This window comes from Mustela erminea, chromosome 18 (assembly GCF_009829155.1).
Source record: "Mustela erminea isolate mMusErm1 chromosome 18, mMusErm1.Pri, whole genome shotgun sequence".
Taxonomy (NCBI): domain Eukaryota; kingdom Metazoa; phylum Chordata; class Mammalia; order Carnivora; family Mustelidae; genus Mustela; species Mustela erminea.
In genome coordinates this window covers 7,062,901-7,207,079 of record NC_045631.1, presented here as the reverse complement: position 1 = coordinate 7,207,079, position 144,179 = coordinate 7,062,901, and the positions used below count along the sequence as shown (strand labels likewise).

At 44.0% G+C, this 144,179-nt stretch overlaps 1 protein-coding gene across 1 annotated transcript; it reads left to right on the top strand.

The window, feature by feature from the left end:
• The first annotated feature begins 46,527 nt into the window (after positions 1 to 46,527).
• Positions 46,528 to 140,791, top strand: HS3ST3A1 (heparan sulfate-glucosamine 3-sulfotransferase 3A1). Its single transcript, XM_032321787.1, has 2 exons — positions 46,528 to 47,956; positions 138,017 to 140,791. Exons 1-2 carry the CDS (start codon positions 47,358 to 47,360, stop codon positions 138,636 to 138,638), a joined length of 1,221 nt encoding a protein of 406 aa, XP_032177678.1. The 5' UTR covers positions 46,528 to 47,357; the 3' UTR covers positions 138,639 to 140,791.
• Positions 140,792 to 144,179: the final 3,388 nt, after the last annotated feature.

Here is a 144,179-nt window from a genome sequence, read left to right as displayed (position 1 = left end):
GCAGTATTATTAACATACATATATTTCCATTTACTCTTTTTTTTTTTTCTGAACAGGGCATAAAGAAATAGTCTTTTCACATGCAGAAAATATAAAACATTTTTAAAAATAAGGAATTTGTAGAACTAAATGATCAGGTTCCATAGGTCGATCTTAGAATTATGGGTATTTGAAGAGAGAGAGGAAATTCTTTCATTTAGTGGTTTCTGCATCACTTATCTGGACCAGATCTCTAGAGTGTCATCTTTGCAGCTCTTCAGAACATAAATCATGCCAAATGGGTAGTAAAAAATGACAGAAAGTATTAGGCTGATTTGTACCATTCTTCTTTCTTTCTTCCTTTTTTCTTTCTTTCTTTCAAGACTTTAATTATTTATTTGAGAGAGAGGGAAAGAAAGTGAGCACAAGCAGGGAGAGGGGCAGAGGCAGAAAAAGAAGCAGGTTTAACTGACTGAGCTGGGACCTGTCCAGGGGGGTCCAACCCAGGACTCCAAGATCATGACCTGAGCCGAGGCAGATGCTTAACTGACTGAGCCACCCAGGCGCCCGACCCTTCTTTCTGATCCTTCCTTACTATGTCTTGGACTGCGATGGCTGTAATTTGGAGTCCTGGTTCAGTCAAGAGCACTTGTTGCATACACTCCTAGTTGTGCAAAAGGGCACATCGGGGCCCACCAGAAGGCAGAGAGAACCATGAGGCAGAGGACAGGGTGGCTGGGGTGCTGTGGGTGAATGAGCCCCTCTCCTATCCATGTGAGCCCCTCCAAAGTACTTCTTGAGCTTCTTCAAGGTCTGGGAATTAATTTCCCCCAGAGACAGTTTAAGAGAGCCAAGGTAGAAGCTGTAATCCCTCTTCTGACTAGTCTTGGAAATCACACACACGTATCGCCACCTGTCGAGTCTCTGTTCCGCACTAGAGTATGAATGTCAGGAAGCATAGGTCATTAGGGGACACGCTGGATGGAGCCTGGTTTACACTCAGGGCACAGCCATACACTACTTCCTACTGGGGTCTCGGTTGAGCTGCCCCACAATTTCTTTCCTCCTCCTGCCCAAGGGAGTCTCTTAGGTTAAGACAGGGCCAGTAGGGAAGTCCCACATTTTCTGCTCTGATACACTTGTCTATTGTACCCAAATATTGACTCATAAGAACTCTACATTCCTGAGGCACTGGTTTTCAAATTTGGCCGTTATGTAGAATTACCTGAGAAGGGCCCTTCCTGGCTCAGTCCATGAAGCACCTGCCTTCAGCTCAGGTAATGATCTCGGGGTCCTGTGATGGAGCCCCATGTTGGGCTCTCTGCTCATTGGGGAGCCTGCTTCTCTCTCTCTCCCTCTGCCCCTCCCCCTGCTCATGCTGCTCTCACTCTCTCAAATAAATAAAAATCTTAAAAAAAAAAAAAGAATCACCTGAGGAGTGTTTGCATGTGCGTGTTTTATATATATTTTTATATTACATATATTTATTTTATGTTCATATTTGCATATATTACATATAATATACATAAAAGACACACACACATGTAATGTCCTAACAGCAGTTTTACCCCATCAGAAACTAGTGCTTCACCTCTACTGTTCCTATAGGTTCCGATTTCATTGGTTTGGAAGAGATCCTACCAACAGTAAATTTTTGAAGTGTGCCTCCGTGATTCTAACATGTGGGTCAAAGACCACTATTTTATGTTTTTCAAACAAAAGCCAGAGAGACTGTCGCAGGTAAAGGACACAAATCTCATTTTCAAATCCAGTGCAGCCTCTGCCCTCCAAGTAAAGGACGAAAAGACAAGAAGAGTAAATATCACAGATGATCAGAACTGCTCTAGCCCACAGGTGCCTGGCCGAACCTCACATCCCCACGGACAAAGGGGAAGCGAGATACCTAATTAGCGGGACAGTCCTGATTTGGTCCCAGGACTCATGCCTTACAGTTCACAAACCCTTCCAGTATCTCAAAGCCTCCTGGAAAACCCCAGGGGCTATTTTTGAAGAATCCACCTGAATTTCCCCTTCCATTTCTTCAGTGTTGACTCAGCATGTAAGCAAAAGAGGATGTAGGTTTCTTATGATTTCTCTCTGTTGAATTACCAAGAGCCTTCGAGAAACTGAAACATGGTAAACTTGGGTGTGGGTTGGGGGGAGGGTGCGTAGGGGATGAAGAGCTGAGAGAAATAAAAAATGATGAACTTGGGTCAACATGACCTTGGCTTCAAGGCCCTCATGTTCAACACCAGTTTTGCAAAGGGACCTCAGTTCCTTCTGGGCGATCTGTGTTAGCTCCCACTTGATTCCTCTGCTGCCCCTTCCTTCAGGCCAGGTAACTGAGATCCATGAAGATCTCTGATTATGGACACATTTGCTTTATGTTTCCTTCAGGCAAAGCATTTATTTAAAGCAGAGGTTTCAAATCCCATGGGCTGGATGAGGTCCACAGAGGGGGTCCTCTGTTAGTTTTCTTTAAGTTTCACAGGGGTGGGGACAACCTCCAGGTTCTCTGGAGCAATCAAGATAAATAACAATCTTGGGTTTGCTTTTCAGTTTGGCAACAATGTGTTAGGGTTGTATCTCTTTCTTCTCTCCTCCCCAGCTTTATGCATTTCTTTTCTTTTCTTTCTTTTTTTTTTTTTTTTAAGATTTTATTTATTTATTTGACAGACAAGTAGGCAGAGAGGCAGGCAGAGAGAGAGAGGAAGCAGGCTTCCCACTGAGCAAAGACCCCCCCCCCCCCCCACCATGCAGGGCTCCATCCCAGGACCCTGGGATCATGACCTGAGCTGAAGGCAGAGACTTGACCCACTGAGAAACCCAGGCGCCCTTCATGCATTTCTATCACTGCCTGTCTTCTGCAGGCAATTCATCTGGAGGGTCCTTCCTTAAACAATGACATGAATTAGGTGATATTATTTTCTACTACACACACATACACACACCCCACTGGTGAGATCCATTCAGATCTTCATCTGCGTTTGAGCAACACTGACCCTGGAACATTTTAGCCTCTGGTCAGTTGCTAGCTGGAAAGCAGCTGTTCAATACCTCCTTGACAACTTCCTGGTACTCACTCTGAGCACTAACGCTTTCTGGAGGGATTTAAAACGATGTTGGCATAACCTTTGCTCTAAAGGAGCCGGCAGCTTCGCGAGTATAATGCTCAGCCTCTATTTGAATCTAGGCTTTAGCTTTGAATTTTACCACCTATTTGGCAGCATGATTGAAAAGCCTCTTCGAGGGAAACAGTGTTTTGGAACCATCTCACCCCAGGGCCCCCCACTTCCTGCTCTCTGGGCAGTGACCTTCACTGAGAAGGTCACACACCTTGCTTGCGTGAAAGGACCAACAACCAAAGTAGAGCACCGACTCTCTTTTTTTTTTTTTTAATATTTTAATTTATTTATTTGACAGATCACAAGTAGGCAGAGAGGCAGGCAGAGAGAGAGGAGGAAGCAGGCTCCCACCTGAGCAGAGAGCCCGATGCGGGGCTAGATCCCAGGACCCCGAGATCATGACCTGAGCTGAAGGCAGAGGCTTTAACTCACTGAGCCACCCAGGCACCCTGAGAGCAGACTCTTACTACAACTTAGAACACATTTCTTGACAGTCCTTTATCTGGAAGGTTCTGAAATATTATTATTATTAGAAAACAAACAATTTTTTTTTCTTTTGTGAGAAAACAAGAGTGACCTAATGCTTCTACATTCATTCTCACCCTGGGGCAGGGGTTGGGGGGGTTGGAGGGGGAAATACATTGTTTGAATGTTTTTACTTTTTTGAGCTCATTCCACGGATGCAATGAACAAGGCTCGATTTTGCGGCTGTATTTCATGAAGTGTCATTATCCTTCTGCGACAGCAAACTAATGGATGGCTGGGAGGAAAGATACAATTTGGAGGCAATTAATTCTGCTTCGAGTCCCAATTCACCCAATGCTAAATAGCACTTGAATCCTGATTCAAGATTTAGAGCCCAGCGGCCGGTGGAAGTCGGCCGGGGCTGCTCTTCCCGATTCCATTCTGCAAAAAGCCTGCCTTTTGTTTTACTTCCTCTTGGCCCTGTGCGTGCGGGCAATTAGATCAGCGATGGGGCCGGACCTGGTTCAGTCTGCTGGGGCCTCAGGCTGCTTTATGCCCTGATTTACGGCAGGAGGGAAGCCTCTGGTTAGCCGATGCTTGGTACTTGCTCAATTTGTCCCAGCCACAGCAGGACCCATGCTGCCATCTGCTTGCAACACTGGGGACCAAAAAACCACAAGGCAGGAGCCTGTTTTTTTTGTTCCCCTCGGTGATGCTGCAGCTCCGTACATACTCCACACTGAAAATGGAATACAGGAGCCATAGATGCTTCGTGTCTCCCAGAATCATCTCAAATGGGAGCCATGGCCGGCAGCTGGCCCGCAGATACCGCAGCCGGGACTCCAAAAGCATCCCTCCATTTATGATTTATAAACCCAAGGGGAAATGGTTGTTAAGGAAATACTGCTGAGAGATAAGCCATCTCCCAGGAGAGAGGGGGCTGCAAACAGCTCTCTGGAAGCAGCAAAGTCTGATGATAAGAAACCAACCCCAGGTCACCTGGACTCCCTTTCCATCAGAGCCTTCTAAACCCCTTGGCTCAGGAAACCTCTGCTTGCCCTGCCTTTCCAATCTCACACCAGGTACCTAGGGCAACAGAGTCAGCATCTCGGTGCCTCTGGATTCTCATCCTCATGCTAGAGACATTGTGAGCATTATGATGGAAAGGTCGTAAACAGTACCTGGCCGATCCTAAAAGCTCAGTGTTAATTATCACTGCTTTGTGGTGTCTCAACTCACACCATGATGACTAAGCCGAGCCAGAAGCAGGGAATCAAGCAAATCCAGATCACAGAGCCCTGAGTTGGGGACTTAAACCCGGAGACCCTTGCTTTGCAACCCCAGACTAAGCTCAGGAGGAGTTGGACCGTCTTCACCAGGGAGGGACGAAGGCTGACGCTTGGTACCCTGAGTGCCTGGCACGGTACGTAGCATTGCCTGTATGAACCCTTCCCAGATGCCAGACACCGCAGAAACTCTGGGAGGTCTGCTGCTATTTTGATCACTATCTCTGTTTCACTAATCAGAAAACTGGGACATGCAAACACCAAGTAACCTCCCCAAAGTCGCTTGGCTAAGAGCCAGGATTCTAAGGCTGACAGACCCGCTCTGCTCCCAGCCCCTGCTCTTAACTACACCTCTATCCACCACTCAGAACTAGGGAAATGTACAGCCCCGGGGCCACAGATGGCCTGACTCTACCTTCTAGAGCTCCTGGCACCCAACTCCTTCATTTTGCAAAGGAGGAACTGAAGGTGAAGTGGGGCTTCTTGGATAAGACAGTGCAATAGGGCAGGCTGGAATCAGAGTCTGGGAGTCCCAGCTGTGTCACCCCACGGCTCATGTAGCCTTTCTAAGTCGTATCTTTCCCTGCTCCCACATCCTGGTGTCCTACACGTGCCTGCCTCCCAAAGCTGCAGACAAGGTCATCGGGGATGACAGGCTCGGGCACAGGGAGCGCTCTCTGGATGGTGAGGGCAGCTGTCCTTGCCTCCTCTTAGGCACCTTAAGTGGTGATGCCTAGGGACCCACCCTGTGGCTGCCTCCAGCTTCGGGATTCTTCCCACAACATTCATCGGTAGAAGGAGCGCCACCTGGAGGAAGAGCGCTCACCTGTGGGGAGAGCCCCTCCGCAGGGAGGGCACTCACCGATAGGAAGGGCGCCACCTGTAGGAGGAGCTCTCCCTGATGGTCCAGTCCAGAGTCCTGCCCCCTTGCCACCTGTTGTGCCTGCGACTTGTAAGAGCAATCAGTGAGCCTCTGGGCGCTCACTGACCTGCCTTTCCCAGATCCAGGGCTCAGGTCAAATGGGTCCTGGTCACTACCAGATATCCATTCTCTTAAGGCTCAGTTCAACTCAGAGTTCATTGCCAGATGCCTGGCTGGGGACTCAGATGCACCATGGGAATTTTTTTTTTTTTTTTTTTTTTAGATTTTATTATTTATTTGACAGAGAGAGACACAGCGAGAGAGGGAACACAAGCAGGGGAGTGGGAGAGGGAGAAGCAGGCTTCCCGCTGAACAGGGACCCCGATGCAGGGCTTGATCTCAGGACCCGGGAATCATGACCTGAGCCAAAGGCAGGTGCTTAATGACTGAGCAACCCAAACGCCCTGCACAGAGGGAATTGAGAGGGAAATGGAGAGGCTGGCAAGTATACCGTGATCGCTCATGGCGGTTGGTGGGGAAGTTCCAGCCCAGCGATGTGGGAATTCAGACAATAGTGTGGTTAGGACGGTCTGGGGAAGTGGGAATGATGGCTAGCAAAGTGTTGAGCACTTCATGTATGTGATCCCATGTAATTCTTAAACCATTCTCAAAGAGATAAATACATGTAAATTAATTTCACAGATGGAGCTTAAATGAAGAAAGTCATGTACTCAGAAGGCTGGAAGTAGAAACGGTCTCTGTGGAAGCAAGAATCCAGATCTTTACTACTATATTCACATTACTTCTGAGCATTTATTAAGCGCCGGCTGTGTACCAAGTACTCTGTGACGCTTGCTGAACATGCTACCTTATGCAATCCTCAAAGAATCCTTTTGAAATGATGTTATTGGTCCGATTTCTAGTAAAAGGAAGCTCAAGTAACTCATATAATAAGTAAAAGGGCAAGATTTGAACCTGACTTTGTGTAGCCCCAAAACTGGGTCTCCTTTTACTCCACCCTGATTTTTCCCTCTTTCTCCTATAATTTTTTAACAAAACATTTCCAAATTTGACCAGGAGTTTAATGATGCATTGCCATCTATGCAAATTAGCATATTTCTCAAAGTCATTACCAGACTTTTCCTTCTTGGGAAACAAATACTACCTCTCTAACCCATTACAGATGCCTGATCACATCACTTCCTGGGATAGAGGACTCCTGGGTCAAGCAGCTCAGCAATGCCGTGACCTTCACATACCTTTCTCATAACACCCCCTCCAGTCCAGAGTGAGACTAACCTCCCCCCCACCTGTATCCCACAACCCATTAGCTAACAGATCCCTGACTTTCAAAGGCAAGTCTTCTCTTTTCAGATACTATCTCAGTTTCAGGAACTCCCCCAAACTATATCTCTGTCTCCAATCTCTCCTTTGACCCTAAGATCCATATATATAGGGTCCTATGGAGCAGCACAGGAGATAAATCTGGACAAAGCAGCACGGTGCCCTAACTGAAATATGTAGAGTGCAGACGTGTAGACTTAACTGCTTTAGTGATTCTCTGCTGAGGTTAGAGAAAGGTGACAAGGAATGTACGATCTCATCCTGAGTCTGGAAAGAAGCTTCTGGGTCTTTTCTTTAAAGGCAGAAAACACCTATTTGTCAAAGGAGACTTTTTTTAAAAATGCAAAATCCTTGGGACTCTTCAAAGTTGCTGTTTTCTTTTTTTTCTCTCTCTTTTTTTTCTTTTTTTTTTTAATGGGTTTTTTGTTTGTTTTGTAGCTCTCTGTCTTATTTGCATGATCAAAACTCTCTCCTTTGGCACTCTCTCTCTCTTTTCCTCAATCCAGTAGGTGTTGGGACATCAAGAACATGGCCAGCCAGATAAGAAGGAAAGCAGATCAGTCCAGAATATTCCATATTGGCCCCATGCCTCAGTTAGGGTGACCCGTTTGTTCCAGTTTGACTCTGGGAAAGTTTCTCGGTTTTAGAATTACAGGACCTGCTCCCTGGGAAACTCCAGTGACAACAAGACAGTTGATCACCCTATCTTACTGAGATGATAACGTACAAGGATCTGGATGCAGAATTTGTGTGAAAACTCAAAGCCCTTTGCCTTGATTTCCTTCGGAATAAGGAGAGCATCTCTGGATCAGAATGCCCCAGGAAGTGTATCAAAGACACCGATGACTGAGCCCACTCCAGAGTCTGGATTCAGGAGGTCAGGGTAGAGCAGAGAACCAACATTCCTGACAAGGCGTCCTCCAAGGCTGATGCTGCTGGTCCAGGCGCCAGGCTCCACGAACCCTCACTCCCCAGTTCCCAGAACTTTCCTGCGGAAAGTGCAGGACTCCTACAACTGGGATAATGCCGGAACCATCTTGCCACTAAGCCTGACCTTGTACATGCCCACTGAGCCATTTTATTCTTGCTAAAGTCTTTATTGTTCGCAGACAGAAGAGTGAGAGCTAGACCCGCAACATGGCCACCATTGATTAATGAGCCCCCTGCCGCCCTTGTGGCTTTGGGAGGCTCTGGCATGAAGCTTTTGCCCTCAGAGCCCTGCATTTGGGGGGAAAGAAAGAAGAGGTCTCTTTAGAAAGGCTTGGGGGTGAAGGCCGGAGGGGCTGGGCAGGGCTACAGCTCACTGGAGAAATACCAACCTGACCCTCTCCAAACCCACAACAAAACCTTTTCTTGAGTGATTAGCCCCAGAGAAAGGTGATTTGTTAAAGCCCTGGGTTCACCGCTTTTGTGTCCTGGGCTTAGGACATCTGGCAGGAGCCAGAGAGCCCTCTGATACTGGGCTCGATCTCCATTCTCATCCACTGGACTGTGCATCATTGAAACACTGGCTACTCATTCTCATGCTAATCCATGAACCCGGAGAGCAGATGTGAAACATTTCGTTCTGTTCCTGCTCACTTGTAAAGAACTAATGCCACTTTTTTTTAAAGGCAAGGGCCGAGTTGGGCTGAGAGAGGGGTGAAGGTGAAGGGGGAGAGGGAAAGGAGGGGACCGGGGTGAATTCCAGAAAGGCATAAAAGTTTCCTTTAAATGATGGTCTCTCCTGGTGGGCAAACTGCGACAGTTTGTGTAGCACTACAGCCAGATCCACAGAAGACGGGAAATACAACTTCATATTCAAGGAGTGGGTACCTCCATCTTGCAATGAAGGTAATGTTTATAGGATGCAGAGACAGAAAGGCTTGGAAAGTTCTCTGCAATGGGCTCCCATGAGTCTTTGCCTCCCTGCCTTGTCCCAGAGCTTCATCTGTGGGACACGGAGACATCATTGCCTCCCCCAAAGATTTGCTTGACAAAATACTGGCTCACTTCAACTCTTTCTATTTCGAGTGCCATTTGAGAATGGAGGCGAGTTTAAGTGCAAGGTAGGAGTGGCTCAAAGGAATATATCTATATTTCTCTTTGTCTTTCCTCTTCTCTATGGATAGAAAAACATGTATAGATTTATAGAGAGAGGAACAGATAAATAACTCCTTAAGCTGTCAAGCATTTCATACTGTTACTGCTATGCACTCCATTGGACTGAAGTGCCTATACTATTGATTACATTGTAAATCTGGTAATGACAACATTGATTCAGTGGAATATCTAGATTTGTTTCCGACACTGTCATCAGAAAAATTCTCGGGGAGAAAGACTTATGATACATTTGCTGATGGCAGACTGTCCCTCTTGCCCAGGATTTGTGGCCTGTTTAATGCATGCCACAGACACTGGCTGACATCTGCAGAGCATTGCCAACTCAGAATTGTTTACAGCTCTCACCTGAATGTCCTCTGCACGCCACCCCTTACATCACTCACTTGAACAGATCCGCTGTGTCAGGAGCCTCTCTGCATGCTAAGTGACCAGACCTCCGTCTTCCACCCTTGCACCTTTTGAGAAATCCTTAAATCAGTGTTGTCCTAACTTCCTTGGGGATAAAAGTAACCCAGAGGGCTTGTGAATCAGAGACCTTCTGCTGGACGTTCTTAGTGGACGTGGGCAGGCAGGGGTTCTAGGTCGTCTAACGAGCGTCAGGGGAGTCTGATCGACAGAAAGTTCTGGGTCACACTGTCCACGTTCTTCGAGTGCAATTGTGGACAGCGTCTGGAGTGAGCAGGGTTCTAAGCCCCAACCTGAGATGCTTACCCTCTGCCTCTTCTCTCATATTGTCTGTCTACCTTGGCAGGTCAGGTGTTTTGAGGATCACCTTTGACCTTGGATACCTTGGGATGCCTGTTTCTGCTGTAGAGTCCTTCCCTGCCCTTCTTGGCTTCTTGTCTTCTGGTACTTAGCGCTCTGTTCTTTTTCCTATAGGAGGCTTTTGATGAGAAGGGGAGGCACAGGGACGTTTGATGATTACGTTGGTTCTACTACTCCGAAGATTTGCTCTTGTTTGTTCTGCATCGTTAAACTCCAGAAAAGTCTCAGGTGGTTTAGGCTGATTCTGTTCTGGATGTATCTATTCTAGAGAAGACCTAGAGAACACTAAAGATAGACATGATCAGTCTTTCCCTTCTTTCTTCTCTGTTTCTTTCATCTTCTTTCTCATATTCTCAATTAGCCTTCTTTTTTTCTTCCTGCCACCTTGGAATCACTTCCTGACTTTACTCTTAATTTTCTAATTCTATCTTCTTGAGGGATGAATTTCAGGGTTTTTTTTTTTTTTTTCCACTTCTGGGAAGCAATGTCCTAAGGAAAGCTACCACCCAGGGAGACCCCAAGAAGAGGGTAATTGGATCACAGTGGGACACGGCTGTTGGAGTCACCACCTCGTGATTGCTCCGTCCCCGAGTGGGGCCCACACATCGGAGTCCTTCCTCCTTCATGGTGATTGTCTCTCACTAGCCTCCTTCATCTGTACCTGTAAACTAGGTACACAGACACACACAGACCCCTTCCAAAATTCCAGAATTCTCAGACATTTATAAACAGTTAGCCTTACCCTTGGAACAGGTGCATGCTACTTCTCAAAAGGGCTTATCCAAACCAGAGGATGTAAGGAGGCACCTGTTTAGGGGACCCCAAGCATCCATACATAGATAAGAAGACCTCTTCTCCATCCCGGACCCAAAGAAGATCTCAAAAAAGGGAGTCTGCAAACTTTACCCGCTGGGACAGGCAACTCAGACAAGGTGCTCTGTGCCACACCCATTAAGAGAGTTGTCATTTCTTCCTGGACCTTATTCATCAATATTTCTGCCCATATTTATTCCTACCTGGATGTCATTACCCATGTCATTCCCCTTGCCCGGAAGGCCCCTCTTCTTCTTTCCACCTATCCAGACCCTAAACTTTAAAAAACAAACAGACAAAAAAACAAAACAAAAAACTATTCAACCTTCAGATTCTTCCAGACCACAGAAAGCAAATTCCCTGCATTTCTAATCCTGCATACTTTTATCACGTAATTTGTATTTAATTACATATAATTTGTATCATAAACTATCCGTTCAGGTACATATTTACATTAGATTCATGAACACTAGAAATTCCATTTTGGCATTCCTTTCACCAAATTCTATTTCTTTGGTGGGTTCTTATTTTTGTTGTTCTGTATTTTTTTTTTTTCTTTTCTTTTTTTTTTTTTTTTTAAATTTTTTTTTTTTTTATTTCCAGCATAACAGTATTCATTATTTTTGCACCACACCCCGTGCTCCATGCAATCCGTGCCCTCTATAATACCCACCACCTGGTACCCCAACCTCCCACCCCCCGTCCCTTCAAAACCCTCAGATTGTTTTTCAGAGTCCATAGTCTCTCATGGTTCACCTCCCCTTCCAATTTCCCCCAACTCCCTTCTCCACTCTAAGTCCCCATGTCCTCCATGCTATTTGTTATGCTCCACAAATAAGTGAAACCATATGATAATTGACTCTCTCTGCTTGACTTATTTCACTCAGCATAATCTCTTCCAGTCCCGTCCATGTTGCTACAAAAGTTGGGTATTCATCCTTTCTGATGGAGGCATATTACTCTATCCCCAGGGGTACAGGTCTGTGGATCACCAGGTTTACACACTTCACAGCACTTACCAAAGCACATACCCTCCCCAATGTCCATAATCCCACCCCCTTCTCCCAAACCCCCTCCCCCCAGCAACCCTCAGTTTGTTTTGTGAGATTAAAAGTCACTTATGGTTTGTCTCCCTCCCAATCCCATCTTGTTTCATTTATTCTTCTCCTACCCACTTAAGCCCCCATGTTGCATCACCACTTCCTCATATCAGGGAGATCATATGATAGTTGTCTTTCTCTGCTTGACTTATTTCGCTAAGCATGATACGCTCTAGTTCCATCCATGTTGTCGCAAATGGCAAGATTTCATTTCTTTTGATGGCTGCATAGTATTCCATTGTGTATATATACCACATCTTCTTGATCCATTCATCTGTTGATGGACATCTAGGTTCTTTCCATAGTTTGGCTATTGTGGACATTGCTGCTATAAACATTCGGGTGCATGTGCCCCTTCGGATCACTACGTTTGTATCCTTAGGGTAAATACCCAATAGTGCAATTGCTGGGTCATAGGGCAGTTCTATTTTCAACATTTTGAGGAACCTCCATGCTGTTTTCCAGAGTGGCTGCACCAGCTTGCATTCCCACCAACAGTGTAGGAGGGTTCCCCTTTCTCCGCATCCTCGCCAGCATCTGTCATTTCCTGACTTGTTGATTTTAGCCATTCTGACTGGTGTGAGGTGATATCTCATTGTGGTTTTGATTTGTATTTCCCTGATGCCGAGTGATATGGAGCACTTTTTCATGTGTCTGTTGGCCATCTGGATGTCTTCTTTGCAGAAATGTCTGTTCATGTCCTCTGCCCATTTCTTGATTGGATTATTTGTTCTTTGGGTGTTGAGTTTGCTAAGTTCTTTATAGATTCTGGACACTAGTCCTTTATCTGATATGTCATTTGCAAATATCTTCTCCCATTCTGTCAGTTGTCTTTTGATTTTGTTAACTGTTTCCTTTGCTGTGCAAAAGCTTTTGATCTTGATGAAATCCCAATAGTTCATTTTTGCCCTTGCTTCCCTTGCCTTTTGTGTTGTTCCTAGGAAGATGTTGCTGCGGTTGAGGTCAAAGAGGTTGCTGCCTGTGTTCTCCTCAAGGATTTTGATGGATTCCTTTCGCACATTGAGGTCCTTCATCCATTTTGAGTCTATTTTTGTGTGTGGTGTAAGGAAATGGTCCAATTTCATTTTTCTGCATGTGGCTGTCCAATTTTCCCAGCACCATTTATTGAAGAGGCTGTCTTTTTTCCATTGGACATTCTTTCCTGCTTTGTCGAAGATTAGTTGACCATAGAGTTGAGGGTCTATTTCTGGGCTCTCTATTCTGTTCCATTGATCTATGTGTCTGTTTTTGTGCCAGTACCATGCTGTCTTGATGACGACAGCTTTGTAATAGAGCTTGAAGTCCGGAATTGTGATGCCACCAACGTTGGCTTTCTTTTTCAATATCCCTTTGGCTATTCGAGGTCTTTTCTGGTTCCATATAAATTTTAGCATTATTTGTTCCATTTCTTTGAAAAAGATGGATGGTACTTTGATAGGAATTGCATTAAATGTGTAGATTGCTTTAGGTAGCATAGACATTTTCACAATATTTATTCTTCCAATCCAGGAGCATGGAACATTTTTCCATTTCTTTGTGTCTTCCTCAATTTCTTTCATGAGTACTTTATAGTTTTCTGAGTATAGATTCTGTGTCTCTTTGGTTAGGTTTATTCCTAGGTATCTTATGGTTTTGGGTGCAATTGTAAATGGGATTGACTCCTTAATTTCTCTTTCTTCTGTCTTGTTGTTGGTGTAGAGAAATGCAACTGATTTCTGTGCATTGATTTTATATCCTGACACTTTACTGAATTCCTGTATAAGTTCTAGCAGTTTTGGAGTGGAGTCTTTTGGGTTTTCCATATATAGTATCATATCATCTGCGAAGAGTGATAATTTGACTTCTTCTTTGCCGATTTGGATGCCTTTAATTTCCTTTTGTTGTCTGATTGCTGAGGCTAGGACCTCTAGTACTATGTTGAATAGCAGTGGTGATAATGGACATCCCTGCCGTGTTCCTGACCTTAGCGGAAAAGCTTTCAGTTTTTCTCCATTGAGAATGATATTTGCGGTGGGTTTTTCATAGATGGCTTTGATGATATTGAGGTATGCGCCCTCTATCCCTACACTTTGAAGAGTTTTGATCAGGAAGGGATGCTGTACTTTGTCAAATGCTTTTTCAGCATCTATTGAGAGTATCATATGGTTCTTGTTCTTTCTTTTATTGATGTGTTGTATCACATTGACTGATTTGCGGATGTTGAACCAACCTTGCAGCCCTGGAATAAATCCCACTTGGTCGTGGTGAATAATCTTTTTAATGTACTGTTGAATCCTATTGGCTAGTATTTTGTTGAGTATTTTCGCATCTGTGTTCATCAAGGATATCGGTCTATAGCTCTCTTTTTTGGTGGGATCCTTGTCTGGTTTTAGGATCAAGGTGATGCTGGCCTCATAAAATGAGTTTGGAAGTTTTCCTTCCATTTCTATTTTTTGGAACAGTTTCAGGAGAATAGGAATTAGTTCTTCTTTAAATGTTTGGTAGAATTCCCCCGGGAAGCCGTCTGGCCCAGGGCTTTTGTTTGTTTGGAGATTTTTAATGACTGTTTCAATCTCCTTACTGGTTATGGGTCTGTTCAGGCTTTCTATTTCTTCCTGGTTCAGTTGTGGTAGTTTATATGTTTCTAGGAATGCATCCATTTCTTCCAGATTGTCAAATTTATTGGCGTAGAGTTGCTCATAGTATGTTCTTATAATAGTTTGTATTTCTTTGGTGTTAGTTGTGATCTCTCCTCTTTCATTCATGATTTTATTTATTTGGGTCCTTTCTCTTTTCTTTTTGATAAGTAGGGCCAGGGGTTTATCAATTTTATTAATTCTTTCAAAGAACCAGCTCCTAGTTTCGTTGATTTGTTCTATTGTTTTTTTGGTTTCTATTTCATTGATTTCTGCTCTGATCTTTATGATTTCTCTTCTCCTGCTGGGCTTAGGGTTTCTTTCTTGTTCTTTCTCCAGCTCCTTTAGGTGAAGGGTTAGGTTGTGTACCTGAGACCTTTCTTGTTTCTTGAGAAAGGCTTGTACCGCTATATATTTTCCTCTCAGGACTGCCTTTGTTGTGTCCCACAGATTTTGAACCGTTGTATTTTCATTATCATTTGTTTCCATGATTTTTTTCAATTCTTCTTTAATTTCCCGGTTGACCCATTCATTCTTTAGAAGGATGCTGTTTAGTCTCCATGTATTTGGGTTCTTTCCAAACTTCCTTTTGTGGTTGAGTTCTAGCTTTAGAGCATTGTGGTCTGAAAATATGCAGGGAATGATCCCAATCTTTTGATACCGGTTGAGTCCTGATTTAGGACCGAGGATGTGATCTATTCTGGAGAATGTTCCATGTGCACTAGAGAAGAATGTGTATTCTGTTGCTTTGGGATGAAATATTCTGAATATATCTGTGATGTCCATCTGGTCCAGTGTGTCGTTTAAGGCCTTTATTTCCTTGCTGATCTTTTGCTTGGATGATCTGTCCATTTCAGTGAGGGGAGTGTTAAAGTCCCCTACTATTATTGTATTATTGTTGATGTGTTTCTTTGATTTTGTTATTAATTGGTTTATATAGTTGGCTGCTCCCACGTTGGGGGCATAGATATTTAAAATTGTTAGATCTTCTTGTTGGACAGACCCTTTGAGTATGATATAATGTCCTTCCTCATCTCTTATTATAGTCTTTGGCTTAAAATCTAATTGATCTGATATAAGGATTGCCACTCCTGCTTTCTTCTGATGTCCATTAGCATGGTAAATTCTTTTCCACCCCCTCACTTTAAATCTGGAGGTGTCTTCGGGCTTAAAATGAGTTTCTTGGAGGCAACATATAGATGGGTTTTGTTTTTTTATCCATTCTGATACCCTGTGTCTTTTGACAGGGGCATTTAGCCCATTAACATTCAGGGTAACTATTGAGAGATATGAATTTAGTGCCATTGTATTGCCTGTAAGTTGACTGTTACTGTATATGGTCTCTGTTCCTTTCTGATCTACCACTTGTAGGCTCTCTCCTTGCTTAGAGGACCCCTTTCAATATTTCCTGTAGAGCTGGTTTGGTATTTGCAAATTCTTTCAGTTTTTGTTTGTCCTGGAAGCTTTTAATCTCTCCTTCTATTTTCAATGATAGCCTAGCTGGATATAGTATTCTTGGCTGCATGTTTTTCTCGTTTAGTGCTCTGAAAATATCATGCCAGCTCTTTCTGGCCTGCCAGGTCTCTGTGGATAAGTCAGCTGCCAATCTAATATTTTTACCATTGTATGTTACAGACTTCTTTTCCCGGGCTGCTTTCAGGATTTTCTCTTTGTCACTGAGACTTGTAAATTTTACTATTAGGTGACGGGGTGTGGGCCTATTCCTATTGATTTTGAGGGGCGTTCTCTGAACCTCCTGAATTTTGATGCTCGTTCCCTTTGCCATATTGGGGAAATTCTCCCCAATAATTCTCTCCAGTATACCTTCTGCTCCCCTCTCTCTTTCTTCTTCTTCTGGAATCCCAATTATTCTAATGTTGTTTTGTCTTATGGTGTCACTTATCTCTCGAATTCTCCCCTCGTGGTCCAGTAGCTGTTTGTCCCTCTTTTGCTCAGCTTCTTTATTCTCTGTCATTTGGTCTTCTATATCACTAATTCTTTCTTCTGCCTCATTTATCCTAGCAGTGAGAGCCTCCATTTTTGATTGCACTTCATTAATAGCTTTTTTTATTTCAACTTGGTTAGATTTTAGTTCTTTTATTTCTCCAGAAAGGGCTTTTATATCTCTCGAGAGGGTTTCTCTAATATCTTCCATGCCTTTTTCGAGCCCGGCTAGAACCTTGAGAATTGTCATTCTGAACTCTAGATCTGACATATTACCAATGTCTGTATTGATTAGGTCCCTAGCCTTCGGTACTGCCTCTTGTTCTTTTTTTTGTGTTGAATTTTTCCGTCTTGTCATTTTGTCCAGATAAGAGTATATGAAGGGGCAAGTAAAATACTAAAAGGGTGGCAACAACCCCAGGAAAAGATGCTTTAACCAAATTAGAAGAGATCCAAAATCGTGAGGGGGGAGAAAGGGGATAAAAAGAGGTTCAAAAAGGAAGAAAGAAAAAAAAAAGAAAAAATAAAAAAAAAAAGAAAAAAGAAAAGAAAAGAATAAAAAAAAAAAGGAAAACACCTAAGAAAAATGTAAAAAAGAAAAAATATATGTATTAGATAAACTAGTAAAAAATCGTTAAAAAAGAAAAAGGTAACAGTTAAAAAAAAAAAATTTTACCCGAAGGCGAGAAAAAAAAAAAAAAATGAAAAAGAAAAAAATTAAATTAACTGCAAGACTAAAAAAAAATCACAGGGAAAAAGCCATGAGTTCCGTGCTTGGCTTTCTCCTCCTCTGGAATTCTGCTGCTCTCCTTGGTATTGAAACCGCACTCCTTGGTAGGTGAACTTGGTCTCGGCTGGATTTCTTGTTGATCTTCTGGGGGAGGGGCCTGTTGTAGTGATTCTCAAGTGTCTTTGCCCCAGGCGGAATTACACCGCCCTTACCCGGGGCCCGGGTGAGTAATCCGCTCGGGTTTGCTTTCAGGAGCTTTTGTTCCCTGAGCGCTTTCCGTAGAGTTCCGGAGGACGGGAATACAAATGGCGGCCTCCTGGTCTCCGGCCCGGAGGAGCCGAGATCCCAGGGCCGCACTCCTCAGTGCGCCTTCAGAGAACAGCGTCCAGTTACTCCCGTCTGCCTGACCTCCGGCCGCGCTCCGAGCTCTCCGAGCCTGCGACCAGTTCAAGGTAACACCGAGCTGTGAGCTTACTGTCGGCTCTGTCTCTGTAGCCGGCTTTCCCGTTCCAATACCCGCAAGCTCTGCGACACTCAGACACCCCTGATCCTTCTGTGACCCTGCGGGACCTGAGGCCACGCTGAACCCGCGTGGGCTTCGCCCCGGTTTAGCCTCTGGAGCGATGTCCCTCAGCGGAACAGACTTTTAAAAGTCCTGATTTTGTGCGCCGTTGCTCCGCTGCTTGCCGGGAGCCGGCCCCTCCCCCCGGGGTCTATCTTCCTGTCGCTTTGGATTCACTTCTCCGCCAGTCCTACCTTTCAGAAAGTGGTTGTTTTTCTGTTTCCAGAATTGCTGTTCTTCTTCTCTTCGATCTGCCGATGGATTTTCAGGTGTTTGCAATCTTTAGATAAGCTATGTAGCTGATCTCCGGCTAGCTGAAGCAGTCTCAGCCTGCTACTTCTCCGCCATCTTGACTCCTCTGTTGTTCTGTATTTTTAAAATTATTTATTTATTTGAGAGACACAGAGAGAAAGCACGTGAGCAGAGAGAGAGCAGGCAGAGGGAGAGGGAGAGACAATTCCTCAAGCAGACTCCCAGCTGATCATGGAGTCTGATGTGGGGCTCGATCCCAGGACCCTGAGATCGTGACCTGAGCTGAAATCAAGAGTCAGCCCCCACTCAACCAACAAAGCCACCCAGGTATTCCTGTTCTGTATTTTTTTAAATTAATATATAATGTATTATTTGCTTCAGGGGTCCAGGTCTGTGAATCATCAGGCTTACACATTTCACAGCACTCACCATAGCACATACCCTCCCCCATGTCCATCACCCAGTCACCCCATCCCTGCCCCTATCCCCCAGCAACCCTCAGTTTGTTTCCTGAGATTAAGAGTCTCTTATGGTTTGTCTTCCTCCCTGGTCCCATCTTGCCTGCTCTGTATTTTTTTTTTTTTAAGAGATTTTATTTATTTATTTGACAGAGAGAGATGACAAGCAGGCAGAGAGGAGGCAGAGAGATAGGAAGAAGTAGGCTCCCTGCCGAGCAGAGAGCCCGATACGGGGCTCGATCCCAGGACCCTGAGATCATGACCTGAGCCGAAGGCAGCGGCTTAACCCACTGAGCCACCCAGGCACCCCTATTGCTTTGTATTTTTTTTAAGTCACTTCTACACCCAACATGGGGCTCAAACTCAGGATCCCAAGTTCAAGAGTCCCACGCTCCACTGGCTGAGCCAGACAGGCACCCTCTTCCTTTCATTGCCAATGAGTTTTTCAAGTGTCTGTCTTCTGGCCCAAACTTGATTGTGGAATAGTACATCATGCAGCAAAGACTCACTGAATACCCGCCATGTGTTGGAGAAGTGTGGTTAGTGGGGCAAACTTATCACTGTCACAGGGCACATGATCTTCCACTTTTCTCCAACTAAAAACCATTGTTTTTTCAAGGATCACCGCATGCTTTCGAGTCTGGTATTTCTGGTGCTAAGACAGCCTTGAAACAAGATATAAAACACACAAACCGTAAGTTTGGCTAGAGGGTGTTCCCATTGTGGTACCTAAAGAGTAAGTAGAGTGAAATGATACTGGTTACAGTATTTGCCATTTACTGAGTACTTGCTGTGAGTCAGGTGCCTTATAAAGTCCTTTATATGTATAAACTCATTGATTGCTCACAATGACTCACTGAGCTGTTAACACCCAGACGCATGAAGAGGTCTCTTCTTTCCTTCTCTCTAAATGTGTATGTTAGAACTCCGCAGCCTTGATAGGCTTCCCAAATATAACTTCTTGATTATTTCCCTTATCCTAAGAACCTGCTCTGACTCTTTTGTTCGGAATACAGGACGTGGATTTAAGAAATATCTTTCCTCTCCAAAGAAGTACAGAAAATGTTATCTCAAAGAACAAAAAGATGCCCAAGTTTCAAACACATTTTTAAACAATAAAGAGACTTTCCAGGTTAGCAGTATTATAATTTCTCCTGTTTTCTTCCTTCCTTGTTTAAAAGGGTAACACACACAAATCAGGGTACTGTTAATGGCAGGAAGGGGGAAAAACAGGAAAGGTGGCGTGAAAAGCTCACCACATGAATGGTTATTTTCACTTTGCAGGTGTGTAGAGGGCAGTATAATATCATGGAATGTTTAGGGACATGGACCCTGGAGTCAGACCGTGGGGTTCAAACCCTGACCGTCTCCCCATCACTTAACCTGCTTGCACCTCCCTGGTCCTATCTCAAAATGGGAACGATGATTATTTCACAAGCATCGTTAATAAAAATCAAAAGACTTGATATGTGTGAACAATCTAGAACAGCCTTAGGTAAAAGTAAGTTATTCTTTTATATAACCCCTCAGTTCCTCATCTGTAAGATGGGGATGTTAGATTCAACCCGATATACCCAAGTTTATTTCTCCCATGGGCAGGTGATCAGAAATTCACCTGTGTCTAAGTGCCAAGGATTTTTTTTTTTTAATGTTAACTTTACCGAATTGAGAGTGTCTACACTTAGGAATCGAGTATTCACTATGGCTCAACCATGATTCAAGTGCATGGGAAGGTATCCTTTACACCTATTTTCCTTCTGCCCGCCATCCTTCATTATGTCAGTTTGATGATGTCAGTTGAATGGAGTTAGACTTCAGCTGCTTAAAATTCTTTGAGGAATGACATTGCACTTCCGTTATAATTGCTACCTGATCCAAGTCTGTTAGAGGCACACGTGGCAAGGTCAAGCTCTGCACAGGAGGTGTCGGCCAGGGGCACATGCTTCCTGCCCTGTGGACTCAAATGCAGTGGCCAAATGGGTAAAGAGCATTTGCTAACAGGTCTTCTGGGGCACCTCTGTGGCCCTCAGTCTACCGCAGGTACAGTAGAGGGGAAAGAGCATAGCCAGAAAGACCTGGAACGCATCCCAGCTCACCCTGCTTCTACTTTCTGGCCCTGATCTAGCATTTCCAAGATTCCCATAGAAGAGCTGTGAGGTTGAGAGTTGGTAAAGAGAGAGAATCTAGAATACAGCTAATACCTAGTGCATGCTCAGTGCATGGTCCTAGCATGTGTTAAAGTTCTATGTAATCGTGAATAAATAATAACAACAGGAGGCGGGAATCATGTAGACTTGAGTTTTCGAGTTATTCAACCAGAGGTATGTGTTCACCTCCACCATTTTCTAGGTCAGTGACTTTGGACAAGTTACACTAGATACCGAGCCCTCAGTATTCTCATCTGCAGACTGGGAATAATCCCTGGAGGGTTTATGATGAAAAAAAAATTGGAAATAATACATGTAGCATGATTAGCTGAACACATGTCATAATCAATGTTCTGTAGAAGGAGATGGCCGTCCTTGAGTCTTCTATCTTGTGTTGTCCTTTCCCCTCCAACCTCTGCATATCTCTGGTCTATATTATTTTTATTCATAGAACCCATGCAATATTTGAACTTACTTATTTCTCATCTTGTCTTGTATCTTTCTTCATGCCACCTCTTTGATGAGAGCCAGATTTGCCCATCATGTTCATCATTACTCCATCCTGAGGACCTCCTGTGTGTAAGACACATGATAAATCCTGGCTAAATAAACAAAATAATAATAATAACTATTGTTACCGATATAGATACACCAGACTAAAAGAATCCTGCAGGTTTTCATATATTTAACTGTTTTTTGTATTAAAAGGAGTTTTTGACATTTACACAAGGATGATTGTCTCAAATATCTTACACTCTGGTACAATGTTGGTATGCTCTTTTGCCTAAAATTCAGCAATTCATAATGTATGCATTCTTCTGTAAATAGGTCTTATTAACATAAAATACGTCTTAAACATCTGTTCTCATACTTCTGTACTTTAATAATAGTGATCTGCTTTTAATCACTGAGTGTTGATGACAAAGGGACTTACGAAGGGGGACTTAATCATGGTCATGAATAGATTGGATTAAATTGAAAAATCTAGCTTTGCTTTCAAGAGATTATTGGGCCAGTCATCATACCCACCAAGCAATATAAGTGGAGTCTTCCTTAAAAGTCTCCTGACTTCTGACTTTGGCAGAGTCGCTAAGAGGCAGAGGACCATGGGAAGGCGAGAATGTACAAAGGAAACGAATGGAAGACATTCCAGTTTTAAATTTATTCCCTGCAGAGAAAATACTATTTGGCATTGAACAGCATCGATTCAGTGATAGTTCATTTCATTGACCATTTTTTTGGTCTTGTTATGCCCCCAAATTTCTATAAGGTCACATTGAATTTGACCAATAGTAGCATTTGAAGTAATTGACCCAAGCGATTGTCCTTAAAACAAGCTCTTTCTCCCCCTTATCATGTTAAGCTCATTTTCCTCCAACCCCACTGGTTCTTTCTTCTTACATTTCTTTTCTGACTTCCCTTCCTTTACCCAGTCTTTATGGGAAACACCATATGGAACATCAAAGGTCTCAGAGCCTGGTATTCTTCATTGTTTTAATTTATGCTCTTTCTTCAGGCCCTGATTAAATATACTTCCATAGTTTTAAGTATATTCCATAAGCTAGTTTCCATATTTATGCCTTCAGTCCCAACTTCTCCATTGAGCTCCAGGTGTGTGTCTGTTTGACATCTCCTTGCAGATGTCCAATGAGCATCTCAAACTTGGCAAGACCAAAACTCTACTCTTGATTCTTTCTTCCAGGCCATTGTAGAATCCCTGTTTCCCCATTTATGTAAGTAAAACAATCACTCTCTGAGTTGCTGAGGCCGAAGACCTAGAAGCCAACCTTGATTACCCTCTTTCCTTTGTGCCCCACATCGAATCCATCAGGAGATCCCATTGGCTCTACCCCCAGAATACATTTCAATATCTTCTCTAATTAGTACCTTCACCAGTAATACTCCTCTCCGCAGAACATGATTTCTGTCCTGGAAAATGATAAGAGTCTCCTCAATGGTATTCATGTGGTTTCTCTTGTCCCCCAGATTTTATTCACCAGGCATCACTAGAGTAATCGTTTAAGTATGTAAATAGTATTATAATACTTTTAACTGAAAATCCTCAATGGTTTTCCTACCGCACCTAGAATGAGCTCCATACTCCATGCTCCTCTCCGTGTCTTAAAAGATGCTAAATGATCTAATCCATACCTCTTCAATGTCATATGTGTTCAATGAATGAATGAGTAGGTAAATAAATAAATAAATAAATAAATAAAAGGAACAGAGTTGGTGGTTATGAGTGTGGGCTCTGGTATTAGATTACCCGTGGTTGTGTCTTGGACCCGCCAACTAATAGCTATGGGGTCTGTGAGATTTAACTCTCTAAGGACTGTTTCTGATTTCAAGCGATAGAAACTAGCTGAAATTACAAGAGAGAATTTATTAACTTGCTAAATCCGGAAATTCAAGGGGTTCTTTGGTTATAGGTACTCAGATGCTACCATTAGGAATTTGTCCCTGCTTTGCCATAAACCACCACCGATACCTCATTATGGTCTTCAAACTCAAGCAAACTCTACCCACAATGGGGCAGAGATATCTCTGTTTTCATCTTGTTACGTAGCTGACAATTCTATAGGAAAGAATATTTTTTATTTTAGCAAGTCTTGAGAGTTTTAGAAAAACTCAGTTGGCTTTGGATCATTTGCTTAATCCTGAATCAATGACTATGGCTAAGGGATGACTAGTGTTGGCTCCTGTACCTATCCCTCAAAGTTAGGCTGGATCCATTTTTCCTAAGGATATAAGGGAGGACCAGCTCCCCAGAGAGCTGTTTTGGGTCTTTTACATGCAAAATAAGGCAAGAGTTTCTCCCAGGTATATATAAGGCTCATAACACAATGCCCTGCATACAGTAAGTAATTCATTAACCAGATACAAACACCACATAGGAAAACTTTGGGGTGTGGACCAAGTTCTACTTAGATAAAACATTATCGTCCTAAAAACTCCTACCACTGAGCAAGAAAGACATGAAAATGAATGAATATGATTTCTGTGTTTGCTTCATGTTCTAGAACATCACCACAAAATGTACCTAAGGAAAGAAGAAAGGAAATAAAAAAGTTACAAGCAAAAATCAACAAGTCAGAAAACAGAAAATGGTACCTCTCAGTTGCCTTTCTGAACAAAAGAAATAAATGCACAGAACTCCAGCACACTTAAACACTTACTAAAAGGGTGGGGGGGGGTGGAGAAACACGGGTGCACTAAGTAAGAATTAGAATTATAATACAAAGAGATACCATGTTTTTAAAAATTAAAATTTCATGTATATACAATTTGAATAACTTGATAAATAGAATAATTTTAGCCTGTTCTTCACGTATATTAAACAAATATCGTACCGATAAAGCATGAATACATTATCACAAAAGAAATCATTAAGTACAGCAAGAAAAAGAATGTCTCCTTTTCACATTTCTTTGCTTGCTTGCTTCTTAAAAATAATCACTTTCAGGAGTTGGGTTTTCATTCCTTTCCCCCATGGATCCATTTACAAATGTACGGATTTATGCCTTCTGTGTTAGATGGAAAAATCCACATGTGAGTTAATATTATCCATACCACTCTGAAACGTACTTTTTCGCTTAAGCAAATGAGTTGGTGATAAATCTAGTGGTGACATATGGGTCTATCTCATCCAACGTCTCAGCCTTAGAGCGCTTCTCAGGAAGGTCTGCCTTTTAAATTATTTAACTGCTTCTCCGTTGATGGACATTTCGGATGCTAACAATTTTGTTATTACAAATAGCATCTCTGTGCATCTTTGGATATAAGTGCAAATACTTATTTAGCATAAATTCCTGGAAGGATTTATCATTTCTATTTTGACAGAGAGTGGCAACTTGCCTTTGTAGAAATCAACACCAATACAGTTTTCATAGAACTGTTTCAGATTTTCTATTTTCTGCTCATTCTTGAAAACACTTTCTATCACCGATGTTTTTTCCTCTGCTAATTGGATGAGGCCACCCCATAATTCATTCCGTGCATTTTCCTGCTCCCCAACAGCAATCTCTACTCCTCATTGATCAGAAGAGACAGGGAGAGAAAGGTGCTCTCCTCCGTTGTATTCCCTCCTGACTTGGGAATATTTGTAAAAATTCTCAGGATTATGTCTGTTCACCGGGATGGGTTCTGGGGATTAAACAGCAGAGACAGGACCAGAATCAAGCTTTATTACCCTGTTCTGTTCTGAATGAATCAGATTTATTTTCTTTCTTTCTTTCTTTTTTAATTGATGAAGTTTGGAATGGGAGAGAGGTAGGTTGTTTCTTCATTTTTTACTCATTTCTGCAGGTATTGGGAAAGAGATTTTCTGTGAAGGCATTTCAATTTTTTAAAAAGATTTTTTTTTTAAATTTTCCTTATTTGAGAGAGAGCAAGAGCGAGAGAGAAGCAGATTCTCCGCGGAGCAGGGAGCTCGATGCTGGCCTTGATCCCAGGACCCAGGGACCCAAGACACTTCAATTTTAAGGCAGAAATCTAGTTGATTTTTTTCTATGAATGCAATAGTGTCTTGATCTTCACAGGTGGTATTAATTTCCTTTTTTAAAAAAAGATTTTATTTGTTCATTTATTTATTAGAGAAAGAGAGAGCACAAGCACAGAGTATGAACAGAGGGAGAAGCAAACCCCCCACCAAGCAGGGATCCCAGTGCAGGACTGGATCCCAGGACTCTGGGATCATGACCTGAGTCAAAGGTAGACAGCCAACCAACTGAACCACACAGGCACTCCTTAATTTTAGTTTTTAAAGTGTTTTTCAGGGGCGCCTGGGGTGGCTTAGTTAGTAAAGGGACTGACTCTTGATTTCAGCTCAAGTTATGATCTCAGGGTCCTGGGATCGAGCCCTGAGTTGGGCTCCTGCTCTGTGAGGAGTCTGTTTGAGACTCTCTCTCTCTCCCTCCTCCCCGTCCTCCACCGCAAATAAATAAACCAAGTCTTAAAAAAAAAGTAAGAAGGGTCTTTGTAGATATTTCCTTGGTCCACCATTTTACCTACAGATATTGTTTTTTCTTTTAATGTGATTAAGTATTGATCTGTCCCGGTGGTTCAAAGCAGGTTAAACCAAATGTCACTACTGATATTCAGCCGTTTTGTAACCTACAAAAATAGCAATTTATATCTGGCTTATCTTTGAGAATCTCTGTTTTTCCGCCTAAGCTTTTCTCTGTGGTTTGGCCACTGACGGGGGGTCAGGAGTTGTTTTCCAGATGAGGTGGGCTGGTCCTTTTGGGAACCAGAGCCTCTGAGGGTTTCCCCACGGCTGGGCCACACAGCAATCAGTGTGGGTGGAAGAGGCAGAGGAAGAGGGTTGAACGTCATTTTCCATTTCATCCCCCTGATGAATTGCCCTTTGCTTTTTGAACCTACTTATTGCCTGTGACATTGGGACTACGTGGGACCAGTCTCCTCTCCGAAACTATTCTTCCTACAATATTTCGGATTGGCTTGGCTCCACGTAACTAATCTATTTTTCTGTCTTGCTTTCATCCATTCGGCAACATTTCCAGTCTCCTGGTTACATTGTTTTCCTTTCAGGGGTGGAGTGTGGGGTGGGGGTGGGGCGGGGGTGGGGCTTAAGGTAATTGATTCACTTTGAGCGGGTGAAGACAGGGATGAGCCTGCCCTTTACCAACTTGATCTCATTTCTCATAAATGACTTTAAGGAATAATTACGGATTCAAAAAATGCTAGAAATTCTGAATATAACAGCCATGAGGAAAAGTTTGAATCGTCACTGAGTACCTTTTCTATTAGGCTCTCGATCTGAATCATCATAGCGATAATTTTGATATTACTGTCAGGAAATATCTAATCTCTCAATGATTTATACTCTTGCACACCACTTAAGAAATATAGAAAGTTTTCACGTCATTTTAGAAATTCAGCTTAGAAACACTAGAAAACCCCCGACAAAAATGGGACACAACAAAAGGCTGGCCTATTTTTTTTTTTTAATTTATTTTTTAAAAGTCACTATTTATTGGGGCACCTGGACAGTTCAGTCCATTAAGCAACTGCCTTCAGCTCAGATCATGATCTCAGGGTCCTGGGATCAAGTCCCTGCTGGACCCTCCTTGCTCAGGGGGGAAGCCTGCTTCTCCCTCTCCCTTTGTCCTTTTCCCCCACTTGTGCTCAGTTGTTCTCTCTCTCTCTCTCTCTGTGTATCTCAAATAAATAATATAATCTTTAAAGGAAAAAAAAAAAACCCTAAAACAGTCTTTAGAAAAAAAAAGATCTAGGGGCACCTGGGTGGCTCGGTCTGTTAAGTCTCTGCCTTCAGCTCAGGTCTTGATCCCACAGTCTCTGGATACAGGCCCACACTGGGCTTCCTGCTCAGTGGGGAGTCTGCTTCTCCCTCTGCCCCTCACCCTATTATTATTAAAAACAAATAAATAAAATCTTTAAAAGGAAAGAAAAAAAAGAACTAAAATTGCCTTTAAAAAGTTTCTTTATTCATTTTAGAGAGAGAGCATACACACGAGGGGACGGGGTCATAGGAAGTGGGAGAGGGAGAAAGAAATCAAAAGTAGATGCCGCACTGACTGTGAAGCCCAACCTGGGGCTTGATCTCACAACAGCGAGATCATGACCTGAGCCAAAACCAAGAGCCTTCACCTACTGAGCCATCTAGGTGCCCCAAAGGGCTGGACTTTTAAAGGACTACAGATGGAAGAAAATAAAACCTTAGCAAAAAATACTCAATAGCAAAATAAAATAAAATAAAAATACCACCACCACCAAGGAGGCAAATGTGAGTACACTTCAACATTAAAACAAATAATGTACCACAAATATGGCTCGATCACACATATATAAATAAGTAAACAAAACAAAGCAAGACATTCCCTGCCCCCCACCCAAGTATCTTAGTAGATATCTTAGTATTAGTATCTGCAAAGGGCCCTAAATAAAATCCAAACCAATTTATAATGAATGTGTATTTTTAATACTAGAAATAAAGTTAGCTAATTCTTTAATGAGATGAAGAATTCATTGTGGGGAAAAAAGACAAATACCATACTTAACGATCAAAGTATAGAAGCATTTCATTAATAACATAAGCAGAAGAAAGATATATGATTTTTTACTATTATTTCCCATTATTCTTAACAGTTTTTAAAAAAATTTAAAAAGACTTACTTAGTTAATTCATTTAGTGAGAGAAAGAGAAAGAGAGAGAGCAAAGGGAGGGCAGAGGGTGAGGGAGAGAATCTCAAGCAGACTCCAGGCTGAGTGTGGTCATGCATCCCATGACCCATGAGGTCATGACCTGAGCTGATATCAGGAATCAGACACTCAATCAAATGAGCCACCCAGATGCATTGTGTTCTTAGAGTTTGAACCAATGCAACATGGCAAGAAAAATGAATGAGTTGGATTTTTTGGAAAAAGGATTTAAAAATTTTTACCAACTAGAAATTAGGTCATTGTCTACTGAGAGCATTGAAAGTAATAGGTGTGCCCAGTAAAGGTGCAAGTTACTGGAAGTATTTGGAAAAGTTCATAGCCTGCTTAGATTCAGGGGGGAAGAAATCATGAAAATATCATGGGGGAAAGATTCATCCACAGAAGAGTCATTCATCTAAATCACTTAAGAACAACCACAGCAAACAATGCAAGGAATTTTATGAAGGCAATGAAAAATTGTCCTGTGTCATACAATAGAATAAAATGTTCCATGTTCCTTGAAGGGGTCAGAATATATTATATTATAAATAGGTGAATTCCATCCTCTTCCCCCCCAAGCAATCAATAAATGTAATGATAGACCAAGAAAAATGTTAACAGTCTGTTTTGGGGGGTGACTGACCTAAGAAGCCTATAACTGTGGGAGAATAATTATGTGAGAATAATCAAGACACCTGAAATGATAGTATTTGGAGTCTTCAAGTGAAAGTATATAATAAATACCAATATTGTGTAGTTCTGATGACAGTGACAGATCCATGGACCTAGATAAAATGTCCCAGCACAGATTCAAGTACATGCCATTTTAAATACAAGATAAATGTGTCCTATCAAGTCAGCTGAGGAAAAAAATGGGTATTAGGAAAACTAGTTCATCATTTTGGGGAAAAAAGTTAGATGGTTGTTATTACAGACAGAGAAATTGATTAGGTTAGAAGCTCCCTCAGAGGATCTCTTTCTTGGCAACTCTCCCTAGCCTTGCCCTAACTCCCCATTTAGGAACAAAAACAAAGAGATCTAATCAAATACAAGCAAAGAAGGGACTGTTTCGGAAATGACTATACAGCCCTGTCTAAAAACATTGTTTTGTCCTGTGTAAAGGGTCTTTAAAAGTCACATTCGTATATAGGCTGGGATGTGAGTTCTTCTAAGTCCTTTAACAGGGGGACACCTGTGTCATAGGTCAAGCTGTAAAAAACATAGAGGTGAGCTTGGACATCCAGTGTTTTAACTAGTAAAAATAAGCAACTTCTTTGTAGTTTCAGCTTATATAATTCCCGCAGTTTTTAAAGGACAGAATGCTAATGGAGAAGAGGCAATCAGACTGGACGCAATGCTCCTTTACCCTCCAGAGAAGTGACACTGGCAAAATCCGTTTCTGTTTCTCATCTTCTCTCTCTCTCTCTCTCTCCCCCTCTCCCACCTCCCTTCTTTCCTTCTCTCTCTCTTTCCCTTCCTCTTTCCCTCCCTGTCCCCATTCTTGTCCTGGAAAGACTGCCAAAATTACGGAGGTGATCAGGGACAGAAGAAGATCATCTTCAGGTCCTAGGAAATGAAAATGGTAAGAATGAGCAGAAGCCCCCAGAGGAGAAAGCCTGTAGGAGTTCTAACACCGAGGAATTTTCTAGAACACCTACAGGTGTGAACAAGATGCAACAACGCCCTTCTGAGCTACACAACTTAGGGCATGTTTCCTCATCTTCCTCAAGCCTCAACCTTTCCATCTGTCAAATAGGACTAATAAAACCCACTCTCACGGGAGAACCAAGGGTGACCACGTTGCGAGTCACTTAACACAGGGTAAGAGCTCATCAGTATTAGCTATTATCAGTTAGCCAATTGCGTTGACGCATGTCTGTTGTGGTTTGAATTGCGTCCTCCCAAAAGTCATGTTCATGTCCTAATCCTTAATACCCGTGAACATGATCTTTTCTAAAAAAGGGTCTTTACGGCTGTAATTAATATTTCAGAGGGAGTATGGCTTTGCTGACACCTTGATTTCAGACTTTTAATCTCCAGAATGAGGGGAAAATAACTTTATGTTGGTGAAAACCACCCAGTTTGTGGCCATTTGATATGGCAGCCCTAAAAAAATCAAACAGTGTACGGTAATTAATTTTGTGCTTTTATTTGCTTAGTGGTATGACTGAAGAAGCTATGTTATTGCGTAGAAAATAATAATCAGGACTAAAAAGAAAAGGAAAAACCATCTGTGGAAAGATGTGCCATCCATGGGTGTTTGAAGGCATGCCTTCTACGGGCTCATGAGAAAACCACAGGTAGGGATCTATCCCTACCTCCGCGAGTGCTTCAGGGACAAAAATCTCTGGCTGGGAAGTCAAGTGTGCCCAAGAGAACTTTCCTGTGCTTTTGAAAACTGAACTGAATTTCCATTCTAGCGTTTCTAAGTGGTAGAAATGTACTCTCAGTCCATTCTTGATCATCTCAGGGTCACTTCCGGTTCCCTTGTCCCGGAAACCCTTGTCAATCTTTCAGGTCCCACCCAGTGTCTCCTGTTTGGTCTTGGAGAGTCCCGAGGTGTCATAGAGAATATGGGCTTTGGCCATCATTACCCATCCATGGGGCGACTGATGAGCTGCCCTTTTGCCCTACCGTGTTTTATGCCTTGTTCTAGACGGCCAGCCTTCTCAGTTATTCTGGGTCCTTCTCCAAGCCTCTAGACCTTCGAGGGACCCCCAAAGAATTGTTGTGGGTACTGTGAAAAGGAGCACCAAAGCTCTTCTGAACTCTCCTTTGGTCTCAGATTCTCAGGCTCAGCCCATGTTTCTCCTCCAGGTCCTACTGAATGGGTGCCTTGGAGTGGAAGGGACAGGACATTGGCTCTTGCTCAAAAAGCACCAGCATCTCGCTCTCTTCTTTTCTCTCTGATTTATCCCCACTTAAAGCGCAAAGAAAAATTCTGAATCTCCTATACAGGTGGGGAACCAGGGAAACTCACTCAGACCCCCCTTACATTTCAGATGTATTATTTATATCCTACATCCTTCTCAAGTTCACTCAAAAGATTAACTTAATTTTATCTGCTATGAAAAGTGAATATTGTCTTTAAAATAAAAGAAAGAGGAGCACCTCTGTGGCTCAGTGGGTCAAAGCCTCTGCCTTCGGCTCAGGTCATGATCTCAGGGTCCTGGGATCGAGCCCTGCGTCGGGCTCTCTGCTCAGCGGGGAGCCTTTTCCCCCCTCTCTCTGCCTGCCTCTCTGCCTACTTGTGATCTCTCTCTGTCAAATAAATAAATAAAATCTAAAATAAAATAAAATAAAGCACCAGTATTACCATCAAACAAACAAAAAGTTATGGACTCAGTGTCTTCCATGTTGAGAAAAGAAACTGAGGAAGAATAAAATGATCACATAACCCTCCATGAGCCAAATTTTAGGTCAATGTCACTTATTTAAATAGGTCCAGTTTTTCAACAATCAGTTGTTTGTTCTGAAGCTTTAGTGGGATGGTCAGCCTATGGCACAAATGTCTCCTGACGCTTTTGCATGCTAATTCAATTTTTGGTAGGGTGTATTTTGAAACCTGCACCCCTTTCTTTCCATCTGGGAGAGAATCTGAAATAATTGAGCCAGAACAGAAGCAAGAAGCAGCTCGGGGAAAGCTTTATGTAATGATCAATCTTCCCTGTTATTTTTGGCGAAATCAATAATTCATGAAAATTACCATTTGTCAAGTCCTTAGATAAAATCCCATCCCCTAGGGGTGGTGGGCCCCTGGAGAAATTACAGAACAAAGGAAATCCCAGATACTTGGGGAAAGGTCCTCCACCTGGTCTCGAAGTAAACCAGGCTCTCACTATAGGCAGCTGAGACCCCACCATGTTCACAAAACATGTGTCCTCTGAGGTTCCTAACAATATTAGGCTCCACACAGTTTAGGGTTATGTTTCTGGATCTGTGTTCCTCAGAACAATGAATGTTACGAGATAGGACATGGGTAAAGGGAATCCATCGTCCTAAAGTCTTGAAAACGTGGGATTAAGTGAAATCTGTCTTTACTGAAAAGTCATCTCAGAAACTATAATATGATAATATTTAACAGGAATCCCCCAGACTTCTTCATAGTGCCCTGTCATAATTTTTATTTGTTTCTCAATCTGGAACAACCACTACGGTCCTCTCCCAGTGCAAAACTCATACTCCTTCTGCAACAAGGACCTTCTAAATTCCACCTACGATGGGAATTCCTGGTCATCTATCTATCTGATTTGAACTTTCAATAAGCTACAGCGTGGAAATCACAAATTGTTAGTCATCGTCTCACTCGCAATTGGGAAAACGATTTTTCCCCCAGTGTGAGATGAGTGAGGACCACATCTGACTTAGAGGACAATCGAGAGTCCCTGTGACCTCGTTTCCAGCCTGCCTCATCATTTGCTGAGAATTGACTCGACACCAGGGCTGTATTTTCAATTCTGAACGGGACTTGACCCAGCTTCCATTCTGGCTTGTCCCTTTGACCGCTACCTACCCCACCCCATCTCTCCAGTCCTGCTGGCACATCACCAGGTCAATTTAGAGCGAGGAACCAGCCTACGTGACTGCAGAGATAGAGAGAAAAGCCAACTGGCAAACAAACACCAGACCAGCCAGGGATGGACCAATTCAATGGCAATACTTCGGGTCAGTTCTGACTTCTGTTTCTCCTTCATCTGCTGTATCTACTCTATCATGTTTCTTGCTTTATGAGATATTTTAGATTTTCTCTTCCTCTTTGTGCCCCCCTGCAGACACTGTAGTTTGGGATGCTATGATTTCAGGGTGAGTATTTATTTAATTTCAGCTTCTTCGCTGGCTTGTCTGCTTCAAGCTTTTCTACCTTATCCAGCATTCAGATCTCAAAGTCATTTTCTAAAATGCTACCTTGGTGAATCCTGGGGCTGTGAACAAGAAATCAGGCACTTGAATTTGAGGTATGAAGATCCTGGACCTTCTTTTTTTTTTTGTCTCTTTGTTTTTCTCTGTTTTGATTAGAAGTAAGCCCAAATATATGGGACCAGGTAGTTTTATGTCCAAGCAGGGATGTATCAACCTTCTATTCTCTTAATATTGTTGTGATTGAAATCAGTTCTGAGAAGCAAAAAAATATTCATGAATGATAAAGCTTTTAAAAAACTATATTGGAATGATGTGCACATAAAAGTCAGAACGATCCGTATATTTGTTGCATAAGAGTCATTGATTATTGGGTTTTGAAAACAAGCATTTCTATAGCATAGTTAAAAAAAAAAAAAAAGGCAGTAATGTGTCAAACCTCTCATCAGGCAAGTACGAAGATGACTTAAAATATCCAGATTAGCCTACCTGTCAGAGCTACACTTTCTGGAATCAGGCCAGGTGGTGAACAGTGAGGCCTGGCTGGTATGTGGGGGCAGAAGATGAGGGACAATCCGACACCTGGTAGGTCTCACCTCACAAGCACACTAGGTACAGTTCAGGGTCATTAATAAGATCACCAGTGGGACCATCTGGTCACGTGGCAAGAAATTCTGTATGGTGCAATAGGAAACGAGATCTGATTCTCTTGAGGCAAGACATGCTGCCTAAAATCTCAAAGAACATTGGACAGAACAGAATTTAATCCAGTGTGGAGATGAATCAGGACTCAGACCAATTCTCCCAGAACTGACCACTTTCCCTGGCTCACCTTTGTTTCCTGTGATAATTTCTTCCTCAGGCAGGTTCTTCCCTCCCGGAATAAAGGATGGTGGCCAGCAGCTCCAGATTATGTCCTGCCCACCTAGGGCAAGGGCACAGATTTCCAAGAATCCCACCCAAGTCCTGTCCTTGAACCTCTGGGTCTGGCTTATTTACTTGCATTTTGGAAAACCAGGTGCTGCCCTGACCGGGAGACAGATTGCTCTGACATCGAGAAAGTTGCAAGGGGTGAGTTTAGCGGTATTGAGATTTTTATGGCATGAGTGTAAGAAGGAGTTTTTGCCAGGAGGACAACCCAGATGCTGGTTTTAGAAAAAGGGCAGACAAACATCATAGGTGACCACTGCCCTCCTACCTCTGGTCCGAATGGTCAGAGGTGCTTTCTGGTCCTTCGCAGGACCTTGTACATGTCACAGGCAAACTTCATCCTGGAGACTTCCAGCACCCATCTAAGTGCCCATTCACATTGATCAAGGTGCTTTGTCCCCAAAACACTGTCCCGCCTTCTGACAGGAAATTGTTACAGAGCAGTAGTGACTACCATGCTGACGATGTCTCCTGGGATGAATCAAGGTGGGTCAGACCTATACACCCCAAGTACGGCCCACTGCTAACAGTCCTTCAGTCCTCACGTTCCCCTTTCTGATGAACAGTGCATTTTTTAAAAAAAGATTTTATTTATTTATTTGACACAGAGAGACACAGCGAGAGAGGGAACACAAGCAGAGGTGGTGGGAGAAGGAGAAGCAGGCTTCCCACTGAGCAGGGAGTCGGATGTGGGGCTCCATCCCAGGACCCTGGATCAGGACCGGAGCCGAAGGCAGATGCTTAATGACTGAGCCACCCAGGTGCCCCATAACAGGGACATTTTTTGAGGCTATTTTTGACCGAAGTTGATCCCGAGGGGACTTGAAGATAATTCCTGGATGCAAAATGTCTGAGGCAAGTGTTGAGAGGGAGAGAACTGAGGGTAACAGCAGTGCTGGGTGAGACCATGATAAAAGGAACATGGCCTCTTATCTGGTGATGTCATTCTCAGGAAGGGTGAGTCCCCCAGAGAAAATACAAGAGATGCATAGTTAAACAGAGACTAGCGTAATTCAGAAGCCCAAGTCAAGTCGTGAGGCTACCAAAATCACACTTCTGCTTCTAGGAAACTTTTCTTAAGTGAATAGATAAATATAAATGCTTTCTTGGGGACTAAAATCAGTCTAAATAAAGATTTGGTCCGTTATTAATTCAACATTTACTACCACCATTGGTTGTGACTGCCACATTCGTACTTACACGCTGTGATCCCTGCTCCCAACCAATTCCTCAGGACCCATTTTGAAATCCACCACCTTCCCCAAGCCCCTCCCCACCTAATTTCCAGCTAATTGTGGACTGTCACAATGGTTCTGTTCTAGGAAGGTCAGTGACTGGGCTGGCGCAGCCCGCCCTCCAGTCTTGACCCTGCTGAGAAAGCTTTTATGGGAAGAAGTCTTCCTAAGAAAGCAAGTGTTTTCCTGTTGATCTCCGCAGATGTCTGATAAAAGTAGACTCTCAAGAAAATCACACAAGGTTCTCAGCATGTGGCTGCTGCTTTCTTCTCTATGGTCATTTCTGGGTCACTTCTGGCTCCCTCCAATGGCTTCCCCAGGCCAAGCCCACGCTTTGTTCATGCTGAAACACAGTTAACCACACACAGCGCCCTGTCTTGACTCGATCTTTCTGTGAGGTGCTCTCAGACAGGAATGCCCAGCTCCATATTTTCCTGGGGTCATTAGTTCGTCCACATACCTTTACTGGGCATCTCCTTATAGCAGGTGGTACTACATAGGAACGGTTTCAGGCTCTGTGGGGTGCTTACACTCTCATGGGGAGACGTAGCACAGGCGCGCTCTGATAATGTTACAAAGCCTCATAAAATCTGTAGGGAAACTGTTGGGGACTGGGAGAATCTGCCTGGGGAGATTTGCTCAAAGCAGGGGTGGGGGATGGACAGGAAGGGATCCTTGAAGATGTGTTGTTCCAGCAGATAGCTGAAGGGTGGAGGGAATGCGTAGTATAGGGAGAGACACGGTGGACCTTGAGACAGTAAGGGGAGGGTGTGACCAAGCACTGACAATGAATTTGGTGAACACAATGTCTGGTACGTGAGTTGAATACAGTGCCAGTTTGCATTCTAAGGACTGTGTGTATGTGCTTCGTCTCATTCAGGTTATAAGCTCCTAAGGCTCCCGTTTCCCCGTCTGTGGGACATACTCTGCTCTCTGGGATGCATTTTACCCCCTGTTCCTGCACCTGTTACGTCAGTGGGCTCCCGGCCTCTCTGGCTTCCATGCTGGTGTGGCAAGTGGGGTTGGAAGGACACGGCAGGAGGGCTGGGAGTAAGGGACAGACAGGAAAGGAACAGGACAATGGAGGGCCATGGGAATGTCTTCTGGGGTAAGGGAAGGTTAAAAAAAAAAAAAAAAGGTCCAAACGAGGTACCCCAAGTTGAGCATTCGTGGGTCTGTTATTACAGGCTAAAGGATGATGCTATCTATCTATATTGTCCACACTGCTAGAAAGTCTTAGTATTTAAAAAAAAAAAAATTAAGATTTTTTTTATTTGTCAGAGAGAGAGAGCGTGAGAGACCATGAGTAAGGGGAGGGATTGAGGGAAAAAACAGTCTCCCCAATTAGCAAGGAGCGTGATGCAGAACTCGATCTCAGGACCCCAGGATCATGACCTGAACCAAAGGCAGACACTTCATCAACTGAGCCACCGAGGTGCCCCAAAAGTTTTAGTATTTTTAAAGAACTATGTTTAATTGGGTGCCTCCGTGGCTCAGTTGGTTGGGCGGCTGCCTTTGGCTCAGGTCATGATCCTGGAGTCCCAGGATCGAGTCCTGCATCGGGCTCCCTGCTCAGCGGGGATTCTGCTTCTCCCTCTGACCTTCCCCCTCTTGTGCTCTGTCTCATTGTCTCCTTCTTAAATAAATAAATAAATAAAATCTTAAAAAAAAAATTATGTTTATCTATCTTATATATACCTATATCCACCTCTCTCTCTATATATTTATCTCTATATAGAAAGAACTTATGTATATAACATTATATAGAAATGCATATAAATAACATATATGATATAGAAATAACTAGCCAATATATTAATCATGGTCATCTCTGGGCAATAAAAATGGAAACTGGGGATATGATTTGTTTTATTCTTGATACCTTTTCACGTACCGCATTTTAAAAATAGCACACATTCTTGCTTCTGGGGCAAGCAGGAGAAAGGCATCTGTAAAGATGTTCTTCCTTCTAAAATGTAAACCCTCTGTGGGTGGGGCATGAGAGAAGATAAGAGGGCGTCCTCTGTACGGTAGAGCGAATGGGTTTATGGGATCCAGGGCTGGGGGAGGCCTGAGGGTAGGCACTGAGTGAGGATGCTGGCACAGGGGTGGGTACCCACTAGGGAGAGAGAAGGAGCCTAGAAGTCAACCTCACCTATTCAACCCTGCATACAATATCAGCTTCTATGGTAACAAAAGCTTATCCTAGCAGAACCTGTCACTTTTTTTTTTTAAGATTTTATTTACTTATTTATTTGACAGACACAGAGAGAGAGATCACAAGCAGACGGGGGTGGGGGGAGCAGGCTCCCTTCTGAGTAGAGAGCCTGATGTGGGGCTCGATCCCAGGACCCTGAGACCATGACCTGAGCCGAAAGCAGAGGCTTAACCCACTGAGCCACCCCACCTTGTCACTTTTAAGGAGTAGCTATGCACTCTAACAAGGAAGGTTGGAAGAAAGGCAGAAGTAAGGAGAAATTGCAACACAGTCCATTGTGCTCTTTGGTATTTTCATGGCCGTTGTTCCTCTTGGAAAGCGCCTGTTTAATAATGATGGGCTGGAATTGTTTTCCACTCTAGTAAATGCATTGAGTGGATCAAAGACAAAGCATATTATAATGAGTCGTAGGGCAGTATGATTCTCGTAATGTTATCCGAGACTTTAATCAGTCTTCTCCATGTCCTTCTCATGATCAGACATAACGCCACATTCTTCTCACCTGATGTTTGGTCAAGAATCTTTCTTTCCCGAGGGAGGAGTCAAGATGGCGGAGAAGTAGCAGGCTGAGACTGCTTCAGCTGGCCAGAGATCAGCTAGATAGCTTATCTAAAGATTGCAAACACCTGAAAATCCATCGGCAGATCGAAGAGAAGAAGAACAGCAATTCTGGAAACAGAAAAACAACCACTTTCTGAAAGGTAGGACCTGCGGAGAAGTGAATCCAAAGCGACGGGAAGATAGACCCCGGGGGGAGGGGCCGGCTCCCGGCAAGCGGCGGAGCAACGGCGCACAAAATCAGGACTTTTAAAAGTCTGTTCCGCTGAGGGACATCGCTCCAGAGGCTAAACCGGGGCGAAGCCCACGCGGGTTCAGCGTGGCCTCAGGTCCCGCAGGGTCACAGAAGGATCAGGGGTGTCTGAGTGTCGCAGACCTTGCGGGTATTGGAACGGGAAAGCCGGCTACAGAGACAGAGCCGACAGTAAGCTCGCAGCTCGGTGTTACCTTGAACTGGTCGCAGGCTCGGAGAGCTCAGAGCGCGGCCGGAGGTCAGGCAGACGGGAGTAACTGGGCGCTGTTCTCTGAGGGCGCACTGAGGAGTGCGGCCCTGGGCTCTCGGCTCCTCCGGGCCGGAGACCAGGAGGCCGCCATTTGTATTCCCATCCTCCGGAACTCTACGGAAAGCGCTCAGGGAACAAAAGCTCCTGAAAGCAAACCCGAGCGGATTACTCACCCCGGCCCCGGGTAAGGGCGGTGTAATTCCGCCTGGGGCAAAGACACTTGAGAATCACTACACCAGGCCCCTCCCCCAGAAGATCAACAAGAAATCCAGCCAAGACCAAGTTCACCTACCAAGGAGTGCGGTTTCAATACCAAGGAGAGCAGCAGAATTCCAGAGGAGGAGAAAGCCAAGCACGGAACTCATGGCTTTTTCCCTGTGATTTTTTTTTTTAGTCTTGCAGTTAATTCAATTTTTTTCTTTTTCATTTTTTTGTTTTTTTCTTTTCTCGCCTTCGGGTAAATTTTTTTTTTTTAACTGTTACCTTTTTCTTTTTTAACGATTTTTTACTAGTTTATCTAATATATATATTTTTTCATTTTTACATTTTTCTCAGGTGTTTTCCTTTTTTTTTTTAAATTCTTTTCTTTTCTTTTTTCTTTTTTTTTTTCTTTCTTTTTTCTTTTTTTTTCTTTCTTCCTTTTTGAACCTCTTTTTATCCCCTTTCTCCCCCCTCACGATTTTGGATCTCTTCTAATTTGGTTAAAGCATTTTTTCCTGGGGTTGTTGCCACCCTTTTAGTATTTTACTTGCCCCTTCATATACTCTTATCTGGACAAAATGACAAGACGGAAAAATTCAACACAAAAAAAGAACAAGAGGCAGTACCGAAGGCTAGGGACCTAATCAATACAGACATTGGTAATATGTCAGATCTAGAGTTCAGAATGACAATTCTCAAGGTTCTAGCCGGGCTTGAAAAAGGCATGGAAGATATTAGAGAAACCCTCTCGAGAGATATAAAAGCCCTTTCTGGAGAAATAAAAGAACTAAAATCTAACCAAGTTGAAATAAAAAAAGCTATTAATGAAGTGCAATCAAAAATGGAGGCTCTCACTGCTAGGATAAATGAGGCAGAAGAAAGAATTAGTGATATAGAAGACCAAATGACAGAGAATAAAGAAGCTGAGCAAAAGAGGGACAAACAGCTACTGGACCACGAGGGGAGAATTCGAGAGATAAGTGACACCATAAGACGAAACAATATTAGAATAATTGGGATTCCAGAAGAAGAAGAAAGAGAGAGGGGAGCAGAAGGTATACTGGAGAGAATTATTGGGGAGAATTTCCCCAATATGGCAAAGGGAACGAGCATCAAAATTCAGGAGGTTCAGAGAACGCCCCTCAAAATCAATAGGAATAGGCCCACACCCCGTCACCTAATAGTAAAATTTACAAGTCTCAGTGACAAAGAGAAAATCCTGAAAGCAGCCCGGGAAAAGAAGTCTGTAACATACAATGGTAAAAATATTAGATTGGCAGCTGACTTATCCACAGAGACCTGGCAGGCCAGAAAGAGCTGGCATGATATTTTCAGAGCACTAAACGAGAAAAACATGCAGCCAAGAATACTATATCCAGCTAGGCTATCATTGAAAATAGAAGGAGAGATTAAAAGCTTCCAGGACAAACAAAAACTGAAAGAATTTGCAAATACCAAACCAGCTCTACAGGAAATATTGAAAGGGGTCCTCTAAGCAAAGAGAGAGCCTACAAGTGGTAGATCAGAAAGTAACAGAGACCATATACAGTAACAGTCAACTTACAGGCAATACAATGGCACTAAATTCATATCTCTCAATAGTTACCCTGAATGTTAATGGGCTAAATGCCCCTGTCAAAAGACACAGGGTATCAGAATGGATAAAAAAACAAAACCCATCTATATGTTGCCTCCAAGAAACTCATTTTAAGCCCGAAGACACCTCCAGATTTAAAGTGAGGGGGTGGAAAAGAATTTACCATGCTAATGGACATCAGAAGAAAGCAGGAGTGGCAATCCTTATATCAGATCAATTAGATTTTAAGCCAAAGACTATAATAAGAGATGAGGAAGGACACTATATCATACTCAAAGGGTCTGTCCAACAAGAAGATTTAACAATTTTAAATATCTATGCCCCCAACGTGGGAGCAGCCAACTATATAAACCAATTAATAACAAAATCAAAGAAACACATCAACAATAATACAATAATAGTAGGGGACTTTAACACTCCCCTCACTGAAATGGACAGATCATCCAAGCAAAAGATCAGCAAGGAAATAAAGGCCTTAAACGACACACTGGACCAGATGGACATCACAGATATATTCAGAATATTTCATCCCAAAGCAACAGAATACACATTCTTCTCTAGTGCACATGGAACATTCTCCAGAATAGATCACATCCTCGGTCCTAAATCAGGACTCAACCGGTATCAAAAGATTGGGATCATTCCCTGCATATTTTCAGACCACAATGCTCTAAAGCTAGAACTCAACCACAAAAGGAAGTTTGGAAAGAACCCAAATACATGGAGACTAAACAGCATCCTTCTAAAGAATGAATGGGTCAACCGGGAAATTAAAGAAGAATTGAAAAAAATCATGGAAACAAATGATAATGAAAATACAACGGTTCAAAATCTGTGGGACACAACAAAGGCAGTCCTGAGAGGAAAATATATAGCTGTACAAGCCTTTCTCAAGAAACAAGAAAGGTCTCAGGTACACAACCTAACCCTACACTTAAAGGAGCTGGAGAAAGAACAAGAAAGAAACCCTAAGCCCAGCAGGAGAAGAGAAATCATAAAGATCAGAGCAGAAATCAATGAAATAGAAACCAAAAAAACAATAGAACAAATCAACGAAACTAGGAGCTGGTTCTTTGAAAGAATTAATAAAATTGATAAACCCCTGGCCCGACTTATCAAAAAGAAAAGAGAAAGGACCCAAATAAATAAAATCATGAATGAAAGAGGAGAGATCACAACTAACACCAAAGAAATACAAACTATTATAAGAACATACTATGAGCAACTCTACGCCAATAAATTTGACAATCTGGAAGAAATGGATGCATTCCTAGAAACATATAAACTACCACAACTGAACCAGGAAGAAATAGAAAGCCTGAACAGACCCATAACCAGTAAGGAGATTGAAACAGTCATTAAAAATCTCCAAACAAACAAAAGCCCAGGGCCAGACGGCTTCCCGGGGGAATTCTACCAAACATTTAAAGAAGAACTAATTCCTATTCTCCTGAAACTGTTCCAAAAAATAGAAATGGAAGGAAAACTTCCAAACTCATTTTATGAGGCCAGCATCACCTTGATCCTAAAACCAGACAAGGATCCCACCAAAAAAGAGAGCTATAGACCGATATCCTTGATGAACACAGATGCGAAAATACTCAACAAAATACTAGCCAATAGGATTCAACAGTACATTAAAAAGATTATTCACCACGACCAAGTGGGATTTATTCCAGGGCTGCAAGGTTGGTTCAACATCCGCAAATCAGTCAATGTGATACAACACATCAATAAAAGAAAGAACAAGAACCATATGATACTCTCAATAGATGCTGAAAAAGCATTTGATAAAGTACAGCATCCCTTCCTGATCAAAACTCTTCAAAGTGTAGGGATAGAGGGCACATACCTCAATATCATCAAAGCCATCTATGAAAAACCCACCGCAAATATCATTCTCAATGGAGAAAACCTGAAAGCTTTTCCGCTAAGGTCAGGAACACGGCAGGGATGTCCATTATCACCACTGCTATTCAACATAGTACTAGAGGTCCTAGCCTCAGCAATCAGACAACAAAAGGAAATTAAAGGCATCCAAATCGGCAAAGAAGAAGTCAAATTATCACTCTTCGCAGATGATATGATACTATATGTGGAAAACCCAAAAGACTCCACTCCAAAACTGCTAGAACTTATACAGGAATTCAGTAAAGTGTCAGGATATAAAATCAATGCACAGAAATCAGTTGCATTTCTCTACACCAACAGCAAGACAGAAGAAAGAGAAATTAAGGAGTCAATCCCGTTTACAATTGCACCCAAAACCATAAGATACCTAGGAATAAACCTAACCAAAGAGACACAGAATCTATACTCAGAAAACTATAAAGTACTCATGAAAGAAATTGAGGAAGACACAAAGAAATGGAAAAATGTTCCATGCTCCTGGATTGGAAGAATAAATATTGTGAAAATGTCTATGCTACCTAAAGCAATCTACACATTTAATGCAATTCCTATCAAAGTACCATCCATCTTTTTCAAAGAAATGGAACAAATAATGCTAAAATTTATATGGAACCAGAAAAGACCTCGAATAGCCAAAGGGATGTTGAAAAAGAAAGCCAACGTTGGTGGCATCACAATTCCGGACTTCAAGCTCTATTACAAAGCTGTCGTCATCAAGACAGCATGGTACTGGCACAAAAACAGACACATAGATCAATGGAACAGAATAGAGAGCCCAGAAATAGACCCTCAACACTATGGTCAACTAATCTTCGACAAAGCAGGAAAGAATGTCCAATGGCAAAAAGACAGCCTCTTCAATAAATGGTGCTGGGAAAATTGGACAGCCACATGCAGAAAAATGAAATTGGACCATTTCCTTACACCACACACAAAAATAGACTCAAAATGGATGAAAGACCTCAATGTGCGAAAGGAATCCATCAAAATCCTTGAGGAGAACACGGGCAGCAACCTCTTTGACCTCAACCGCAGCAACATCTTCCTAGGAACAACGCAAAAGGCAAGGGAAGCAAGGGCAAAAATGAACTATTGGGATTTCATCAAGATCAAAAGCTTTTGCACAGCAAAGGAAACAGTTAACAAAATCAAAAGACAACTGACAGAATGGGAGAAGATATTTGCAAACGACATATCAGATAAAGGACTAGTGTCCAGAATCTATAAAGAACTTAGCAAACTCAACACCCAAAGAACAAATAATCCAATCAAGAAATGGGCAGAGGACATGAACAGACATTTCTGCAAAGAAGACATCCAGATGGCCAACAGACACATGAAAAAGTGCTCCATATCACTCGGCATCAGGGAAATACAAATCAAAACCACAATGAGATATCACCTCACACCAGTCAGAATGGCTAAAATAAACAAGTCAGGAAATGACAGATGCTGGCGAGGATGCGGAGAAAGGGGAACCCTCCTACACTGTTGGTGGGAATGCAAGCTGGTGCAGCCACTCTGGAAAACAGCATGGAGGTTCCTCAAAATGTTGAAAATAGAACTGCCCTATGACCCAGCAATTGCACTATTGGGTATTTACCCTAAGGATACAAACGTAGTGATCCAAAGGGGCACATGCACCCGAATGTTTATAGCAGCAATGTCCACAATAGCCAAACTATGGAAAGAACCTAGATGTCCATCAACAGATGAATGGATCAAGAAGATGTGGTATATATACACAATGGAATACTATGCAGCCATCAAAAGAAATGAAATCTTGCCATTTGCGACAACATGGATGGAACTAGAGCGTATCATGCTTAGCGAAATAAGTCAAGCAGAGAAAGACAACTATCATATGATCTCCCTGATATGAGGAAGTGGTGATGCAACATGGGGGCTTAAGTGGGTAGGAGAAGAATCAATGAAACAAGATGGGATTGGGAGGGAGACAAACCATAAGTGACTTTTAATCTCACAAAACAAACTGAGGGTTGCTGGGGGGAGGGGGTTTGGGAGAAGGGGGTGGGATTATGGACATTGGGGAGGGTATGTGCTTTGGTGAGTGCTGTGAAGTGTGTAAACCTGGTGATTCACAGACCTGTACCCCTGGGGATAGAGTATTACGCCTCCATCAGAAAGGATGAATACCCAACTTTTGTAGCATCATGGACGGGACTGGAAGAGATTATGCTGAGTGAAATAAGTCAAGCAGAGAGAGTCAACTATCATATGGTTTCACTTATTTGTGGAGCATAACAAATAGCATGGAGGACATGGGGACTTAGAGTGGAGAAGGGAGTTGGGGGAAATTGGAAGGGGAGGTGAACCATGAGAGACTATGGACTCTGAAAAACAATCTGAGGGTTTTGAAGGGACGGGGGGTGGGAGGTTGGGGTACCAGGTGGTGGGTATTATAGAGGGCACGGATTGCATGGAGCACGGGGTGTGGTGCAAAAATAATGAATACTGTTATGCTGGAAATAAAAATAAATAAAATAAATAAAAAAAAAAAAAAAAAAAAAAAAAAGAATCTTTCTTTCCCTCTTTCCCTGAAACATTGTACTTCCTTTGCAAATACTCCCCCCCCACCGTGAGTTATCCTGATTTGAACGTGCTGTTTTCTGTTAGATGCTGAGAGATACATGTCTTTCACCAAAAGTAACATCACCGTTGATGTTGCCCAGCAGGGCAGCCAGTAGCCACCCGTGGATACCGAGTATCTGAAATGTGGCCAGTGCCCATAAAGATGTGTTGTGAAGGTAAAATACACACTAGATTTCGAAGCCTTGATAAGAAAAGAAAGAACATAAGATGATCATTTTTTTTGTATTGGCTACAGGTTGAAGTCATGTTTTTAGATGTGCCGGAGACTATTAACATTGACTTCACCTGTTTCTTTTTTTACCTTTTTCAAGGTGGCTGGTAGAAATTTCGAAGTTGCCTTTAAGGCTTGTATTTGTGGCTCAGAATTTATTTGGGAGGCACAGTGCTGCCCTAGACATTGTGCGTGATCCTGAAACCGTGTCTCCTCAACAGTGTAGGTCTTCAACGTTCCTGTAAAGAAAATGCCTGTTTGAAACGAGAAAGCATAAATGCATGATCTTGTATCCTGTTGGAGCTTTGGAAGGGAATTGTGGAGACCATCATTTTCCCAAGGAGGAAACCAAGGCATGTTTGTTGGCGTTTAGGAGACTCTATTGGCTTTCAGCTTCATTTTAAACTGGACTTTGTTTTTATGTCTTCCTTCTGCAAATCAGACTGAAATATCTAGAGAAAAACTTCACAATATATTACAGCGCAAGACCGTAATAACACAGAACCGGTTTGTCGATATCCAATTTTAGGACACAAAGAGACAGCAGACCCTGGCAGTCCTCGCTGTTCATCCTTGTAAAAGTTCATTGCTTTAAGGCATCGGAAGCTAATAAGCTCTTGGCTGCTTTGTAGAATACGGTGGGATTGGTACTTCATAAACATAGAACCACGTCTGGCAAGGGCACAAATACACCAGCGCCACCCGCCCACAGAGTTAGAATCACTGGATGTTCTTTAAAAGGGTCGGTAGGACTCCCCTGATTTCCACTTCCATGGTGAAATAGAGCACAGGGCGCAGGAAGGCAGGCGAGAAGAAGGCTGGGAAGTCCCAGCAGCGGGCAGCTTAATTCCCTGTGAGGCCCAGGAGCGGTGCTTGCTGGCCGGGGGTGGGGGGGGGGCGTGGGGGGGGGAGTGTCTGGTCAGCGTCTACACTGGGCCCAGAAAGCTGCCAGTGTAACTTAAACGGGTTGGTGCCCAGCGGTCAGGCTACCGCCCACATTGCCGGGCGTCCTGCTGAGACAAGGAAGCTAAGAAATCAGCAACAAATGGAAATGGAATAAAAAACCACCCCATGCAGGGTCCACGGGCCACCTCCCTCCATTAAACAGCAAGGTGATTTGTATCCCTTCCTGACCTACTCTCCGAGGAGCGCGCGAAGAGGATATAGGGTCAGGGGAGGCAAGAGAAAGAGGAAACCGCTGTTTGGGAAAGGATATTTAACTCCTTTACCCAGACGCGTGCGCACACGCCTGTGCGCGCGCGCGCGTCCACACACACCCCTACAAACCCACACGCTGGTACACACAACATAAACAAATTCCTTCATCAAAAGGCATATGGATGTGAAATCGGAGCTTTTTTTTTTGAAAACTCTTGATTTCTCTCCTTGATTCGTTTATTGGTTCGTTTCCTAAGAGGTTGTTCCTTTCCAGGTCCTGGGGAAACTCTCGATCATCCTAAACTAATACAAGGCAAGACCGGCAGAAGGAAAGACAAAATAAAATACTGCCGAGAAGCTAAAAGGCTTGCCTCCCGGCCCGCTGCGGACAGTTGGGAGTAGGTGCAAGCCCGAGCGGCCCGGAGGAATTCAGTGCGCCGCAGACAAACGGGGGCGTGGCGTGCCTCAGGGACTGGCAAAGGCCGCCACAAAACTTCCAAAGGGCCGGGGAGGTGGCAGGGGGCGGGGCAGGGGGGGTAGGATGGAGCGACAGAGGCGGGAGCAGGGACTCCGAGGGAGTCAGGGCTGAGCGGAGGCTGCGGGGTGGGTCGGGTGGAAGTCAGGCCCCCGGGGATCCGGCCGGCCCTAGCTGTCACTCAGACTACCCCGGAGCCCCCGCAGACGCCCCGCTCGCCGGAAAGGGGGCGAGGCAGCGGCGGTGCAGGGAGGGTGGAGTGGGGAAGGGGCGTCGCCCCGGTCGCCCCCGCCCTCTCCGATGTCATTGGGCCGACGCTGCGGGGTCCGCGCCACCTTTTCTCCATCCCACCCCGTCCGCTCGGCTGTTCTCGTCCGGGGGCCGGTGCGGCCCGGGCCGTTGACGTCACCGCCAAGTTTGCTGCCCTCCGCGCCCCACGTGTGGCAGCGGCGACGGTCGGGAGGCGGCGGGGGAGCGCATGCGAGCGCAGTGGCGCGGCCGTTGACAGGTCCCGCGCCTCCCAGCTCCGGCACGCCGCTCCCAGGTGGGGACCGAAGGCAGTTTGGAGCAGCCGGGTGCGCGCGAAGAGGGGTGCACGGCCCGCCGCGGGCCTCGGGTTCCCGCTGGGGCAGAGAGAGTCGGTGGGACCTCGCAGCGGGGCGCAGAGGGCGCGCCCGGGCGGCCACGGGCACGAAGGAAGGGACAATCGCTCGCAGCTGTCTGCAGCGCACGGAGCTCCGCGGCCCGGGAGCCTTGAGTGCCCTCCCCGTGACCGAGCGAGGGATGCAGGATCGCTGAGCGGAGACCCGCGCCGAGAGGCCGCTCGGGGCCGGCGCTGAGACGCACGCCTTCGCAGCCGCCGCCGCCGCCAGGACCCCCGATCCGGCGACTCTCAGAGAACCGGGGCGACCCCAAGGCTCGGGACTCGGGCGAGTCTAAGACGATGGTTTCTTAAGCACCGCACCACGACCCCCTCCCGCCCCCTCGACCGGAGGCAGGGATCCCGCGCGGGACGCCGGGGGCTCAGTTACCCCGGGGCAGCTCGCACGGCTGCAGGGACGCACGGGCGATGCGGGGCCCCCCGCAGGAGGTCGCGGCACCCGGCGGAGTCCCGGCCTAGCATGGCCCGCGCGCGGCCCGACGTCGCCTCCGGCTAGGATGGCCCCTCCGGGCCCGGCCGGCGCCCACCCCGCCTCCGCCGAGCCGCTGTCCCGCAGCATCTTCCGGAAGTTCTTGCTCATGCTCTGCTCCCTGCTCACGTCCCTGTACGTCTTCTACTGCTTGGCTGAGCGCTGCCAGAGCCTGGCGGGCCCGGCGGTGCGGCCGTCGGGCGGCGGCGACGAGGCGGGGGCCCCGGGACGCGGCGCCCTGGCGGGAGGCCCGAGAGAACTGGCGGTGTGGCCGGCGGCGGCGCACAGGAAGCGCCTCCTGCAGCTGCGGCAGTGGCGGGGACGCCGGCCGCCCGCGCTGCGCGACGACGGCGAGGAGGCGGCCTGGGAAGAGGAGCCCCCCGGGCTGGCCGGAGGTCCCGGCGGCTCCGGGGCCGGGAGCAGCGTGGCCGAGGCCCCGCCGGGGACCCTGGCCCTGCTGCTGGACGAAGGCAGTAAGCAGCTGCCGCAAGCCATCATCATCGGCGTGAAGAAGGGCGGCACGCGGGCGCTGCTCGAGTTCCTGCGCGTGCACCCCGACGTGCGCGCCGTGGGCGCTGAGCCCCACTTCTTCGACCGCAGCTACGACAAGGGCCTCGCCTGGTACCGGTGAGCGGGCGCGGGGCACAGCCGGGGGAGGGGTGGGGCGCAGCCGAAGTGCGGGGTGGGGGGACCCCCGCTCCCCTCCCTCCGGGTTTCCTGCAGAGGGCAAAGGGTCCTCAGTGGTTGCTTTGGAGTTGAGGGGTCTCCTTCCCCCCCTCCCCCGTGCCTTGTGCTTCCAGGGAGGTGGGTGTCCAGGAAGACGGTGGGAGGGAAATTCTGGCCTTCGTGATTTTTTCTTTAGTCCTGGGGACTTCCTTTCCGTCACACAGCCAATGCCATCTTTTCCTCCTGCTCCCTGAAAGTGACCCTGTTGTTAGCTAATGGGGGGAAAAAGGAACTTCCTAAGTGAGAAACCTGTTCCCCGATTATTAGCCTTGCAGTCTACTCCATGCGCTCCCCAGAACGCCTAGTTTTTCTTTCTTTCTTATCTGCGGAACTCCCCCAGTCTTTGCCCTCACGTGTTCATTTACCTTGACCCTTGGCCAGATCATTGTCCTGGGTGGTAAGTAATATCGAGACTTAGTAAAAATGTAAAGAACTCGGTAGAGTCTAGGTAGTTGGGAAATATATGTCCGCGTAAGTGCCAACAGCCAGTCAAGGAGGGGCTTCCTGGATTAAATAACTTTTGTTTGTGGTGAGGAATGAGTTTTGGAAAGTGTTCTCTAAATTTAAAGGGAATGCTACCTTGTGTTTTTGGCCTGGCTGAAACTTTCTTAAAGATCTTCAAACAATTCTCTTTACACAAGAGGTAGCCAATTTTTTTTTTCCTTAAAAGAAGAAAAGGGGGAAAAATAAGGATACTAGTTACATTGTGAAAAAGACTCCTAATAAAAGTTTAGCAAACAAGTCTGATTCGGATCTTAATCTTAAATTTGCCAGTCTTCTCAAATTTAGACCACTGTTAGTAATGGAATCAGCCAAACGCCAATAAATCCTGGTGTCACCTGGATTTTATTTGCCATAAAGTATTGGCTTGTTTCTTTCCTCTGAGAACAACCAAATATCACGTGGCCGGAATTTTCATTTTAGGAAGTTTCATCTTGTTCATTAAGCATGCATTCTCTGTTATTTTAACTGAAAGGACATTGCGAAAGTGACAGCACAATTTAGATATATTTCAAAAGTCCACTAAACAAATAATTCATCTCCCAAACAGAAATGGACATGATCTGACAAGTTTATTTACTTGAGCCTGGTCAGGCCTACCCCCAGGTTGATTTCGGGAGCCGAATTTACAGTAACCCAACTTAGGAGAAAACATTGGGTCCTAAAAGTCAAGTTCAAACATTAAACACTTTTAAAACAGTAACTTTCCATTTGTTGGAAAGAAAAACAAACAACCTTCCTCAATATAGAATATATATCATTTAAAATCATCAGGCACTTAAAAAATCCCCCTGTGTTTCTATCATTTATGTTGTATCCTCTGGGAAGTTCTTATAAAAATGACCTGTTGAATCTGAAAACAACAGGTCCTTCTTTTTAGCACAAAGGCAGCTCTGTTTTTTCCATCAAGGACACAAGAAAGAAGTGATTAAAGACCCCTAAAACTCTTATCTATAGCCGTTTGCATTGAATTGGGCCTCGTATAGTGCTGGAAGGGAACACATTTCAAGTCAGTTTCACGAAAGGCCTAAGACAATGTTTGGCTGTGAGGTGCCATTAAATTCGGTGAAATATTTAGTACTAAAACCCTTTATTTTCGTTTTGCCATATAGACCCTATTTCCACAAAGTAGGATTGTTTCTTCTTATTCCAGAAATGAGTATTTGAGGGCACAGGATATCTACAGACCTGGATCTTATTTTCTGTGAGCCTTTCTAAGCTCATGTAAAAGAAGGAAGGTTTCAAGGTAACTAGAAACACAAGTACTAACCAAAAAAAAAAAAAAAAAAAGAGGGACGAAGAAGAAAGGAAAGAGTTATAAACTTTTAGGTCACTCTCTCTTTTGGAAACTAGATGCACGCTGTAAAGTAAATCTCTCCTTGGATTGTTTCTAGTAAATCTCTCCTTGGATTGTTTCTGCTGGATTCCAGCAGAAGAGTGTTATAAAGCAATTTATGGTAGTTACAAAAATAACTGTACGGTAGACTTCATGGTTTGCTGAATTTAATTTTCTAAGTGTCGGAGCAATGTCTTTGTTTTACCTTTTGCAATGGTTTTTATTGGATGCATAAATTTAAGTTTAACTCAATTACATATAAAACTCTTACTTAAAAAAAAAACCCTCCACCTATGCAGACTGGATTATACAATTATTTAATGAAATTTTGCCACAGTTCTCTTTCATCTTGGCTCTGAACTTGGGAGTTGGATGTTTGCGAGAGAAACTGAAGACTATGAAAAAAAATCTCTTGTACGGAATACTACTTAAACCTATATTAAGCACATGTTACTGCTTGTGTTTAGCTAGTATTTACAGTTAGGGATTTAGTGAGACCTTCCTGAGTTAGCCCCAAATTTGTAAGATGGGATTTTGACCACATACTGCTGACTCCCTGCCCCCCCCCCCCAACAACATGAACACAAAGAAAACTGCAGCATTTGCACCCTGAAGTGAATTATGGAAGAAAAAAGTGTGTAAAATATTTTGTAGATGCTCATTGACATGGGGCAATCCTATATGTCCACTCGTGCGTTTTTTCCCCTGGTGACATCTCACAGTGGGCCATAATAGTTCGTTGTGGCAGTGCCCCCTACTGTCCAGACAAAGGGAGAAGTGTGTTGCTAGGAAGGCAGAGGGAAAAGCCATGGAGAATGAGTTTGAGAATGAAAACAAGGAGGACACCATGGCTGGGATGTTTTGGTAAATTTCCCTTGTAAATTTCCACTGGGAGAAAACATAAAGTACTTTTCAAATTGCACTGGGAGACCAGTATAATCAATTTCTTTCTTCCAGCAGGTTGGTAGTAAAGGCAAGAAAGTGAGTTCTTTTCAAAATCCCTTAAGAAAGGAAGTTACTCTGAATTGGTTTAAGATGTCCTAATGTTATTCTAGAACAAGTGAAAACAGGCTGATATTTATATGCCAGGAAATTTATTAATGATCACAGGGGATGCTTCACCCCAGTCTTCTGCATGTGAATGAAACTCCACCCTGATAGGGTTTTAAAAAACATTCCACATTACTTAATTTAGCAGACATGATACCAGTGCAACAAATGTTTGTGGCTTGCATGTCATGGGAAAGCAATGCTTTGCAGTGAACAGTCTGCATTTCCATTGTATGGGTGGCGGGTTCATAAAGGAACGTAGGGGATTGTTGCATTCACTTTAAAACTCGGGATCCTTTTCTGGAATGTCAGATGCCTCTATGGTAGTTCAAAAGCAGGTTAGAAGTCATTAAGAAGGCCTCCTTCTCCCTGTGTATTTCTGCGCCAGCAAGGTGTGTTGTGTTGGTTTTTTTTGTTGTTGTTAGACAAACGATACCTATTTATAAAGTATTGAAGATATATGTGTACCCACATATATATGTGTATACATAAATAACGCTATTATTTTCTGTAACGTTTCCGTCTCGTTTCGAATTTGGGGGCAAGAGAGTAAGTGTTCCGTGTTTCTGAAAGTGCTAGCACTTTATGTGTTCATGTGTTTTCTTTAGGAATACTGGATAATTTGAGTGGAGAAGAATATCACTAAAATATTTTACTCTATAGCATCCAGGAAGATCAAAGATCACTCAACTTGGGGTTTAGGAGTTGGTTCTCTTCTCCCCCATGTCCACCCTAACTTCATCAAAATTTTAAAATTTTCTGGCCTCTAACGATCATTGCCTTGTTTTCCAAATCCACTAAGGAGGCAGATGGAACAGAGGAACTTTCGGTTCCTATCAGGAGAAACCGGCCTTTCTTAGCAGCTGGGAGCAGCTGCAAAGTACCTCCATGTACAGTTTCCCACCCTCTCAAGCGACTAGCCCCTTCTGCACGAAGGGGTGGAAATGAAATTCGAGCCAAGGGAGCGGCAGAGTCTGGCCACCCATGCAAGGTCATAGGGACTGAAGTCCAAAGAGAGCTCTTCTGTCCTTAGAGAAGAGTTAAGAACAGTGGAAAGGGATGTGGGGTGAGGAGGAAAGCGGGCAGAAGTTGCTTTGGATAGCGAGTCTAGGGTGCTCGTCTACGGGGGAGAGGGTGCAATTTCTCTTGGGCATAAGAGTTCCCAGGAGCTCTCAGGGACGATACACTCTCTGTCCCCCCAGAGGCTGCAAACAGCCCCTTTGAGAAGCCACGGCGCTGTCATTTTGTTAGCTGAACGTCTCCCCTCTGGGCTTAGCATCCCAATAGATGCCTCCCAGCAATACCGGTTCAGACAGCCCAGTTCCCGTGAGTATGTGTGTGTGTCCAAGTGTGCGGGTAAGAACAAGCACTGCATAGGTGTGTAAAGTGATGGAATTAGGAACAGGCAAGTTACTAAGTTACTGTCAAACTCCGGAGCACTATCAGCACTCAGGATATGCAACAGGCATATGCAAACAGCAACAACAAAAACCATGTTTGTTATGGCCTGGAATGGGGAATACCTCACATGCCCCAATATTCCTGTATAACAATGAGATTTATCGTGTGCGGATATGTTTCATCTGAAAGGCATAACTGTCTCGGAGCAAAAAACGCTCCATAATATGGACCTCTGCCCTCCACTTGAAAAGAGAACCCTCCGGCCAAAATATGTGTCTCGTATACATAAGTCTGTTGATTGGCCAGCAAGGCATACATGCCGGATCTGTGTTTCGGAGGGGGTCATGGGAATAAAATAATAAGCCTGTGCAATTAATGACATGAGGGGGCTAACCTTACATAGACCAGATGCTCACATTGCGAGGGGAAGAGTGTCACAGAGCAAACAAACCTCCTTGATATAAACAACGAAAGGGCCTCTCATCTCTAAGGGGGGATCCATGTGAACAACTGCAAATTGCAATTAACCATCAGTCCAACTGCCGGGTCCTGCTGGGAATTTAATGCACTTAGCACTTTTCCTTAGGGGGAGGACGTCTTCCTCCCCCAAGTAATAGTAACTTGGCTGATAAAAAGTGTCCTTTCGGGGTTAGGGGTCCTGCGTGGCTCAGTGGTTTAAAGTGTCCTTTCTTGGTACGTTTCCAGGTGATCCCTGCTTTTCGAAAATTGGTTTCTGCTGGGGTGATGAGTTACAATAGTGAAAATGAGATTTCTTTCTGAAGCTATGCCTTTAATAGGGAATCAGAGTGGTACTGTAACTATATAATGTTGTAACTCCCTGCTCCTTGCATTTGTGACAGTGTCTTAAGGTGCTGCACAGCACGTTTGCTAATTTGATACAGTTTTAAGAATCTCGGTGGCAGATCGTGATACAGTTAACAGATAAACCTGTGTAAAACCAGAACTGAGAAATTGAGGAAATGCAGAGGTCAGTGACCTGACCTGAAGCGTCTTCCCAGTTGCTGGTCTCTGGTGATGCAACACTTGATTTTTTTTTTTTTTTTTTTTTTTGCATTAGTCAGTAAAGTCATGACCACTGTGCTGCCCCGTGATCCCTTGAGGACAGTATCCCAAAAGTCCAGGCTTGACCTGTTTCAGAAGCTGTCAGATGACAGTAAATGTTAAAAAAAGAAAAAAAGAAAAAAAAGAGGGAGTGTTCATTATGAATGAAATTTAGTACTTGCCACGAGCTGTGTGATTTTCTTGCACAGTTGAAAAATAGAATCCTTTTTTGCAGACAGTGGAGGGCAGCCCACTGTGGAGGTGACATGTAGCGCCACCTAGTGGGAGGGAGAGTCAGCAAGGGACCAAGGCGGAGGCTTGAACTTGGAAAAACCTCAGTTATCAGAGAGAAAGTGCTGTCTTAATTAGGGAAAGCGGGACAGGTCACCTTGGGTAGCACCTGGAGTGCAGATCACCTGTCTAGCGTGGCTGAGCTGTGCTTTGCCTGTCTGAGCTCACTTCTTCTAGGCAAGGAGTTTATTCTTTGGAGAGAAATAAAAGAGACTTGCCTTCACCATAAACCTCAGAAACAAGATATAAATGATTAGGAGAGTTTTATTAGAAATGCACATGAGTGAAAAGGAACGCCAGATGCCCCAGATTAGTTTCCTTAGTGTGTCTTGCCTCTGTTTCTGAAAGCCGGCCTCAAATGAAAATACTTCCAGATGATTTTATTTTGACAGCAGTAATGCAGCCTTATTCCTTCCCCTGCGGTGTACAGGCTCTAGGAGAGTCTTAGGAGAGTCCCCAGATTCCTAACAGGCACCACATAGAAGCATGTTTAATCCCGAATGCACGGAGACACACTATGAAGTTCCCACGCACAGGGGATGGTGTCACAGGAGGTTGCTTTCAGAGTCCCAAAGAGAGAATCCTTCCCGGGACTGCAGCTCCTCTGTGCCCGGGGAGGGCAGGTTGGGGGACAGGGGCGGTGGTCAGGTGAAAGTTACGCAGGGAGGAGGGAAAATATAGGAACACTACAGAGGAGATCCTGGCAGACCCCATTATAGCCAGGAGTTAAGGTTAACACCGCCTTGTTATCACATGGAGATCGTGCAGATCAGAGACAAGAGACTAACCACTAGTGACTAAACACTGTGCGTCACCCTTGATTAGATCCCAATGAAAGAATGGGAATTATAGGGCTAGTTTGTTCATGGAATGATACCAAGATCAGTTCTGGGGTTTGATCATGGTACGAGAATAATGTGAGATGCTAACTTTAAGGGGAGTCTGGGTGGAGGGGTATCTGAGAATTTTCTGCACTTTTTTTTTTTTTTTAAATTTTTGTAGAGAGAGAGCGCACGCATGAGCAGGGGGGAGGGTCAGAGGGAAGATGCCCAACAGTCAGGGGGCTCAATCCCAAGACCCCAGGATCATGACCTGAGCCAAAGGCAGACGTTTCACCAACTGAGCCACCCAGGCACCCTGGTGGTTTTTTTTTTTTTTTTTTTAACTGTCTTGCTATCTAATACTACTTTAAAACCAAAGGAAAAATAGCCACATCCACAAAGAAGGGAGGAGATGCCTTATGGCATCATGGGCGAGGGCTCTGATCACAGGACTCCTCTGCTCTGCCCACCGGCTCCTGTCTCTGCCCTGTTCCTTCTTTCCTTCCGAAGGCCCCCGGCGTGGGCCTGCCGGCATCCCCTGCTCCTGCCAACACCTGTCGCTTCCAGACATGCTGATCCTTCCCTCATCTCATTCCCCAGTAGAACCGGCTCCGGGCTCCCCTCCTAGTCTCCTGTCCCTGAAACAAACACAGAGACTGTTTCATGTTTCCTTGCTTCTCTTCTCTTAGGGCTGGTGCATGTCAACGTGAGGACAAAATAAAAAGTCACCCACCCCGACTGAATCCTGCTTGTTCTGAAACTTTGGTGATGTCCAGGACAGGTTTAGAGAGCACAGAGAATGGCAGTTAGGGGTCACAGGCAAATCCGTCGTGGGCGTCTGGCTTTTTGGCTGCAGCATAGGAGAAGCGGTTGTTCGGTAGGGAAGCTGGTCATGGGGCTGAATGATTACTCTCGTGGCTGAGGTCCGGCACGTCTCAGATCTTCTTGCCAGCTTCCCTTTTCTGTCTGCTCACTTGACCTGGTGCCTTTGGTTTACACACTGTGGCTTAGGGGACCAGGCGTGGGAGCAACACAGACACGGAGCGATCCCAGGTTTCAAGGACAAGGAAGGACCAGAGAAAATCCAGCTTCTAGAACACTGGAGAACCAGGACCTGGGCACCCAGGGGGGTTCTTCCCGCTGGGACTACTGAGCCTGGATGTCCTGCGCACCATCAGATTCAAACGTTCCGCATGGGGGACGCCCTCCTGGCATTTTCTGCTTCTGGTTTTAAACACACAGTTGTGCATTGGAGATTCCGGTTTACCAGAGTAATGAAAATCTCCCTTGAAACATTGCCTTTGATATTTTTAACAACTGTAAAAATAGTGTTATCCACATTACATCTTTACTTAAGCAAAACAAAACCGGGCGCACTGACTCTAGAGACACGAAAAACCTAGTGTTTCCTTTTAGTCGTTATTCTCTTTCCTGATTGGATCAGTTTTTTTTGTTTTTTAGAGACCTAGAGAGTGGTGGGGAGGGGCAGAGGGAGAGGGAGGGGGAGGCTCCTATTAAATAGACTCCACAGAGCCCAGCACAGAGCCCCACGCAAGGCTTGATCTCAAGACCCTGTGACTATGACCTGAGCCAAAATCAGGAATCAGGAGGCTTAACCAACTGAGCCACCCCGTGTCCCACTGATTGGATTAGTTTTATGAACCCGTTTTGTGCAAAGAGCAGCTACTAATGCTTGTGTAGATAAGACAATTTCTGTGATTTAATACCATTCTCTACTTGGGTGTTTAGCATCTTTCCATCTTAGTCGCTCTACACTTTTCTTCGTGCGTTTTGAACCTTTCTTAAAAATGGCAAAATATTTGAACCTTGAAATGGACATTTGATGAAATATCTCCTCCTAGTCTCTATTCCATTGATTTCTGCTCTGCTCTTTCTTTCCGAAATTCTTCTGCTAACTTTGGGTGTGGTGGTTCTTTTCCTAGTTTCTTGAGATGTCACATTAGGTTGCTCATTTGAGAACTTTCTTTCCTCTTAACTTAGGCACTCATTGCTCTAAACTTCGTCTTAAACCTGCTTTAAGAGTACGGTGTTCTATCTCTCCATATCCATAATATTTCCAGTTTTCCCGTTGTTACTGATCCCTAGTTTCACACCATTTGGTTGGAAAAGATACTTGACATGGTTTCAGTCTTCTTAAGTTTGTGAATACTTGTGTCGTGGACCAGCACATGATGCGTCCTGGAGAACATTCTTCGTGTGCTGGAGATGAATCTATAGTTTTGCTACTCTGGTTGGAATGATCTGTGTATGTCTGTGAGGTCCAGCTGGTCTAAAGGATCGTCAAGGTCAGTGTTTCCTTTTTGATCTTCTTTCTGGATGGACGATCTTTTATTTTAAATGGACAGGAACGATTTAGTGACGTTTGGTGAGGCCTTACCTTGTGCTGGATGTTACCGCATGTAGTCTGGATATCTTATTAATATGATGACTGTTATTAGATAAATCCTATCACTTTTTGCCTTCTAGAGATCAGGAAAGAGAAGCCCAGAAAGGTGAAGTAATTTGTCCAAGGTCATACAGCCAAGTCAGTGGTAGAGCTGTGCGGGATCCTGGGCCAGCCCCTCCCCACCAGGGTATTTTGGTGGGTTCTCAGAATTACCCCTGTGTGGTTCTGCCAGTGGCTCCAAGATTGTGGGGATGGAAAGGCTGCCCATAGGATGGGACATGTCTGATCCTGGTCTTGGACCTTTCATTAGAAAATTGGGCAACGTACCAACATATGGTTGGAAAATTAAATTTTTCAAGGTAGTTCTAGACCTTTGTGAATCTTTTAATCTGTATGGAAAAACTAAACCACTTGCGTGTTTGCTCAACTTCTCTCTCTCCATTTTTTTTTTTTTTTTTTTTTTTAACAAAAGTAATCTGATGACAAAGTCCATCTTCCTGAGCGTAGCAAAATCCTGGCCGTTCACTTGGTCCCCCCCCTCAACCCGTTAAATACAAACAGTTTAACTGTGAGAACTAAAAAACAAAAAAACAAAACCTCTTAACTATGAAGTGGTCCACATGAGTAAGTTTCCCCCTCAACTGCTGTATGGGAAACCCAAGATGGTGTTGGACAAGCAGTCGGAAGGCTGGGAAGGCTGCTGGCTGCATGTGGCAGTTGGGGCCGAGTGAGCTGGGGGCTGTGTCTGGTGGCTCCCGTCATCCTGTCATTACGTCCTGTCCTGTCATTGCCTGTAAGAATCCACTGAACACGTGCCTGGTCCTCCTGAGTAAGGCTGAGTCACTGCCAACGTCCTGATTTCTCACTGTTCCTGTGTGTGTACATTTTTTCTCCCTCCCCCTCTCTTCCTTCCTTGATTTTATTTATTTGGGAGAGAGACCAAGAGAGCAGGGGTGAAGAGCACAGGGAGAGGGAGAAGCAGACTCCCCATGGAGCAGGGAGCCCGATGATGCTGATGATGCCAGGGCTTGATCCCAGGACCCTGAGATCATGACCTGAGCTGAAGTCAGATTAACCGACTGAGCCCCCCAGGAGTCCCGCTGTGTACACCTTTTGATTGACTTTTTTTTTTTTTAATTAATTGAGGTATGCTAATACTGCTCATCCGGGCACAGCCTAATTGTCACCCCAAAGCATGATTCTGTCTATCTCTATTATTATTTTATTAATCACCATCATCTAATTGTTTCGCTGGCAGCCGGTCATCATGAGCGCCAAGCCCTTTACTCTAGCGGTCAGGTCATTGCTTCGTAAGACATCGCTGGTGATGTGAATGTCCTTTGGTTCCAGCCGGATAGGATCATAGACTTCAAAGGTTGCTGGAGTCAGAGGGTATCTGGGAAATAAAGATTGTCTTGTTTACAAAGGGTCCGCCATGCCTTGCTCAATGTTCAGCTAAAAGACAAGAAGGGGCTTCTAATTCTGCACTACCGTTCTGGAGAGTACAATTAAGAAACAATTCCAGGGCACCTGGGTGGCTCAGTGGGTTAAAGCCTCTGCCTTAGGCTCAGATCATAATCCCAGGGTCCTGAGATCGAGCCCCACATCGGGTTCTCTGCTCAGCGGGGAACCTGCTTCCCTTCCTCTCTCTGCCTGCTTCTCTGCCTACTGTGATCTCTGTCAAATAAAGAAAATCTTTAAAAAAAAAAAAAAAAAAAAGGAAAGAAAGAAACAATTCTGTGTCCAGAAGATACAAATTCAGTTTTGGAGACTTGGCAACTATGACAGAAAAGTTCCAGAGAATGGAACAAGTTACAGCATTACATTTTGCTCTTTCCAGAATGCAGAATGCATGATTTAAAGCATTGAATTGAATTGAGTCAATGGTCAATTTGTCTTTCAGTGGCTGGTTTTCATCTCAGATGACTTACTTCCCCAATATTTTGGTGCGTATAGATTTGGGGACCCAGCTAGCATGATTGGCTTGTGGATCCTCATGAGTAATTTGTATTTTATGGTTGGTGCCTGCTTGGTAAAGATTAGTAGGGGAAATCGTAGTACCGACAGGAAGAAGTTTGCTTTTTTCTTTCTTCTTCTTCTTCTTCTTTTTTTTTTTTTTTTAAGTTTGCTTTTTCTCTCTTGAGTGTTCAGAGTAGGAAGTAATCAATCAAATTATGGGAATAAAATTCCTTTACCCTTTTTCAGTGTTCTTACTTGGATTAGATCTCTCCTTTCGATAAGAAATATCAAAGTTGCCAGGCTGGTTTGAAGGACCAAGTCAAAAACGATGAATGTGTTTGGTATGGTCATAAATCTTTGCAGATTCTTACAAAGTTCATGTAGTTTAAAAAAAGAAAACCAAACAAAAAAACGGGTTAAGCTATAACCAGAGCTAATTGTGTGCCTCATCATCTTTCCAAACAGGAGCCTCATCTGTTCTACCTTGATAGGTTAGAAGGTTGTGGCTCTAGGAAAATGCTGCAGAGATGACATTATTTTATTTCCCAAACACAGCTTTTGAGTAAACAAAATCTGGCCTCTGTTTCTTTTTCTTTTCTTTTTTTTTTTTTAATTTCCTGGTGGACTCTTAATTATTCTTGTTATTTGATCAAATGCTGTGGGTTTTTCTTTTCTTCCTTTCTTTCTTTCTTTCTTTCTTTCTTTCTTTCTTTCTTTCTTTCTTTCTTCTTCTTCTTCTTTTTTTTTTTTTGAAGTAAAAGAAGTAAAAGCTACTTGTTTTTCTTTCTAATGAGATCTCACTCTTCTTGGTGTGGGAGGATTTGGGATACAAAAGTATCTGTTAAAAAACTCTCCCCAAAGCCGGAGGGTTAGTAGAAAGCCCTGCTAGGGTTTAATGATGGAAACAAAACAAATTGGATCTGTTTTATATTTATCTTGGGGGGAGGTCATGGGGAGCTAATGCCTGTGATGAAAATTCTTGGGATTTTCAGGTGCATTTGCCCTGTGGCAGAGGGTGGCGAGTTGGCAGCAAGTGGGGGAGAAATCGCTTCTCAGCTCTAACTGGTGGTTACCAAGTAAGAAAGTAGACTCATTATTGCCATGCACTCTGATTTTTCAAAATAACCTCGGAATACTGACTTTTTAAAAAGCATAATTGAGAAATGACATAATGATCACGAGAAACCCAAAACAGTGCTAAAAACAAAATTGTGTGTGTGGGGGGAGCTGGTCAGTCTTATCTGAAGGTGGATGGTGGCTAGTTAGTAACCTTTGGTCTGCGGTGAAGATGGAAGGAAGACCATCAAAAAAGCTGGGGTTAAACCCAGAGTTCCCTAAACTGTGAATCTTAAGACATGAATTTATAATAAAATCCATAGTTATTTTTTAATTTTTTTTTTTTTTAAGATTTTATTTGACACAGCCAGAGAGGGAACACAAGCAGGGGAAGTGGGAGAGGGAGAAGAACAGAGAGCCCGATGTAGGGCTCCATCCTAGGACCCTGGGATCATGACCTGACCCGAAGGCAGGCGCCCAACAACTGAACCATCCAGGGCACCCCCATTGTTAATTTTTTAAATGAAAGGCACTACGATAGGATGAAATAGGAGTGTTGATCCCATGTAGTAATAAGCAAGACAAGGATTATCTTGACAAGGTTGTTTCCGATGATTATAAAGGCATAGATGAGTGGGTGTAGAGAGGGTTAGGTGTAAAGTGTATTTGCTACAATGCCTCTTGATGGGAAAAAACGTTTGGAAGACGCTGGCTATTGTGAGCAGAAGTCCTGTTAGAGAAATCCAAAATGAACGTGCTTCCGGGTCTCTCGAGAAACTAAGTGGGAGTCGTGCTCCAAGCTGTGGAATCACCTTATTCTTCTTCAACCTTGTTATCTCCAGGGCGTGAAGCTCTCTGCCTGCCTGGAGAGAGACTGACTGTTAATTTATGAAAAACTGGCCCTTGGGTCAGAGGTCAGCAATATACTATCAGAGGGCCTGATAGTAAATATTTTAGGTACACACACACACACACACACACATACCCCGAAATGCCATGGGCGGAAGCTCTCAACCCTTGAGCCATACTTTTGTCCTGGAAAAAGCACCCTTAGTTAGTGAATAAATGAACAGTCTGGACTGTGTTCCGATAAAACTTTATTTGCCAAAACAGACCTTTGGCTCACTGCCAAAAATTTGCAGCCTTCTAGGGTGGGCGCAAGGCTTCAAACTGGTTGATTTCCCTTTCTTTACTTAATCTTGTTACTGGCTGGTGAGTGGCCTCCACCGACCTTCATGGCCGCCATGCGCGCGTGGTGTGGAAGTAACCTTGCACCTGAACCCAGCTTAGACGGAGCAGAGCTCCTCCTACCTGCAGAGCAGTGAACTGCGGAAAGTTGGGTGAGATCTGCAGGTTTAGAATGGTGGCATTTCACGTCAACAGAGTTGATCATACACTCAACTACACACATTTTTTTTGGAAGAGAGACCACATGAACAAAAATCAAAAGGAACCTTTGGTCATTTTCCCAAGAAGCTTAAGAATCTGTTCTGATGTTTCCTTGACCTTGTACTTGAGTGCATTTTCTGTCTCCATTTTCCCTTTAGTCTTCTAGGTGCCCAGTGCATCTTGCAAAGCCTTTAGAGGGAAGACGCCAGGAGGTCATACTTCCCCAGCTGATCACCGTTAGGAGAAAGCATCCCGCCTTGTGGTTGAATTCAGTATTGTCTTTGTAGATGAGGGGTGAGACATCATGGCTGGAACCAAGCATGGGGAAAGAGTTGTGAGGATTAGTAATTGGTGTGTGTGGGGAGATGGGCTTTCTTCTAGATCAGCGCTAACAGAAATATAATGGGAGGGGTGCTTGGGTGGCTCTGTCGGTTAAGCCTCTGATGCTTGACCTCAGCTCGGTCTTGATCTCAGAGTCACGAGTTCAAGCCCCACATTGGGCTCCCTGCTGGGTGTGGAGTCTACTTAAAAACATATAATGTATTTATAATAATAATCAATGTCAAATTAAGTATTAATTTATCATTTAATTATAAATGATTAATATTAATGATCATTCATTGTTAATTAGATGGCAATTTATATAAATAATTACTAATATTATAATGAACATTATACATAATATTATATATATACATGGGAACCACATTGGGCATATTAAATTTTCTAGGGGCCACCTTATAAGTAAGACTTAAGGGATGAAATTAATTTCAGTAATATTTTGATTGAAAGCCAAGACGCCAGAAGTATGATAATTTCAACAGGTGATCAAAAACAAAGCCTTCTAGATGAGCTATTTTGCATTTTTCCTGCGGAGTCTTCCAAATCTACTGTGTGTTTGATGCTTGCAACATGTCTTCCTGAGCCCCATGAGGCTGGTGGCCATCATATTGGACACCACAGCTCAGGAGGCAGGAATGGGGGAGTAGGTAGTGGGGGCTTCTAGCGGAGGACTGAACAGATGACCTCAGGTTCTGCTGTGGACACCTAATCTCAGGTGGCATAAGAAAAAGGGGGAAGATGCAGACAGAGCTGGGTGGCTGTCTCAGAATGCAGAGGACAATGACGGAGGCTTGATCTAGAGCTGGGCAGTGGGTATGGGAAACGGGAGAAAGATTTGCCAGAAATTTTGGTAGTAGGGATTAGAAAACTTGGTGTGGGCCACAAGGCATGAGGGAAGGAGGAGAAACTGGAGGGTATTTGAAGATTTCTGGCTCAGGTGTATTCCTGAGGACCTGCGACGGTGGTAAGGAGCATGGAAAGAAGTAACGGGCACCGATGAGAGCAAACATCTGTGCGTTAGGCATGAACGGGAAGGGCTTCAGGGTAATAAGCAGGAGCTCATGAGTGAGGTCGGATTTGGGAGCCACGTAAGGCATGACTGCTAAGGTTTGGTCAGCCGTCACACAGCCGAGAGGTGAAAATGTGCAGCAGAATACAAGGAGTGGGGCAAAAGAGAACAGGACCAGGAAAACGTGTTTATATTTTTTAATTTTTTTTTTTAGATTTTAATTATTTATTTGGCTGACAGAGATCACAAGCAGGCAGAGAGGCAGGCAGAGAGAGAGGGAGAAGAAGGCTCCCCGCCGAGCAGAGAGCCCGATGCGGGGCTCGATCCCAGGACCCTGGGATCATGACCTGAGCCGAAGGCAGAGGCTTTAACCCACTGAGCCACCCAGGCACCCCCGTGTTTATATTTTTATCCCAAGAGCATATAGTTTCTATCATTTATGCTGTGCATGCAGGAAGTGTAGAGTGGGAACTATTAATTTCCTTTGAGACACATTAAAAAAGGTAAGAGGGTCGATGGATAAGGTGATGATACAAATAGAGATTTTTAAGGAAAATACATATTTAGGATTTAGTTGGAAGGCAGAGGGCGTTTGCTGCAGCATTCCTTCCAGTTTTTGCGGTGTCGAAAATTTTCCCCACAGCATGTTAGCCGTAGAGGGGGTGCGTTTTACGATCAGCGGTATCAGATGCTGTGAAGAGGAGGAATAGAGGTTTGGGATGATGGAGGAGTGTTTGGTCATCAGGTAGGAAGTTACTGGTGACCCTGCGACCTGGTGGGTGGCTGTCACATGACAGACGCCAGCCAGCGGTAGGTTGATGAGTACATGGAAATGTGCCACAAGATGCAAGGTAGGTAATGAACTTGGGCCCTGTGTCTGTCTCCCTCTTCTTGTCTGGAATGGAGTCAGCGAGTGGGGTCTTCGTACAAGGCTTTCTGGCCATGACAGAGAGTCCTCATGTAGCTAAAACTGCCCTTTGTGAAAGGAGGGCTTAAAACGTGCTCAGTGGGCTTTTCGTTTGGTGGTTGTATTTGTGCATCCTGCCTTCTGCCCGTGGTTACTTAGGTGTGGTGACCTGATCATGACTTTCTTTTATCAGAGGCTCTTAGCTAGGACTTTTTGTTTTTTAATGGATGCTTAAGGCTCTCAGCATTGATTATGGAACACAAGCAGTGTTGATATGCCTGTTTTCTTGGAAATCTTGGTAACTTTCCAAGGTAGTGCTGCACCAGCCTACTTTAAACTCCATTGCAAGTGTGGAAGGGAAAATGGACTTGCTTTACGAGTCTCCTTTCGCACACTCGCTTGAAAGTTCCGTCAGAGAAGCAAGACATTTAACAGCTTCGTGTTTCCTTGCTCTCTCATCAACGCTGAATTGTTTTTTTGAGTTTCAGCCATCAAATCGTCTTCCCCATCAGTGACATCATCTCATTTTTTCACTGTGCACACCAGGTAACAGACGAGTCGTGTCCCTCTCCTGATATTGTCTCCATGGTCAGATGATGATTCTTTAAGCCAGGGGTTTCCAGGAAATTTCCTGAGACCGTCAATTTACTCCCCTTTCAGTTTCCCCCATAACTGTTGTGCACTCGATCTTTTTCAAAGAGAAACATTGCCCCTGTTTTTGGATACTGAATGTCTACACAGTCTTCATAGGATCTCATGAACTGTGTCATCTATGTACACATTATCAAAGCCGGCGCCCAGGGTTATTCTGTATGGTGATGCTAGTTTAAACATAAGGCATTCGGAAAGATAGGTGGTATTTCAAATATGGTTTCTTATAATGATTGATTTCTCAGGGAGAGGAAACATGAAAATTACTAATCAAATGATACGATGTATGAGTCATGCACTGCAAATGTTAAAAGGTGATGTTTATGAAGTGCTTAGAAATCCATTGGACATTAACCTCATTCACAGTCATCCCCTTGTTCGTGTAGCAGACTGCATCAGATGGATACATTTTCGTTTGGCTCTATTTTTAAAAGCATGCTTATCCTTCGTTTATAAAAAAAAAAATACAGAAACAAAAACAAATAAATAATAGTTCATTTAAAGGACTCTCTCCCCATATATCGGCTTGAACATGTGAATTGTGTGTGCTTGTTACCATAAACATTGGAAAGGTTGGGTGAAATCGTTGCCCTTCAAAACAGGAAGTTTTTTAAAAAATTGAAAAGTAGTGAGCTATGGAAGCAATTTCGGTATATTGATTTGGACGTTTGACTTAGGTATGCCTGTTATCAGAATGTTGTAGAATATGCTAGCTTCATGTTGAAGGGTTGGGCAAAATCATTTTCCTTGAAAACAGAAAGTTCTTTTTCTTCCTCCCCAAGGCCTCTAAAAATCTGAACTATTGAACTCAGATTTGAGTAATGATGTACGATACTTTGCCAAATGAGTCGCTTCCCTTTTTATAACATCCATCAGGAAAACGAGGAAGTGTCTCACCGGACAAACTGTTTCCCAGGAAAAGCCTTTTTGTGTGTTTGCTTAAGTCAAGGTAACTTTTTTAAAATCAAAGGAAAACTTGATATGGTTCTCGGGTGACATTTACGGAGCGAAAAGGCTGGAGTTTCTGGCTTCTCTTCTGTAGCCACCGAGAAAGTCAGACAGTAGTTAAAGGAAATTAGTGTCGTCTGTAATCAAAAGAAAGCAGTTTGCACTGTTTCACAGCATGTGTTCATATAAAAATGACAGAGATAAGAGATAATTCACATATTTGTGGTTGTTTAAAACGCTGCTTCAACAAAACATCAAATGTATTTTAAATATTTTTGTGTGTGTGAAAAATCTGAAATATTTAGGCTCAGAATGGCATGACTGGACTTGACCGTTATTATATTCAGTTCCTGTTTGGAATGCATGGAGCTCGCTAGTACTAAAATCGCCACCCCCTGGAACGTGAGCTTGTTTATTTTTGGTGCCCAAATAAATACCTTGTTATTAAGAAAAAAAAGCGTCCTGTCGTAAAATCTCATCATTAGCATTGGAAATGACCCCAGGTTATCTAGTGCAATAGTTATCTGATAGACCAAAGTTTATTAAAATAGCTTCAGGGCTCTTATCAAGGAGTGCGGTACAGATAGGGCTTCAGAACATTGATAAAACACAACTTCTTTGAAAAGCAAAATATTTAGTCCCTCCGTTGCTGTTTTTGCAGACGCAGCTGTCAAGCTGATTCACATCTGTTTATTCTTTGTTCCTGGGACTAGGTGTTTTGAGACAGTGTAGGGTGTGTAGACGACTTTACAAATAGGATTTTATTAGCTCCTATTAAAGTTTATTTGCCTATTAGCAAGATAATACGGTCCGCCCTGCTCTGAGGCTTGTTTTGGAAACAGGAACGTGTGCCAACGGAATTAATATATTAGGAGCCCATTGTCGGAGGATGCCAATCACGTTTGCTTATGCAGATTTTGGGGCACGAGAAGCGTGGGATGAATGCGGAAAACAGCAAGCACTCAGCTGATGCCAGCCGTGCAGGAACGGGCGCGCCCGTGTGCACACACAGGAGCTCAGCTCTTACCAGCTACGCCCGTTCACTGCCCCCTCCCCAGTCACACCCACCCCTGCCCGGTAACCTGCTAGATGCAGCCCTCTGGTGCCCACTGCCACAAGCAAACTTTAGGGCTCTGTCAAGGTCAAGCGTCCTATTGTAGGACGTATGACTTTCTTAACCATGGAAGTGTGTAAAACTGTACTACCGTTATTACTGGGTTCGTATCTTTTTAAAAATATGGCACGGATAAAGTTGAGAGCGTAATACCCTAACTCTGCTATCCCCACGGGCCCTGCGGTTTTTACTGTGTGATTTTATATAGTGCGGTGATTTTAGGAATGCGCCTGTTGGAATTAACAGCGGCCCTGTGTGTGTGCTCACCCATTGCAGAAAATGTAGCAAAGGCACTAAAGACTGTCCTGGTAACCAGTCTGAAGTGCTGACTCCCAGAATCCCAGACATTTTATTCATTGTCACTCAGTTAAAAAAAAAAAAATGGTTTACCTAATTTGGTTCAGGGTGTATATATAATTTCTTATGAATTTATCATTTACAGGAACAGTTTAAATATTTTCTTTTGAAGATTTTATTTATTTATTTGGGGGGGAGCATGAGCTCTGGGGATAGGGGCAGAGGGAGAGGGAGAAGCAGACACCCCACTGAGCAGGGTGCCTGATGTGGGGCTTGATCCCAGGACCCTGAGATCATGACCTGAGCCAAAGGTAGAGGCTTAACCAACTGAGCCACCCATGTGCCCCTAAACATTTTTTAACTATATTGTTAGTCCTTTTATAAATACTGTGATGACTTCTAAATTCCCCTTTAAGAACATATCATAGGGGTGTCTGGATGGCCTGCTCTTTTAATTGTGGGACTCTTGATTTTGGCTCAGGTGGTGATCTCAGGATCCTGGGGTTGAGCCCCACCTCTGGCTCCATGCCCCGCATGAAGTCTGCTTGGGATTCTCTCTTTCCCTGTCCCTCTGCCTCTATCCGTGTGCTCCCTCTCTCACAAATAAATAAAATAATTTACAAAGAACACCTCATTTACTTGTCATTTCGCCTTCAGGTACTTTTTAATTTGGGGCTACTATAGGATAGCACTGTGATGGCTATCTTTGTTTACAGTTCTGTTCCTTCTGTTCCTTACACGGAGTACAAGTGGTTTAGAACGAACTCCCAGAAATAGCATCTAAAGGTCAAAGGCTATGGATGTTTGATACTTTTTGCTAAGTCGACTTTCAAAGTGATTGCACGAATGTATACTCCCAACAGTATTGAACAAGTGGAGTGTGGCAAACTTCCTATGTGTCCACGATTCTCAAACAACAGAAAAATTTCATTTAAATGGAAAAAGGTCTTCAGTTATACAAATGTCTTACATTTATTTTTATAAAAAGAGACACAGTGCTGGGCATCTGGATATTTTAGAGTGTATCATTGTGCGGGATGGTCAATGAGTCTCCAACATATCTAATACTAATATTAAAATATTTTTCTAGGTATTTAGACATCCTACAGCTCATACATTTTGTATACTTAATGTAAATGGCGAATTTCACTACCATAACGATGGAAAATCAATTTTTTTTAAGATTTTATTTATTTATTTGAGAGAGAGAACAAGTGAGAGAGAGTGCATGAGCAGAGGTGGGGGGGGGGAGCAGAAGCATAGGGAGAAGCAGGCTTCCTGCTGATCAGGGACCCCATTGTAGGGTTCAGTCCCTAGACCCCAAGATCATGACCTGAGCTAAAAGCAGATGCTTAACCGACTAAGCCACCTAGGTGCCCCCAATTTCTGTTTTTAATACATGAACTAATTCAAATGATTGCCATACTTGCAAATAGTTATTTATGTTGCCATGCTGTTAATTGGATTCTGGTATTTTACTATAACAAAACTGTGGTGAATTCTTCTTTACTAATCCTTGAATGCTCACCCATGATTATTTCCTTAGGATAATTTTTCAGGAGAAAAATGTTGGGTAAAATGGCATATGCATTTTTTAAGGTTTTTTTTTTAAGATTTTATTTATTTCTTTGATAAACAGAGATCACAAGTAGGCAGAGAGGCAGGCAGAGAGAGAAAGAGGAGGAAGCAGGCTCCCCACTAAGCAGAGAGCCTGATGCGGGGCTCGATCCCTGGACCATGGGATCATGACCTGAGCCGAAGGCAGAGGCTTTAACCCACTGAGCCACCCATGTGCCTCTTTAAGGGTTTTGACAGAGAGTGCAGAATTAGCTTTGGGCAAAGTTACACCAAATGCTCCTGGTGGTGGTGTGAGAGAGTACGTTTGATAGGGTTCTAGATTAACGGCCATTCTGAGAAATTTGTGGGTGTGTATACAGAAGAAATACTTTACAAGAGTCATCAGACACGAAAGTTGAATTAGACTGTACCTGAACTTGATGTCTGTGGCAGTCATACTGACTGGGGTGGAAAAGCATTTTGTGGTGAAGAAGTCTGGGTCTACTCCTGGCTTTGTCATTGATTAGTGAACTCATACCAGGCACTTGATTTTCCTGAGAATGAGTTTTGTCAAAATAATGTCAAACTATGTGATTTCTGTTCACTCCCTTGGTCTATAGTTGTACCATTCTATGGGTATTCTGGACTGTTCTTTGTGAATAGAGGGGAAGCTTTTGGATTTTTCTCTCATGACCAGTATTCTCAAGCTCCTGTTCTTCCTTTCTCTTAGGAGGGCACAGTTGGCTTGGCTGGTTCCCTCCACAGCCAGACCTAAAGATTCTTCGAGGTGAAAGGCTGTGGGGAAGACATCTGGAAAACAGCCCTGTGGACCTGTTAGAAACACAGCCCATAGTAGTTTAGAGGATCTCTCGTCTAGTCCAGGCTAGGCTGAATCAGGAGTAAGATACCTAAGTTCCACTAATCACCAGCATGCTAGGTGGGCCATTGCCCCAACACATGCCTGTTCTAGCATCTAATACTAGATAATGGAAATTGTGTTAGTGGCATTGGTCCATTTAATGGCCAAAAAAGAAAAATAAGAAGAAAAAGTTAAAGTAATTGCTTGTACTCAGAGTAACTGAGTCTTACAGCATCTCTTGATCTCATATGCTGGGGAGATCTTAATTAAAATGGGTGCTGGGTGCTGTTAATGGTTGTGGGATACGTCCAACACTGCTGTGGTGGTTTTGAAGATAGGTCTACACGTTCTTGATACACCTTCCTTTAAGAGATGGATCTTGGTCCTCCTCCTCTTGAATGTGCTCTGGGCCTGGTGACTCACCCACAACAACAAATTCAGTATGGCAGAAGGGATAGAATGCTGCTTCCGGGGTTTCCTCATTCAGAGACTACACTTTCTAACTTGGGTGTGTTCTTTGTCTCCCATGACTTGGCACGGGGAAGTGAGCTGCCATGCTTTGTGAGTAACCCTGTAGAGATGCCCATGTAGCAGGGAACTGAAGCCTCCTGCCAGCAGCCCCATTAGTGACTTTAAAATGGATCTTTCAGCATAATCAAGCCTGTGAACTGCCGCAGCCCTAGCTGATAACTCGCCTGCCATCTCAAGGGATACCCTGAGCCAGAATTACCCAGATAAGCTGCCTCAGGACTCCTGTCCTGTCAGAAACCCTGTGAGATAATCAATCCCTGTTATTCTAGTCACTAAGTTCTGGAGTCATGTTATGTGGCCGTTCCTAACCCAACGCTCCCTTCCCCAGCACCATTTGTGAAGCCAGGATTTCTCAAATCTAAGTGGGCATCAGAATTATCTAGAGAGTACCTTAAAACACAGATTCCTTTGATGAAAGAAATTAAAGAAGACACAAAGAAGTGGGAAGATAGTCTATGTTCATGGATTGGAAGAATCGATACTGTTAAAATGTCCGTATTACCCAAAGCAATCTATAGATTCGGTGCATCCTGTATCACATATCAGTGGCATTTTTCACAGAAATAGAAGAAACAATTAAAAAATTCATATGTAGCCATGAAGAACCCTGAACTGCAAAAGCAATCTTGAGAAAGAAGACCAAAGATGGAGGCTTTCCAGCTCACTCTTTACCAATACAGTCTCTCTCCTTTCTTTCCTTTTATTGGCAGGCTCCTTGCTAATCCTTGGCATGGTCTTGCACCATCTGGGAGTGGCTCAGGCAAATGCAGAAGGAGCTAAAATCTCTGAATGACCCATTGAATAGGCTATCAGGTGCATATCAGGTGAGGGAGTTGAAGGTTAGGAAAGCTTTTCTAGGGCGCCTGGGTGGCTCAGTCGGATAAGTGTTCACACTCTTGATTTTGGCTTAAGTCATGATCTCAGGGTTGTGAGATCAAAATCCGTGTCAGGCTCTGTGCTCAGTGGAGAATCTGCTTGAGATTCTCTCCCTCCACCCCTCTCCCCCCAACTCATGCTCTCTCAAAAGAAAAAAATCCGACTTTTTTCTCTGACAGAATCACCATAATTAGAGACAGAGAGAGAGCAAGAGCTCCCTGACTGAACTAGAAATCCACTGGGTGTAAACTCCTTTACACATTTCTGTGGTCTGGCTCCTTCTTGAGAGTGCACGCGGTTCCACTTATGATGTCTTGCAAATTTAGCAAAGGATAAAATCAGAACGGGAGTCTGGGAATTTCATTTCCTTCTGATCTCAAGCATCATGATCCAACGTTTTGAGCCTCCAAAAGATACCCTCTGCCCCCTCAGCACAGAAGCTTGCCATTCGGTGGGGGGATTTGGGAAAGAGTCGCAGTACGGGGTCGCATACGCAATGTCAGGTGAGGGGGAGCAGACGGCAAATAGCAGAGAATTTCAGAGCTTGAGTGAGCAGGAGAGATCGCTGTGTGGTGGGGCATTGAGGTAAAGCCTCCTGATGGAGGTAAGATCTTTAAAAACAGGTAGAAAGTAGATAGGCCAGGGGACTTTGGGAAGAATTCCGGGGTGGGGGAGGGAAGTACAAGTGGGCACTGTTGCACTGTGGAGGCAGTAAGATTCATGTAACTGGGTAGCTGTTTTGTCTATGGAGAGAATTACGAGATAAGACAAGAGAGACAAAAATTAGAACCTCTTGGTGGGAGATCTGGGACGTCAGTTGGAAAGTTCTGAAATTCTTTTCCACGGAAATAGGGAAGCTTCAGAGCAGGGTAATGATGAATGCCCTTACACGCCTTAGGAAGATGGATAGGGCCATGAGTGTAGACCGAGTGAATCAAGGGGGTGTTGGGTATGGGATAAAGCTCCCACCAAGGAACCACTTCTGTCTTCGGGGCTAGAGCTAGTGAAGCGAGCCGTGGTAGGATACCTGTTGCGTGCAAGAGGGCAAATCATCCCCATTTTGGGGTCTAGTTGGCTTGGGAGAATTACAAGGAATTAAAAGCAGCTCTTCCCAATTTCTCATCCCAGAGGTATGGCGACAGGTGTAGGCAAGCGAGCATGGGTAAGGAGTTGTCGTTGTAGATGCACCAAGCAGTCTGGGGATGAGTTCTGGGGGAGCCTTCATCAGACAGAGGGGTCACGCTACAGTGCAGACTTGGAGCGATCTGTTGGAAGTCTGAGAACACATCAGGCATGGATCGCACTTTGAAGAGAGGACAAGCAGGAAGCCTTGCAAGAAGTCTTAATGGAGCCATTGGGATATTTTAAAATGCGTCCAGGAGGTCAGATGGAAGCTCAGTGGGATGCCAGGGAGGACGGTGTTCATCTTAAATGCAGACAGGCGGGAGCTAGGAGAACCAAGAACAATAAAGATCGAATGGGTCTGGCAATTAGGAGGTCAGGGTGAGCAATCTGAGGGGCATTCAGTATTTTGACTGAAATCCAAATGTAAGAGGAAAAGCTTTAATGGAGCGGGTTGTGCTCTTTCCCCAGGACCTCCCGAACTCCAAGGCCACACATAAAAATCCCCTCCTGCCCGCTGGGATTGGGCTATTAAATAAGCAGGGTCTTATGTAAAGGGTCATCTCTGTTCTGCAATTCAATACGTAACCTTTTAAGTTACTCTTTTCACGTCTCCTATAGCTTTAACAGGATGGTGAGTTCCTCGAGTCAGTATTTTGCTCAGTTTTTAAAAAAAAATATATGTTTCCTGTGGTTTCTGGCCCAGTGCCTCACACCTGGTAGGAAATCAGAAACTAGCTGTGGAATTCCCTGGCTCCTTTATTCCTGCAAAATAAGAGCTTGATCTGAAGATCAAGCAGGTGAGGTGACTTTAGCAGATGAAGATGACCTTAATCACTGCTGGGCAGTCTGGACATCTCCCTAGGGAGCCCAGCCTCTATGAACAGAAGCCAGAGGTTCAGTAACAGCCCTTTATAAACCATAGAATCGAATTCACTGGGGCAGCTCTCCCATCCCCTTGGCTAGCTCGTGGCTTTCCTCAACGTCCTAACTTGTTTTAAGCCTCCACTGAAAGTTTCCAAACATGTTAGTTCTCCAGTTCCCTTCAGATTAAAGTCCCACAAGAAGGAGGTCAACTGCTCAACCCCTAGGAAGGAAAGTGTATAGGGATACTGTGTCTTCTGGAACACAGGACACCTGTGTTCTGCTCCTGAACCGGCCTTGGCTTGTGCAATGGATTGATTTGGAACAAGTCAGTTCCCCTCTTTAAGACTCACTTTTGTCCTCCCCAAAACGGGTTTGGCTCAGTACTTATGGGCCACATTTGGTCATCTTTAGGGACATGGTCTGAAGAAATTCATAGAAGTCAAAAGAACAGGGTGAGAGGGTGAGGAGAACAAAGCTGAAGAGACGTGGGAAAAAAGTACCCAGCAGCCTTTTGTTACTTAGGAAAGCATTTTCCTGGGAAGCTCGCTCTCTTCTCTTCTCTTTTCTTCTTTCTTTTCTTACCTTTTCTTTTAAAGATTTTATTTACTTATTTGTCAGAGAGAGAGAGAGAGAGAGAGAGAGCACAAGCAGGGGGAGCAGCAGGAAGAGAGAGAAGCAGACTCCCTACTGAGCAGAGAGCCCTTTGCGGTACTTGACCCCCAGGACTCTGAGATCAGGACCTGAGCCGAAGGCAGAGGCTTAACCCACTGTGCTACCCTTGTTTTCTTTTTTTAAACAGCATTTTAGTGTGAAAAATTGCAATATGTAGCAAAGCTGAAAGAATTTTACAGTGTGTGTGTACCAACTCATTGTCTAGATTGTCCTTAACATTTTATTTTACTTGCTGTATCACCTATCTTGCCATCTATGGGTCCTCTGTCCACTGAGAATTCTCTTCCATTTTCATGATCCCTCAGGGCACTGGGAATCCTCAGGGCCATTGGAAAATTAGGGCAAGTTGTCAGTGAACCTCTGAGGCAAATTGGAGTTGAAAGATGGGTCACCAGCGCCATCTTGGATGTCCTCCAAGGGAGATTTTCTTCATGCAATCTTCAGAGGAGAGTGTTTGCTAGAGTAGTGCATCAACTGTGTAATATAAAATATAAAAGTAAAGACACTGCGTTTTTTATAATTTGTCCTTTTAAGTGAGTGAAGTTCAAAGCAGCCTCCAGTAGAGAGATATGCCTATTCCAATATTGCTGTTATGCAGAATATTGGGGTGGATTTTTTTCTTCTCACAACTGTCCAGCTCACAAGAAAACCAGTTTCATTGCTTCTGGATGGGCACACACTGATTATAGATTCATAATCGACACTCCTCAAAGTCACCCCCCATCCCACCTCTTTCCCCTTAGTCTTGGTGGTGGCTCTCCTCTAAAAACGCATGAGTTTGTGTGGACTGCAGTAGCAAATATGAGCTCCCTGGGCTTGCAGTTGGCCAAGAAGAGCTTTAATAATGAAGGGACACCTCCCGTCTCTCTCTGATGCTCTGCAAAGGGTCAAATGCCCACATCTCCATTTCCTTTTCTGTAAGCTACGGCTAAGAATTTTTACCTTGTTCTAGTTTGAAGGTTGTTGTGATTGAAGAAAGAAAAGAAGAAAGGAGGGGAGGGAAGGAGAGGAAGTTTAAGAACCCAAAACTCCTGTAAACACATGAAAAACGTGAACTGTATTGAAATAAAAATTATAAAGGAAAAAAATGACTGATGTACATTAGGAAACTAGTACGCTAGAATTAGTGGATGAGTGATTATTTCCTCTTCTGGTTTCTAAAATTACTTAGAATATGATGCTGTCATTCAAAAAAAGATAATGCATGAGGACCAAGCATCGTTCTTAGCACTTCAGGACAAAAAACAAGAAATGATCTCTACAGTAGATAGTTGAAGAGGAAAATGACCAGTCATTTGGGAGACAAATTGAAATATTATAGAGATGAAACTTTTTTTGCTTAAGAGGACCAGTGACTGCTGATTTAGGGCTTCCATATCCTAAGAACATTCCTTTACTTCACACCCTTGCAAAGGGGAAAGAGCAGGAATCTCTCAAATGTGTTGAAAATACTTGAATGTCAAAACTTCTAGCAGATTTTATCACTTTTGAGCTATAAGAAGACTTTTGTGAGGTGAGGTTAACTGTTGGGTAACGGGCTAACTGCTGTCTTCTGCCCTGAGCTACTTTCCGAGCAGGATTAGTGGTGACTCCCAGAATAGAATTTCCAGTGTACCCATCTAGGACGCAGGTTATGTGAGCAGGAAGGTGGGAGGAATGTGGAATGTCTAAAGATCCAGTTTAGATTTCTAGAACACACAACGCAAAAACCGGGGAGGTCCCAGGGGAGGTGTCATTGAGATTCTTTGGGTGTGTATGATTCAGAAGTTCCATTTTTACCTTTCCCCCCCCACTCCCATTTCCAAGGGATTGAATTTCCTTCCGAATCTTACGTTCGGTCTTGTCTTCTGCATTAAAGTTTCAGAAGCCGAGAGCTGTGAAAAACGAATGTCTTAAAAATCATGAATGGTTATGGAGGAAGCTAGAAATTGCCGGAGTGGGCAAGGCATAGCTTGGGAACATGAGCAGTGAATCATCTGATTGATTTCATATCATCTCAGAACATCAGGCTTTGTGCACGGAGCTGCTGGATGCTTAGCCTCTCCGCTTCTGAGATGTGGGACAAATATAACCTTGTCATTAAAACTTTTGACTATCTCAGAAACACTTCTGGCGATGAGATGGACAGAGTGGAGTAAAGATGCCGTCTACTTCCCACCTCCTTCTGACTATTAACAATAAACACATAGGAAGGTTGCATAAAATAGAACAACAGTCACAATAAAAACAAGTACACCCAGTCAAAGTTTAAAGAAAGGGAATTCTGTCAGAACAGCAAAGAGAGCTCGGGGTTGCAGGAACCCACAGAGGATAAGCAGGAAAAGGGATCTGCAGGCAGAAGGCTGGGGTTCTGGGGTTTGACCTGGGTTTACCAAGAGCTACAAATTTTGCCCCACACATACTTAAAGCAAATGCTTTGACACATTCCATGCTCTTTGACCCCATGGGTTGCCTGCCGGCTCAGACAAAAGTGCTGAGGAAGCTTTCCCTCTCTATAGGATTTTGGACAAAAGAAAAAAAATTCACCCACAAGGAATTAAAACCACAGGTAATAAGAGTTGTATATTTGCACGTGGTCTGAGTTTACACTTCCTGTAAGGTGGTAGAACCACAAGTCGAGAAATCAACTTAAGAATGGGACTCAGGACCATGGAACCCCCCCCCCCCCCACCAGCCCTGCCCCCGTAGCTTTGGCAGAAGAAAAACTGAAACTACTCTGGATGATTTTCATAACTTGATTCCCCTGGTTTCCTAACTTCCCCCAGATGAACAACCATGATTGAGGATGCACCATTAGCAATTTCAGTCACTTGAGGAAAGATACCAACCATGAGGGAGAGGCTATAGCCCTAACAGATACTCTAGAGTGCTTGGGTGGCTCAGTCAGTTGGGTGTCTGCCTTTGGCTCAGGACGTGATCCCAGGGTCCTGGGATCGAGTTCCCCATTGAGCTCCCCACTCAGCAGGGAGTCTGCTTCTCCCTCTGCCCCTCTCCCTGGTCATGCATGCACATGATCTCTCTCTCAAAAAATAAATAAGATCTTTTAAAAACCCAGTACACTAAAAGATACAAATATGCTTATTTCAAATTATTCAAGAAATAAGATATAAAACCATAATGAAAAAGCTGACAGCACAAAGAGGATTGGAAAAAGAACCAGAGAGAATATGAAACAAGAAGTAGACATGAAATGAACAACTAAATGGATAGGATAAGCTGCAGATTAAAAGAGCAGAAAAACCCAGTAATAATAAAAGATGAGTCTGATAAGTTTTCCAAACAGGAGAGCCAGACAGTTGAAAAATAAGAATAACTAAAAGATTTGATAAAATTATTAAAGAGATAAAGAACTAGAAACTAAAAACGGGCAGTTTAGAGGCAAGAAGAGTAGGCTACATAGATCCTAGATCCATTTAATAAGATTTCCAAGGGACGGGACACAGAGAACATGGACAAGGCGTTTACTACACGCAGCCGTTGACCGAGACCACTACTAGATGGCATACTTTGGCAAGGAAGACTTGTATCCAGAAGGGAAATGTGATGTCATACAGCAATGTTAAGGCAAAAGATTGTTAAATGTGGTATTACATCTAAATGAGCCGTGAGTATAAAATTAACAAAGGGAAGAAATTGTTTGGATTATTAGTGAGAATGAAAGAAAGGTGAAGTGAGGGTCAGCGTCAAGGCATCTTAAAGTCTTTGTGTGGATTACAAGAAGGATAAGGATAGCAATAATTAGTTTTCCGATTTTCTTAAGTCCATCATCGTACACATTTTGTGTAACCACTAAAAGAATTAGAAGAATTGCCAGCTGGAGAGACAGTAGAACAGAATACAAATAAACATGATCGTTCCAGTAGAAGTTAAGGAAGGAGCAAGGAAAGAGACATAGGAAATAAAAAGCGTCAAAGAAGATGGTAGAACACCAGTGCGGATTTATAACTTAACCGAAATAAATGTAAATGGGTTAAACCCAAACATTGAAAGATTCACAGATTGGGTGATCTCTGTAGAAATACAGGTCACTGTCAAAAGGAACCTGGATCTTTGGGGAAGATCCTTAACTCCCTTCACAGCTTGGCAATGCCTTCCACTTCTCGTGTTTTCCACACCAAGGGATAAAAATACATGTTGTGCACAGGCATAATAAAATCAGCGTATAGAAAAAAAAAAAAAAAAGGCACTAACACATGTCCTAAAGTGTTGCTGATGGAAGAACAGCTTTTCTTGGATTAACATTAAAAACTTCCTAAAACCAATTCCAAGCTCAAGCTTCCTACAGAGAAATGGTAAGACAGCTTTTCGGTCAATGGGACGGGTCCAAAAGTTTCTTTGCATAAAAGACGATTGAGCTCTAGCTCTAATAGTTGCCATGTTGTGATTTTCACATTGCCCTCTGACCGTTAATTAAGAGCATTTAAAAAGTTCACAGACTTATACTCAGGAAAGGAAGGAGCTCCAGCCATGTAGTCCAGGGAGAAACATCCAGAAGGGGAGGGAGAAAGAGAACGGTGGTCTTCAGCCTCACGGACAAATAAATATCTTGAGAGGAGGACATTTCCTCATGCTCTGATGGGCTTAAAAAAAAAAACAAAACAAAAAAACAAAAACCTCTGGACTCCACTTAGTGATTCCTAGAGGCAGAGAGCATCGGAGCTGGGAAGAACTTTCTGAATTTCCAACCCACCAACCTGCTACTGGGATGAAGAAAACTGTATGTCCTCCTACCCCGAATGCAATCAACAGAACAGCTGGACATAATTGACAGGTTCTTTGTTTGCCCAGATTCCTACTATGACATGATCTGCAAAAAAGTCCTCCTTGGCTGCCCTGTCTCCAGCTGACCTAAGGTCCCCTAAGGATGCATAGGGACAGAGTGATTCATGACGTTGGTACAGACCCAACACGCAGACACTTAAGGTTCCTGAAAGAGCAGAGAATTTGCTCCCTCCCTTCGAGGGCAGGTGGCACCCCTGTCATGTCCCGGTTCACACTATGTTTTGATTTTACCCCCTTGGAGTACCCTTGCCACCCTGAAAAGATGATCGTGCCTCTAATCTGTCCCAGGGTTCCAGTGGCATGTTTGAGACATCCACAAACTGCCTTTCTTCCTTTCTAATTGGGATTCACGCGTCCCTGGAGGAAGAGGGGTTAGAAAGGTTGGGGAATGTGTTTCCCTTCCCCCCACCTTCCCTTCCCTCTGCAGCACGCCCAGAGCAGGTACATGTTTTCCCACTTCCAGCTCAACCCCTGACAATCCGTGGATTCTTGTTGAGGGACCGTTTTAAGTCTGACTTTGACTCCTCTACCCCAACCAAGTGAGCCAACAGCAGCTGGCTGACTGAGCTATTCAGGCTCTGTATCCGCTCCCGATACACAGTCTCCTTGTAAAAAGAAGCTAAGGCGTTCCGGGCAACCAAAGTTCGACAAAAACCATCTTTTTTATGAACTCAAGTACTGTCCTGTCGTCGTAAATATAAGACGGTTTAGGGTCTTGGGGTCCATTGATGGGCCTCATAAACCCTGCCTCCCGGAGCCCAGCTGGGTGCCTTGATATTTGACTCTTTGGATGGAGTTTGGGCCAGTGGAAATGTTTGCCAGCGATTTCCATCAATGTAGAAAAACAGGACTTACAGCCCATAAATTCTCTGCCCGGCTGGGGGTTGGGGTGGGATAGGGGTTGGGGGGTGGGTAGGTATGGTGGGGCCCCCAGGGAAAGGGCCTGAAGACAGAGGACGTTCAAGGACTGCCATCAGGATAATGTTTCTTTGGTTTCTGAATCTGTCTTTCACGCTAGACATTTTTATAGGGTCATTCAATCCCAGGATGTAAGGGAGATCAGAGGGGGCAGGAGGGGGCCGCAGTGTCAGGAGTCAGATAGGGTTACTGTCCTGGCTCCGCTGTTTTCTCTGTGTGTGCCTGGGGCTGTCACACTGGGGACAGGATGTGAGGTGTCACAGAGTGGCCTGGGGGTGTCCCCACCTCTTGCTGCTTGAGGCCACGCCAGGGTCTGACTCATCTCCTGGCCTGTCGCATGGTGCAGAGCTCCCCTTCCCTGGAGAGGGAGCCAAAGTTACCACTTGTCTATTCCAGAAAAGACAGTGTGGCCGTGGGGATGGGCAGAAGGGTAAAAAGGGACAGAGTCCCATCTGTCCTGTGTTCTCATTTTTGGGTACTTGAAACAGCACAAACACGGGTCTTTGCTGGGGGATCCAACTGTCCATAAGGGACACTTGGGTGCCTTTGACAGCTACCGATTTCTCTTGCGGCTGAGCTCCCTGGCCCACCCATCACGGCCAAGGACTTCTCTGTGGAAGCTGTCCCTGGCCCCACATTGCCCAGTACACGGCATCCTCAGTGGGCCCTTGGTTCCTCCTGTTCCCCAGCCTGCGATCCGGGCATTTGTGCTGGCAGGATGCACGGCCCCATGTAGGCAAAAGGGCTGCCATCAACTGCCGTGTCCCTGCATCCTGCTCGAATTCCCCAGAGTCTCCAGCCTGGTGGGAGGTCTGCGGCCAATGTGTGGAGGCATGGCCCCGGCCTGGCAGCCGGTCAGGGTGAATGCTTGCGAGAAAATCAGCAGCGGGGAGAGAAGAGTGCAGGCCGGTGTTACGTCCTGAGACGAGAGACTCCACGCTTGTTGGAGACGGATGGAAACGCACAGCTGTGCCCTGCCTGTGCCTGAGCTCCCGGTCCTCCAGGGCCTGGGGTCCCCGTGCTCGATGCTTAGTAAAATCCCCCGGGACACCTGTCCTGGCCGGAAATGCCTATTGAATGGACCAGAGGTGGGCTCCAAGGAGCCTGTGTGTCATTGACAAGGGCCCAAGACAGCTCCAGCATGCACGAGGGACGGGGCCCCTCTGCACAGATGAGTTAGGAACCCAAACAGGGACCTGGCAACCGTTTGCTCCTGGCCTCGTAACGAATCTGTTACACCCTCGTCCCCGCAGTTCAAGTTTGGGGCTCTGCCAGATAATACTGCTGGAATTTCAGTCTGGATTTCTCCTCAGCCAGTGACCTTGAGGAATGTCACTTTAATTTCCCGAACGTTGGTGTCTTGGTCTTGGAAAAAAAAATAAAAGACAAACAAAAACATTTACAACGTTGTCCCTGAAGTGTGTGAGTTCGAAGTCAGTTTCTCCCATGGGACTTGTGCAGTAGTTGTACTTTGAGTAAGATAGAATTATAATATTTAATATTATATATGATATCATTATTATATAATACATAATATTTAACTACTTAGCAGTTCTTCTCCTTGGTATGGAGAGATGGAGCCGTCTGGTTTTGCCCCCAAAGAGGTCAGCTCACCCTAACATGGGCAGAATACACAAGAGTATGCAGGTTAATGAAAACCCTATATTCTTTTTTTTTTTTTAGTTGTAAATATCAATATTTTTTTTTATTCTTATGTTCACTTAGCCAGCATATAGGACATCGTTAGTCTTTGATGTAGTCTTTGATGTAACAATTCTTTAGTTGTGTATAACACCCAGTGCTCATCACAACATGTGTCCTCCTTAATGCCCATCACCCCATTACCCTATAGTCTGAACCCAAATCCAGACACATGTTATGACATATCATGGTAATAATAATAAATTGTCTCGATGTTAATATCTAGAGTAGGATCATGGTGTGGTTATGTGGGAGAATGTTTCTGTTCTTCAGAAGATACACTCAGGGGACATCTCATGGGTGGCTCATGGGGGTCAGTTGGTTAAGCATCTGCCTTTGGCTCAGGTCATGATCCCAGGGTCTTGGGATCGAGCCCTACCTTGGGGTCCCTGCTCAGTGGGGAGTGTGCTTCTCCCTCTGCTGCTCCCCCTGCTTGTGCTCTCTCTCTCAAATAAATAAAATAAAATCTTTTCAGAAGAAGATGCACCCAGAAGTATCTAGGGGTGTCTGGGTGGCTCAGTCAGTTAAGCATCCAACTTTTTTTTTTTTAAGATTTTATTTATTTATTTGACAGAGAGAAAGAGATCACAAATAGGCAGAGAAATGGGGAAGCAGGCTCCCCGCTGAGCAGAGAGCCCCAAGTGGGGCTCGATCCCAGGACCCTGGGATCATGACCTGAGCCGAAGAAAGAGGCTTTAACCCTCTGAGCCACCCAAGCACCCCAAGCATCCAACTTTGGATTTCAGCTCAGGCCATGATCTCAGGGTCCTGGGATCGAGTCCCGCGTCGGACTCTGTGCTCTGCGGGGAGTCTGCTTCTCCCTCTCCCTCTGCCTGCCTCTCCCCCGTTCACTCACTCTCTTGCTCTAAAAATAAATAAATAAAACTTTAAGAAAAGACCATTCGTGTTGGTGGAATATAGCTTTCCTGAGTCTTCGATACTTTCTCCAGAAATCCTGCCGAAATAGGATTCCCGGCTGCCTCCGACCATTTGCTGTGTCTTCCTTTCAGATAACTTGTAGAATTCTCTCTGTATTCTTAAAACTCAGAACGTTCACTGGGATACCTTGCGTGATTGTCCTTTTTCGGTAAGTGTGCCTCCTCTGTGGCAAATCTCTTCCTCTTTGAGATCCCAGATTGTGAAAGCTTTTTCCAGAACATGAATTTGACAATCTGACAATTACCTTTTCCACTTGTTTCGTCTCTTTTAATGATTTTTTTTTCACGTATCCCCTTTTTTCTTCCCTTTTTTCCTTCTTTCTTCCTTCCTCCCTCTCTTTCTGTTTCTTTTCTTTCTTTCTTTCTTTCTTTTTTTTTTTAAGATTGTATGTATTTATTTGAGAGAGCAAGTGACAGAATGAGCAGGAGGGAGAGGGGCAGAAGTGGAGGTAGAAGCAGGCTCCCCAGTGAGCAGGGAGTCCTGTTTGGGGCTTGATCCCAGGATCCTGACATCATGATCCGAGCTGAAGGCAGATGCTTAACTGACTGAGCCACCCAGGCGCCCCTCACCTATCCCCTTTCCATTTTTGTCTTTCGTCTGAGCATTTCACATTTTCTCTCTGCTTTTATAAAGTCCTTCCTCTATCTGGGCACGTTGGGCACCTATCACTTAAATCTCATTTCGGGTTTTGTCGGTTTGCTGTACACTCTTTTTTTCCTTTCCAAAATGTACCTTTGTTGTCTTCTTTCTATTTAGGTAGGTCTTTGCTCCTTTCCTTTAATTCTGTGGCTTCCCTTTCTAGAGCTCGCGCCGGTGGTTATCTGTTGACTCATACTTGACGGTTGAGCCTTTAATTTGCTCAAAAGACAGGGTGCGTGATTCACCTCAGATAAACAGGAGGTCCAGTTAATGGAAAACATTCTGATTTGGTGATTCAGCAGTGGTGAGGAGGGGGAAAGAGGCCACAGCCCAGAGCACCCACTGGGAAAACATTTCTGGGCTGTCCCTCTGATCCCTGGCCGTCTTTGTGACTCTGCTGGACAAGATGACGGGTTTCTGCTCACTGGGGCTGTGTGCGTTTTGTTTGACTCGCTCGGCTGAGCCCTGTCCCTGGATATACAGTGCCGACTACCTGATCTTCCTATCCTGGCTGCTACCTTGAATTCCGGGACAGTTTCTGCCATTCTGTGGATTTTCTGCTGGGTGCAGACCCCAATACCATTGTGTTTCTGAGTGTGTGTGTGTGTGTGTGTGTGTGTTTTAGGACTTCTCCCTGTGTTCTAACCCTCCCTAAATTGAGGGGGATTCCCCTTGTTGTTCTTTTTTTTTTTTTTCCCCCCAAAGATTTGACAGAGAGAGATCACAAGTAGGCAGAGAGGCAGGCAGAGAGAAAGGAAGGGAAGCAGGCTCCCTGCTGAGCAGAGATTCCCAATGTGGGGCTCGATCCCAGGACCCTGAGATCATGACCTGAGCCGAAGGCAGCGGCTTAACCCACTGAGCCACCCAGGCGCCCTACCCTTGTTGTTCTAAGGTAGATTCTGTTTACTGCTGGCCGCAGTGCACTGCTGTTCAGGGAAGGTATGAGGTACCGTAACCCCACGACCAACCCCTAGCTTAAGTCCGACTGTGTCCGCTCTGCGGAGGAACCTGGACATGAGCTTTCTATGAGGAGGGAGGTTTCCTGCATTTTGATCTTCCTGTGGTCCTTTTGCCAAGAACGGATGAAGGATCTGAGAAGGAGGCGTTTTCATGAAGCCCGAGGTCTCTTCTCCTTTCATGGCTTGTTTCTGTGCATTTATACTGAGAAAAACTTCTCCAAGAATATCCGTGCCCTCGGCGCCGTTTCCCTGTTCTTGTATATTAACATACTACAGGCCCATGCGCATTTACCTCTTCGCACACCCGGAACTAAACTTTGCCGTGTGCTTGGAGGGGCAGATGGAAATTTGTGTCTGATTTCAAAGTTGCATGGTCATCCCAGCCCCTTGGGCTGAAAAGAAATATTTTCATTTTCATTATTTCACTAAAAACTGCCACATTTGGGACGGCCTGGGGGGCTCAGTCGGTGAAGCATCTGCCTTAGGCTCCGGTCATGATCCCAGTATCCTGGGATCGAGCTCCGCATCCGGCTTCTTGCTCAGTGGGGAGCCTGCTTCTGCCTCTGCCTCTGCCCCTTCCCCTGCTTGTGCTCGCTGTCTGTCAAAATGAACAAATAAAATCTTTTTTTGTTCAAGTGCCACATATATGTCGTAGGGGATTCATGTCTTGTTGGGGTGTTAGGTCTTAAACTCCGTAGGTAGGGCACGTTCTTAGAGACTTAGATAACGTACCTGAGACTCTCCTTAAGGTCTGGAGTGCTGGCTCGGGAGGCGATCCCCCTGGAGGGGTCCTGCCAGAAGCCAGTGAGTCTGCGGAGGAGGCGTGGACAGCATCAGCTCCTCTGCCTGACTTCCTAGGGCTTGCAACTCCAGCCGAAGGTCAGTGTGGATCCCTTGCCCTATTTCGCTCATGCTTTTTTGCTACGGAGTTGAATCTAAGTGAAATGGGCATTATTTAAGGGGAGGGTAATGCTTCTCTGTCTGCCTGTTCTCACTGCAGTCCTCCACACTGCAGGAAGCGGTGGGTTTAGAAGAGCAGGGAGCTGGGGGAGGTCTCCCAGAATGGAATCAGGGGGACGGGGAGTTCCAGGCAGACACAGGGCTCAGCAAAGAAGGAGGGTGAAGGTTCTGTCTGTGCTCAGGGAGCCGTAGGTGTTCTAGATCAGCAGAAATGTGGGTCGCACCCTGGGGAGGGGTCCGAGATAGGACTAGAGAGGGGCGGGCAGTCTGGGACTCCGCAGGGGATAGCGGTGAATTCCAGACGGAAATGTTCCATCAAGATCTGCTCATCACCGAATGATTTGGAGTAATAATGCCCTCCCCAGGGGAATTAAGGAAGACAACTTTGACAGAACCCAGATGCAAGACGGACTGGAAAGGGGGGCGGTCTGCCTACAGGGAAGCCACTTAGGAGAATATTGTCATAGTGTTGTTTCGAGATAGTAAGGCAGTCCTGGAGTTGGGGGGATGGGAGGGCAGTGGTACCTCCTAGAACCTCAGGGATGGCATCTTTTCCCACGCTGGCAGGTTTTGAAAATCTGGTTGAACTTTTCCCCCTTCTTGGTTGAAAACTGGCACCCTGGCTCTCTTTCGAAGGAAGGCTGAACGTGCTTCAAACTAGATTGGCATGGTGGGTTTGGGACTTGACTGGTTTCTGAGTCACTAGCGCTCAGCAGGGAAGGCTTTGATCACGGGGCGGGGCTGCTCACTGATCCCTGAGCCTCCATCCCTCAGGGACCGCACCCTGGTGACATCAGTGCCACGTGGGACCTCGCCTGTCGGGACAGCCGGTCTGGTGGTGTTGGTGGTGTCTGGGAGAACTTAGTGGATTTGCCATGTCCCTTGTGATCAGTTCTTTCTCGTTTTTATTTTTAATAAGCTTGATACATTTATTTAAAAGTTTTTTTTTATTCATTTGACAAAGAAAGATCACAAGCAGGCAGAAAGGCAGGCAGAGAGAGAGAGGAGGAAGCAGGCTCCCCACTGTGCAGAGAGCCTGATGCAGGGCTCGATCCCAGGACCCTGGGATCATGACCTGAGCCGAAGGCAGAGGCTTTAACCCACTGAACCACCCAGGCGCCCCAACTTGATACATTTTTACATTGCTCCTTTGCTACTAACGTTGGAACTGGTAGAGCAATAACTGGCAATTACCTCTTAGAATGCTGTGAATTTCCCTGCTGTTCTTCGGCCATCAGCAGAAGGCTCGGAACTGGGCAGACTGCTGTCCTGCCCGGAGCACGGGCTCCAGAAACCCCAGAAAGAAGCAGAACAAACACCCTCCACCCCGACCACCCCGCTCTGGAAATAAACCTACAATCGGATGGATAAGATGTCTTATTCCTGAGGCCAGAAATCCCCTGCTCTGGTTAATTCACCAAGAATGTTGTTTTTCCTTCTGAACCTCTGATTTTCCTGGCAGGATCCAGCCCCCCATCCTTGCAGGCAATCGTGTCAGCCACGTCGTGCATGGATCTTGGGGGCTCCTTTTCCTTGAGATGCTTGCCTAAATTTTTCGTAGGAGAATGATTAGATCATCCATTGCTCTGAAGAGCCTATCTGTAAAGGGCATCAAAGGAATAAAATTCCCTCTGGATATCGTGTTAGAGGACATTTGATAAAGACGTGGGCAGGTAGTCCCAAGAGTCTACTAACAGTTTTAAAAGGAAGTATTTGGAGGCCTGGGTGTCTCAGTCAATAAGCATCTGCCTTCAGCTCAGGTCATGATCCCGGAGTCCTGGGATCGAGCCCTGCATCAGGCTCCCTGCTCTGCAGAGAGTCTGCTTCTCCCTCTGCCTCTGCCCACCCCCCCACCCCATGCTCTCTCTGTCAAATAAATAAATCTTTCACCAGAAAAAAAAAAAAAGTAAATACTTGAGTGGGCGCCTGGTGGCTCAGTCGATTAAGCATCTGACTCTTGATTTTGGCTCAGGTCATGATCTCAGGGTTGTGAGATCGAGCCCCACACTGGGATCCGTGCTGGGCGTGGAACCTGCTTGAGATTCTCTTCCTCCCGCTCTGCACCTGCCCCTTCACTTATGCTCTCTCTCCCTCTCTCTTTCTTAAAAAAATAAAATAAAATAAAATAAAATAAAATACTTGAATGAGTAAGAGTGGGGGTTAGGGATAAAGAGCTTGATTTTTTATTTTTTAATCTTTTTAGAAATCAGTCCTGTTCATGTGCCTAGAAAGAACTCCAGGAGCACTGAGAATAGCAATGAGCTTGTCCAGGGCACCTCGGAGGAAAAGTCTCCAAAGCCAAAGTGTGCTGTGGATGGGAACGTGGAGATGTCATCTCCGAGATTTTTAGGGAGACTTGAACTGCTGCTTAGAATGTTGGTCCACAGGTGGTTTCTTGATGAAGCAGTCTGACCTGGAGAGGACGCTGTAGCAGGCACAGGACACAGGATATGAGTTTTGGCAGCTAGGAGAGAAAGCAAGCATGCAAGGAATCTTCCTCGGAGGATCTTTACTGGTGGTTTTGTAAAACCACCAAACAGTGATGACCTGTGGGAGCTCCCACATCAGCAGGTGCAGCAGCAGAGAGCTGCTCCTTCCTGCAAACCGGAGCTGCACCTGTTGGGGGTGGGAAGGTAGCGTGTTTCTGGGCCCGAGACTTGTGGTGCCCCCCGCTGACTCTCCTGTCCCACGTGCACGGGGAGTGCCCGGAAGGAGCCAGAGGAACGGGGCTCCAGCTCAATGGCAGAAAATCTACTCACTTGTTAACAGGGCTCTGGAATTTGTATGTGCCTTTGTGCCAATAATAATTCGTGGTTACTGTGTAGACCCTGCCTTGTGGGAATAAAAAAAAAAAGAAGAAGAATTTAAGTTAACTCAATTGTGGAAAGACTAGGAAGTCTTAGACCCTGGGAACTGGAAGTTCCAATGACACTAAAAGGCCTCTTTTAGAGGCAATCGATAGATCACTGTTCTCCCCGATAAAAGGGAAGGATAATGGCAGAGTCAGGAACCACGGAGGGGAAGAGCTCCTTGACTGGGTTTGCTCAAGGTTCAGATTGTTTGCTTGCTGTGAAAAGGTAACCCGTGGGAAGCCCTCACCCTAACCTACTGTTTTGATTCCCTCTTCTTAAGGACAAGGGCCGCTGATGAGGCTGGAAGTTGAAAAGTCTTAGCTACACTTTTCTTTGCTTCCATTTGCATTTGAAAGGGTCCCCCAGACCCGCCGGGGATGTTCCTAACAAACTGTGCACTGAGAAATCCTGAAGGTGAATTTTAACACTGTTTGTCCAGCCAGTAGGCAGAGTTCTGGAGAAAAATGCATTTCGGTACAGATGGGAACTCTTTTTTTTTCCTTTCTTTTTTAATGTATATAAATAAATTTACAAATGAGAAAACAGAAACAGGCCCTCCCCAGTGCAAGTATCCCCTTTTGACATTGCCCTTGAGAATGCTCTCGTGGGGAAGCTATATTGATCAATGCCGCGATCGTATTTTCCCTGACGTACCTAGCACTCAGATTATAAGTTCTGTGGCCAGCCAAGGGAAAATGAAAGTGTTCAAGAAGCAAATCCAGCAGTTGCCCGTCAGACAGCCACAAAGTGAAGGCGAAATCAAATCAGTACCTGCCGATCAATGGGCATCTGTGGGTGTGGGGAAAGAAGGAGGACCCAGACGGGATTCTTGACTTTCTCAAAGCCTTCAGCAGAGTGGGATAGAGTAGACTCAGACCTGGAATGTTAAATAGTGATTCCTGAATTCAATCAGATATGGAAAACATGAAAGCGAGCAAGGAAGTGCCACAAGGCAAATAGATGATTATGATAAAGTTGGTGGAGTCTGGTCCTTCACTGAGGAGGGTTCCGGATGATGGAGAAGGTTAAGAAGGAGCAACTACGGATGGGAGGCAGTTCGCGTACCAACGTACCACATAAAGATGGAAGCAAATGCAATTTATTCAATAAAATGTCTTTAAAAACATTTTTTTTTTTTCCAGAGAATGAGAGATCTGTGTAAGCAGGAAAAAACAGTTTGGAGCCTGAGAGTGAAGGACTCTAGCTAAGCGGTTTACAGTTACCTGGGTGCCCTTTGCGTGGGACAGTTAATCTACAGCTGTGTGCACGGTGGGAGAACCCTCTCTTAGTTTGGGAAACAAGCTGCTGGAGCAAAGAAATGGGTGTTCCTGTCTTTCTTTAAAATGTTGATAGTTTGCTCACGATGGGTATTTTTTTGCACCAATTCTGATTTTTTAAAAAAGTAAATGCATTCAAATCTTACTTTGATTACTAATTTTGGGGTGCCTCCTCATAGGATGCACCTTTTGAAAATTGTGCACCCGTCTCAGCCTGGTCCCGGCCTCGAATAAATCCCCAAATAGGATTGTCTGCATGAAACGGGGGTTTATTTTTCACTCAGATACCTGACAGTGCAGGTGTTTCGAATCAGGCGACTCTGCTCCACACAGTGATTCAGGGACCAAGGCTTCTCATCTGACACGTGCCTCCAAGCTTGCTCTGGGGCTCATCCCCATTCCAGGAGCCAGAAATAGAAGAGCACTTGAAGGATAGTGGAGGAGAAGTCTTCACAGGCCAGGCTCAGAAGTGATGCACGGCATCTTTACTCTCCCACTGTTGGCGGGAGCTCAGTCACATGCCGTACCATACTGGATTGGGTGGGTGAAAAATATCATCTTGTCAAAAAGCAAAGGGGATCAGCGGGTGAACTGCTAGCAGACTCCTGTGTCACAAGTTCTAGAACGAAAATGTAACTGGAAAGAAAATACAAAATTTCAAGAGCAAAAGAAAAGAAAATTTAAACTAACTCTATTCTGAGTTTGGTTCTTGCATTCTCAGTTTTAAAAAAAAATTCTGCTACCACCAGGTAGGAGTAGTGTCCTGGTAGATTACTAATAAATAGGTTTGAATATTGAATAAACTTCTAAATGTTTAATACTGCTGTATTTTTTAGCAGATTTATAATGCATATTAGCATTTTAAAACTCTGAGAATAAATGAAACAAGCTTGTTTTAATGACTTTATGTTCCCCCAAACATATATATGACCATGGAATCTTCTTTTCATAGAATATCCATCAATATCCTGTGGACATTTGGGGAAATGGTGTGTCTAGAGAAAAGAAAAGTTTTCAGATAAAATCAATAAGAAATGAATAGAAAGCCCTGTAAATACCATTAGCCATTAACAGTCCTATTAAATTTGTTGAAAAGAATTTATGGAGGGGGCACCTGTCTGGTTCAGTTGGTAGAACATGTGACTCGTGATCTCGGGTTGTGAGTTTAAGCCCTGTGTTGTGGGTAGAGAATACATAAGAAAAAATAACAAAATGTTTTTTTTTTTTAAGAGAATTTATAGTGAGTTAAAATAGGCAAGTTTGGTGACTTTTTGCAGTAAATTTCCTAGAAGCTGGAATGGAAAAAGACCTGACTAGCAAGTTCCAAGAATGACAACTACTAGAGCAAACAGTAAAGTCTTCATGGGGGTTGAGGGGATTTGTGAATGGTCCAGCTACAGAACCCAACAGAGTGAGGAACAATGGAGTTGGTTCGTGGAGAGGGATCAGTGTCAGGGAAATCTCCTTGGGTCAGAGGATTGTTGAATATTGGGGAGCCAAGGGAATGCAGCAAGAGCAAATACCGCCATAAGAAGCAGAGACTGAGCAATGCTGTACATTAACTAAGTTTGTGCCATTGTTGACGGGTGACAGGTATAGAGTAGAGGCTGTCAGGGAAGTCTTAGTCAAGACGGTAGAACTAAGGTCAAGGTTGTATGTGGTTCGCTCAACCGAATACTATTTAGGATGTTAAGAAACATGGTGGTTATATGTTATGGACTGAAGGTTTTCATCTCCCTCCCCCATCCTGTATCTCATATGTGATGATACTTGGAGGGAAACTTCGGGATGTGATTAGGTTTAGATGAGGCCATGATGGGGGAACCATCCAGGTTGGTATTCGTGTCCTTACGAGAAGAGAAAAGACAGCCCTCTGTCCCCATGCCGTGAGAGGATACAGTAAGAAGGTAGGTATCCGCAAAACAGGAAGAGCGCTCTCACTAAACACCAGCTCTCCTAGCACCTTGATTTTGAACCTTCCAGTTTCCCAGCTGTGAAAAAGTTTGTGGCTTCAGCCACCCAGCCTGTGTATTTTGCTATAATAGCCCAAACTAATAAAGACAATATATAAAAAGCAATACAGGTACAAAGTCATTAAAGACTGTGGAAATGACTATTATTGGAAACCATTAGAGTATGAAAAGGAGACTTGGACTTGTTAGTATAGTTCAATAATAGGGACTGTTAAAGGCAAGACGTGGGGTTAGGTGCTGAGGGGAGAGATTGAGCTGAAGACTCCTTTCCTTCCTCTGTCATGGATGGGGACGGAGACGGACTTCTACGTGGGACACATGGTCCTGGATTCTAATAGGTCATAGAATCTAATAGAATAAGAAATTTGGTAGTCACTGAGTCTAATGCGGACTCTGAGAGGGCTGTCTACGAAACTTGCAGAACATGAATCCCCCAGTTCAATATGTTTGCTTAATGTTCCATATCATATATCTTGGAGTTTCGTGTTGCTTATTAGCCCGCTACAGGGTCTGAAAGCCCGAGAGTCAAGATTAAACACATTTATCTCACCTCTCCCCAAACTTATTTGCCTATGAAATCCATTTTTTTTTTCATGGTACATGTATTTTCACTCATTGAACACATTATTTACCAAACCTCTAGTTAGCACTATCACTGTGAAAGGCTGGTGTTCTAGAGAACACAGTTTGAGAGATGATGATCTTGTCCAACCTCTCCGTTTTTCAGATGAGGAAATTAAGCCTGTGAATAGTCAGTCGAGAGAGGTACAGTTCCCTCCCCCTAGGGAAGTCAGTGGCACAATAATGGAAATTTGAGACATGTGATACGGAACCAGTAGAAACAAAATTTGGGAAACAGCTACTTTTTTTTGGAAGATAGAGGGATTAGACAAGGTGAAAGTACACACATCTTAGTGGTGAGAAGAGGGTCTACCTCTTAGTGTCATGAACTTAGTGGAAAAGGACTGGTGGAAATTAAGTAGAGAACTACACCTACATGATCACCCCAAATGACTCTAAGTTGGAGATGAATGTCCATTTATCTGAAACTTTTTGAGTTACTCTGCTAGATACTCTGCGTGACAAAGACACGAGGAAGAGAGCATCCCTTCCGTGGAAGAGAGAGGTCTTTTCTGTGACCTCCTGGAAGATGTCATGCAGCCTCCGGTCCAGGCTCGCCCACCTTCTGTGTCCCAAGCACAGCTGGGTCACTGGGGAGATCACCAAGACAGACCCCCAGTTCTAGAGCTCAGGTGACTGAGACAGAAAGTAAAAAACCTCTTCCCTCCAGAGAGATGCTTCGTTCCCGCGTGGAGATAGGCAGAAGGGAGAAAAGGTTTCTCAGATGGTGAAGGCAACCCAATGGAGGAGAAAATTCGAGGAAGGAAAGCTCTGCCATGATGACAGGCAAACCCCAGGACGAGCCACGGAATGAGCAGAGAGCCTTGATGTCTCCATTCATTGTGCACGGTCCCTCTCGTGGTGCTTTCATTATTTGAACACTATCTGGTGTCATTAAGATATCAGTGTTATTTAGGTATATCTGCATTGGCAGTTTAATTATGTCTGGGCAAGGCTCGGTATTTATTCATGGGGATCTTGGGGAGTTGTCAGACACCAGCCTGGAGATAAAGACGAGGTGCCTGGAGAATGCTAATGGCCCCCAGCTTGCCACTTGACAAACCCACACGCCACTTATTCCCAAACTGATTATTTCGATCATTAACAACCCATACATCAGCCTCCTTCACCCGAGATCGCCACACGCATTCATCTTTTCATAAATGGTTATCTGACGAGGGCGCTGAGAATTGATGTTCTAGGGGGTGGGGGGATTGCCCGGTGCGGGTCAGCCGTGGGGTGCAGGGAGCTAGACACCCTGTTAGCGACCCCCTTTCATTAATCAGATTAGGACAGTAAACCCGTGGAGGGGGCACCATGTTCCTAAACAATAACCAATCGGGGTGCCTTTGTGTTGCCCGCGGCAACAGCTGCCTTGCCTTTTAAGAGGATGTTGCTTTGCAGATCCCCGTGGAAAACCCGCATCTTTGCTCATCCTATCACTGCCCGCTCACAATCATTATTCTTGTTCCAAGGAGCGGGGCACGAGGAGAGGCTCCGGGCTTGGGACACACCATCTGCTCCTCATTGCTCACCTGAGTCTGAGCTCCTGACTTCACTTCTACGCAGCAGCGTGAGCCAAGCAGAGCGAATAAAGAGGCTGGGTTTGCACCAGACACTGCGGGGCTTGCGAGTGATGAGCCAGAGCCTTGGGGGAGAGCAGATCCGCTCCCGAGCAGGGAGCCCTTTCCTTCCAAGGAAAAGGCAGAACAGGCGGTTATGCTCGAGTTAGAAAGGACGCCCTCGACCCATCTAATGAAGGACTCACGTGTGTTTTCTCTGTGTCCAGATCTGGTTTGGATGGTTCTCAACGGGGAGGAACCCTCCGTCCAATTACATTTACAAGGATGATGTTTCCATTTAGACGATGTTCCACTAATACAGTCTTCTTTGATTTTCATGAGAATTGGACTTGCTGTAAAAAGAAATTTTTTTTTTTTTTTTTGGAAACTAAGTTTAAGAGACTTTATGCAACTTGCCCAAGATCACAGGCTCGTTAGTGATAACCATTTCTGAGAGCTCTCCTTAGTCTTCTTTTACCATCTTGACACTGTCATGGAGTCCTATTAGTGCGACATTACAAGATCCTATTAGTGACTCGTGTCAGGGCGTCCTGTTTTTTTTGGGTATATAGTTTGTTTTTCTTTTGAATACCTTCAGCAGTTAAATACTCTTGTTTTATAATAAAGCCAAAGTCGGGGCACCTGGGTGGCTCAGTGGGTTAAAGCCTCTGCCTTCGGCTCAGGTCATGATCTCAGGGTCTTAGGATCGAGCCCCACATCGGGCTCTCTGCTCAGCAGGGAGCCTGCTTCCTTTTCTCTTTCTCAGCCTACCTCTCTGCCTGCTTGTGATCTCCGTCAAATAAATAAATAAAATCTTTAAAATAATAATAATAATAAAGCCAAAGTCTTTATCCTTTCCCGCTCTTTCTAGATTTCCTCCATGGGACACATAGAAAAATCTGATTCTCCACATGGTAGCCCCTCAGACATTTAAAGACAGAGATATGAGTCTAGAATTGTCTCCGCTTTAGGCTGATTCCAGGTTTGGAGGGATGTGCTGTCTCTGTCTTCTATGGTGGCCATAATGAGGTACCACAGAGATCTGTTGTCTCCCAGCTCTGGAGGCTAGAAATCCAAGCTTAAGGTGTCTCCTAGCAGGGCTGGTTTCACTGTGTCCTCACATGGCTTTGCCTCTCAGTGTGGCACCCTGGGGTCTCTCCCCCTTCTTACTAGAAGAGTCTCTAAGTCTTATTAGGACCTCATTTAACTCTCATCACCTCCTTGAAGACCCTATTTCCAAATACATCACATTGGGGGTTAAGGGTTCGACACGTGAATTGGCGACACCATGACTCTACCCGTAATAGGTATGATTAAGTGAAAGCCTCCCGTTTCTTCAGCCTAGTTTGTGACCTGTACAGGAGGCAGAAAGCCAGCCCCATTCACTGGTGGAGAAGGACCTGAGCTGTCTGTCTGTCGTTTGAGTAGCCTTCCGGATCTGTGTCCACTGCATGCATTCTGTGTATAGCCAACGGATGGCTACTTGGGTGTGACGCCCAAAGGCTTCACCGAAGTCAGCGTTGAAAACCGTCACCCCTAAGGAAGGGGGTGTGATTCAATGAAGGGAAGAGAGCTGTCAAGGAGCACGAGTCTCCCAGAGCTGGAGATTTTGCAGAGCAGGATGGAAAATAGGAAGACTTGCCCTCTCATATCTCAAAGCAACTAGACGCAGGACTTGTTTTCTCAGAGTCCGTCTGGGAAGGTGGTGAGGGTAATTTGAGCTACTGGCCCTTCCATTCCCAACGTGGATACCAAGAGTGAGTGAGACAGTGATGAATTACCCAAGATGAGGTTAGAATAATTTAATAAAAAGAGGTGGAAATGGGGTCTTTAATTCCTAACCTTTGGAGCTGTGGCTAAAATCCATTAATAGAACATGGATTAAGAAATCCAAAGTAAGATTAGTCAGCATCACCCACCAGTGAATCACTCTGGAGCTCGGGTCAGAATTAACCTCTGAAAATTCTTTAAAACTTTACGGCTGAGATTTCTCCCCCCCACCCCCTTGGCCTGACTTCTTTTGTAGTCTTGGCCTTTTTAGCCGGGGAGATAGAAAATGTTTGGCATCCATTCAAAGCTCATTCAAGCCACAGGGTGGAACTATAAAGGAGGTCTTTGGGGATATGTAGGGTCAGCATGAATAGTTTATATCATAGCTTTCAGTTAAAAAAAAAAAAAAAGAAAGGAAAAATTCTTTTACAACATCAGTAGGGAGAATTATATCACAATATATAAGTAGATTTAGAATCTACTTAGAATTTACAAATCCACATGTGTTCCCTTAAGCAGTAGTTTTCAAATATTTGATGACCTTGGAACTCTTGGCTCAAATGAAATTTTACACTGAAGGAAAACGGAACAAAACTCATACAAAGAAGTTGCTTTGCTCACAGAAGGATGTGGGGTCTCAGAGACCCTAGTGTTTCCGTTGCACTCTTTTGGGTAGCCCTTAATGGGAACAAATGCCAAGATCGTCCAAGAAGATAGATTGAATACTTTTTCTCTTGGAGAGTCTTACTCTACAGTGAATTTCTCCCCGTGAACCACAGACTATGTGTGAACGACAGCCGATCATTAAATAGTAAGTCACACCTCTCCTTGAGTTTTGAAAAATATTTTGAAAGCGATGTGGTCTTCCAACAAAAATGTAGACATTAAAGGTGATGACTTTTTCCCACAGCAGGAACATTTAAAATGCAGACTGTTTAAAACAAACTGCTAAAAAAAAAAAAAAAAAGTGAATTTTACCAACCGAGCATGTATTTTCTTAAATCATCAAATCCTACACCATCGAAGATGGAAGAGACCCTGTATATTGAAATCAAATGAGATAATTACATAAAGGTGCTTTTAACCTATAAAACATTTTGCAAGAGTAAATGTTGATGGTGATGATATACATCTCCTTTCCTTTAACCAGGGCTTTCATATTTCTTTCTAAATCCCTTAACCGGAGCTCAGAAAAGGCAAAATATCGTGCTCAGCGTCAAGTGGCTAGACGCAGATAACACTAGGATGTAGATTTTTGTTTGAGGGCATTTAGATCAAGTCACAAAAGCCTAGTAATCAGGGGCCAGTCAGAAAGTACAATACTTTATCTTGTGTAAAAATGCATGTTAGGGCACCTGGGTTGACTCAGTCGGTTAAGCGGCTGCCTTTGGCTCAGGTCACAATGTTAGGGTCCTGGGTTTGAGCCCCACACTGGGCTCTCTGCTCAACAGGGAGTCTGCTTCTCCCTCTCCCTCTGCCTCTCCCCCTGCTTGTGCTCTCTGACTCTCTCTTTCAAATAAATAAGTAAAATCTAGGGGGGAAAAAGGCACTTTATCTATACCTGAGATGGATCCCAAGAAACTGTTCAATATTGGCACACAAAACACAAGTCTATCAGTCTGGACCTGTAAGTTTAAAACATGTTCATGGAGGGAATGAAAGCTTATTTGCCTAACCCTAAATTGGGGAGGGGGTGCAGAGGGGCACCTCCTCTTTACAGCTCTTGAGTGAAATGTTTGGAGAATACCAAGTGGGCTTTCACCTTACATAGTTGGTGGTGAGTTTCTAAAATCAATACAAAAAACTAAACATAAAAATAAAATCAATATAGGCACTGGTTCCTCTGTGGAGCATGCGATTCTTGATCTCGGGGTTGTGAGTTCAAGCCCCACTTTGGGCGTGGAGCCTACTTTAAACAACCCTGAACAAAAAAATATATCTATGTTCTTTGCCACAGTGTAAGTGGCAAAGATCCTGCAGAAGCAAATGATCTCTGAGAATCCTTTGGGCTCTTACAAACTCAAAGACATATCATCTATTACTTTTGTCTTTGGAAATTTGGCTGAGATGCTCCTTTTCCTGTGATGTTGGAGGCCAAGGTGTCTTTTGAACCATGCAACATGGCCTACATATGTTCTGTGTGACCTTGATCGGCTGACTATGTGGAAGGAATTGCATAAGCTCTGATTCCGCTGTACAGATTTTCTGCTCTTGTCGCTGATTGATGGTGATCGAACTGTCCAGTAACTTAAATAAATTTGAAATGAGGACATGATAACAAATACACAGTAATGTGTAAGTTTATGTTTATGTTTAGTTCTTTGGTAGTGTTTCTAACTTGTTTTTTTTTTTTTTTTTAAGATTTTATTTATTTGTCATAGAGAGAAGCGAGAGCAAGCACAGGCAGACAGAGTGGCAGGCAGAGGCAGAGGGAGAAGCAGGCTCCCCGCCAAGCAAGGAGCCCGATGTGGGACTCGCCGAAGGCAGCCGCTTAACCAACTGAGCCACCCAGGTGTCCCCTGTTTCTAACTTGTTAATTGAAATTATGGAGAATCACCATGTCTTCCCCTTCTGCCCCCCACAAACTGGCCATTAGTACTCTCCCCGAGCTAGGATCTGGATTTAGAAGAACACTGAGGATGGTTATGGGCTTATCTCCAAGGATGGCTACTAGCATTTCCTGCCATCCGCATTCGTACATTCTACTTCTCCCATGAATAATTGAATTATTTCCTCCCCCTTGGAGCTGAGCTGGCCTGTGACTTGTGGTGATCCGTAGAATGAGACAGAAGGAGTTCTGTGTTGGTTCTTGACTTAGCCACGTGGAGGCCCAGTGATTTTCTCTTTTGCTCCCTTGGAGCCCTGAGCCACTGGATGTGGAGGCTGACCACCCTGCTGGAGAGAGAGGTCAGCCATCCCCCAGCTCTTCAGCCTCCCCACTGAGGAGTCAGATGCATGAGGGAAGCCATCTTGGTCATTCTCGCCCCACCTGAGCTCTAGGAAGAATAAAACTCAGTGACTACAATTGACATCCCATGAAGCAGAAGAACCACTTGGTCCAGTCTTTCCTATAATACAGAAACATGAGCAAATGAATGTTTTGAATTGTTTTTTTTACGTTCCGAGTGCTTTGTTAAACAGAGGAAGATCTTTGAGACAGTTGGCCAGGAAATTTCTAGGACATTGAGTTTCGTAGACTCTTGCTGACTATTTTTCCTTCTTCCAGATTGATTCTTCTGCTTTTCTAACCTCTGATGCTGCCCAGACTTTTGGTGAAGAAACGTAAAACAGACAAAACCAAGTAAACCAGAAGGGACTTCCCAGGATCCTGTAGAAGCCTCCCTTCTGCTCAAACATGGTGGAGCCAGTGGACGTGGCCACTGTGTGTCGATGAGGCCCTCAGCTTTGTAGGTCACCAGTGCTGGGTGTGGTTTCATAAATTTCATTTTCCATATTATTTTACTGGTGCTTGGTTTTCAATTCCTAGCTTGGAGGGAGACAGGGACAGGTGGCACACAATTGCTTGCCAAAGGGTTAAAATCCTCGGGGAGAAGGAGGCAGTGATAAGGATCAGAAATGGGAAATTGGACACTGAGAGGGAAAGGAAGGGTAAATGAGTTTCTAGGAAAATAAAGGACTACCACGAAAAACTCAAAAAACAACCTTTCCATGGCTTGCAAAATGGTGTATCCATCTCTCCTGGGCTGCTCAGTTTTCCATCCCGATAGCTGGAAATAAGTCAGTCATAGAGTCACGTCAGCCAATGACAAAACGTATTTTTTCTTGGGAGGAGGTGGAATCACCATCTGTAAACACAAAGGATGGCTTACTCATGAAGGACCCCAGTGAGTTTAATTCCACTGAGTTTAACACAGTTGCTGCATGTCTGAAGATTAACTAAGGAGACATGTCACTTCTGCTGGATAGGAAAACACTCCAAAATTGATGTGTCACTTAAAATACACAAATGTAGCACTTACAGGCCAAATAGATACTTCTTGATAGAAAGCCTCTTTTAAGAGCTTGGCAGGGCCAAGCAATCTGCCCACGAATGTTTATTGTGTTAGTGGGAAACTCAGTCAAATTCAGCCACGTTGTCACCCAAGAAAACACGAAAGCCCAGATTTTAACCTTACTGAAATATTGATGGCAAAAGTGGAGGCTGATAAGATAAATAATTTCTATGACTTTCAGTGCTTTGGAGCAACCTACCTGTGCAGGAGAGGAAAATGTTTCCCTCCCCTCTCCCCAACTCCACACCCCCCTCTATCTGGGGCAAGAGTCTACCCTCTGTTGACAAGTGTCTGATGGAAGTTTTATAAGATTTTTTTTTAGTGAGGCACCAGTTGTCTTTAATACTTGAAAGAAAATTGAAGAGCCGGATCCAGTTACTTCTATGAAAAATGAACGTTCTCCCCGAGCTTTGGCCACTGCTGGTAGGCTTGTTTTAAAACTGAATTATAGGCGTAATACATTTGCCAGAGACACGGGCATTAATTTTTCTTGAGCCGTTCAAGATCGGGAGGACAGAACAGGAGGGAGCAGAGAGAAAATAAGATAATCAGAGTTTCACGTTGATTTATTCATCCGTGTCCAAAGGAATGGGGGCACGAGGGAGACTATTCTGGGGGCCTGAAGGAGAGAGGGGGGGACTGCAGAGAGAAAGCAGAGAGAGGGACGGCGGGGCGGTCTGCCAAACCCCAAGTCCCATTGTTGTTCTTAGATGATATAAGATTACTTTATTTCTCGAGCTGCTTTATAAAAACCCGTATGCATAAAACATGCCACGCTGTGGATCCGGGAAACGACTGTGTTCCTAACCTGCCTGGCTCATTCCTTGAATAAAGATCAAGTGGGTCTGTGCAGAGCTGGGCAGAGGCTACGATTCCAGAGTGTTCAAGACAGATTGGCTCACAGCCTGCTCCGGGCAGATGGGTGGGCTCTTGAGGCCCGAACTTGACTCCGCTCAGAAGTCTGTGTGTGAGACCTGTCTCGCAGACCTAATGTCGAATCACTTCGCGGAGGTGGGAGAAGCCCTTAAACCAGGGATCTGTGGCATCCTCCCTCCGTCGGCGATTAGCTGCGTGCTGGACCAGGTCTCTAATTTGCGAGTCTCCGTGCACGATGACAGTGCAGTGCTCTTGGTTAAAAAACTGAATTTTGGGGGAGGGAGGGATGGCCGAGCATGAAACAAAGAGGGGGAGCTCTTCCCAGCGTGGAGTCTGAGAGGTGATACTGGATTCCTGCCCCGAAAGACCATCCAGGCTCCAAGACGTTGTGATAAGAATCTTCTCTCTCTTTCTCTCTCTCTTTTTAAATTTTATTTTATTTTTTCAGTGTTCCAAGATTCATTGTTTATGCATCACACCCAGTGCTCCATGCAATTCGTGCCCTCCTTAGTACCCACGACCAGCCTCACCCAACCCCCCATGCCCCTCCCCTCCAAAACCCTTTGTTTCTCAGAGTCCACAGTCTCTCATGGTTCGTCTCCCCTTCTGATTTCCCCAATTCACTTTTCCTTTCCTTCTCCTAATGTCCTCCATGTTATTCCTTATGCTCCACAAATAAGCGAAACCATATGATAATTGACTCTCTCTGCTTGACTTATTTCACTCAGCATAATCTCCTCCAGTCCTGTCCATGTTGATACAAAAGTTGGGTATTCATCCTTTCTGATGGAGGCATCATACTCCACAGTATATATGGACCATATCTTCTTTATCCATCCGTCCATTGAAGGACATCTAGGTTCTTTCCACAGTTTGGCAACCGTGGCCATTGCTGCTGTGAACATCAAGGTACAGGTGGCCCTTCTTTTCACGACATCTGTATCTTTGGGGTAAATACCCAGTAGGGCAATTGCAGGGTCATAGGGTAGCTCTATTTTTAACTTCTTGAGGAATCTCCAGACTGTTTTCCAAAGTGGCTACACCAACTTGCATTCCCACCAACAGTGTAAGAGGGCTCCCATCTGAGTTGTCAGTTTCCATGTGTTAAAATAAACCGATGGCGGTGGGGGAGGGGGGTGTGGTGAAAGCTTGGTGAAGTCAGTTAGCAGTCATACTAAGTTGGATCTTCTCTCTTTTATGGAATTCTGGTCTTTGTTCCAAAGAACCTCTCCCCATCCTGTTCTTTAAACCATGTGTCTCTGCAGAAAGATGTGCCTCTGGGACCTTCTTGGGTACCCAGGAGGTGGGAAACAGAAAGCTTGTGGCCATTGTTGTCTTGTAGAGCAAAGAAGAACTTAGGTCAAAAAGAAAAGAAAAGAAAGAAAGAAAGAAAAAGAGCATTGGGGTGTCTGGGTAGCTATCGGTGAAGTGTATGCCTTCAGCTCAGGTCATGGTCCTGGGATCCTAGGATTAGTCCCACATTGGTTCCCTGCTCAGTGAGGAGTCTGCTTCTCCCTTTGCCTCCTGCTCCCCTAATTGTGCTTGTTTTCTCTCTGATAAATAAATAAATAAAAACATAAAATTTTTTTTTATCATATCCATAAGGTAAATTCAAATCCATTCACTTGCCTTAAAAATGACTCTTTGCCTTTCTTCTAAGACCATGTAAACCTCTTCTCATCCCTCACACAGAAATTTAGAGAAAAAAAAGCGTAAGTTCATCTGTCTTAGAACTGACTTTGCAGGCAATGTTGGTAAGTTTATCTATTTGAAAAGAGACCTTGAAACCCTAATGCCATCTTTAAAGCCTGGGTTCTCAAGCTGAACCACGGGGAGAAGAGAGAGGGGATTCGGTCGAAGTAGAACTTTTTTTTCTTGTTCTAAGCATAAAAGAATCACTAAACTTGAGCATACCGATCTGGCTTGTGAGTTTGAGAAACATCACTCTGTGTCTGACAGCTGAAAAGTGAGGAACGTTGTGGTTCTCCAGATCACTTGGGGAAGGTTTTGGAGTCCCCAGAAAAACATGCTTTTTTCCGTTTCTGGTGTTGAAGAGAGACTCTAACACAGTTCTGTGGACCTGCTATTTTTTCCCCCTTTTCTTGCCCGGGAGAATAGACTATGAGGTCAGTGAACCCACTTGTTAGCGTAAAGAAAGCAGTTTGACATCAACTTGCTATTTTGTAGGAATGGGTGTGTTTCTGATCTGTAGCTGTTTTGCTTTTTTTGCAAGAAGGGAAAACCCGATTTGGAAGAACAGAAGCCCCGCGATACATTGGGTCTACTTTTATACATTTTTAATTTCTTTTTTCTCTTCTGCTGTCTAATCAATACAGCTGACCTTCACTACCCATAGGTTCCTCTCTGTGAACTCGTCCGCTTGCTAAAATTGATTTGCAACCCCCAAAATTAATACCTATTTATCAGTTTTGGACATGCCCAGAGCAACAAGAAATTTGAGTCACTTGAATGCACGTTCCCAGCCGAGGTCAAATAAAGCGACCTTCTGCCTTCCTGTTTTCAGCTCTCCTATTGTAAATAAGAATCCTTTTTCCCATCTTACGCAGTGCTGTGTTTTTCACATTCTTGTGGGTTTTTTTGTTAGTTGTGATTTCACTGTTCAAAGCGTCCCCCCTTCTCCCGCCCTGCCCCGGAGTGCTGAAGAACACCCTTCTGTTTCTAAGCAAAGGACGGCTGTGTTGTGCTCTATGGAGAAAATACGGGTGTTAGATAAGCTTTGTTCAGCAGGAGTTACAGTGCGGTTGGCTGTGAGCTCCGTGTTAATGGGTCAGTAGTGCGTATTAAATAAGGGGGCTTTAAGCAGAAACTCATACAAGATTTTGCATTAATTGGTTGGCAAAAGTGTGACACCAGGCTCATGAGAACCTAACCCTACATTTCCCCTGGGATCGATGGTTCAGTATACCCTAATTCAGCATATCTGGGGACTTTATGGAATACAAGGACCTCAGATAATGAGAATAGATTATATGGGTTGAGAGCCCATCTTGGTCAGGAACCCTAAAGTGTCACAGAATGAACCCCATCCTCAAGGAGTGTGTTTAATGGCAACAGGGACCATGTTTGACTATTACTTATTCCAGGCACCTGAATACAGTATCTGCTTTAAATTATCTCAGTGATACTGTAAGCTGGGCATTCAACCATCTATAGGAACAAAGTCTCAAGCTGCCCCAGCTCCTAAGTCGAACAGCCAGGATTGGGACCTGATTTGATTCATTGACTCCCAAACTCATTCTCCCACATGCTTCTATTTAACTAGTCAAGAAGAAGACAAGTGCGGTCACTCTTGGACCCAGAAAGGGAAGGGACCAAAATAGATATTTTTGGTTGGTTTTCTTGACAACACCAAGTCCATCCTAATTTCTCCCTCTGGCTTGCTTTGAGAGAGCTGCAGAATTGTTCTCAGAGAAGCTTTTCTAGAATTTATAGTCCTTAATATAAGTCCTTTGTCTTCTGATTTGTTGCAGTAAATATCAGATAAAAATTTTAAACAAGAAAAGAACTTTATTCTCTAGTCTATGATGCTCTGTTACAATAAATAGCATTTAATGGTTTGTTTGGGGGTTTTTTTGGTTATTGTTACCCTGTTCGACCAATTTATAGACCACATCTAAAGCATTAAGAAGTTGTTTCTGTGAAAGCAACATCTTTTTATTACATACAGATTGCTCTTATTACTTATTATTTTGAATTAACCTGTTTGTGATGGATGTAAGGAAGATCCAATAACAGATACAGAGTGGTTTCCGCTTTAACAAAAAGTTGAGTAACTTTTCAGACTATGAGTTATTTGGGGGTTTTGCTGTGGTTACTGTTGTTGCCTTGAAAAGTCTGGGAACACTTTTTTTTTTAAGAATTTTTATTTATTTTTATTTATTTATTTGACAGAGAGGTAGACAGCACAAGCATGGGGAGCAGCAGGCAGAGCAAGATGCCGACTCCCCGCCAGGCAGGGAGCCCGATGTGGGACTCGATTCCAGGACCCCGAGATCATAACCTGAGCCGAAGGCAGATGTTTAACCAACTGAGCCCCCCAGGCATCCCATGGGGATTTTTTTTTTTAAGTAGGGTCTGCGTGTCAGACCTTTCCCTTCCAAACAGAACTTAGGACAATGCCACTGTTCCCATGTTCTTCAAAGGTCGCTGTTAAGGACAGAACAGGATACATAAAAGTCACCTTCAGCACTACCCGTGTTAATCATGGGGCGCCTTCCATATGTGTTTCTTTTCTACTCCCCTTATTAAATGGTTATTTTTCTTTAGGAGTTGGGGTCTTTTATAAGGCTAGTAGTGCACATGAGCAAGCCTATCTTGTACAGCTCTTACCATATATAATAACTTGACACATGTAGAATTTTCTCTAGCTTACAAAGCTTCCTCTCACTCTCAGATGTATTTCATTCAATGTGATCCTTGCAGCGGCCCTGAGAAAAGAACAGAGCAGGTGCCATTGCCTCCTTCTAGGTAAGATGACCAGGCAGGGGTCTAGAGAGGGAGAGGTTATTGATTGCCGATATCCCTGAAAATAACTCGGTATCATTCTCCCGTGATCATTACGGGTCCAGGTAAATAATGTCACCATACTGCTCCCTTGCCGCAAATGTTTCTTGGACACACAATCACCAAGACTCTAAAAACCGCCAGCACTGGACTGTAGCCTGCTACTGTTTTCTCATGCTGCCCAGATGGCCCAGATTTCAGACTCGGATTCGAGGACGCCCGAGGAGCCTGTCTGCAGAACCCCGAGAATTTCTTAATCCTCTCCGACACTCTGAAGATCCAGCTTCCTCTTCTGGGCGGATCGCTGCTTTTCTGCATTCATTCTGACCCCTCGGGCTGTGGAGGCTCCTGGAAAACTTCTTCCCTGCCATTTTATGGTCTCCTCATCTCCTCAGTGCCAGGTCTGCTGCCTGCTTCTTCTGGAATTGGCTTCCGGTCCCCCCCCCCCGGACGACAGCCCAAGGACCGTTTAGTGGCCAGTTTGAGATCTTAAGGAGGGCAGGGGAGCGCTGCTGCCCCCCCCCCCCCTCAAGCTCCCGGGATCTTGCCAAAGAAGTCACTCCCGGGTCCATGCCGTCCGTGGCCTTTCCAGTTGAGCGTGGGCTGGCTGGGCTCGCAAAGGAACTTGATTCTCCACTCTAATTACAGCCGCTAATTCAGGCCTGGCCTTCTGATCATTCATCTTTTAAGTGTTCAGCTTCTGAATCCCATTTGGTTCTCTGTCCCCCTCTCTTTCCTACCACCTCCCCTTGATGTGGGCAGAATAGTTAACTCAGACAATTAGTAAATGCTGAATCATTGAGTCAGTGAATAATGCAAGTGTCTGTGTGAGGTATACAACTTCCTGAGTGGGTTTAATGGAAGTCTAAAGAGATTTTTCACAGATTCATGGGTTTTCAAAGGAGAAATTTGCATATTAATAAGAAGCTGTTCAGACTGATTCGCTTAATGTGTTTGGAGTAAGTATAATTAAATGTCAAGGGAGATATATCATGGAGTAATGAAGCTGAAGCCAATTTATCAAAAATAAGGTCTAGGGAGAGACATTTCAAATAATAAACAGTTCTCTAACCTTCCTTTTTAAGGTGATTTGCTTAGTCTGGGCCAAGATTTACATGTTTTTTGAGGCTCGTGCAAACAAAGATTCCGGGAACGGGAGTGGGGGGCGGGGAAGGAGAGTGGACATTTTTCCTATTCAAGTTTATAACAGATTCAAGGAGGTCTTTCCTGGCTGAAACACTTTTTAAAAGGGACCAAACCTATTTAGGTTTTCCCCTCGCAGATCATTGAGATGTGGTTAGGATCGGACCCCCACCCCACCCCCTCACCTACGGCTGCCAATTGCAAACCCAGCTGGGGGAGAGGCCAGATACGGGGGTGGTTGACCGCTCAGAATTGCACCTAAAATGGAAATTGATGGGAAGTGGGAAACCCAACGCTGGGTTCTGGATTCTGAGCCCCGAGCCTGTCCGAGGCGTTGGCCATTCTTGGAACAACACTCCGTCCACGCTGTGCTCTGAATTCACTTAGGAGAGAAGTCATGATAAAATTACACGAGGCCTCTTTGCATCCTTTATTCCTTAAGTGTTTGATTGAGTTAATCAGGAAGTTCGGGCTCGTGCAGAGGATGGATTCTCTTTAGTCGTGGATGACACCAAAGTGACCTCGGGAGAAGCTGCTTTCAAGCTGGGTCCAGTGGAAGTAAATACTCACAAGTGTTTGATTCTGTTGATGTGCATGAAAAAGCCGGTGAGTTGGGTCCTGGGCAGAACGGAGCCATCAGGACCCTCCCCGACGTCTCCAGGAAAGAGAAGAGGGTTTGAGTCAACGTTGTAAAACCATTGGGTGGAGAAGAGCAGATGCTTCCCTCATACTCTCTTGTTCCACTAACCATGTGGAAAGCCACATTTAAAAACAGACATTGAGGGGTTCCTGGGTGGCTCCATGGGTTAAGCCTCTGCCTTTGGTTCAGGTCATGATCTCAGGGTCCTGGGATGGAGCCCCGCATCAGACTCCTTGCTCAGTGGGGAGCCTGCTTCTCCCTCTCCCTCTGTCTGCTGCTCCCCTTGCTTGTGCTCGCCCTGTCTCTGTCAAATGAATAAAAAAACCAAAACAAAACAAAAAACCCAAAACACTGAGAGATAGAGAGCCGACAATCCATTTTGTCCTATGTCTGGACAGGTCATGGTACCCAGGGCTGTCAAAAGTTAGTTAATGTGACCCATGCCTTTGAAATCTGCCTGGCTTGGGTTGAAGTCCCAACACCCTTCCTGATCCCCTGGGGTAACTCTGGACAAGCGACTTAGCCTCTGTGAAAATGGAAGTCGTGAAGTCTGCCCTGCCTGGCTTTGGTCAAGAGTAGAGATGGTGTGTATGAATTACACTGTTTTGATTATGGTGGTTTTTATCATTTGACCCTTGAGCCCACGAAGCCATCCCTTTTGGACACATCATTTGCGAGCGTCCTTCCCTCTTACAGTGACGAGAGACATTGGACCCTGCAAACTCAACTTATTTTCAGAGTTAAAGTAAGAATAATGTGGTAGGTGGGGTTTGTATATGGAACCAGGAGAATTCCTTGGGAACTTTGTTTTGGATCTATTCAGAACAATGCTAAGGAGGGCATTTCTTTACCAGTGATCAAGCCCCTGGTCACGACGCTTTTTCCAGTGACTGATTTACCTTCCTCTGTGTGTTTGTGTAGATACATAGATTAAAGTTGTGGTTTTCAGTGTCTCTGCCACTAGGACTCATTCTTAAAAAAAAAACAAACCCTGTTGCCAACTCCATATAATAGAATCTGTGCTGGTTGGAGGAAGGAGGGGATGTCTAGAATCCACCTGCTAATCTACTCTTTTCCTTAGTTGGGTTTCCCAAAAATATTTCCAGGAAGCCTCAGCCTGGTTTGAATGCATAGCTCACTGGCTTGCATTTTCCCGAGCTTTCCCTGTGTCAGACAGATTTGTATCACTGTTTTAGTAGTGTGTAATTTTTTAATCACATCACTGAAACTTAAAGTGAGCATAAGAATATGGCACTGCAGTCCTAAAAGTCCCTTAGTTTTATAGAATAGGGAGTTCTTTCCCTAGATGGTTGTTCAGTATCTCAGCAAACTGTAGGCCTGGAACGTCTTCAAAGTGGGCTTCGGCTGTGAACTTTTCTCTTTTGATCACAGAAACAGTAAATTGGACATTCCTGTCTCACCATTCACTGGACCTTCGACAACATGACCCGTTGGAAGGACTGTCCTCATATCTAGCTAGAGACAAACCCCTTTAACTTACTAATCCGTGAGTCCAGAGGCAGCAAGTTCAAGAATAAGTTCAATCCTTTTGTTTATTGCCATCCCGTTTTGATATGAAATGCTTTTGAAACCCCCAAAGTCAGCCTACGAAATGTATTCCTTATAATGTTACTTCTAGAGTCTTTGTAGGTTTCATGAAGGAAGAGGGATTTTGCGGTCAGATACGCGTGGGAAATGAATTCTTTGTTGAACGAATTTTTTTGACAGTGGACTTTTCATAGTTGTGTTTTAAGGTTCACTGTGACAAGCCAAAAGGGATTCGTCATGGGCAGTGTTTCCCCAGGACAGTGACCATGCCAGACGTTTGTCACGAAAATCCGTAGGGCTGTGTGTTCCTTGGAACACAGTTTGGGAAATGCTACCTTTTTTAAAAATTAGAGCGAGTTGTGATTTACAAAATCACAGGATGGTTACACTTCGTTGTTGGAATTTGATGCTGGTCTTCAGGAGGTTAATTTGGGACCAGTGCAGGTCCTTTTCTTCTCCTGAATAAGTAGACCAGAGATAGGAATATTAACTGCCTATTTCTTTCCTGAAAACATTGGGCCTCGGGACTGAATTTTACATGATAGATTGGTATGATGCTATGATTGATTCTTTTGTACCATGGGACAAGCAATTTATTTTCTCCCTAACAAATGGCAGGTGCTGTTCGTTCAAGGAAACCACCTACATAGAAGTAAAATATCATTTTTTTTAAGGGCTGTCAAAAGTACTATGTTATGAAATTTTCCGTATTTTTATTGCTTTGGGTACCTCATTATTCTCCCACAGTTACCATTTCCCTATATCGGGAGTCTGCAAACCATTAAGACTGTATCAATAAGGCGGTTGTGACAGCTGTATATCTTGGACCCCTACTTTCCAGCCACATGTCCCCAGCCCACCCTTCTGCCCCCACCACTGCACCCAGCCGTACTCCATTCCTACACATGGCCTGTGACCCCATATCCAGCATCTTTATATCCTTGTGGCTTTGTGCATATGTCCATCCCACTGACTGAAATCCCTGTTCTGTTTCTTCTACTCCCCAACTCCTTCTTTTTTTTTTTTTTTTAAAGATTTTATTTATTTATTTGACAGAGAGAAATTACAAGTACACTGAGAGGCAGGCAGAGAGAGAGAGAGAGAAGGAAGCAGGCTCCCTGCTGAGCAGAGAGCCCGATGCGGGACTCGATCCCAGGACCCTGAGATCATGACCTGAGCCGAAGGCAGCGGCTTAACCCACTGAGCCACCCAGGCGCCCCGACCCCCAACTCCTTCTTGAAAGATAAATTCCGATGTTACTTCCTTCGTGACTTGGCTTGTCCCCGTGTGGATCCAGTGGTTGGCCTTCCTTTTTGGAGTTAAATGCCACTTTGTTTATAACTTATGCTTTGTCGCCATTTTTGTTTTCCACAAAGCAGATCCCGAGAGGGAGTGAGGAGTATAAACAATGTCTTGGGAACACTGGAACAGGAAAAGGGAAGGAAGCTGGATTGGGCAGACCCAACCCCGACCTTACAGTCTCTGCAAGCCCCACCTGGAGACTTGGAGTGAAGATTGCTCCTCAGGGGCGGTCCCAACTCTGGCAGATAGGGCTCAGCTCCTGTGCCGCCATCTTGTTCGGTCACTGACCAAGAGCCACTTAGAGCAAAGTAGGTGCTCGTTGAGACTGGCCCCAAGGAAGGACTCCAGCAGCTGGAATCGGTCAGCTGATTATACCTCCCACAGCTGGGCTACAAGTCCTTTCGTGAAGGGGGATCAGAGTAGCCCATCATTGTCTTTTGTCTTTTTGGTGCCTTACTGGACTTTTTTTTTTTTTTTAAAGATTTTATTTATTGGGACGCCTGGGTGGCTCAGTTGGTTAAGCAGCTGCCTTCAGCTCAGGTCATGATCCCAGCGTCCTGGGATCGAGTCCCACAGCCCGCTTCTCCCTCTGACTCTGCCTTCCACTCTGTCTGCCTGTGCTCGCTCTTGCTCGCTCGCTCTCTGACAAATAAATAAGTAAAATCTTTTAAAAAAAAAAGATTTTATTTATTTATTTGACAGAGATCACAAGTAGACAGAGAGGCAGGCAAAGAGAGGAAGGAAAGCAGACTTTCTGCCGAGCAGAGAGCCCATGTGGGGCTCGATCCAAGGACCCTGGGATCATGACCTGAGCCGAAGGCAGAGGCTTAACCCTGGACTTTTTATTCCACGACTCACATACCCGGAATGCTAACTTCAAAGGGGCTTTCAAGGTCATGCAGGCGAGGCTCCACATCTTACAGACAAGGAAACCAAACCCTTTGGCACCCCACTGGATCATGATTTCCTTCGTTGTATCATCCATCGAATCCCTAGTTAGAAGCTGGTGGGTCAACCCAGCTAATCCCGTTCTGGTGACACCCAAGCATCTATTTATCTGGTCACCCAGGAAGCACCAACCTTTCTTGGGGGCCAAACAGAATAAATGCTGCAGGATGTTGGTTAGAAAATGAGAAGATTATTAGTGATATCGGTGGTAGGCTGTAGTGATTCCATAACACATTAAACAAACAAAAAACAGCACCGACGCTTTAAATATTAGGCTTTTACGACTCGAACTCCCCAAATTACAGATGATGAAGGGACCTGAAACTCACAACAGGTCAGCAGCCATTGGGAATCTGAACAAATTTTTGTTTGTAGGAGGAAGGAAACCAGTGGGCAGAATGGGACTAAATGGCAAGAGAGCGTCTGTTTTCTTTTCTGTTTATCAGTCGCACTTTCTAGAAGCCGCCATGGCTCCAGATGCACTTTTCAAGACTCTGCTCTCACTGGCCCTCGGTGCTGTTTCTGGGGGTGGTGGTGGGGAAGGGGGGCTCCCCTCTCCCACAGGGGTCTGCCCCCCTCTACTGGTGACCCATAATGCCTTAATTACCAAACCCAAAGCAGGTGATGTCTGTCTCCTCAGTCCTGAGGGCTCTTGATGACTCAACTCCCTAAAAGGCAACACTTTCCACATCAATAATTAAACAGAGCAATTAGGGGAATTTAAAAAGTATAATTAGACAGAATCAACTCTCCAGTCCCTTGAGCATTCGGTCTTTTTCTTTTTCATGCTCCGTTCCCTCCCTCCCCTTCCCCTAGAGTGTTATTTTGTGGACATAGGAGGTCTCTGTTCTGTGTTTTTAAAGCCCAGGCAGAAGGGGGGGGGCGTCGATCGGAAGGGGAACTGCAGACCCAGACTGCCTGTTTCCAGTTCTTGTGACTTGTCACTTTCTCCTCCCAGCCGGCCCCAGCTCTTGGGGCTGAAGGAGTGGAAAGGGGGTAAAGTGTTTCAGGCTGACCTATCCAAGTTGTGTCGGAAGTCTCTGGAAAGGGGACCCCCCTCCCACCGTCCTTGGAATAGTGACGCATACAGCCAGAGTGCGGTGTGTGGCCACCCCAACGGGGCACCCATAAGACATTCGTTCACTCTGTTCACGACCTTCCAGCTGACTTTGCTGTGATCTGTTGGGTGTCCTCAGGTGGAGAGAATCCCATTTTAACCCCCTACCTTGAGGTCGTGGAAATCTTTCGTGGGCAAAGCAGATAATATGAAAAATATGAAAACTGAAGATGTGTCCTCGTTCAGTACATTAATATGGGTAGAAGTTTCCCCTTCTCCTAAGTCCCCGGTGAAGGGGCCAAAGAAACGGTCAAACATTGGCAGCGATGGAGCAAGAGAAGGTCACCAGCAATGTAAATTCATAAACCAGCAAAAAATTCGTAAACTTCTCTAGGACAGAATGTGGGGAAATTGGGATTGGGGAGAGGACAGCCCGTGAAGGGAAGAGAAGGGACCTCGTAGACATCCATGTGCTCAGGCACTGGGACTTAAGGGAAGGCCTGATGCTCTGCAGTGACAGGGGCAGACCCACGCCTATTCCAGGGACACTTGGTCTACACCAAGTGCGTTCATGTGTGCAGACCACAAAGTCAACCATGGGGCCCTGATCCTGTCCCCGGCCTGTGGCATGTCCCGGCTCAGCACAGCTCACTCCTGCTGTTGGCTTCCCCTGACTTGACTTTCCAGTAGACGAAGTAAAGCCCAGATAATATGTAGCATGTCTCTTCTCCCTTCTTCTGGCCCTGGCGGATTCAACGGGAATCCAGAAAAACAAAAGCCATCTCAGCCCTAACGAGGGACACATAACAGATTTCACCTCCAGTTCCCTGTAGGGACAGCCTGCATTCACAGGATCCAACCCAAGTCTCAAGTCTCTTACGAGAATCTAACCAGGTGGGGGAATGGGAACGAGCGTCTCCCTGCCTGCTCCTCCATGATGTAGAGAGCTTTAGCGTGAAATTGAAGAAGACTAGACAAAAATCTCTTATTTATTTTCTCAACAAGATTTTAGTCTTCCAAGGCCATCCAAATACCACACAGAAGTAGTGAACATGGCCTTACAGGTAACCTATAAGAAAAGTTTCCCAAAGGATGAGGGGAGAAAATAGCAAAACAAAAATCTTACAATCATCTAGACGACAAACACAGGTTCCCCTAAAAGAAGATAAAGAAAGCTTCGGTGAGATGTCTTCCTTAAAATACCGTCTTTTGGAAAGCACTGGACTCATGTTACAGAATTTTGAGGGAGAAAAAGGTTGTAACCTAAGAATTTTTAACCATTTAGATGACCTCAGATGGCTAATGTAAGGAAAGTTAAGTTTACAGTAAAAACGAGTGAAGAAAATTGTATAGTGGAAAAGGGAATTAATAATCTGTGATGGCTGTTTGTTGTTTGCAAGGGACGTATGGAAACAGTGTGAAATAATGTTTGCAAATAGAAGAACAGCCAAAGCCAATTCAGATGCGTGGGCGAATGTGAAAACACGGACACGCAGACACACACGTGTACACATGTGTGCACGTGCGCATACATGCTTGTGCACGGGGAGATATACACACGTGCATGCACATACACGTACACACACACATACTCCCTCAAAGAAGAGAGAGAAAGGAAATAAAAATAAGCAAGCTGGCATGACAAAACTTGCTTTAGACAATGCAGAAATCCAAGAGAATACACTTAAAATGAAACAAAAAGATCCGTTTTTAATAAGCATTCAACCCATAGCTTAATTTCCATGAACCTTTAGGTACCAGGTGGCGTAACCACGTAGCATCAAGATAAATGAAGGGAAAGCTGTTAGTTATGCAAATAGATGCCATGGTTTGGGTTTTTTTAATCTTTTTATTATGTTTAAAAATTTTTTTTAAGTTTTTATTTATTTATTTGACAGAGACAGTGAGAGAGGGAGCACAAGCAGGGCAAGTGGGAGAGGGAGAAGCAGGCTTCCTGCTGAGCAGGGAGCCCAATGCAAGGCTCCATCCCAGGACCCGGGGATCATGACCTGAGCTGAAGGCAGACGTTCGATGACTGAGCCACCCAGGTGTCCCCTTTACTTTTTATTTGGAAATAATTATAGATTTGCAGGATTGCAAATAAGTGGACAGAAAAAGTTCTGTGTACCCTTCACCCACCTTCCCTCAATAGAAACATCTTGTATGTTGTAGTACAGTATCATAACCATGACTGACACTGATAAAATTCACAGAACAGAGATTGCTTAAAAGATCACAGTACCTGTAAAATATTCCAACACATCCGTCTGAATCTTTGCCAGAGCAGTTGAGGAAGTATGAATAAACACATGGAACCCTTCAAAATACACTTACTTTTTATTTTAAAAAGAGCTATCAGAAGGCTACCTATGCTACAAACAGAAAACAGGTGGTCTTTTCAAAAGCCTGTGAAACATTTGCAGAAATGTTTATATAAGTGGCCATAGTAAGTATCCTGAAAGTTTAAATAATATTAAACTCACACTTTGGCCATAAGTGAAAAATAATAATAAAAGGGAAAATAAAATTAATAGAATGTCGAGATTAAAAACTACTTTCTTTAAAATCCTTGAATGAGAGAGGAAATCAAAATCTTTGGTTAAAGGTCATTAAGATAAAAGCCAAATGATAAACTAAATTCCTACCATACTTGTGTAGTCAGTGATGTAAATAGAATGAATTCATGTCTGTGTATTTTAAGATCACACTCGGAAGGAATGAGCAAAATCAGCATTCAAATCCAAGACCTAGAAAAGGAACAGAATACAATAAGGAGCAGAGATACGGCCAGAAATATCAAAGACATTAGAAATCATCCAGCATTAACATTAGAATAATGAATTCTAAATAGCCTAGACATAAATTATCTACCAAAAAGTCACCCGTCAGCCAAACCGTCTGCAGGCAACAGAATGGCTTCACCTATTAGTGAAGGACAATCCAAATTCCGTTAAAAACAACCACGTAAGAGCAGACAAAAGTAAGCTCCAAGGAAACCATGCTTTCTGAGGATGACCGCATTCGCTGTCTTTATCATGACTTTGCTGCATTTGGTATTTGACACTTGATCAGAATGAGTTTTTAAAATGCAGCCCCGTGGTTTTTTCCCCCATTGACTTCACCCTCCTTCTGTGCTGTCTTCTTCCTGAGTTCACCCCACGTGGACCCTCAAAGGTCCAAGCTTCGTCCTACCGGTTGTCAACGCCCTTTGTCTCAAGGAAACCATCCTGTTTTCCTCTCGAGAAAATAAGGGGACTGGCCTGATTCTTTGTCTCTTCCTTATTATTCCCCCATTTTCTGTGTAACGACACAACCAGATCTTGAAATCCTTTTTTTCTAGAAAGGAACCTACAGAAGGAGGGAATGGACAGAACTTCCCTTGATCTTTTGCCTAGATCTTAGAGGCTGGACCCTTGAGGTCCAGTTCCTTCTCTCTCCTTTATGAACCTCCTGGCTTGTGTAACTTCTTGCTTTGACCACACCTTCTGCCTCTAGTTCCCATCTCCACCCCATTTCTGTTTTGTTTCCAAATGCTCAACATTTCTACTTCATTCCAGATATCTGTTTCAGCATAAGAACGTGCTCTACCACTGCCTACAAAACTCCACTTCCAAGTTCTACAGTAATATGGTGTAAGCCAGGAGTGTCCCTTCTGTACTCACTGTGTGTGTCTGTGTGTGTGTGTGTGTGTGTGTGTGTACACACGTGCGGTCTATGAAGCTTGACTTGAAACAAGCTTTGGTGTTGTTAAACATTATTTGATCATTATATACTTGTTTCAGTGTTTACAGGTTTATGTCCTATGTGCCTAACTGAGCAAAACCCATTTCTTCTATGACTCCCATTACTCACCAGCAAATTCTGTGTGATCTCTTGGCAAAGTCAGGCATACATACGTGTTACTTACTAGATTTTATATAGAAATAAATGATAAATCCTGACATAGAGAGGTCCGGCTTCACACATTTTCCTTTCGCACATAGTAGAGATGCACTAAATTGCTAGATGATCTGTGACATTCTTTTTTGATAATTTTGTGTACCTAAGGGGCACATATATTACCACAGTTGCCTTAATATGACAGGAAGACTAAATTTCATTAGTTTTGATAGAAAACTATATTAAATTTAAAACAACTCAAAGCATGCAGTAAACTTTTGAGGAAAAATTGGAGATTTTTAAAAAATTTATTTGACAGAGAGAGAGAGATCACAAGTAAGCAGAGAGGCAGGCAGAGAGAGAGGGGGAAGCAGGCTCCCTGCTGAGCAGAGAGCCTGATGTGGGACTCGATCCCAAGACCCTGAGACCATGACAGGAGCTGAAGGCAGAGGCTTAACCCATGGAGCCACCCAGAGATTTCTTTTTTTTTTTTTTAAGAATTTATTTATTTATTTGACAGAGAGAGAGATCACAAGTAGGCAGAGAGGGGCAGGCAGAGAGAGAGGAGGAAGCAGGCTCCCTGCTGAGCAGAGAGCCTGATGTGGGACTCGATCCCAGGACCCTGGGATCATAATCTGAGCCGAAGGCAGAGGCTTAACCCACTGAGCCACCCAGGCCTCCCAAAATCAGAGATTTCGAAGTGGTAGATGAATACCCATCTCTTAAGCAGTAACACAAATAAATATTTTTTGAGAGTCAAGATACTCTATCTGTATTTTTCAAACTTTTTAAAAACTGTGATTCATAAATCTCCAAACAAGTATGAAATACATGTTCATGAAAGAAAACTTACTCTTACTTGATTCTGTCTGATAATTTCTATCCCATCCTATTTTTTTAAACCTCTGTTCTTTTTAATGCAGGTAATAATCTTGTAAAGCAATGATTCTGAATAGAGGGTGGTTTTGCTTCCCAGAAGGGGACAGTCGGCAGCGTCTGGAGACATTTTTGGTCGTTATCATGCTCTGGGGATGGGAGGGAAGAAGCGACTGGCATCGGCTGGTCGAGGCTGGGGAGGCTGCTGAAACCCTTCATTAAACCCCACATTACACGGGACAGCCCCACAACAAAGAATGACCCATCCCGAAATGTCAATAGCGTTGAGGTTGAGAGACACTGATCGCAAAGGAGTTGTACCCACAAACCTAAAAACACTTCTTTGCTAGCGTTAACCAAGAAAGGGGGAACATTGCTTATAATAATACCTTAGGGTTCTTTCCAGGGGAATCATAAGAACAATTTTTGTCTTTATGGGCTCCCCTCAAAGTAGACCCATTTCTTCTCACTATAGTGCTTAGCAGATGCTTTTTTAGCGTTTATGCCAACTTGTGAGACTTGGGTCATCAAAGCCATGCAGGGCACTTTGAGGTTAAAACGTTAACAAATGCGTCTCTTAAGTGTCCCTGAAAGCTGATTCAGTGTTCGGGGCGATTAGCAATGTTGGGTCAGAGCTAATGAGCTCTGGGTGCCAGTAATTGGTATTTGAGCTTAAGTGGGGCATTAAGACCCAACGGCAGTCAACTTCTTTCTGACCTGCTTGGGCCTCTGTGTCTTCAAAACCCAGTAGGGAAAAAAATCGCTGACATGGCAATTTATTCCCCATCGGGCTAATTACTTCTTTTCCCAAGATCAAGACTATGGTCTGGCAACGCCGTGACCTCTGAAAGCAGAGAACATCCTGCCTACTGGGGTGGGGAAGCCGAGGCAGGTTTTGTGCCCTTCAAAAGAAGCAGGCGATTAGCAAAGACTATGAAAGCGGGGCACATGGTGGAGGGACTTCTAATGTGGTCTGGAGAATGACACGGCCAGCGGGCACATTGTGGCTCTAACCCAGAAGCGTGGGTTTTGGGACCGTGCCACCACGGACAGCTGCGCCGTGGAGAAAGGGGACAACAGTTCGTGTGTGCACAATGGAGAGTCTGGAAGGAAGCATATGAAGTTGCTTTTATTTGAAAGGTTTGAGGCTGTCTCAACAAGCCCAGTAGAGAGGGATGTTGTTCTAGTGCTTCTGTGAAAAGCAGTCTATTTTATCTAAATGGAAATGTTGGGGCGCCTAATGGCTCAGCTGGTTAAGCGACTGCCTTCGGCTCAGCTCAGGATCCTGGGGTCCTGGGATCAAGTCCTGCATTGGGCTCTCTGCTCAGTGGGGAGTCTGCTTTTCCCTCTCCCTCTGCCCCTTCCCGATGTGTGCATGCTCTCTCTCTCCAAATTAAATAAATCAAATTTTTAAAAAAATGGAACTATTTTGCATCTTCTTTAGCATTCTTAGCTCTCATCACCGTGGACTGCTTCTGCAGACATATATTGGTTGGGGAATGTTGGAGAAGCTGCTCTGGCCTAGAGGATGGGGTCCTAGACTTTTGTCCCTATTTGACTTCTCTCATGTTGGGCAAATTATCTCACATCTCCTAGTCAGGTACTTGTAAGTATAAATTTACCTTTATGTTTAAATGCAAATGTGAGTCTATGGTTGGGTGGTATCATCCATAAAGGTGTCTTCCCCCTTGACTATATTATGGATTTAAGAGAACTGGGTCTCAGTGGAACTGTCCTGACTATAGCAGATCTTTTATAGCTCCATTCAAGTGGACACTGAAGATAAAAGCATGGCAGGAAAGGGTCCTTAATAATGAATCAAAACTTTCTCCTTCTAAGAGATAGTGAGAGGGGGCACTTGGGTGGCTCAGTCGGTTGGGCAACGGACTCTTGATTTTAGCTCAGGTCATGATCTCAGGGTCCTGGGATCTAGCCCCCTAGTGGGCTCCACACTTAGCAGGACATCTGCTGGGGATTGTCTCTCTCTCTGTCTGTCTCTCTAAAATGAATAAATAAATCTTTAAAAAAGAGAGAGAGATGGAGAGTGTCAGTAGCGTAGTGCTTCAGTTTTTATTGATCCTTTGCCAGACTTATTTTGAAGGCCGAAGTAAGGAGATGATGGCAAATGAAAATGAATTTGATTTTCATAATGAGAGTACTTTGGTGATTTCCATTAAATGGATGGGGAAACTGAGCCACAGAGAAATTAAGACACTTATGGGTCACCTGCCTGCTGGAAAATGGGGCCATATACTTTTAGTCCCCAAACCTGACCCATTTCCAAGGTATTTTCCCATCCTACTACCTCTGAGTTCTGTGCTTCTCAACAAGGGATGATCCCCTGAGATTTTGGATTTCTGCAGTTACCTGAAATTCTCTGCAGGCAGTTAACTGTACTTGTTGAAGCTTGATGTGGGGAGAGCAATCCAAGCAAATTAATAGTGGTTTGTAATTACTTTCTTTTTTTAAGACATGGTAAAGGTTAAGCATTAACCACATCTTCTTCCAGAGAGTTGGTATGAATGAATGAAATAATGATACACATCAGTATCCAGCCACCTGTAAAACATCTGATTTAATTTGATCATCTGAAAGTCCAAACTAGACCAACCTCAAGGAGTTTAAGAGATCAGTTAGTTGACCATTGCTGGGTCTAAAAATACACATGCCATCATCATCACCATCATCATCGTCATCATCACTATCATCATCATCATCCCCATCATCACCACCGTCATCATCACCACCACCATCATCATCGCCATGCTCAATACTCTCAGATTATTTGCTCATTGGTACAGATTTCAGATAGCTTTAACAGTTTCTCATCATGGCTTATCTCGTTCATAGCAGACAATGATGATTATCTCAGTGACCCCACCCCCAGAAGAAGCCTCTTGCCTCTTTACAAAAGAAAAATGGGCTAAAAAGTAGAGGTTAGTGGCTCGTTCACCGATGTTCTGTTTGTGTTGCAGACGGGAGCTATTTTAACTATTTTAACACTTTGTGAATAAAGTAAGTGCTGTAACCATTTAGACTTACTCTTCTGGCAGCTTCCAAAATCAGTACCTAATTTCTTATCTAGCCCACTTTTGACACTGAAAGAACAAGTTAAAGAAGGTAAATGAATCAGATCAGGAGTACCAGTTCTGTTTCTTCGAGAGTACAGCAGGCCTTTCAGTGTTTGGAAGTACAGGCTGACCAACAATTCCATTCCCTAGAGGTAACCACTATTAATAGTTGGGTGTGCATCTGTCCAGTCATTTGGTTAAGCCTGTATTATAGACAAATGCAGTGTATTAGTTATCTATGGCTAAAATAATATTCCATGGCATTACCACAAAACCTCAGAGACATAGAGTTCTTTATTTTACAAGGCTGCTGGGTTCCATGCTTGGTTTGAGATCTGAGCCGGCCTTGTCCATGTGTCTGTGGTCAGCTGTGAGTCGGCCAGATGGTTCTTCTGATCTTGCCTGGGTCTGGTCACATGTATGGGAATCTGCTGGCCGAAGGCTGATTTTGGGTAGTCTTTGCTTGGATAACTTGGGTGACTCAACTTTGTCCTTCATCTTCCAGAAGCCTGGTCCAGACATGTCCTCATAGTGATGGCCAGGCACAAGAGCATGAGTGGAATAGACAAGAGGCTTTTTAAGCCTCTTCTTGAAATAACTATACACTCGCTGGTGTCCATTGGCCAAAAGCAGGTCACATGGTTGAACTCAGTATCAGGAATGGGAAAAGAGATTCCACTCACATTGAAAAGCTGCAGAATCCATGGCAGAAGGCAAGGATTGGGGAAAGGGGCAGAAAATTGGGGCCATCAATACAATCAGCCTAATAATCACTGAAACATATTTAAACACACAAGCATTTTTTTATATTGTATGTTTTTAAAAAAATTATGAGATAATATCCTGTTGCTTTATGGCTTATACTATTCCGAAATTTCAGACTCGGATTTTGGTGATCTTACTTAACTTGAAATTGATTTGAAAAGATCTTAATTTGAAAAGCTGTAATTAATCTTTTTAATGTTGCAAAATGTTCCATTATATGGGTGTACCAGAAGATTCTATCCAGTCTTCTGGTGGTGGACATTTAAATCGTTTCCTGTTTTGGAGACCTTTTTGACAGTGCTGTGGTGGACATGCATTTGCATTGATGCTTGGGTATTTATACTGGTATTTCTGGAAATTTCTGAACCAGCAGATGTAGAATGGTGGGATCCCTCACACTTAATCCTCCAACAAGACTAAGCCACTTGGAGTCCCCCAAACACGCCATGATCTCTTATACCTCTGTGTCTTCAAATGCTTTCTTCTAGAATCCTCCTGCCTCTTCTACTTGACTTTGATAAACTGTCCTGAAAGCCATGATAAAGAAAGTCTGTATATAACTGGTGATGGGTTCCCAGGCTCCACTCACTCTTCAATAACCTCAGGTCCCAGCGTTTGCAGTTGAAGGGTTCTGCAGGCCACTTAGAGCTCTGCTGTCATGAACATTCTCATCTGCACTCATGCACCACTGTATTTGGGGAGTTTTCTCCACAGTCTGCAGGAGATCCAGTGCTCCTTTTCTGAACTTAATGAACGGAGACTCCCATTCTGGAGTTTCTCCCACTGAAATACACTTGCTATTATGTCTTTGCAGAAACATTGCCCTTTTGTTCATAGAGTTCTACCCAAGTATTCTACTTGGGTGCTTGGCCAAAGCAGGCACTCAATAAATGCTAAATAAAAACCTTAAACTTGAGGTCAGACCCAAAGTTTTACTGTATCATAATAGTTCAAGAAACATATATTTGTTCAGTCATTCAATAAGTATTTATTGAATGTGTACAGTGAGTTGGATATGTTTGAAATGAGAGAATGGGGAGGACGTGAGTGTGCCTTCTTGGAATAGAATGGTATTTTTAGAGAGTCTGATGAGATTTCAGACTTTTTACCCAGGGTAATGCACATATGCTCACATTCACATTTTTGTACACACTTAACAGTGGTTTCATTACCTCCCAATACTCATTCTTGGAGCTTAGGTTAAAAACCTCTGACTTCAGGTGGTGGGCTGGTGTCAGACTTAACTACCCAAAGGACAGATCTGAGAACTTAAGGTTAGACCATCATTGTGACTGACCCACCCATCACAATCCTCATTCTTACCTCATTCCAAGTGTCCAAGTGGCCAGAATATATGGATTCTGCCATATCTATCTATAGATACCTATATATCTTCATCTATATTTTTGATATCTTGCCTGCCCCTAAAATATTTTTTGACACTCACATGTTATTTTTATGAGATACATATGAGTGGAAGCATCTATTGCATATATGCCTCATGACTTATTTGCCATTACATGACCATAATTCTGTGTAAACATGCGATCTGTTCAATTTATTGGAAGAAAGAGATTTGAAAAACATTGCCAAATAAGAAATACGATTTTTGCATCTTCATTTTAAGGTAGAATTTAAATAAAGTGAAAAATCAGTAATCCACTTAAAATAGCAAGAAATAGAAGCTATTCAGGGATAATAGCAACAAGAAGTATACATCACTAGTCTGTAAAAAGCTTTACTGAGGATTTGTAACCAAGAGTCGTAGACATGGTACCAAAAGCATAATCTGTGAAATACATGGGTAAATTGAACTACATCAAAATTAAAACTTTTGTTCCACCAGAATCATTGCTAAAAGAAAGACAAATACTGTGTGGTATCACTTTGATGATGAATCTAAAAAGAAAAGTCAAAATTGTGAAACAGAGAGTAGAAAAGTACTTACCAAGTGCTTGGGGTTGGAAAGTAAGGACAGGCTGGCAAAAGGATACAAATTCTCACTTAAAAGATGAGTAAACTCTGAGAATCTAGTGTAAAACATGGTGACTATAGTTGGTAACACTGTTGAAATTTACTAAGAGAGTACAACTTAAATGTTCTCACCAAAAACCAAAAAAAAGTTGGGGGGGCAGAGACCAAAACAGTGTTCAAAATTTAATCATCACAGAATAGTCAAGCAGTTATGAAAAAAAATAATGAAAAGACAAATTGCAGACTGGGAAAACATTTCAAAATTCTGTTGCCAACAGAGGATTTCTAGTTACAATATACAAAGAACTTTCAAAATTCAGCAGTAAGAAAATTAATAGCCCAATTTAAAAAATGGGCAAAAGGCTTTCACAAACATTCAACAAAGAAGGGTATTAAGTAAAGGAAAAGATGTTCAATAGCACTAGCCATTAAGAAGATGTAGATGAAAACCAGTATGAGGTATCACTGTGTATCTATAAGAAAGGAAAAACAAAGAAAGCCTGACACTACCAAGTGATGACAAGGATTGGAGCAAATGGAACTCTCATACATTGCTTCGGGAATGTGCATGGGAGGGCCACTCTTTGAAAATGGGCAGTTTTTTATGAAGTTAAATATATAACTCATCGAATAACCCAGGAATACATCTTTTTGCTAGTTACCTGACAGAAAAACTGCTATTCACACAAAAAACTATATGCCAAGTGTTTTTAGCAGTTCTGGTCATGATTGTTGAAAGCTGGAACCAAACCAATTGTCCTCAATGTGTGAATGAATAAAAAATATGGTATGCCCATACAGTGGAATACTATGCAGCAGTGAAAAGGAACAGACTCTTGATGCATGCAGGAGCTTGAATGGATCTCAGAGACATTAAGCTGAGTGAAAGAAGCCACGCTCAAAAAATTAAGTGTCATAATTCTGGGGTGCCTGGGTGGCTCATTTGGTTAAGCATCCAACTCTTGATCTCAGCTCAGGTCTTGCTTTCATGGTGGTGAGTTCAGGCCCTGTGTTGGGCTCCAATTGAGCATGGAGCCTACTTCAAAAGAAAAGTTACTCGTCATAATTCCATTTATATGATATTTTCAAAAAGTCAACACTATAGTGATGGAGAACAGATCAACATTTGCCAGGAGGTGGGGAGGAAGAGAGGGTCAGACTACAAAGTAAGAGCACAATGTGGGAGCAATGGATCTGTTTTACACTCTGATTGAGGTGGTAGCCAAACAGACCTAGATACATACTGAATTTGATAGAACCCTGCTCCAAAAAAGTCAGTTTTCGTACATGTCCATTTAAATATGAAGTTTTATTAGGAATGTAAAGATCTGTGCACATGAAAACCATGTCGTCTTTCTAGATTGACAGACTCAGTATAGCAAGATGTCCTTTCTTCCTGAATCAGTCCTTAGCATGTAATGGCATTCCAGTGCCAACTGGAAGTGAAGAGGGGAAGGGGAATTGATGAAAATATTTTATAATTCCTTCTTTTGGAAGAAAACCCACTTAATAAAAAAGACTCAAGAATAGAGGCACCTGGGTGGCTCAGTGGGTTAGGCCTCTGCCTTTGGCTCAGGTCGTGATCTCAGGATCCTGGGATCGAGCCACGCATTGGGCTGTCTGCTCAGCAGGGAGTCTGCTCCCTCCTCTTTCTCTCTGCCTCTCACTCTGCCTACTTGTGCTCTCTCTCTCTGTGTCAAATAAATAAATAAAATCTTCAAAAAAAAATACTAAAGAATAGAATATACAGGCAACTTCATGTGAGATTGGAGACATAGCCTAAAATTACAATAATTGAAAACGTGTTCTCCTGGTGCAAAAATAAATCTAGAACAAGTTATAAACTTTATGTATAATATGAATTCACCCTCCACCAGGTTACGGGACGCCTGGGTGGCTCAGTTGGTTAAGCAGCTGCCTTCGGCTCAGGTCATGATCCCAGCGTCCTGGGATCAAGTCCCACATCGGGCTCCTTGCTCTGCAGGGAGCCTGCTTCTCCCTCTGACTCTGCCTTCCACTCTGTCTGCCTGTGCTCGCTCTCGCTCACTCTCTCTGACAAATAAATAAAATGTTTAAAAAAAAAAAAATAATATGAAGGTTACATAGGAATTCAGTATATGGAGTAGATGGCCTATCAGAACTGGATAAAAAGCCAATTATCTGTCATTTTTAAAAAGGAAAAAAGTCTAGAATTCAATATCAGCAAGCATTTCAAGTGAATTTCAAAATAAAATGAAAATCAGTGGTGAATATTTATTTAATGTTAAAGGAAAAACAACCTTACTTAGAAAACATTGTGAGGGAAGCAGAGGGAGCAGAGGGAAGGTCGTAAGAAAAAATCTGACAGATTGGAGAACATTACAAAAATTTGAAGTACTATAAACAAAGAGTACATGAAAAATGATAAACTGGAATTTTTGCTACATTAAAATGTAAATATTATAAATAAAATTTAATGATGATTAAATTAAATCTTACTAAACATTTTTGGAAAATTGGAACTATTCTGAAGTCTAGCTTTCCATGTCCCATCTGGCTTTCCAGGGAAAGACTACAGCATTGTGCTTTTCTGCCTTTTTGACCTTGAACTACACATTTAAAAAGTTTTGCATAGCCCCTTTTGCTTAATAGTACAAAATGTCCCCGTGCAACTCTTGTGAGCTGCAGGCTAGTGTGTGAGCACCTCCGGGACCATGAATTGGAACAGGAAACAAAGCAAAGGAATGATCGCTCAGTAACACTAGCAAATGATACTTTCATACCAAGAAGGTATGCCATGCTCTCTGATCTGCTCTATTTGATAAATGAATTGTTCTTTCCCTCCGTGATCCACTTCGCTCACTCAGATCTTCCCCAAAACGGATCCCTGTCCCCCCTCCAGTGTCTGCAGTGACTCAGCCATGTCCCATGTCAGCATTCAGACATTTGCTTGGAAGACACAGGGTAAGAGTTAGGGAGAAGCTTTTCCCTGGAACCTGAGTAGGGTTAGTCACGAGAGTGGATGCCTAGGGTCACGGGTTGCCTAAATGGGACCCCAAAGTTAGGTCTGTCACAGGAGGACCTCCTGCGTGGCGGGGCTCTGAGCAAGGATGCTTTTCGTCCAAGGGCATCCTTGCTTATGCTGTGCCCCGGGGTCCCTAGTAGAGGGACGAGAGTGCCCTGTGGCATATCCACACTGACGGACTGTGTCTAATGGATGCTCATTGATTGCTTTCCCGAAGTTTGTTTTGTCTGCACGCCTCATTTCACGATGAGGTCATATTCTGGAGGCTTCTCTATAGCATACAAGTGAGATGATTTGGGAAGTTCCATTGGCAGGACAGAAGGTGTATCTTTTTCTGCTGTACGAAACCAGGGAAGCTGGGGACTGGGTCACCTGCTGGCAATTTTATTTATTTGTCTATTATTTATTTATTTATTTGAGAGTGAGAGAGAGAGAGAGAGAGGAGAGAGCACATAGAGAGGGAGAAGCAGGCTTCCCGCTGAGCATGACCCTGAGCCCGATGCTGGACCCCGGAGATCAGGACCTGAGCCAAGGCAGAGGCTTAACCAACTTAGCCGCCAAGGTGCACACCTGCTGGCAATTTTAGAAAGAACATCCAGGCAGTCTGGCACCCTGGACCATGTTAAAACCACAGCTCCGAGTGGCCTTTCCTGTTTTAAACTTGAAAGACCTACTGACTTAGCAGCTACTCTGCGTCCAGAACCTAAAGGGAAAAAAAAAAAAAAAACAATAACAGAAGGAAAAAAAAAAAATCAAAGACACCAAAAGAAGCACACGCCCCACTGTTTCCAAAATGTAACAAAGGACCTCCTTCAGGTTTCCCTGCACCTGTCTTAGTATCCCCCACTGTCCTTAGTTTCCATTCCCAGGCAAGGAAAGCATGATTCTTCCCTTATCTCCAGCAACACATCTGCAAAGAGCTGATAATTCCGGGTTAGGAGAGGGCTCTGCTCGGAAGCAGCTGTCCACAGTAGCACGGAGCTGATAGCCCGGCTCTCCCACATATCATTTATAAAACTCCCGTCATGGCCAAGAGGAGCCTTGATGGGGCTTTGTGGGGGCGGCTGCCACAGAGCGAGGAGGGGGTGCCCACCCTCCGCGCAAGCCTGCCCACGTCCGTGAGGAACTCCATATTCCCCTTCTAGACCGTTTATCTTCTACCGTCGGTTAAAGTACCAGATAGGAGGACGAAAAAAACCTGATTCTCCTTTTAATCAGGGCTCAAGTTCAATGTCACTTTCCGGCGTCAGACACAATGGAAGGGAATTCACCCTCCACCAGGGGAAGTTTCTTTTCCAGGGCCTTGAAATGAGAAGGTGGTCCAGCCCGGTGCATCTTGTTTTAGAAACAGCGAAGAAAGCTCTGTCACAGAAAGGGAGTGAACCAGCGACAGCGGAGGGTAGCCAGTGGACCAGCATCTAAGCTAAGCTTTGTGTCCCCTGCGTGGCCTGACTTCTCGGACCTTTTGCATCTGAAATGAAGGGGGCTGGATTAGGGGATTTCTGAGACTCCTCCCATTCTCACGTCCAGGGGTTCTGCTGCGGAGCAGAGCGGTCCTCCCACTTTTCTTTTTCCAGAACATTCTTCTCCTTTTAATCCTACCTCCGTCTTCTCTGTAATGTCTCTTCCCCTACCCACCCCACACCTCTCTTTCCCTCTCCCTCTCTCTCTTTTCTCTTTCTCTCTCACACACTCTTCTAAGGGTTTGTAAATATTTATCAGACTTCTGATCCCAACTAATTTAATTACACTTCATCTCTGCTCTTTGTAGTCATTTTTTTATAACTAGCTGCCGAATCATTCTTTGAGACATTTCTATTCTGATGGTAGATGTCCCCTCGGTTTCTTATACATGGACTTCTTTATTCTTGAGCTTTTAATTTGGCTCTGTTGTTCAACCAAAGTGGAACTTCAGGGTTTTTTCCCCCAAGGTCACATCGATGCTAAGGTTTCTGAATCATTGCATATCTGAAAATGTTACGTTGCTATGACTTTAAATGAAACACCGCTTAGCTCAGGAAAGGAGTTCTTCTCTTTTTAATCTTTAACAACCTTTGGGCGCTTCCTACAGAAGTGTAATTTCAACCCTCCCCCCACCCCACGCCTTGACCTTTGTTTTTCAAGTAGCTAGTTCTGGTGTTACTGCTTTTGCCTTTCTATATGAATGCCTATGAAATGCTTTCTTTTTTCTCAAACACCCAGAATTTTGCAAACAGTTTTCAAAGCGTGGATCTCTAGGAGGGCTTTTTGTGATAGTTGTCACTTTTTAGTTTGGTGCCTCAGGAGTGTCTAAGGTTCAGGGTCCTTGGTGGCTTAGTCTGACTGGTGATTGTGACTCAGGTCATGATTTCATGGGTAGTGGGATTGAGCCCCTTGTCTGTGTGTATGTGGGCTCGGGGGTTCCATCCTTGGTGGGGGTTCTGCTTGTAATTCTTTCTTGCCCCTTTCCTCTGCCCCCCCCCCACCGGAATAAATAAATAAATCTTTAGAAAATATATTTTAAAAAGAAGAGAATATCTAAAGTTCAGAGACAGACCCACTATGGAGGCATGACAGGTTCCTGTCTTTCTCTCCATGATTCCTTAGAAAAAAAGAAAGCTGTATATGAATTTCAGTTTTTATTGTTGTTAGGTTTTGTTTTTGTTTTTTTTTCCCCCCTGGATATTTTTTGGCATCTTGATGGGACATTGGGAAAAGCACATCAGTTCCCAAGAACCACACCCCTTTTTAAAACAGAATTTGGGATCCATGGATACAGAGTTAAAAATTATATTTTAAATCTTACGAATGCACAAATTCCCCCAATGCAGTAAACCTGGAAGGAGAAAATCAGGGTGAAGCATGGAGCCTTGGGAAACACTGGTCTATCTCTGTATCTGCTCAGAGTCCATGGATGAGATAATTCGTGGCCTGGCTTGGGGAAACTAAGGCCTGCAGAGGCATAAAGGATTCGTGCTTGAATCTATGATGTAAGATAACTCTTGTTCCTTCCCTGTCAGGGTTCTTCTCCTCTCTGACCCAGATACAGATGTTTTTTCTGCCCTATTATGATGCCCCCCCCCCCAAAAAAACGATCAACCAAGAATGCTTGACTTCTCTCTCCTCCCCTGGAGCACCAAGGAACATAATGGGGCTTTGTTTGGTTGGTTGGTTTGTTGTTTTTCAAAGAAGCTTTCTTCCTTTGTCATAGAGCCTGGGGAGAGTTAGAAAGCTTTCTCTTTCTTTACTTGATCATTCACAGTTTTACCCAGAGTTGCCCATCAACGACCATGGGACACGTACCAGACTTTACGCGTGATGTTGACATCCCTTGATGAGGGTTGGGTTATTAGAATCGTACATCTAGACGGGGTCAGCATGGGGGCTGGTTCAGAAACATAAGCCTTCCTCCCCGACAGAAGTCAACTCAAGGGAGTTTTCTTTCCAGCCTTGCAAGTCACGTTTGGAGTGGGGTCCCACATCACAACAGCAGGAAAAGAAATACTGATGCGGTTGGACCTTGGCCCGAGGGATGGCGGGCTGACAGCGCGGGGAGTTTGCTGGAAACTTCCCCTGCTCCAGACTCACGCCGTCAGGGACCCCTGGGAGCCACCTTCGCTCCAGGGCCATGCAAAGAGCATGTTTTTCCTAGAATTTCCTGCTGCCAGAGGCTTCCAGAAACAGACATGTTGTTTCTGTTGGGTTGTATGGACAAAGCAAATGTGTGCTTGCAAGAGCCAGATTTATTGACTCCTCAAGGTAAATTACCTTTGTGTTACAACTCCGGGGACTTTTCCTTGCAGCGTGACCTTCCCTGACGGAAGAAAGCCTTTGACAAACATGTTCCGTCTCTTGCCTGTTTGCAAGATTCCAAGCAGAATGATTTGCGCTCTGCGATGCATAGAGAAGTGAGTGCATTGAATGCTCATTTGTTTTGACAGAATATCGGAGATAGCCAATAACCCCCCACCGCAGGGGTCCTGCTCGTGCTGCCTGGGTGTCTGGGGAGATTCAAAGCACATGAGAGCTGAACAAACCTAGACTTTCATTCTGTCTCTTTCCCTCATTGCTGTGTGTCTTTGGACAAGTCGCATGACCTCTCTGAACCTATATCTGCAACCGTGCAATTACATTAGTAATTCCAGCTTTTCCCTGTTTTTAATGACGCGAGAAATCTTTATCAGATCCGGGTCTGTGGTAAATGCGTGGTGAGTGTCCATTGGCTTCTGTCTTCAGACACCTCCATTTGAATTCTTGGTTGCCCCTGCTTTGAGACCACTCATCTCCTGGACTTCCTGGTCTTTCTTCTGCCTCCAAGCACCAAGGGAACAGCAAGGGAATCTTCATTGGGACTAACCCCATTCTTTCAGATCTCATTGATTTTGAATGAATTCTGTTGATGCAGATTTGTCCTAATGATTTATACAAATTTTTTTTTCGATTTTTATTTATTTATATGAGAGAGAACAAGAGAGATCACAGAGGGAGAAACAGACCCTCAGCTGAGCAGGGAGCCCCATGCGGGGCTCGAACCCATTATCCCTAAATCAAGACCTGAGCCGAGGGCAGATGCTTAACGGACCGAGCCACCCAGGCTCCCCTGATTTAAACAAATCATTTGATGTGGTTGATGGGATCACACTTCAGAACAGAGCAGTTGTGAGGCTATGCAGAGTCGTAAGCCTGACAAATTAACAATGAATTTAACTTCTGAGCCATACATGGAGTCTTGGAGGTGGGAAGGCCCTAGAGACCTGGAGGACAATAGTGTTACTGTTTTGCTTGTGAGGCAGCCAAGGCCCAGAGAAAGAAAATGATTTGCTCAAGATCACACAGTTTAGGAACAGCAGAATCAAGATGGGTCTACATTCCTATTCCCAGTTTTGAGTTTCCTATAAAATGATGCTGTCTTTATGGAGACATAGGTGATCCCTCAATATTGTATTTTATAATAAAATCAATAATGTTTTGCCCTCATGAGAATTCTTAGGCAGAAATCTTAACTTAAAAAAAAAGGGGGGGGCGCCTGGGTGGCTCAGTGGGTTAAGCCTCTGCCTTCGACTCAGGTCATGATCTCAGGGTCCTGGGACCGAGCCCCGCATCAGGCTTTCTGCTCAGCAGGGAGCCTGATTCCCCCCTCTCTCTGCCTGCCTCTCTGCCTACTTGTGATCTCTCTCTCTCTGTCAAATAAATAAATAAAATCTTAAAAAAAAAAAAAAAATTAGCCTCTTGGCACCTGGGTGGCTCAGTGGGTTAAGCAGCTTTGGCCCAGATCATGATCCTAGAGTCCTTTAGTCAAGCCCCACGTCAGGGTCCTCCCTCAGCAGGGTCCTTGCTCCCTCTCCCTTCGCTGTTCCCCCTCCTTGTGCTCGCTCGCTCTTTGCCAAATAAATAAATAAAATCTTTTTTAAAAATTAAAAAATATATAAAAATTGGTCTCACCTCTCCTTAAAGAGAAACATTTTCCCTCCCCCCCTTTTTTTAGAGGAAGGGGAGCTTCCTTCTTCCTTCAAAACAACTTTTTATTGGTATAACCAAATTCAGAAAAGAACACAAATCCCACGTTACGGAGTGGGACATGCCCACCTCTCCAGAAGCACCTTGTGCCCACTTCTAGTCACTCATTCCCCTAAGGGTAGCCACTGTCCCTGACATCGAACACTGTAGGTGGGGTTTAGCTGTTTTTGAAATTTTATAAGAGAAATCATACAGTACATACATTTTTGTGACTGGCTATGTGTGTCAACATTGTGTTTATGGGATTCATTCACAAATGGTGAGTCATTCATGCCAATTCTGTATTTCATGTATATCTTATTTATATATACATATATGTATGTAATACATTGTTTATGTAATCAAAAAAGATATACACACACACACACATATATATAGACATGTATCTACATATACATATATAAATATATACATACATCCTTCTGTTTTTGATGGGTCTTTAGGGAGCTGGCCTTTGGGGCTGTGATGATTAACTGTGAGCATTCATGACCATGACTTTTGATGGGCATATGTATGATGTCTGTCTATATTTCCTGGGAGCAAAATAGCTGGGACTTATGTATATGTATGTACACACACGTATATATGTGTGTGTGCATACACATACACATACATATACATGCATATGTGTGTACATGTATGTGTGTAAGTACATATACATATACACATATGTGTACATACATATATATATATACATATACAAACACACACACACACACACACACACACACACACACACACACACACACATATATGCAGCTTTGGTAGATCGTTCCAAATGGTTTTCCGAAAGTCATTATGCCAATTTATACTCAGACCAACAGTTGTTCCACATCTTTGCCACATTTGGAATTCACTGTGGTTTTTATTTTAAGCCATTCAGGTGGGTGAAGGTTATTGTGTTTTAATTTGTAGTCCCTTGAGGACTAATGAAGTGCAGTATGTTTTCATACGTTGATGGACTCTTTGATACTGCTTTTCGTGTGCAGTGCCTATTCAAGACATTCGCCCATTTCTCTTTCCTGATGTCTAGTTTTTTAACTCATTGATTTGTAGGAACTCTTTACATATGATGGATGTAAATCTCTAGTCAGGTATATGTATTTTAAGTATTTTCTATCATTCTCATGCTTGCCTTTTTACTCTCTTATTGGTATCATTTGGTGAACAGATATTCTTATTTTTAATATAGTCCAATTCATCATTCTGTTCTTTGTGGTTCTTCCTTTAAGAAACTTAAGATGCTCTCCTAGGTCTCCTTCCAAAAGTTATATTATTTTATCATTTGTATTTATATGTACCAGCCATCTGGAGTTGATTTTTCCATATGGTGAGATATCAAGATTTATTTTTCCATGTGGATAATGCAATGAGGGAGGGTAATTTTTTAAGGAAGACCTGCAGAGAGGGCTAATAGCAGTTCTGGTGGAAGGGTGCAGGCACGGGAGGACAGTATGAGGACAGAGGGAATTTGGAACAAAGGAGTAGGGTGAAGCACATGAGGTAGGTTCTTTCTTACCCTTTCTTGAGTGTGTGGTATGTGCAATGAATATGTGTAGTTCATTGCCTTCGAGGGCTGCCTCTTGGTGGTGCCACTGACCATGCGGATGAGGGTGATGCAGATGGTGGTGACCTTGCCTCTGGGACTATAAGTGGGGCGCTGTCATGGAGGCAGATCTGTCCTGTCCACAGTGTGGCAGGTGGAAGGCCTTCTGGGTCACCTTTGTACTCTTACCATGAAGTACTCAGTCAGCTTAGGGCTTAAGTAAAAATAAATTATTTGGCAGCTGTCTCATGGTTCGTACTTGGCTGTTTCCTATACCAGAGACCACTAGAAAACTGTTCAAATAACTGTAGGCCCACAATGATTCAACCCAATGTGATTGGTTGGATCCAAAATGAAGCCCCCAGGACATCCAGGAGGCACAATATCCCGAGTCACATGGAAGTGTTACCAAGCAGTTCCCTTCCAGAAATAACTGTGCCACATGGCATGGGAAGAAATTGATTCCCCTTAAAAACTGAGCTCCCCTCTCTCCCATCGTAATAGGCAAATAACTTGGTTTTGCCAGTTTGTGGCCTTCAAACCAGGCACTGTCACTGCTGGAATGTCATACATATAGGGTCTCTAATGGACAGGTGTGTGGCTGTCGCAGGAATATTTCAGAGGGGTTCTGACCTTCTCTGGACTCTTGTGATCTGGACTAGATGGGGTTCTCCTGGCAGCTGAAAATTCTAAACACCAGGCATCACCTTCTTAAGGAACAGTTCTTGGTATGCTCCTTACCCTAATGGTCATGTCAACTCTGCTTATGGTCCAGATTGCCCAGTCCCTTGGCTTGATTTTTCGGGTAAGGTGAGCTGAGATTGGAAAGGTTGGATGACTAGCTCATGGTCACCTACCCAGTGGTGGGCAGATGCAGGCTAAAGAACATTATTTCCTAATCAGACAGTTCCATAATAGCACATAAATTATTATATTCCCCTTTGGTCCAGCAAGAGGAAAGCAAAACTGTAGCCTCTTTCAGCACCTTGTGCTAAATGTTTAATTATCTGCAAAACCAAAAAGGCTTTTTTCTAATTAAATTCTACTAATGCAATTGAAGACCTTGTCTTCTTGGTTTTTTTTTTTTTAATTGATAATACAGTAAAAATAGACGTCACGTAATGTTTACCATTTTTAAGTGTACCATTCAGTAGTGCTGAGGGCATTCACACTGTGGAGCAATCATTTTCTAGAACTCTACCTCTCGCAAAACTAAAACTCCAAGCCATTAAACAACTCCCTCCCCATCTCTCAGCCCCTAGTAACTGCCATTCTACTTTCTGTCTTTATGAACGTGACGATTCTAGGGGCCTCATATATGTGAAGTCACATAATATTTGTCCTTCTGTGACAGGCTAGTTTCTCAGAGCAGGATGTCCTCAGGGTTCCTCCATGTTGGAGTAGGTGTCAGAATTCCCTTCCTTTTTAATGACTGAATACTATTCCTTTGTGTGATATGGAGCATATTTTGTTTCTCTGTTCGTCTGCTTATGAACTGTTGGGTTGCTTCCATTTTGGGGCTGTTGTGTTCTTTGGGGAGAAAGAGCACATGTGTGCAACCCACTCTGTAATAATCCTTACTTTGCTTGTGAGATCCCTTCTAACCCTTGCCTTCCTTCAGAGCAAAAAATAAATAAGTTTTCCTGATTTTTCCTTATCATTTTGATTTCTATCCATTTCCACATCCCCATACCTACTCTTAACATCTCCAGATCTGCATTACTATTTAGAAGTGAAGTTACGTTAGCATCACCTGGTGAGCCAGGAAATTAGGGCCTCCTAGGAGCCACCCCTCCCTCGTCCAGTCGTATTTCTCACTCCCCACCCCAACTTGTCCCATCTTTAGGGAAACTTAATGTATCTTACTATACACACCTTTCTTTTCCCTTATTAGCCTGTCTGGTATCTTTTCCAAGCTTTCATGATAACTGGGGTGGCTTTTTCTCTGCCCATTCGGGCCCAAGTCCTGGCACAGAGTAGAGTCACAGTGTCTGTCTCACTCAGGTAAGGAAGGACGATTTGCAAGTTCTCAACACTTTGAAAAACGGTATTCCAAGTGACACACGTGTTTCGGTTTCTGTGATAGATGAGCTCTGCTCTAAACATGGAGATTCAAATTGCGGTAAGAAAATGAATAAAGAAATGAAAAAGGAGATGATGATTTAAAGAATCCTATTGTGAGTCCTTCTACAATATAAGCTTCATTAAGGATTTATTTAGACTATCACTTCTTTTTGAAAAAACCGGCTTATAGGCAGCTTCCGGTTTGCTAGGACTCCCCACTGTCGCCCTCTCCCCCCACCACCCCATTGCAAACCAGTCTGTTTTCCGCATCCCAGAGATGACAGTCATTAATGTGTTTTTCTTCTGAAATACTATTTTAGCTGTTTCCTCTTCAAATGCCTATTTTGGATTGCTCTTTCCCCGCCTCTGTTGAAAGGATGGAAAATATGGTTTCTTTTTTCAGAGATATTAGTGGGATTTCCTCTCATGCAGCACAATCTCCAGCCAGAATCTGGGCTGAAAAGGGCGGCTGGAGATCTCTATGTTCCTCTGAGACAGGAGAGAGGAAGATTGAGATCCCCAACGAGTAGCTTCTGAACGAAGTATTTTCTCTCCATCTTATGGGCCAAAAATAAAGAGGTTGACTAGTTAAAAGTCAGAGATCACAGGAAAAAAGGCAAGAATGCAGACTTTTTTTTTTCTTTTTAATCACCAAATATTCTTTCTTATCACTTTTGCTGGTGCTTAGTGTTTGCTTTTGCTAACCCAGACTTTTTTCACAGAGTTGATCAAATTTCCTTCACAGAATTATTAAAACAATGTCTGGATGGATCTCCTGGCTCATCTCATAAAGGTGTAAGCTAAGCTTCCACAGTGGGTTGGCCTGGCCAGTTTCTCAGTTCTCTATGGGGAGAGGCACGGTGATGAGGCCATGAATTCAGGTCGTGCAGTGACACCAGTGTGAGCGTGGGCACTGACCGCTACCTGGGTCTGCTTTGCGGCAACACTGAATTTTGGTTGCTGCTTGATCTTCCCCAAACCCAAAGGTATATTTAGGGAGTGGGGGGATGGGTGACATGAAAGGTTCTTTTGCAAAAAGAATTGCAGGTTTCTGGAAAGAACAACAAAGAGCAAGAGAAATCAGATATCTAATTATCATGTCCTTCCCTAAGGATAAAAGCAAACATAACCAGACTAAAATACCAAAGACAACAAAAATCTGAGAATCCCAGCATCACAGAACTAGCCAAGGGTCAATGGCTTATTGCTACAGATGTTGAGGAATTTGTGCCAAAAATAATGACAATGGGAAGCAGAATGGGTCTTTTAAAAGTTCTTACATAAATCCCAGTTAGGTAACATATGGTGTAATATTCCTTTCAGGGGTACGCTAGAGTGATACAGCACTTCCATAGGTTACCCTCTGCTCATGACAAGTGCGCTCCTTAATCCCCATCACCTGTTTCATCCACCCCCCCCACCCACCTCCCCTTTCAGTTTGTTCTCTATATTTAAGAGTCTGTTTCTCAGTTTGTCTCCCTCTGTTTTTCCTTTGCTCATTTGTTTTGTTTCTTAAATTCTGCATATGAGTGAAATCATGTAGTATTTGTCTTTCTCTGATTGGCTTATCTTCCTCAGCATAATCCTTTCTAGTTCCATCCACATCACTGCAAATGTCAAGATTCCATTCTTTTTGATGGCTGTGTAATATTCCACTGTGTGTATCAATCACATCTTTAGCCATTCAGCAATCATTGGACATTGGGCTACTTCCATCATTTGGCTGTAAGCATGGGCATGCATGTATCTCTTTGAAAATTAGCATTTTTGAGTTCTTGGGGTAAATACCTAGTGGTGCAGTTGCTGGGTTTTAGGGTAGCTCTATTTTTAACTTTTTGAGGAACCTCCATTCTCTTTTCCAGAGTGGCTGCACCAGTTTGCTTTCCTACCAATGGTGCAAGAGTGTTCCCCTTTCTCTGCATCCTCCTAACACCTGTTGGGGGACCAGAATGTCTATGAACTAGTTGATGTGATGTCTGAGACAGACTTGAAAGTAGCTCATTTATGGAGGAGGGAGTAGAAAGGGAGAGGGTTATGAATGAAATGAAATTGGCCACCGGTTGTTTTTTGAAGTTGAATGTAAGGTACACAAGATTGACATTACAATTCTCTCTACTTGGGACTGTGTCTGAAGTTTTTCTTAATATAAAGTTAGAAAATAGTGTAAGTGGGACTAAGGCAAATTCACATAACACAAAGTACATTATTTTCCAACCATTAGAATTAAAAGTAAAAACAAAAGCAATCCTAGATCACACCGGGGCTATAAAGGAGATAAAAAGTACAAAACACAATTAACTAAGTAAATATTTATAAAAATGACAACAGTACATGTCAAAACATGAAGTTTGACCAAGTTTTTAGGTAAAGAGGTAAATAATAGCTTCAAAATGCTTTTATTACTTGCAAAAAGGGATTGAAAATAATGAAGCATCCTGCTAAATAAATTAGAACAGCAGATCGTTAGGTAGAAGAAGAATAAAGGGGAGGATTAGGAAGGTAAAATGCAAATAACTGAATTTAAAAAGATAACAGAACAGGGCGCCTGGCTGGCACAGTGGGTTAAGCCTCTGCCTCCGGCTCAGGTCATGATCTCAGGGTCCTGGGATCAAGTCCCACATCGGACCCTCTGCTCAGCAGGGAGCCTGCTTCCTCCTCTCTCTCTGCCTGCCTCTCTGCCTCCTTGTGATCCCTCTCTGTCAAATAAATAAATAAAATTTTTAAAAATAAATAAAAATTAAAAAGAAAACAATCTAGAAAGCAGAAAGAAAGGGAAAAAAACAGGAAAACCCTGGGGACTATCAAATCACAGTCCAGACTGCTGATGTAACTCACTGCACAAATGGGTGATTTTTAGAAACATCAGTTGCCAAAATTAACATAAGACAAGGCAGAGTATTTACCAGAAACCAATTACCATGGAAGAAACTGAAAAGATAGGTTTGAAAATTCTCCTTTCTTTCCTATCCTTACCCTCAAAAGCATCAGTATAAGATGGCTTTGAAGATAATGCCCACCAAATTTAAGCAACAGAAAATTAGGGGTGCCTGATGGCTCAGTGGGTTAAGCCTCTGCCTTCAGCTCAGGTCATGGTCTCAGGGTCCTAGGATCAAGCCCCACATCAGGCTCTCTGCACAGCAGGGAGCCTGCTTCCTCCTCTCTCTCTCTCTGTACCTGCCTCTCTGCCCACTTGTGATTTCCTGTCTGTCAAATGAATAAATGAAATCTTAAAAAATAAGAAAGAAAGAAAGAAAATTTATTTTGCCAGGCACTTGGGTGGTCCAGTCAGTTAAAGGTCTGATTCTTGATTTCAGCTCAGGTCATGATCTCAGGGTCTTGAGACTGAACCCCAGGTTGGGCTCCGAGCTCAGCTGGGAGTCCACTTCTCTCTCTCTCCCTCTGCCCCACCATGATCTCTCTCTCTCTTTCTCTCAAGAAAATAAATTTTAAAAATCTTAAAAAAAAATTATTTTGCTACCTACACTCTTCTAGGATAAAGAAAAATGTGAAACATTTCTCAACTAATTTTATTGGTGGAATAATTCATATTCCAGCCAATGATTAAGCTATTGATCTCAAGAAAAACTACAAGAACATCCCATGAGTGAATATGAATGAAAAATCTGGAACAAAATAATGATGAACCAAATCCAGAATGATATTAGAAGAAAAATCTATCAGAATCAAATGGAAATGGCTTGTATTCCAGGAATAAAAGTGAATCCTGTATGAGAATATGTAGAAGGTTGATCCTTCTCCCAATGGATCAGAGGACAAATTTAGTGTGGTTATTGAAATAAGTCCCCAGCTATATTTATTCTAATACTGATTTGAGCCAGAGCTGTTTCTTATAAAACTTGGGATTAGAAAGACAGTGGGGTAATATCGAATAGTGGATGTAATGGTAGTATGTTTAAATTGGAAGAGTAAATAGGTTTTTTCTCTCTGGTTCATCCTTTTTGATTGGCCCTGACACCCACCAATTCTCAGTAGGTACTGTTTGCTTGACCTAGGTGGGAACGTCTGCTCTGTCAAGACCCCAGTGGCATATTTTTCTTTCCACGGGGCAAAGTGATCCTAACATACATTCATCAGGAAAAACAAGCAGACAAGAATCAAGAATGTTTGGAACAGCAAAGAGCCAGAATTCACTTTGTCGTGGGGAAAATACATGATAATAACAATAACTGGGCCCAGTTGAGAGGAACCAAGATCTACAGACTGTCGCAGTGATGGCGTTTCAAGTTCGATAAACGATGGATTATTTAATAAGTCTGGTTTGTTAACAGGAAAATTCAGAAATTCTAAAGAAAAGTAGTGTTGCGTACCAGGCAGTGGCTTTATATTAAATAGAACTCCTTTGTAAGAAAAGTACAGAATAGGGGGTGCCTGTGTGGCTCAGTGGGTTAAGCCTCTGCCTTTGGCTCAGGTCATGCTTTCAGTGTCCTGGGATCGAGCACCACGTCAGGCTCTCTGCTCAGCGGGGAACCTACCTCCCCCTCCCTCTCTGCCTGCCTCTCTGCCTACCTGTGATCTCTGTCTGTCAAATAAATAAATAAAATCTTTAAAAAATATATTTAAAAAAAAAAAAGAAAACTGTAGAATAGGCTCAGGGTATTTTAATACCGTCTCCTAGTAGTGTGATCGTGTTATTATTAGGATAGTCTAATTTACCAAAAGAATTTGATGAAGGTGACTTTCTGACAGCAGTGTGGGTTAAGGATAAAAATAAAATAAAAAATTACGTAGCACTTAAATTCTGTGCCAGGCCCTCTTCGGAACTATTGAAGGATATTATATTAATTTAATCGTCCCAACAATCGTGTGAGATGGATATTCCTATTTCCCATTAAATACCCAAGGAATGGGCGCCTGGGTGGGCCAAGGGTCTGCCTTGCGCTCAGGTCTTCAGCCCAGTGTCCTGGGATCGAGCCCCGTGTTGTGCTCCCCACTCAGTGGGGGAACTTGCTTCTCCCTCTCCTTTTGGCTGGTGCCCGCGCTCTCTCTCTCTCTCTCTCTCAAATAAATAAATAAATAAAATCCTAAAAAAAAAAATAAATAAATGAATACACGAGGAACCTGAGAAGTCTGTGCAATCTCTCCATCTAGGAAGTGGGAGGGTGGGCACCGCAGCTCAGGCACCCCCCCAGGCTCCCGAGTCTGTAGGACACTCCCCTCCCTGCAGTGCGCTCTCTCTGTACAGCAGGGAAAGCGCTCCCTTTGCAGCCTCTAACAGGCCCTTTTGCTTTTTCCCCAGGGACCTGATGCCAAGGACCCTGGAGGGCCAGATCACCATGGAGAAGACCCCCAGTTACTTCGTCACCCGCGAAGCGCCCGCGCGCATCTCGGCCATGTCCAAGGACACCAAGCTCATCGTGGTGGTGCGGGACCCGGTGACCCGCGCCATCTCGGACTACACGCAGACGCTGTCCAAGCGGCCCGACATCCCCACCTTCGAGAGCCTGACGTTCAAGAACCGCACGACGGGCCTCATCGACACTTCGTGGAGCGCCATCCAGATCGGCATCTACGCCAAGCACCTGGAGCACTGGCTGCGCCACTTCCCCATCGGCCAGATGCTCTTCGTGAGCGGCGAGCGGCTCATCAGCGACCCGGCCGGCGAGCTGGGCCGCGTGCAGGACTTCCTGGGCCTCAAGAGGATCATCACGGACAAGCACTTCTACTTCAACAAGACCAAGGGCTTCCCCTGCCTCAAGAAGGCCGAGGGCAGCAGCAAGCCCCACTGCCTGGGCAAGACCAAGGGCAGGACCCACCCCGAGATCGACCGCGAGGTGGTGCGCAGGCTGCGCGAGTTCTACCGGCCGTTCAACCTGAAGTTCTACCAGATGACCGGCCAGGACTTCGGCTGGGATGGATAACCGTCTAATTTAAAAAGAAAAAAGAATATCAAAGTATAATATATTTTTTTACCAATCGCTAGAGGAAAGGCAGTTTAATATTTGTGCTGAAAATGTTTGTTTCAGTATTTTTTTGTTTTTTGTTTTTTTTTCCCCAATGAATGTTAAGAGTGTTCTCACCTCTGCTCCCATCTTTGTGGGTCACGGGCACGGAACATTTGGATAAATGAAAAAGGAAAACCTCACGCATCGAAATACTTGCAATTTTTGATTTCTGTTTTATGGTTTATATGCATAGTTCTAGACTCTGAGCGTCGGTCGCCGTGAAAACTTTCAAAGAAGTCCTAAGGGTAAATCTGTCTCTGTTTCTGTCTCTGCTTCTCTCTTTCTGTCTCTTTTCACAGGTCCCAGATAAAACTCTCTCTTTATATTTCCTCCCTTTTCGTTTTTTTTTCCTTTTCTCGAAAACCATTTCCCATTTAATAATACTGCACGTTTGCCCACCATCTCACAGTTAACCACAGTGTTTTCAAATAAAACACCTTCTTCCATTTTTATGCGATGCGGTAGAAGAACATAGCAGAGATGATGATCCCCATTTTACAGATAAGGAAACTGAGTCTCAGGGAGGTTGGGCAAAAACCCCATCGTCCACTTGTTCCCTTTCCCATGCCCCTTTTTTCAGAGAGAATGAGAAGTAACACAGCTCTACTTTTAGAAACGGTTCGCTAGTTTGGGGATGGTTGGAGACAGGACAGAGAGGGTTTCCTGTTGCCTTCGAAAGTTCCTGGCCAGCCCTATGACGCTCTGTCATGAGGAATCACCAGGGTTCAAGGACACCTGGGCACATTATCTTTTAAGAGCCAGTCTTGGCAAGTTGAAATGCCCTGAGGTTGGAACTCTCGGATTGACTGAGGCTCAGAGAAATTACTGGATTCTTATTTGGAGAACGAGATGGACAATCACACTAGGAACAAGACAAAAAGTATTAGGAACTAATTAGTAGTTTTGGTTTTGACTTTTTTTTTTTTTTTAAGAAAAACACACTTCAGTAAGGGCTTACTGAATGCATCTCATTTTCCTTTATCTTTTTTTTTTTTTTTTTTACCTCTTTTTTTAACAAAGAAAATCTGCTTCTCTTTGTAATATCTCATTTCTCATCCTGGAGCTAATACTAAAAAGATGAATAAATGTTATTATTTTTCATGAGTGGAGGACTGTCACTTTGTCACTTTACTTTTACCCACTTCCTGTTCACACCAAGAATAACGGAATATTCATGAATATTTGGAAAATATTCTAAGAAATACAGATGTGAGTAAAACGGAGGTTTTTCTTCTCCCTTCTAGTTCTCTCGTTCCCATTTAAATAGCTCGAATAAATCAATAGTTTATTAACAGTATTCCTTTCCTCTTTGAGTGGGCATTAACAAGATTAGCATTAATGGGAATTAAATTGGTTTAGAGAGAAGCACATATGCACAAAATATATAAAACATTTATAATTAGTCTGTCAGCAACATTTTATTACAGGTTTAAACCCAAGAGGAAAATGTCTCCTATCTCGTGGAAGTTTTCCATATCTGCTGAAAATTTAAAGGCGCAGACAGTATGGTATTCTTAAGTAGTTATTCTTTATTTCTCCAGGGTTGTCAGTCCAAGGAAACTAAAGTTGCTGGAAAACACGCAGAGTGCAAATGTGCATCAACCCTAAAAGCTGCATCAGGTGAAATAAATCTTCCTGAGAGGGCTAACACGGGATTAAAATGCAGGCAAAAAGGGGCAAAATTTCTTAAGTGTCTAGATATTCCAACATTGCTCCAAACCTTTGAATTTCTGTGTGATTATTCCATTTATGAGGATTAAAAAGAAAAATAATTCCCAGGTCTCCTTTGCCCAGTAGATTTTCGTCCCTTCTGGTGCCCTTAGTTTTCCAATGCAACACCCTGTTTTCACTGTACTTAAATCATCACTTCTAGAAACAAGATACTCCTCTTAAACTCTTTCCATTTTTTTCTCTTAACGCATTTTGTTTGTGCCTCTGATCCTTTTGTAAGCATTTGCTTGGCAATAGGCCGACAAGGCTTGCACAAGGAAAGGAGTGCATCTAACAATTGTATTGGGCAGTCTTCCTCTTTCTGTGTGAAGAAATAATAAAAGAACAGAATTGAGTTCAAAGCACCTCTTGCATGTAGATTTTTTTTAATTCTTATGTTTTAAATAATGAATGACTCTAGAGCCTTCTAGGAAAACTTTGTAATTTAAAATTCGTACGAGTGTCAAAAGTTCTAGATCACAGCAGAACATCTAGAGACCTAGAGTCCATTCACTCGAGTTCTTCCAGAACAGGAATTCTACTTAGTCCTGCTATGTGTGGCTTCAGATCTCTTTTGTCCATGTAGCTGTACCAATTAAAAGGTACGGTTCTTGATTCGAATGTCTTAGCCATGCTTCCTCCGAGCCATCGGCTCCCTGGTCACGCCACTGACCTACGTTCTTGGTAGGGGTAGAGCATTCTTTCTCTCTAGAAGAGCAACTAAGATCTGGAGTTTTATCCTGCACAGTTTGCCTTTGAAGCCCCATCTATGGTGTAAAAACATCTCTCAGTCACTTAGTAACTTTTAGGGGAAATTCATTGATTCTAAGAACTGGAGGTTAATAAGCTGCTAGAGAATGAATATTTATTACCCAAGGAGTATTGCTCCTCTGTAGTTTTCTTAATTTCCAAGATCTTCAAAGTTAGAATACACCTAGTGGATCAAATCGCCATTTGGCCCTCAAATCCTCTCTTTAACCAGTCGCACGGCGGTTTCGAACACGAACGTGTCTGGGAATTCTCCTCTCTCAATTTTGCTGTTGTAAAGAGGATCAGCTTCAACACCATCCTCCGGTTTTGCGGGCTGAGATCGGCCAAATCTGTTACACATGAAGATACTTACTAATTCAACGTGTGGATATCTACAGGTGCACGTATAATAATGGTGCATTACATTCATCTAGCAGATTATCCTTTCATTGCCCCCTTAAACCGACAGCCACTCTCTTGTTCTCCACGAGTTGTATTTTCCAGACAAGCAAGTGAACACTTGGGAGAACAGTGGTTCCCCACCAAAGACCACTCTGCCTCCCAAGGGGATCTCTGGAAATACTTCGGTTTTCCCAACGCTGGTGGAGTGTAGGGTGCTTCTAATGGGCGGTGATGCCCAGGAGAGCCCCCCGTAGCACGAATCATCCTACACACCACCAGCTAGTGCGTGTCTGAAACAGGTCTACAAATTCTAATGAATGCTTGGCTGGGAATTCTTCCCCTCATCACCCTAAGTTTTTCCCTTGCAACCTTTCATTCTCCCTCTTACTCCGTGACCGATTCCATCATAGTAAGCAGATGAATGTTGACCGTCCTGTCTGGCCAAGAGGAGCACTAACAAGAAACTTCATTGAACTGGGTTTTTACAGTCAAGATCCAGAAACCGCTTCCAACAAACAGATAATTGAGTTTCTGTGAAGTGGAATCTGTCAACTTCGAGTGGGAACCTCACAGGCTGATAAAACATTTCTAAAGGTGTTCTCAAGTTCAAGTCCTGCAGTTTCAATTTGCCTCCACAACAGTGCCATTGACTGTATTTCTTGCTACCTGACACAACCATCATGTCAAGAGAGCAAGAAGTAAACACGTCCCACTTCTGTTAAACAGCAAAATTCAGACGGATGTGTTAGGACTTACAAGGGCCCTGAGCTTCTGAGTAAATTGCAGAGGAAGGCAAATTCTTTCTGCCGTATTTTCTAGAAACCCCAGAACTTTGTGTCTAATTTCCATTGAATCAGGGAAAGGGAAGAGCTTATGATCGCCAAACATGGGGAAGTGCGGCTGGGATTCTGTCCAAGAAAATTCTTCTTGTAGAAATAAAAGACCCTACCTATTCTCCTGGTGTATCCTGTAATCACAGAAGAAAAATGACTCTTTCCAAACCCAAACCTCAAGGCCTGTTGGGGAAACATCCCCATTATCATAAGCCTGTCTGGTCCTTGAAACATCTTCAATGTGCAAACGGATTTACATGTTAGAGTCTCAATTCTCTGGGTGAAAAATAGAGAGGGGGAAATCTATAAACCTGTGTGTCCCATCATGGAATGTTGGAGTGGTAGTCCTTCCCTTTAAAGCTTGAAAAAAGGATGAATTTGGAGAGTTCACAAGGCAGTGCAACTTTATACGCAGTCGTAAAATTGTGGATTTTCACTATGCCAGGAGGAAAGAAAACTGAAAATAGAAATTGCTTCCAATATATGGACCCATTGTGGGGTATTGGAAAATGTCAGTATGTCTCGGACTCTTTTCAGTTCCTTTTAACTGTCCATTGTGTTCTTTTAAGAGCAATACGCTCAACAACTTAGCCTCCTTCCGTTTTACCGTCAAAATAAAAGCTAGCAATAAATGGGGAACGTGCTTTCTGCTAGGACTCCTTTCCATCCCACAATTCCTGGGTCTGATGTTTTAGGTGGTTCTGAAGGACCAGATGTGATCGGGCTGGATTTTTAGCGTGGTGTTAGCTAAGTTAGCTAAGGGTCTGATGTTTTAGGTGGTTCTGAAGGACCAGATGTGATCGGGCTGGATTTTTAGCGTGGTGTTAGCTGATGACTCAGAAGACGTTTAGGGCACCGACTGGTTCATGTAGGGTCAAGCAAGCACTAGTCTCTGCTTCATGTCCCTCCCAAAGTCACTTTCTAGTAGGCCCCAAGGGTTTAGACACCCCTGGGGGGCTGTCTTCATTGAAAACAGGACCAATGTGCCTTTTGCCCTTCTCACTTCCTCTCCATGCTTCCTACGCTTTCTAGTGCCTTCTCTCCATGTCCTGCCTGTGTCCTGTGATTGCTTGCATCCCAGCCTCTACCGACCTAAGCCCTTCTGTCTTCAAACGCACTGTGCTCTATGGTGTCCACTTCCTACCTCAGATTCCTGGGGGGAAATTGCTCTCAGCTTCGGCAGCTCTAGAGACGGGAGTTGGACTGATGGAGACACCAGGATGGGTGGAAAGCAGATGGATTTAACTTTCCCCAAGGGGCGCCTGAGTGGCTCAGTGGGTTAGGCCACTGCCTTCGGCTTGGGTCATGATCTCAGGGTCCTGGGATCGAGCCCCACATCAGGCTCTCTGCTCGGCGGGGAGCCTGCTTCTCTCTCTCTCTGCCTGCCTCTCTGCCTACCTGTGATCTCTCTCTGTCAAATAAATAAATTAATTAAAAAAAAAATCTTTAACTTTCCCCAAGAATGTCTATGTGAGGAGAAGAGGGCCCAGAGGAAGAGAGATGAAACGAAATGTGAACCAGGGCACTTTTTTTGACAGGGGATGGAGGTGCTGTTGGAAGGACACTTCCCAGTCCTGTGTCCCGCGCCCCACCCCTCACCACACACCTGAAGAACAGAGTTGGCACCTTGGCTTTCCCCTTCTGAGGCCCTATTTGCCTCTGGTCTGGGCAGTGGCATTTTTCCCCCGCCTGTTTTCCAAGAAGTCTTATCCAAGCTCCTACTTCCTTATTTCAAGCCCACAACAGCTGGTCAGCCAAAGAA

Coding starts and splice junctions, on each gene's coding strand:
- HS3ST3A1 (XM_032321787.1), top strand. CDS start 47,358: ATGGCCCCTCCGGGCCCGGCCGGCGCCCACCCCGCCTCCGCCGAGCCG. Junction 47,957..138,016: donor AAGGGCCTCGCCTGGTACCG/GTGAGCGGGCGC, acceptor CTTTTTCCCCAG/GGACCTGATGCCAAGGACCC.